The sequence below is a fragment of the Periplaneta americana genome, chromosome 7 (assembly GCF_040183065.1).
Source record: "Periplaneta americana isolate PAMFEO1 chromosome 7, P.americana_PAMFEO1_priV1, whole genome shotgun sequence".
Classification (NCBI taxonomy): Eukaryota; Metazoa; Arthropoda; class Insecta; order Blattodea; family Blattidae; genus Periplaneta; species Periplaneta americana.
This window is the reverse complement of record NC_091123.1, coordinates 59,365,005-59,496,003: the sequence shown is the minus strand read 5'-3', so window position 1 is coordinate 59,496,003 and position 130,999 is coordinate 59,365,005. Positions and strand designations below refer to the sequence as shown.

The 130,999-nt window shown below is 35.3% G+C and overlaps 2 protein-coding genes across 7 annotated transcripts; one reads left to right on the top strand and one right to left on the bottom strand.

Annotated features, from left to right (window-relative positions):
* Positions 1-10,964: 10,964 nt before the first annotated feature.
* Positions 10,965-51,810, top strand: NO66 (Bifunctional lysine-specific demethylase and histidyl-hydroxylase NO66). Of its 2 annotated transcripts, XM_069830781.1 has the most exons (8): positions 11,028-11,120; positions 18,204-18,345; positions 18,482-19,014; positions 22,803-23,445; positions 25,782-26,028; positions 26,284-26,404; positions 31,248-31,434; positions 35,589-51,810. In XM_069830781.1, the coding sequence occupies exons 3-8, from the start codon at positions 18,482-18,484 to the stop codon at positions 35,661-35,663; spliced, it is 1,806 nt and encodes a 601-aa protein (XP_069686882.1). In that variant the 5' UTR covers positions 11,028-11,120; positions 18,204-18,345; the 3' UTR covers positions 35,664-51,810. The 2 variants fall into 2 exon arrangements, with proteins under 2 accessions (XP_069686881.1, XP_069686882.1); XM_069830780.1 differs by lacking the exon at positions 18,204-18,345 and having other exon boundaries at positions 10,965-11,120.
* Positions 51,485-109,555, bottom strand: LOC138703145 (multiple coagulation factor deficiency protein 2 homolog). Of its 5 annotated transcripts, none has more exons than XM_069830782.1 (6): positions 78,251-78,535; positions 63,896-63,965; positions 60,319-60,565; positions 57,051-57,137; positions 54,784-54,968; positions 51,485-51,809 (listed from the first exon to the last, which is right to left on the bottom strand). In XM_069830782.1, the coding sequence occupies exons 3-6, from the start codon at positions 60,525-60,527 to the stop codon at positions 51,685-51,687; spliced, it is 606 nt and encodes a 201-aa protein (XP_069686883.1). In that variant the 5' UTR covers positions 60,528-60,565; positions 63,896-63,965; positions 78,251-78,535; the 3' UTR covers positions 51,485-51,684. The 5 variants fall into 5 exon arrangements, with proteins under 5 accessions (XP_069686883.1, XP_069686885.1, XP_069686886.1 ...); XM_069830784.1 differs by lacking the exon at positions 78,251-78,535 and adding an exon at positions 78,123-78,181; XM_069830785.1 differs by lacking the exons at positions 63,896-63,965; positions 78,251-78,535 and adding an exon at positions 109,534-109,555.
* Between the last annotated feature and the right edge of the window lie 21,444 nt (positions 109,556-130,999).

Genomic DNA, 130,999 nt, shown 5'->3' with positions numbered 1-130,999 from the left:
AACTGAGTGACTCATTGTAGGGTAGAAATTTTCTCTTCGGATTGCACCTATCCACTTTCGGTTAAGGGAATCTCTACTCAGAGAAACCTGAAGCACAAACAGTCATATAAGTATAATAGTTTGTCTTCTGTAACATAATTCGGGGCAAAAATCGTAGTAGAAATTAAAGATTAACTAATAAGTGAAATGTAACATTCCTTCTTTATCTTTACATCCTTGTTCATTGCTGCAATTAAAAAACAGCACACGAACGATCCTGTACTTATTCAGCTCAACCAAACAAATGGCCGCCCGTCGGCTGTTCAATTTGGGAGCATAACACTAGCGCCAGTGAGCGGTCTAGCGGTTATTTAGTAAGTCTATGACCATATTAAGGAAACCCTTGTTTCAGATTTCCTCGTAATCAAGTCAGAGGTTGAAGAATTATTATTTTAATCAAGACTGGTAAGTAAGTTGTGTTAAAATTTTCTTTGTATTTATATACTGGGTGGGTCTATTTACTTTTTTTTATATTTTGACGGATTCTGACGGATTTCCAGGTGTTAAACTGACGGGAATATAATTTATGTGTTGGCAACACTGCGCTGCGGTAGCTTAAGTCAAAATGGCGACTGCGCAAGAGCGAGCACAAGCGATCTGGTGGTATGCTGAAACAAATTCGGTGATTCAAGTGCAACGCAACTTTCGGCGCGTGTTCCAGAAGGACCCACCATCACGGAACACCATTAAGACATGGAAACAGCACTTTTTGGCAACGGGAAGTGTGGTGAAATTGTATGGTGGCGGTAATGTGCGCGTATCAGAGGAGCGTGTAGCAGCAGTGAGACCCACGCAAGTCAGTTCGACAAGCGGGACGAGAACTGCAGATGCCGAAGTCCACGGTACATAAGATACTGCATCGCTCTCTTGGGTTTCATGCATACAAATTGCAGTTGGTTCATGAACTGAAACCAGATGACGGTAATAAGAGGCAGGCATTTGCTATCGACATGTTACAGCACATTGATGAAGACCCAACATTTTTAACTCGCATTGGTTTTTCTGATGAGGCCACTTTTCATTTATCGGGCAAAGTCAACACACATAATGCGCGTATTTGGGGGTCAGAAAACCCACGCTGCATTGTGGAACACATTCGTGACAGCCCGAAATGAAATGTGTGGTGCGGATTGATGCACAATTTGATCATCGGCCCCTTTTTCTTTGCAGAACAAACAGTTACGCGCAATACCTACCTCGACATGTTGGATAAATTTGTTGTGCCTCAGTTAATGCATTTGCAGCCGAACGTTATCTTTCAACAGGACGGCGCCCCACCACATTGGAGCTTGACCGTTCGAGAATTTCTCGACACACAATTTCCCGGTCGCTGGATTGGGCCTGATGGACCGACAAGATGGCCACCTCGATCACCGGATATTACCCCTCTAGACTTTTTCTTGTGGGGATATGTCAAGAACAAAGTGTATACAGGCCACAAAATTCGTGATCTTCAACAGCTACGCGGCCGCATAAGAGATGCCGTCAATTCCGTTACGCCCGAGATGCTTCAGAAGACCTGGCAGGAAATTGAATTCAGGCTAGATGTTCTTCGTGCACATTAATCTAATACAGACTGTGTGGAGATCGAGAGAAGAAAGCAGGGATACTGGATAAATCACCAAAAAATATGCGAGCCTTTGTATTTTGTTTAGCGGCTCTTTCCATTATGAGATTCAACTGATGGGCACTTAATTTCACATTTCTCCTGAATTGTTAAGGTACTGAACTGAATAGACTGTAAATATTGTACAGAATTAAACATTGTTGCACTTATACTCACAACATTAAAGAAAATGTATTTAAAACTGCGCGCTACTGACAAACTGCTGCAAATTTTGCAGCGCCTGGAAACTCTGGATTCACGGCAAGGGGCAGCAGGGAGGAGGGGTAAAACTAGCGCAAAGCATCCGAGACGAGACTGGCAGCTCCAGGGGAGGAACTGGCTTCACGCTGTAGTCCTTGTCTCTGGTTTCGCTCTGGCAACGCCAGGGGAGGAAGTGACTTCACTAACGATTGCGTGCATGTCATGAGAGCGAAATATTTTTAAAAATTCGAGTCTCTAAATAGAGACTGTATAATAAATGTATTTCACAACATAAAACGAGACAAGAGCCACAAATGTCTGAGGGTGCTGCAGCTCCGCAGCCCCTCTTCGAAAGCCGCTCCTGCAGTAGGCTACTGTAATTCTGCTCTTCATGACAGACTGCGAATTCTACCCTCTGTCACTTTTCAATCGCATAAAGCCATAGAATAGCAACATGTGTCTTTGTTCCCGCCCATATGTTCCTCCCTTCCATCTCCTGGCACATATTTCCATGTCCACAACAGTGTCTTCTCCTTATAACACACTGAGGCAGCTATTCTCTGTCACTATCTAAACAAACGCTTCATTTCAAAGAACTTAAAACAATGTGCCTAATCGACATAGAGTCATAATTGCTACAGGCCGATATCCCAGGTGTAATTTGTAGGCTAATAATAATACCATAACAATAAACAAACAAAAACCTCAAAATCCACCACTAGAAAAAAAATTTGGCGAACCCCTTGCAAAATTTCGCGGAGAGTTCGCGAACCACAGTTTGTCAATCATTCTAGTTCGTTGGCTAGACATCATCAGGCACCAGGCATCAACGCAAAAATGAACATAAAGCAATGATGGCACTGCATATAAATATTACATCGCCTGGAATTTTAATATACACTTTACCCTATAGTAATTTTGAAAATGTGATGTTAACTAGCTAATTTGGGGGCCAATACTGAAATCAGTGGCGGCTTCTGCATATTTCTTAATAGGAGGAAAGAAGTTAACAGCACGAAATGACACCTTCTTGAATGAAACATGCTACAAATTAGCCTACATGCATACATGTAAGACCAGGTAGTGTTGGGGTTGGCCTTCCCTTCTGTATAGCAATAATCTGTTCTTGTAAACTGAGTTTCCTAAATTGTCCAAAATATATTATGTTTTCACTTCCATTCATTGTTGAATACTTGCACAAATTAACAATTACAAGGAAATTCACAACCTCGTAGCATTTTTCGAGCACACTACAGCACCACACGTGTTGGAAGAGACTAGCTACTAACTCGTAACCGGAACCGTTTTACGGAAATGGAAATGCGAATGGGAAATAATCTGAGGAAAGCGAGAACACTGCACCCACCCACGTGTCTGTGTTGCCACATGTACATTTTACAAGTTCAGTATCACATGCTTTTGAAGAATGTCAGTTCTTTTAAAGTCATACTATCATTATTGTTCAAAGCTGCCGGTGGCCGATTAATTTTTTATGTTAAAAATGATGTAGTTTGGAGTACCTACTTTCAATTTCAAATATATTTGTACAAAACTGACAACTTGGCTGTTGCCCTGTCTAATAAACAATGAACAGAAGTGAATTTCAGGGGCCAACTCCGTAGAACTACTTCCTCTTTGTTTTACATAAACCCGACTTTAATTTCAAATATCCACGAAAGTTTCGAACCATGAATAGTAGCCTATATAAAGTGCAAATGAATAATATTTTTGATTTATAATTAAAAAAGGTTTACATGGTGTCTTTCATAGCGTTGCGTTAAAACTGTTTTTGTTGTGTCTCCTTCTAGATGTGTTATAGTCCGGTTGAATGCAGCATCGTTAGATGGCAGCGGTAGCGAGCTTGCTGCACGACCAGTCGGTTTCTATTTCCCGCCCATGACTGATTCAGAGGAGGATCTCCTCCCTCTCCGTTCATTTACTTGCTTTAAAGCTCTGCTTCTTTCTCTGGCCGCTAGTGCGCTGTTGTGTTTGTGTGTTAACTGCAGTAGAGGAGGAATGGAGTGCCTTTCCTCCACACAGGCAATCTCGCATCTTTCTCACAGTTTTCTACAGCACATGAGCGCGCGTCGTTTAAAACTCGATCAACCGAGTTTTTCTTATAGTTGTGAACTTAAAAATTATCGAATCTTCCTCGAATTTCAAGGCACATATTTTATTTGGTATTTACTTTCAAAAGAAGAAAATGTGAGGAGGACGTTCCTCCTTTCCCTCCCCCGAGGAACCGCCACTGACTGAAATCCAGATAAGAAAAATATTCAGGAAAACAAGCATTGATAAGAAATGTAATATGCCGCTGTGATACGTAACGTGATTTTGTCATTTTATTGCAGCGTGGTAACTCTCCACGTGCGTCCGGTACAGTCTGTTAATATGGAAATTAGTTTCAGTTACTGTAAAGACAGGCATAGAATTATACAATGCGTTTTTATAATACCTATAGTTGCACCAACGGATCTATGCCCCTTCAGCGCTGTCGTCGTTCTTGGAAAAGTTAACGCCTCTACTCACCCCATTCCACCAGTTTCTCTCCCACTACGTCAAACAGCAGGCCACGATCCTTGCCGAATAGGGATGTTGCCAAACTTCCGTCAAACAGTGTCATATTCCTTGAATATTGCTTGTAATAATGTAATGTTAATTATTACTTATTCATAATTTAATTTAAGTAGGTCTAATGACGCTGATTGACTTACGATTGTTTGCAGATAAGTATATTATTACAGTGGATATTTATTGGTTAAATGGAAAGTACGCGAAGGGAATCTATTTCGTTTTTAAAGAGAAGTGTTTTCGTCATAAATATTTTTCCTTCACCTCATTATCTTATTTTGTTAGGTTTGGAACGTGATCTTGAAGTCCTAATGAAATTGTAAAATTTTTGGGAATGAATGAACACATAGCCATGTACCCTCCTTCTTTCTCATCCGGGCTAGGGACCGGCCATGGCGAAGTTACTACATGATAGACCTTATTTACTTATTTACATACTATATAACATAACATACTGATAATGATAATGTGCAGGAGTTCTGATTTATGCTTATGAAAATAATTGACAATTTACATATTTACAAAAGACCAAGACTTGAATTAGGCCTATACATGAAACTACAGAGGGCATATCCCGGACATATCTGAATCTGATTCACTACTATTGCTGCTGCTGTCTTCACTCAAATTGATAACAAATCGAGCCACTTCCTCTTCTATTAATCCGTCCTTCTCTCTATATTCCGCCTCTAGCTTCTGTACATGTTCACATTCTTTTTTCCATACATCACTTGTTATTGATGAAATAGCATCTTCTGTGATAGTTCTTATATCGCTTAAACTAGATTTTATGTTTTTATTTGCAACTTTTTGTTTTACCAAACCCCACACGTACTCCATAGGACTAAGATCGCAATGATACGGTGGCAATCGCAACACTGTATGTCCGTGTTCGTGGAAGAGGCGGTCAGCTATATAAGTCGGCTCAGGTTTATTCCTTTTTACAATTTCCAACAATTCTGCTTTTGTCATATCTTCTTCGAAGGTTATAGCATTCATTCGCAGCCATTGTTGAATTTCTGCCTTCTTGTTTGCAGTACACGGTGGCTTATTTTCTTGAACTGTGTGATATTTTGCATTGTCCATCACCACAATGCAGTTGGGAGGTAAATTTCTTATCAGTTTCTCCAGGAGCCACTTCTGAAAGTTGGTGCTGTTCATTTCGTCGTGATAATCACCCGTTTTCCTTTTTGACTTGAAAATGAGTAGCGCGCCATCAATAAAACCTTCGCTGCCTCCAGCATGAGTGATTATCAGCCATTCGCCAGGACTGTCGTAAGATGTAACGCCAGAAACATAATCGCTTTGCCAGCATTTTTTAACAATATAATGTGGATGTATCCATGTTTCATCTAAATACACAATATACTTTCCTTCTCTGCGAAATTTCGCAATTTTTCTTAGATAACTGGCCCTCCATGCTACAATATCATTTCTTTCAATCAAAATACTTCTTGTATTTCTACATTTTTTAAATTTAAATCCCATGTCTCGAATCACTTTCCGTAGCGTTTCTCTCCCTCCTTGGAAATTTATTGCTTCTCTCGCAACCTTCAATAATTTCTCCAATGTCGCAACTTCTTTCTGCATCGTATAAAATTCTTGTATCTTTCTTCTTAAAATACATCTGTCCATATCATCTACAAGAATTAAAGGTTCCCTTGGTCTGTTCTTCCCTGGCGACTTTAACTTTTCGTCTCCTGCACAGGCTCCCTCTCTCCTGATTTTCTTTATTAGGCGCTCTGACCTGCCTATATAAATTACATAAAAAGTAGTATTATATTAGTATTAGTTAAATAAGTAATTTTAATACGTAATCAATTGAAATAAAATAAGCCTCACCTGTGATCGCAGCTGCTCTTTTCGTTGCCTGAATTATAGGAAACAAATATTGACCTGTTTGTTTCTCTTCATCGCAAAATGCTATTACTTGCTTAATAATATTTCTTTCACCACTCCGTGCTACAGTATCCATGTTGAGTTGACAACACTGGACTGCAAGTGCAAATAAACTGTCCCGCAAGAAGGCTCAAAATTGTGAGTAGTGGGGGAGAGAAAGAGAGAGGGATAGAAAAGAGAGAAATAGGAATACAGGGAGAGAAATGAATTGCCGAGGCTGAAAAGGAATTAAGGTTCAGTTCGCATATCTTACGGGGGCACAGATCCGATGGTAGGACTATACTGTGTTGATGATTAGTCCGATTTTTCCACACAAGAACCATGTGGAGGTAAATAAACATTTGATTATTGTATGAAAATTGTATTACGCAATCGTCTTATTGCCTGTGCAGAATCAACTACAGTAGAACCTGTATTATCCGTGGTAATGAAGGGGATGGACTGAACGGTTAAGCGAAGAAATCGGATAATCCGTACCGTAATTTTTTTTTGTAAATTAAGTGAATAATACTTGTATTTCTTAATTTCCTCCGTGTTCTTATGTTTAACACGCTAGATAGTGAATCAAAGTTCATCATTCAAGTCTGGTTGTCAACGACGGGTTTTTAAGGGGCAAGGAAATTCCTTGTATTGGTTGTCAGCGGAAGCATAAGAATAATACAGGTCTCATGTTGTAGATTTACATAATTTATACACTTCATTGTTGATTTTTATTAAATCGCGCACAGTTGTAACACCAATCTCGTGCTCTGATGCGAGATGAGCCACAGTTTCTCTTTCCCCGAACCACTCAATTATTTCCGTTTTTTCGGTACTTAGCACAACACGTTTTCTTTTAATACTGGTGGAATATATTTTATATAGAAATTCTATAGTACGGCAACTCTAACAGCAGATCATACTGTGTAAGTGTCAAGGTTTGTAATAAGATACTTTAGAAAAAATACGTACTGGTACTACAAGTAATATAACGTATAGTAGTACTTCATACATATGAAGATGTCGACCTGGTTGGCAAGTTGGTATAGCGCTGGCCTTCTATGCCCAAGCTTGCGGGTTCGATCCCGGGCCAGGTCGATGGCATTTAAGTGTGCTTAAATGCGACAGGCTCATGTCAGTAGATTTACTGGCATGTAAAAGAACTCCTGCAGGACAAAATTCCGGCACATCCGGCGACGCTGATATAACCTCTGCAGTTGCGAGCGTCGTTAAATAAAACATAACTTTTTTTTTAACATATGAAGAAGACAGACTAGCCTATATATGTGCCTGTAGCAAAAAAAAAAAAAAAAAAAAAAAGGCAAGAGAAAGATAGTCGGATAATCCAGCAATCGGTTAATAGGGTGACGGATAATCGGGGTTCTACTGTACTCTACATCACACATTCCTATTTCTCTAATATGCCGTCGCAAGTGTTTCTGTTCATTGTTTATGTTCAATATAATAGTAATAATGTTTACAAGCATGTAGAGGAGAGGTAATTTTTTGGGGTTACGAAAGAGCGAGATAAATCTCGGCATTACATGCGAAATGGTACCGGTATAGGTTGTGACGCAGGTTCTAGTTGCATGAAATGGAACAGTACGGGCTACTTTAAGCAATGGATTGTGTTAACTCATATCTACATTCTAAACGTATCACAAATCTCGGTTTATGATTTTAGCTTACTCCACTTCTGTCTAAATCAACTCAAAAGAAACTGCGAACTAATTTCTAGCACTACGTCATCACTATTATCGCTAGCCAATAGCAGAGTTCGCAGACGTCCCGTAAAATAATGCGTTCCGTTGTCCCGAGAAAAGTCTTCGGGACAGCTTTCTGTCCCGTATTTTAGAGTTCTAAACTGAGAAAAAACGGAAAAGTTTTAGGATGCTATTCATAGACATTTCGCTAGCCCGGGCTACGAGCGTGCTAAACAGGATTCATATCAATCATATCATATCATATCATATCATATCATATCATATCATATCATATCGCTGATACTGGTTTATGAATACGAAAAACGTTAGTTCGCTGATCATCAACCGAAAGCCCGCGCTAAGTATGTCTATGAATACAGCCCATAATGTCTATTCCATATTACAAACATCGCACTTCATCATTGCAGGTGACTGTTACTTACAAATGGCTTTTAAGGAACCCGAAGATTCATTGCCGCCCTCACATAAGCCCGCCATCGGTCCCTATCCTGTGCAAGATTAATCCAGTCTCTATCATCATATCCCACCTGCCTCAAATCCATTTTAATATTATCCTCCCATCTACGTCTCGGCCTCCCTAAAGGTATTTTTCCCTCCGGTCTCCCAACTAACACTCTATATGCATTTCTGGATTCGCCTATACGTGCTACATGCCCTGCCCATCTCAAACGTCTGGATTTATTGCTCCTAATTATGTCAGGTGAAGAATACAATGCGTGCAGTTCTGCGTTGTGTAACTTTCTCCATTCTCCTGTAACTTCATCTCTCTTAGCCCCAAATATTTTCCTAAGCACCTTATTCTCAAACACCCTTAACCTATGTTCCTCTCTCAGAGTGAGAGTCCCAGTTTCACAACCATATAGAACAACCGGTAATATAACTGTTTTATAAATTCTAACTTTCAGATTTTTTGACAGCAGACTAGATGATAAAAGCTTCTCAACCGAATAATAACACGCATTTCCCATATTTATTCTGCTTTTAATTTCCTCCCGAGTGTCATTTATATTTGTTACTGTTGCTCCAAGATATTTGAATTTTTCCACCCCTTCGAAGGATAGATCTCCAATTTTTATATTTCCATTTCGTATAATATTCTGGTCACGAGACATAATCATATACTTTGTCTTTTCGGGATTTACTTCCAAACCTATCTCTTTACTTGCTTCAAGTAAAATTTCCGTGTTTTCCCTAATCGTTTGTGGATTTTCTCCTAACATATTCACGTCATCCGCATAGACAAGAAGCCGTTCAATTGACTGTAGATGAACTATTATGAAACAGTATTATTTCTCAAAGCGAGTGATGAAAACACCAAACGTTTAGTTGAAGTCTGGGTGCATCTTTTTAAAAATACTGAAGAACTCTCAAATTTGAAGAGGGTGGTGGAGTTCATTATGCGTTTCTCTGCGTGTATCGAAAGATTATTTTCTCTTATGAACACTCTATGAAGACTGGTGAGAATAATACAAATTGTCTTTAAAAATAGTAAAATCAATGCTTGTTGTAAAATCACTCTTCAGTGAGGACTGTGTTGCTTTTCATGACATGATTCTTCAAAATAAACAATTGTTAAGTGCAATTCATTCTTTAGATAAACATTGCAAGACCAAGGTAGATTGATTTATAAGAATATTGTCACGTGAGTGACTAGTGTATTTTGTAGCTATTTCTGTAATAACTTAATAAAACAATTTGAAGACAACGTACATAAAGAAGCTTTACTACACACACTTTGAAAGATTTGCATATTTGATGGGTGTGCACACTAAACTTACTCAGTGATAACTGATAAGTGACCCGTATTTTTTTCATTAAGTCTGGGAACCGTAGTCAATAGGCGTATACCCATGACGTAGTACGATAGTGTGAAAGGTGGCAAAACTCCACCCTTTTGTTTACTATAATATTTTTGGTAGGCTCTGATGATGGTGCGTCAAGCACTGAAACAGCTGTAAGTCGGACAAATATTACATATTTAACACGAGTAAGTCCACTAGTTCATCAATTAATTATATTTTTCTTATTTGGAACCCCTGTTCACATTTATACTCAGTTAAAGTACGGTCACACGTCGGTACTTTTGCTGCGCAACTTTTGCACTGCAGCTGCAAAAGTTGCGACTGGAGGTTTAGATTAGATTAGATTTAGATTAGATGCGAGTCTGTTCTCACCAACGAGTTACGTTGGTTCACACACAAAGCTCTAATTTTGCAGCCGCAGTTTAGCTGCAGTTTTCCATTTCCGGGTTGATTCTCCAATTTCATTTAGTATTCTGCCCAAGGGCAAGTCTTTCACTACAAATCCAGCTTTCTCCAATCTTTCCTATTTTCTGCCTTCATCTTTGTCTCCTAATATGATCCATATATCTTATTCTCGCAAGCAATGTAGGCAATCGTTGTTTGAAACTACGCTACGGAAAATATATATATATATATATATATATATATATATATATATATATATATATATCACCAAAATACTCCGACTATGTTATACAGTTAGTAAATGTTACAAATCATTTATTTTAATCATATCAAACATTAAAATATATCCAAACAATAAAAGTATCATTGGCACATTTGGGTCGCAACTACTGCAAAAGTTTCAACAAAACCGATACAAAAATGCTGCGGCTGAAACCCTGAGAACTTATCTGGGTTGCACAGTATTTTAGCGTCTGCAGCGCTGCCAGAGTAGCGTGTGGCAGTACTTTTATAGCTCATTTTTCCTTGTGCAGTTTTTGGCATAATTTTAAAATAGGGATATAGTATTTATTTCTTGTTTTGCGGTCTATTTGAACCAAAGATGTTGTAAAGTTGTGTATACTATAGTGTTGTACAGTATAAACAAGGTCTTCGATTTGAACTTGCTTTAGTGGCTCACTTGTGTATGTTTTCATCAACGAGCTAGATAACTCGTTGGTTTTCATCTATGAGTTGGCGATACTGAAACAGTTGCGATCGTTGCGCCTGCGGCGGTAGGATAGGCAGTTTCCGCAGTTCTTCAGTTGAAGCGAGGCGAGTGCAACAGATGGTGTGAATGGGTGGAAGGTTAGAATTGTAGTAAAAGAAAAGCGAAGTACTTTTAACAAAACAAAGGTGGGTGAAGGGCAAGAGTTATATAATACATAAAGTGTTTCTAGCGTGAGTGTTTTGTTAATGTTAGCCAATCCGAGTATTATAAATCGATTGACAGAGGTGGTTAATGCCAGTAGGCCTGTTTACGTGATTCTCATTATTTGAAATTATATCCGCAATGTTGTTACAATAGCCAACATTACAAAGGCTGTCATGCGATGAGAAGTCCTGGACAATTAATGTAAACTTAACTTGCATGATTCACGACGTCCTCTTACTCTACCGATTTCGCGTCAGCCATTTAAAACTGCAAATAAGCCACGTGGGACCGAACAGCAACATTATATTATTTAACAGCTAGTTAGTGCATTTGTATTGCAATATTCTTATTCCTGTTCATTACTAAAAATATAGGTCATATTATGGTACTGCTTTATTCAGAACTCCCCTTCAGGTACTTCTCCAGAAAAGTTACACCAAAGAATACTTTTTCGGTAATTTCCTAGAAGACTGGCAAAATCGAACACGGCTGACGAAAACTACAAAAAAAAAGTTCCGCCAACTATGAAGTTCAAATGCCTCCAAACATCACAAAATCAAAGCTGGAAAATCAAACATATATTCATATTTGTAAAGAACAACAAGCCCTTCAAAAATAATAAAATGTGTTTAATTTTTCATATTTCATTTTTTTTTTTGTTTGATGGCATTCGAACTTCATAGTTGGCAGTACTTTTCGGCAATTTTCGTCCGCACTTTATCCCCACAAACACAAAACAGAACATAATTTATCACCTTATCAAGTCCTCAATGACGTATTCAACGACAACCACTTCACATCCAGTACATGACACAGGTTCAAGGCAATCAAAAAAAAAAAAAAAAAAATTCTGGCAACCAAGAACTAAACCAACACCTTGTCGTACAGTCAACTTCGCATAATTAAACCATATATTTGCACAAAATGAAATTCTCTTCTAACACTTGTTACACCGTAACTTATATGGAAAATTCAGTAAATAATTTCATGGAACCACAGAAACATAGTTTTTTCCACAACGATTGACACAATTCTTACTCACCAGCGAAAGAACTAAACCAAAATCGACACAAAAGTTAATGCTTTGTTCCATGTTCACACATATTTCACAAATATCATAAAATGACAAACTTTCAATCGCTTTAGCCATCAGACACAGTATAATACCACTCACGTCAACCAAGAACAACTGACAACATCATTACCAATTCAAAATTGACGAAAATTCAAGAACATGTGACAGCTATAACCAATCAAATTGAAAGAAAATCACGGCGACACCTAAAAAATCGCTAACATTTAACTCTTAACATATAAAACTAAAAATCACTAACATTTAACTCTAAAATAAAAAGTTGGTAATATTACATTCAACCAAGCGCCCGTCTTCTGTGAAATTACCATACTTTCAAAATAAAAATCGTTCGATACTTACCCTATATTCTAATACACTGTTGCAGCCTCCCTGCTACTTGTTACTAATTATTAACATAACATGCGAAAGATCCTGTATGAATTACGGCCAATCTTCGATATCGTCCCACACCACACACGGAACTGACGTCTGATTAATGTTTCTTTATGGGTTACATGAGTTAAATGAGGGGATAGCTAAGTGACATTAAGTCGAGGTATGTGACAAGGTTAGATGTCAATCCCGTGTGTGGTGTGGGGCGATATCGAACTAAAACCACCTGTTTAGCTACATTTCGCAAGAAAAGGCATTGGAGCAGAAAAAAAAAATGTCCTCTTAAGTGTAATTTTTAATGTCATATTTTCAGATGAAGTTGTTATAAGTTTAGTAATGTTTAATTGGATAGGTTTTCAAACTTCAGTAAAATAATGGATTAAAACACCATTACAATAATATTTATTAAAATGTAGACTAGACTAACGTTTTTGACCGGACATTGATAATCTTCAGGTTAATATTATGTAGCCTGCATAAATATGTTCAAACACAAAAGTCATTTAAATAGAATTGTACAGTAGAGGCAAGAAAAACTGGACCGACCCTTGTAACTGATTTCAGAGCCTTGTTCACTCCAGAACATCTGTGTATATTGCTTGGACCCGAAACCACCTGTGCAGTTGAACAGCCACGCAGCTGGTTACTGTTTTCGTCCGGGTTTTTTTTTTTTTTGCCACTACTGACAAAAACAACACGTTACAAAGAAAAGGCCTACAATTTAGAATTAATTTTAGAACCTACCAATAATGAAATTGAGTTACCAGCAATGGATTAAATAATGTATAGCACACGAAAACAAACATATTTTATGCGCTAGTAGAAATTATCACCCTCGGCTCTGCCTCAGATGCTAAACTTTCTACTCCTGGATGAAATCCAATTTTACTCTCTTATACTATAAACTACTATTATAAACCATTACTTTTAACCTTAAGGTCCCATTGTAATACTGTACAATTCTATTTAAATGATTTTTGTGTTTAAACATATTTATGTATCTACCTAATATTTACTTGAAGATGACCAATGTCTGGTCGAAAACGTTAGTCTAGTCCACATTTTAACAAATGGTGTTTTAACCCATTATTTTACATAAGTTTGTAGACGGAAAAACCATCCAATTAAACATTTGGGTATTATTCTTAGGTGTAGCTTTTCTGGAGAATTACTTTTAACCCTCCAACTTCCGTCGCTCGACTAACCACTTCATTCATTCATTTATTTTATTCCATAGATCTTACATGAGCAATGAAGCTTTAAGATGTGGAACATGTCAACATTTTACAATATTACAATTACAATTTTTACAAATTTTTATAGTTTTACAATTTAGTAATTTTCTACAATTTTTACAATGTTGTACAATTTTTTTTTACATTTTGGCGAGATGTAGTGAGATGAAATGAGGTCCGAGGATTCGCCAAAATATTACCCGGCATTTGCCTTTTCGGTGGGGGAAACCTCGGAAAAACCCAACCAGGTAATCAAATCAAAGGGGGTAATCAAATCAAAGGTGTTGATGCCAAGGACTCGCCATAGACCATCCGGTTTCAGTCCCACTAAGCCAAGCAAGGAAACCAATCTAATCATTTGTACAAGGCATAACTGTCGCCTACACAAAACCTGTAACCTTGTCATTGAACTATGGTCCAACCCAAACTTAATGTACCGTAATTGTTTGCACAGGACATAACTATTTCCTACACAAAAGCTCTAAACTTGTCAATTATTTCGGGATTAAGTTAAGCTAGTCTAACCAAATCGTTTATAGTCGACAAGGCATAATAGCTTGCTTACTTCAGTCACATTAGCCCTGAAAGCCAGTGAAAAACGCTCACATGATCAATAACAGAGGACCCTCTCTAAACATGAAATATGTATTATTGCCTTGCTGAATAGCTTGTATGAGGAAAGTAAGTGGTATCAAACATTTCTTTCCTTCCCAACCCCCTCATATCACTGCTGTGAATGAGCGCTAGTGTCACGTTTCATTCTCATTGTAAGGAGAGAGAAAATCATAAAAAAAAGCCAGTCTGATAATCAGATTAGGTAATCATTAATCCAAGATTATATTATATAACAAAGTAACAAACCAATTGAGGTTCTAGCTGATAATGTACATCTATTATCAGGCAGTACATCTCACTTGATGATATATGTCAGAGAAGAACAATTGTTTGTATACATCTGAAGTCTGATTAGTGAGTAGCTAATCGGCGATGTATGCAATGGAGGGAGAAAGGAATTGGCCACCCTACCCCATTATCTCCTGACCTAGTTGCCTCATAAGTGGTGCCTTCTTGGTATCACTGTCTTCAGACAGTTGACTAAACAACAACAAAACAAATTTCCAATTTGAAAATCATTAGAATACAATATTTTAAGCCTAAAATATTTTAAAGAGAGTTCATTATCAAAATTATTTCTAACCCAAGTAATTCGAATATTTGGAAAATATGAAAATATTTTGTGATATTGTTAGGCCTATGTCTGTTATCTGTCAACTATTTCTATATCATATTTAAAAACCAAGATTGCTAAGAACCAGGGACGACACTTTGTCCCATCATGGACGGATTTTAGGTTGGTTGTTGCTTGCCTATATTGACGTCACGGAGGCCATGGGTTCGAAGGTGACAGGAAATGGCAACCTGTGTGTGCTGCGCCGGAGAACGAACGGACGTTTGACTTGTTTAGGATTCGAACCTATGCTACTCTCTGCTGCTGCCTGCTTGTTCTGCAGTGTAGTGGGTTAGCTACCATCCCTACAGTACTACTCACTTAATGGCAAGGTGGTCCTGATCGTGACTCTATGTGCAGTAGTGTAAACATAATACAATGCAGTCAGACAAGAGTCTAAACTGAATGCAATTGCAACTGCGTTTGGAAGCGAGTATTTTAGTGTGGAGGGCGACAACATGCGCTGTAAAATGTGCAACACAGAACTAAACGTAAAAGTTCGTAAAGATTTGCAAAAGCACTGTGAAACGAAAAAGAATAATGAACGTTTGCAGTTATTTCTGCCATCTGCACTGGTGTTGTATATGGTGTAAATATGTGTAAGTAATATTGTAAACATGTAACTAATCAAGGCATATGCTACGTGCATACATATTATATGGCAGTTGTAACCTGTAGAAACATTGCATTTTCGTTCCTCCGATCTATACCAGCAAACAGTTGCGTGCTGTCGCTGAACTGCTTGTATCAACTAGTAAACATAGGTACTCTATACACCAGTACCAGTGAACCTAGTGGCGAACTGGGACAAATTGTCGTCCCTACTAAGAACACACCTGAACACAAGTTTTGCTCTTAGGAGTATGTGCTAGAAATGTTAGAATTGTAATGATCTTTGTCTATGTTATAGAGTAAGATATTAATACATTATGCAACGAGCCTATAATGCTAGTAATTAAGACGCGAGTATGTTTGTTTATGAAACGAGCGCAAGCGAGTTTCATAATTTTCATACGAGCGTCTTAATTACCATTATAGGCAAGTTTCATACGACTTTTTATGCTCGACCATATTTCTAACTTGAAATTATTCAGAAGTATTCATGTTATGGTTATGTAAGTGAGGAGTGGAACTGACCTGAATTGTGAGATGTGCGCAGACGCGAAAGTATTGATTTTTTCCGAAACACGAATGTCATTGACCTTGATATAATTTAGAGAATAACATGAAGATTAGGCTTGATATAACCTGGAAATTGATTTAGAATTGAAAACGAGATGACAAATTGAATTTATTTGAATATTATTTACAATTAACGCTAATTATTATAGTAACAGAACATAACCTTCTGCGACAGTATTGGATTTCCAGCCTCCGTGACTTTTTGCTAATTGTCTTTCGATTGCATATCCGAGAATAATCGATACTTGCGGTTTTATAATGGTATAATCAGTACAAAGGTGATTTTTCATTGGTTAAACAACTGAATTATAATGAATAGGTGTACTTTAATGAGGTGCATTAAAGAGCTACTACCAGGTGTATAATTACTACATTTCGGCATGGTCGAGCATAAAATAGTTTAATGTCATTGTGTAGGTGTATTTCCTAATCAATCATATATCATTGTTGTTGTTTATAGTCAACTGTCCGCAGGCAGGTTGAACCTCATAAGTGACACCAATAAGGTATCACTTATGAGGCAACCAAGCCAGGAGATAATGGGATAGGGTTCCCAGTTCCTTTCCCCCTCCATTGCATACATCTCTGACTAGTTACATATTACACCAATCAGACTTTAGTGTTTTTCTCTGACACATATCGTCAAATGAGATGTATTGGCTTTATTATTATTTGATTGATTTAATTTATTACTTACCTTAATTTTGTGTGGCAGTGGTGGTTTCATCCTTGCAATCATTTTCATTCAGGTTGATGATAAACCTCGATTTCTGTGTATCATGTGAAATGTATCTTTTCTGTTCTTATTTAACACACACAACACTCCACAGTTCGGAATCTATTTCTTTTTCACAATTTTACAGACACTTATGCTTTTTAAAGGTGTAACGTTTCTTTTTCGCACTTTCCCTTTCAAGTGCGCGGATATTTGTGAGAACTGAGGTTGCAGTGGTAAGATGGCAACCTGAACACCTCATGGCTACAACCTTCATTTCAACGATAACATATTTGAATGTGATCTTTACTTTAGTTTGCATTAGGACTGCTTTGAATGAAAGGGGATTTGAAACCTGCAAGTTATGATGCCTCATGAAGAAAGAACAGTATTCAGCTTAGGATGCTGTTCATGGTGGGAATTTTAACTTTCAAACTTGAATGGTAACTAGCATTAGTCTATTCAAAATAATGATTAAGTGTATCAAAGTCATCCCACAGATCCAATAAGTTTAATATGCTACAGTATGAGAATGGCTTGGCAGATTTTACTGTGGGGCGAGATGTTGACATTGGCTGTCTCTTCCTTCAATTCTATCCATTTTAAAATGTCATATCAAAGTCACTCAAAATTTCAATAGGTTATAGAGAATCTAGAAATACATCTGGATGTTTAGGAATTTTAATTTTGTAACACAATTTTCTTGGAAACTAATTACATCACATTAAAAAAAAAAATTAACAAAGTTACTCCAGTTTACGGTAGGCAAGAGTAAATCACTGAAGAGCTAAATCCATATCTTATTTTTTCTGAAATTGGATAGATACTAACAATACCATCCCATCGCACCTCCTCATACTCATCCTCTTTCACAATAACCCTGCCAAGACTCTGGAATTCGTTACCTGCTAGCATCAGGGACTGTCGAAATAAAATTGAATTCAAACGCAAACTTACTAGGTACTTGGTCAGTAATTGAGACTCGTTCGGACATGGTTTCTTGTAAATAGTTCTCTTAATCTATCACAAAATATTTCAATATCCGGTAATTTCATTACTATAGATTTTTGTTATTGTAGGTTTAATTTGTAATTCAGTAAATACAAAAATATTCTTTGTTCTTAACTTCTATGATAAAATGTCTAGCTTTCATTAATCAGGTAATCTTGTCGTACTTTAATTTTTATTGTAATTGTAAATTTAATGTTAATTGTAATTTTATTGTTCATATTATAGTTGTAATCCCCTGGTAGAGGGGCAGAGAAGTCCTGACAGCCTTATCTCTACCAGGTTAAATAAGTAATACTACTACTACTAAATAGTTATTATTTTGGATACCTTTTTCAAAGACGATCTTGGAAAATCTGCTTATGTTGACGTAAGGATTAATTTTTCTGTCCTACAATAACCAATGCTTATGTTTAACAAATTAAAAAGTGTGATTAATCATCAAAAACATATTATGTCTTCATCACTTTTGTTCCTCTAACCAGTTAAATTCTGTTGTTTCATAGATGTCTCCTCCGAAAGTTAAGATCATGGAAGCTCCAGCATTTGCTGTTTATAACAAGAATAAGAACAAACACAAATCGAACAAAGTAAATAAAGTTCATGAAGTAATTACAATTGAATCTGATGTTGAAGAAATATCGAAGACGTGTAATCCAATGTTATTCAGCAGAGAGAAGAAAAAGAAGAAAAGGAGTGCTACTCCATTTGCAGTAGAAACAAATTCCTCTGTCGTGAATGAAAATTCTGCTAACACAAGGAAAAAAATAAAAGTTAATGACGTGATGAGCAGCAGTGACGTCAATGATACAGAAGTGGAAAGTATTCTGAAAAAGAAGGCAGCTGTAAGTACAGAGCAACATGAGTCTTCCAGAGAAAAGAAGCAGAAAAGAGGACATAGGCCATTAGCGAGTTCGTCTGAAGGGCCTGATGGTTCTGTTGGACGTTGTGACTTTTATGCTTCTGGCAATAGCATAGTAGATGGGCGAAATTTGTTTGCTTGGCTTATTAAACCTTTGACTCCAGAAAAATTTTTCAGGTAAGGTTCTTGCTGCTAATTAAGACTTAAATCAAAAGCAACTCCTGTGAAAAATTCTAATTTTATGAGGAAGAAATAAGTAGTAACTTGTTTGAACCCAAAATCCATTAGTAAAAAGGCTATTAGTTCAGTATTAAGGAATGAAACTTCCAGTATGCAATTGCACTACCAGAATCTGCATTATCTAATTAATTCCAGTTTTATCCTTGTTTGAAGTAGTGCATGATTTTTGCACCATGTCATAGATGCAAAAACTTTAAACATTTTGTAAAGCTCTCTACGTATTCGTTTCGTCACCAGCAGCGAAGATTTACAATATGTGACTAGCTTCATGATCTAGTGATCAGAGCTGCTGGCTACAGTTCCCGAGGTCTCAGATTCGATTTCCCATTAGAACTAAGGAATTTTTCCTTAAAAGGAATTGTGCCTGTGTTCGTCCATGGTCTGGAAATTAGATTAAGTTTAGATTTAAAACCTCTCCTAGTACCACATATTCATACAGTCATTCTGTCATATAGGAATACATATCAACAATATTTTAATCATCTACGATTTTCATTTGTCCTTTCAGATTAGGCATTGTTGATTGTCATATATGGAAACTCTCATCTTTTAATCATAATATAACCAGCAAGAAATGTTTCCTACTATCATAGTAGCTTTATAATAATAAATTAATATTATTCATACCCAAACAGATCAGACTGTATATTCTGGTCATGAGACAGTAGTTGATACAGGATCCTTAACTAACAAAAAAAAAAGTATATCCTTTAACACTGTCAGTGGAGTAATTTAATATAAATTAACAAGCACACTGCAGATTTTTGCCGAGTTTTTATATTTGTTTTCTTGTCAATGATTGTTCTAATAGGCTATTGTTGTACGTGGAATTTTGTATGGATGTGTTAACTTCTGCCATAAATATTTCTAGATCTGTATTGTTCCCATGCCCATAGCACTCTTTGTTCTGAACCTACTTTCCATAAAATAAAACTACCACTCTAACAGCATACAATACTGAAAATTACGATTCAGTTCTTAACTAATCATTTGTGAAGATTGTGAATCTCTGAAGTTCACGTGATTCACAACTTTATAAAACACTAGAATGTACGACTGGATGCTCGAGATTGTGCTAATGTTGATCATCCAGGACAAATGTACTGGTGCATGATCCAGCAAAAGCGACAGTTTGTAGAATTTAGACAATATTCGAATTGAATGATATTAAATAGCAAACAATGGTTAGTAGAAACTATTATAATTGAACACAAGGTCATTGAAGATCCATGATATCTCCTTAAATTTTACAATTTATAAAAATAAAATCATATGAGTTGTAAGGATTTGCAGAAAATACAGTTTGTGTGCAATGTAAAGAATGATAGTTCATCTTAATTTGAGTGCATATTAAATTATTTGATTTAAGAATATGGTTCAAGAAAATAAACAGTAATATGATTTGTAACATGATGAAGAAACTGAATTTTTAAAAAATGGGTAAAATGTACAATGAGAAAGTATATGTCATCTTCGTGATACTACTTACTTACTTACTGGCTTTTAAGGAACCCGGAGGTTCATTGCCTCCCTCACATAAGCCTGCCATTGGTCCCTATACTGAGCAAGATTAATCCAGTCTCTACCATCATATCCCACCTCCCTCAAATCCATTTTAATACTATCTTCCCATCTACGTCTCGGGCTCCCCATAGGTCTTTTTCCCTCCGGCCTCCCAACTAACACTCTATATACATTTCTGGATTCGCCCATACGTGCTACATGCCCTGCCCATCTCAAACATATGGATTTAATGTTCCTAATTATGCCAGGTGAAGAATACAATGCGTGCAGTTCTGCATTGTGTAACGTTCTCCATTCTCCTGTAACTTCATCTCTCTTAGCCCAAATATTTCCCGAAGCACCTTATTCTCAAACACCCTTAATCTCTGTTCCTCTCTCATAGTGAGAGTCCAAGTTTCACAACCATACAGAACAACCGGTAATATAACTGTTTTATAAATTCTAACTTTCAGATTTTTTGACAGAAGACTAGATAACAGAAGCTTCTCAACCGAATAATAACACGCATTTCCCATATTTATTCTGCTTTTGATTTCCTCCCGAGTGTCATTTATATTTGTTACTGTTGCTCCAAGATATTTTAATTTTTCCACCTCTTCGAAAGATAAATCTCCAATTTTTATAGTTCCATTTCGTAGAATATTCTGGTCACGAGACATAATCATATACTTAGTCTTTTCGGGATTTACTTCCAACCCTATCGCTTTACTTGCTTCAACTAGAATTTCTGCGTTTTCCCTAATCGTTTGTGGATTTTCTCCTAGCATATTCACGTCATCCACATAGACAAGAAGCAGATGTAACCCATTCAACTCCAAACCCTGTGTATTATCCTGAACTTTCCTAATGGCATATTCTAGAGCGAAGTTAAAAAGTAAAGGTGATAGTGCATCTCCCTGCTTTAGCGCGCAGTGAATTGGAAAAGCATCAGATAGAAACTGGCCTATACAGACTCTGCTGTAAGTTTCACTAAGACACATTTTAATTAATCGAACTAGTTTCTTGGGAATACCAAATTCAATAAGAATATTATATAAAACTTCTCTCTTAACCGAGTCATACGCCTTTTTGAAATCTATGAATAACTGATGTACTGTACCCTTGTACTCCCATTTTTTTTCCAATATCTGTCGAATACAAAAAATCTGATCAATAGTCGATCTATTACGCCTAAAATCACACTGATGATCCCCAATAATTTCATCTACATATGGAGTTAATCTTCTCAAAAGGATATTCGACAAAATTTTGTACGACGTCAACAAAAGTGATATTCCTCGAAAGTTACTACAGTTAGTCTTGCCCCCCCTTCTTAAAAATAGGTACGATTATGGACTCCTTCCATTGTTCTGGTACAATTTCCTTTTCCCAAATTGCAAGTACAAGTTTATAAATTTCGCTAGATAATACGCTTCCACCCTCTTGTATTAATTCTGCTGGAATTTGATCAATACCTGGAGACTTGTACTTTTTCAGATTTTCTATTGCAATTTCGACTTCAGAAAGTGTGGGTTCCGGTATGAATGGCTCAGCAGTTTGTATTTGAATTTCGTCCTGATCATTTCTATTTGGCCTATGTGTATTTAGTAGTTGCCCAAAATAGTTTTTCCATCTGTTCAGGATTGAATGAGAGTCTGCAAGTAAGTCACCATTCTCATCCTTGATCACGTTTACCCTTGCCTGATATCCATTTTTAAATTCCTTTATACCCTTATATAAATCTCGAATGTTTTTATTCTTACTATTTGTTTCTACCTCATTCAGTTTTTCCTTCAAGTAATCTCTCTTTTTATTCCTAAGTGTACGACTTGCTTCCCGTCTTTCATTGAAATAATTATCTCTATTCTTCACAATTGAATCCTGTAAGAATTTCAATTTTGCCTGTTTTCTTCTATCTACTACAATGGAACAATCTTCATCAAACCATGGTTTTTTTTTTCATAGTTTCATGATAACCTATGCTCTGCTCAGCTGCAATTTTGATATTATCTCGGATATTGTCCCACACGCTATTAACATCTAACTCTTCCTCAGCTTCGTTAGCAGTTGCTAAAGCAGCAAACCTATTTGAAATTTCAACCTGATAACGTCGCTTAGTTTCCTCGTCCTTTAATTTCAAAATATTGAATCTACTAATATTAGCTTGTTGCTCTACTCGTCGTGATACTACTTTGATACATAAAACTATTTCTTTCTTATAGCATTTATTGGGAGCGTCAACCACTTCATTTGAAACGGGGACACCAGGAATACTACAAAACACTGATATCAACACAAGAGATTGACACCATGTTGCGAAAAAATAATGTACATTTTACAGAGAATATTGATGTGACAAACTATTCTGATGGTAAAAGAGAAACAATTAATCCTAATGGTCGTGCACATCCAAATGTTGTATGGAATCTCTACAAGAATGGTTGTAGTGTTCGTTTACTCAATCCTCAGATATTTATACCAAACATTAGAATCTTAAATTCACATTTGCAAGATTATTTTACTTCTTCAGTGGGTGCAAATGTGTATCTGACACCTCCAGATTCTCAGGGCTTTGCCCCTCATTACGATGACATTGAAGCCTTCGCCTTGCAAGTTGAAGGACAGAAACGTTGGAAATTGTATACGCCGTTAACAGAAGATCAGATTTTACCAAGGTTTTCAAGCAAAGATTTCAAGCAAGAGGAACTAGGAGAACCATATGCAGATGTTACTCTTCATCCTGGTGATCTGTTGTACTTTCCAAGGGGTATGATCCACCAAGCTTTCACTGTGCCAGGATATCATTCATTACACATAACAGTATCTTGCTACCAACGTAATACATGGGGTGATTTATTGCTACAGGTTAGTGACATTTCACTTAAAATGTTCTGTAAGGTATTGTTGGTTATTTATGTGGAAAAAATACTGATTTTTCAGTGTATTCATCTTCGACTGAATATTCTGTGTTCAAAGAACACCCTCTGTGTCCATACTGCCCATTAGATCTGTGGTTCAGTATCAAAAAACCCAATAAAGGATAATAAATTCTTAAAATGGCTTCTTCAGAAAGAATGTAAATGTAACGTTTCAGTATTAATAGATTTACAGCATGTAAAATAGCCTAGTCTCTGAATGACAGGACTACAGGCAAAATTTTTACTCTTTTCATCCAAGCCAAAATTTTCAACTGCAGAGATTGTCAGGATCAGAATTCAACGTGGATGTAAAATGGCAATGTCGTAAATCTATGACATGGGACCAAGAGCTTTACTTCCTCCCTGAAGAAAACTGTGCTAAATGATTTTTATCACTCTTTGAAGTCCATCTCCCTTTACCAAATACGGACTTCTGAACCTCAAATCTAATGGCTAACTTGGTAACTGCTGTACCATTGACAACAGCCTGCTAGAATAACTGCATCTAGGGATGCGCTAGATGATCTCCATCTCGGAGTATTGGAAACTGGTGTAAAGGTGTTGTGAAATTTATTATGACATTTTCTCTTTTTTGTGCAGAAAGTAAATTTTTTTTTTCCTAAATGTGTTTCAGTTCTTCTCAATTCTCTTAGTTGCCTAATGTGTGCAATTTAATTACAGTAAAACTTAGATATAACGCTCTTGTCTTTAATGTCCTTTTTTCCTGGTCCATTCACCCACCTCATAAGGAATAATGTAAAAATATCCTACATAGGCTGGATTGTGGTAATTTGGATATAAAACAGCCCTTTTTAAGTTTAGAGACCCATAACCTGTTACCATGATAAAATTTTCCAGTCAGTTTTTTTTTATCTTAGTGTTATTTTTATTATGATAAGAAAAGGCTAAGTTTAACTAGACCCTATTTACCCCATGAATGGGGAAATTTGGGTATAATTGGGTTATTGAAGTAAACCATGTTTCAAAGACCTTATAAAATCAAATATTCCAAACAGGATATTTGTGTATATATCCTATAACAGAATGTACAGGTTAGGTAGGCATTTACAATTTTAATTAGGCCTAACAAGATTAAAAACATGAACCAATAGTTAACTTCTTGATAAGACTTAGTTTGTAAATTGAAAATATCTCCCAATAAGATCAGGGAGTTGGCCTAGGTAGCATAGTCGATATAGCGCTGGCCTTCTGTGCTCGAGGTTGTGGGTTTGATTCTGGCTCAGGTCGATGGTATTTAAGCACATTTGAGTGTGATTATGATTATTAGAGGAGAAAAACTTGCTCCAGTGCATGGGATCAAACCCAGGTCCTTGTTCTAGCTACCAAGCGGTCTAACCACTGAGCTACTATGCCGAATTTTTAAGAGGCCTATTGGTCCGACAAGTTAGCATATAAATGAAATAAGTATAATAATCTTTCAATAACTGTCTTATTAACCTAAGAATAATACAAAAGTTACATTAGGTCATTACACAATCAAACGTGACAAGCACTTTCGCTAATTAATAGCATCTTCAGGTCTAGTAGCATATATGTGTAATGACCTAATGTAACTTTTGTATTATTTCTAGGTTAATAAGACAGTTATTGAAGGATTATTATACTTATTTCATTTACTACGCCGAAGTTCAATCCACAGCACCAGGATCGAATCCCTCTCCTCTAGTGTTTTTCCCTTTGTGGCCTTACTCCATGTTTGACATATATGTTGGCATGTTATATTAAGTCAACTGCCATTATATAAGGAGCGCACTCAATTGAGTGACTTGGTGACCAGGATTCCACAGTATATGCACTGTAGAGCGAAGAATCTACGTAATGATTAATTTTTGGTCCTACAGAATTTATTTGTTATGGTAATAATAATTATTAGATGAGCGAATTTCTCTCCTCTAATAAATCATTGTTACCATAACAGATCATTTCTGTATGACCAAAAATTAATCGTTACGTACATTTAAGTGTGCTTTGGCTCAATGGTGAGAGCGTTTGGTACATAGAACCAAGGATCTGGGTTCGATCCCTGGTGCCAGAGCGAATTTTTCTCCTCTAATATTGTTTCAAAAAAGATAAATGAAAAATCATTAATCTTCTAGCTAGGAATTCATAATTTTATTGATGTTGTTCATATACATTTAGAATATAGTGTGTGTGTGTGTGTGTGCTAATAGTGTGAATTATTCAGTGAGGTGATATATATACAAATTTACTTACAGTTTGTTGATTTCCATATAAATTTATCTATTGTTTGTTGATTTCCAGCTTATGCCTTCAGCTGTGCAAAATGCTATTGACAAGGACGTGGAGTACCGAAAGGGGTTACCCCGAGGTTACTTGGAGTACATGGGTCTTATACATAGTGAAGAAAAATCACCACAAAGAACGGAATTCATTAAGAAAGTCAAGTCTCTTGCAGCTAAATTGATTGAAAATACGTTAATTGATGGAGCTGCCGACCAGATGGGAAAACAGTTTATCCATGATACTTTGCCACCAATACTCAATTCAGGTGATAATGAAACTTCATTATGTAAATCTTGTGAAAGTGTGTGTTCGAATTCCACCAAGGTCCTGTACATTGGTCTTTTGTCTTCCAAGGAAATTTTCCACAATCTTCAGGTTGAAATTTCCTTTGGATAGTTGTAATTGGGGTACGAATTGTGAAGGAAAGATAAGTTATGAGTGAAATTTCATGTATTTAGACTGAGTGTAAATGTGTTTCCACTCTCATTGATGTATTTATGATCTTTGTTTGACTATCTAGAAGAAAAGAAATGTACGTCTTTCGAAAATGGTTATAAGATTGGAGAAGATGGAGAAGTCCTCGAGAAAAAACATTTAACTTTGAATACAAAAGTGAAGTTGTTAAAAGCCCATATTTTGAGGTAAGTGTGGCACAAATGTATTATTTGTTTCTGATTGAGGTAGGATATTGCAATCACTGATGAAATCAAGCATAATATGCTGTTTCTGCGATGTTGCAAGTTCTTTTAGATTTGAAAAGTTGGTATGAAACAATGAATGTTGTAAATTGGGGGACATAATAGTTGTGTGATTAGAATATTTCCTAAGTTAAGAATACCATACTGCAAATGTTCTGAGCCAAAAGCTTTAGTTCATACAATGACGAGATATTTTATTTTTGTTTCACATTAATAGTTATTGGGGGGGGGGGAAGGCCGTATCCATTTAATTATTTGAAGTACAGTCAACTCCTGATATAGTGAACCCCTGCGGACTTGCGTATTTCATTCATTATATCCGAAGTTCACTATATTTGAAGTGTCTCTCCCCTAACCTTAAATGACAGAAATGAATAAAATTGTGAACAAGGAAATGAAATATTTCATTTTTGTGGAATGGATTACACTGTATATTGTTTACTGTTACTCACATTTGATTTACTTAAATTATGCTGTTGGTCCAAGTCCGCTTGCGAAAGACAACGTTCAATGTCACTTATAATATTCGCCTTATCTTCCAAAGAAAACACTTTAGGCTTCTACAGTTTTATATAGTAGATTCACTGTTGGAACACTAGCTCAGGTAGAAATGACAAACACTGTTATGGTGTGACTGTGTACTCAGCCTTGGAATTTCCCGAGTCACTTAATGGAAACTGGGAGAAGGTTGTAGTTTGAAAGCCATCGGAATCTTACCTTCATTTATGCTCTAGACATAATGTCCGTTCCGTTTTAATAAAACGAGGCAATTTCATTTTCTGTTTCGATAATATCTGTCAAAGTGGAAATGTTTCTGAGAATAAAAGGCAATCGTTTGATGGTGGAGGATTAGAAATAACAGTAGAGTAGAGTGCCTGAGAACAGAATGTCAACCCTTTGATGGTGGAGTGAGGCAAGGTCGTCACGCATTGCCTGGATTTACAGTACAGCTCATTGTCTAGGAACCACTAATCCTACCTTTGTCCTTTGATTAAAGGAGTAAGAACTTAGAATGTTGTTCTCAACACATTCTTTCAATTTTATACAGGAAGGTCTGAGTTCAAATAAGAATTTGTCAGGATACAAGGTTCACTATAACCGAAGCGAGGGTTCACTATAAACGGAAATATTAATGTACTATTTAATGTTTGTGGGTTGGGACCAATGATTTAGGTTCACTATAATGGAGTTCACTATATCCAGAATCGACTGTATATGTAATTTTGACAATTGTTCCTCTTTTCTTCTTGTAATTTATGGATACTGGTAAAGCTTCGATGCATTTTCACTGTATAAATATTTAGAAGAGACTAATACAACTTTATCATAATTAAGTGTAATTGCGTATAGTGCATATTTTCACAATTTCATTTTGCCATGTAGTACTTGTTGGGCTCAATTTTTTTTTTTTTTTTAATGCAGATGTTGGTTGGTAGCCAATGCTCTGGTATCATAGCAATGAAGCCATCAGCCGTCTTGCAGTCCAATATTTTTCTGTGATGTTGAGATGAACAGGCAAAGCTTCGCAATTTTCTAGGTGATACTTATCAATGATTACGTCCTTTCCACATAACTCATAATTGGGTGAGAGGGAGTTGCTGATTCTATATGAATGAGCTGCCAGACAATCATGCCCGGTCAGAAGGCAGAATGCTGCCACTGCTGAATTTCTTAGTTCTTCAGGGATGATGTTAAATTTTGGAGGAGGGGTTCCCATGATTTATCTTTAGCTGATTCCTTTATTCTGTTCAAAAATGTTTGTTTGTATTGGAATTTGTTATTGAATTCAACAGAAATAAATGATTTTGGAGTAATATGTTTTTGTATTAGGGTGCAGCCTTTCTTAGCCAGTTGATCTGCCAATTCATTACCTGCAATGCCGCAGTGTGCAGGAACCCATTGTAGAACTATTTCCTTGCCTAGTTTTTGGAGCTGCTTGATCAGGGTGCAGCACTGAGAAGTTGTGCCAGTTTTCCGTAAACTATTATTAACTATAGCTTGTATAGCTGCTTTTGAGTCAGCGAGAATTACTGCTTTGGAAAATTTATTTATTATTTGAAGTAGAATGGTTAGAATAGTGAATACAGCTTCAACTTCTCCATCAAAGTTTGTGGAGCCCTTACCGACTGCCTTATAGAAAGAGAAAAATTTACAAGTTCCTCCAGCTCCTGCACCATCAAAATCGTTTTGTAAAGATCCATCACTGTAAATGTTGTTGTTTTCTTCTAATGCCAGGCGTTTGACAATAAAGTCATTTGACCTGTTGCACTCCAATATTTTTCAAAGACATTATCATGGCCAGCCACTGAAGCACTGATTTTGAAGTGTTCCGAATCCATTTCTTGGTTTGAGTTGCACAATGGGCAGTTAGGGGACTGATATATTAAAATTCTATGCAGGTGTTTGGCCAAACAATCATGGCCTGTTGCCAATCTAAATGCAGCTACAGACGATTTGCATGGTAAATCAGGAATTAACTGTGGATTATGATGCAAAGAGTTCCATTTTTTCCCTTGGGATTGTGTTATCAAATTTTGTTTGTTGAAGTCTAAGTATGTAGATTTAATAAATCTTTTCACAGAGTAATACATAGATTTAGTAACAGGTCTGTAAGTAGCAGTGCTGCCCTTCTTTGCTAAAGCATCCACATTCTCGTTTCCCAGGATTCCACAGTGGGATGGTATCCATTGGAATAAAATTCTTTTATTGAGTGATATTAATTGAGAGAGCATTTTAGTTATTTCTGCTGTTTGAGATGAAGGTGTGTGTTTAGAGACTATTGATAGAATAGCTGCTTTGGAGTCTGACAATATAACTGCATTCTTAAATTTATTGATGTGGCATAGGAGATTCCTGAGACTTTCACTTATTGCAATGATTTCTCCATCAAAACTTGTTGTTCCATACCCAAGAGATCTATAAAGTGAGAAGAGACAGTACGTAACACCTGCACCGGCACCTTGTTCTCTGGAGATCAAGGATCCGTCAGTGTATAAATGAAGTCAGTTTTGTGGAGGGTACCTAATATTAATTGTCTTAGTATTTCAGTGTTTACTTCTGATTTCAGTATTTCTTCTGTTAAATTTAGATTATATTCTATATTTAATAGAGTTAAAAGGGTTTGGTTTAATTTGTAAGTTTTCTTTTAAATTCGGGATATTGATTTTCTGTTTTAATTCTTGAACGATGGATATGAAACTTTTTTGAGTTTTCAATCTACAGAGAGGATTGTATGAATGCCAATTGTTTCCTGGTAATCTGATAAGTTTTTCATATTGAATCAGTGCTTTTTCTTCTATTGTCATTTTGATGCTGTTAATATTAGTGAGGAATCTCATAGAATATTTTGGAGTTGTTTTGATTCCACCAGTAATGAGTCTGAGAGCTTGGTTTTGAACATATTCTTTGTCGTTTATGAAAGGTGAAGTAATTAAAATTTCTCCGCAGCATGTCAGCACTGGCTGTATAAACATTTTGTATGTAGCGTTCAAAGTATTCCTAGAGCATCCCCATTTCTTTCCTGCTAGTCCTTTTAGAAGGGAGAATCTTTTACGAGCTCACTGTAAATGTATAGCCAGGTTTCACAAGGATATTTGCTGTTAATCGTTTCTAATATTAATTACTTTGCTACATTTGGATTTGTATCATTTTTAACAATTGGTTCCAGTAAATTGTTTTCAGTTTGAATGTTTATGTATTCCAAGGGATTTTGTCGGATTTGTAACATTTCAATGTTAGTTTTGAGAATGAGCTGCATTTGTAATCTTTTAACTTTCTGCAGAAATTCTTCTTGTGATTTTAATTTAGTAGGCAAGATTTTGTATTTTCTCCAATAGTCTGTATTAGGCAGTGTGATTAATTTCACATATTTCTGCTTGTTCTTCGAACTTGTATATCAGTGGTTTTTGTTGAGTAAGTTGTCTCATTGAATCTATTGGTGTGGATTTCATTGCACCTGTAATTAAACATAGTGCTTGGCTTTGAAATTTTTCTATTTTATTTAATTGTGGTGTGTGGGCTGTAATGAGTATTTCACTACAATATTTTAGGACAGGTTTTATGTACATATTATATTATGTGGAATTTAGTGTACATCTCTGACTTCCCCATTTGTAGCCAGCTAATCTCTTTAACAGATTTAATCTGTTTTGGGCTTTTTCTACTGCAGTGTTAATATGGTCTTTCCAAGATAATTTATCAAGTATGACTTCTAGGTATTGTGAATTGATTGTTCTTTGTAAGGGAAGTCCATTAAGCTTGATGTTTATGTTAACTGGTTTAATAACAGCAGGATACATATTCGTGTTAAGTGATAAACACGATTTACATGATTACACAATAAAAATAAGAAATAAAAATAAATACACTGGAATACACTGCATTAAATATTTGCAACGTGTTAGGTCTGGCAACTCATCATAAGATATTTTTCTAATTTACTTTTAAAAGAAATTAAAGTTCGGCAGCTCTTGACTTGACGGCAGAGAATTCCAGTAACGAGAAGTAGCAACAGTGAAGTATGAAGAATAAAGAGATGATGTGTGGAGTGGTATTTCTAGCGTGTTATCATATTGTGACTGAGTATTTAAGTTATGATAGCGAGAAAGATTGTGGAATCGGACAAATAAGTAAGAGGGAGCAGAGGTGTGCAAAATTCGGTTTAGTGGCATTTGTGAATATTTCGTACTTAATTTTGTCTGCATTTACTTGCATTAGGTTAGTAGAGTACCAATTTTTCTCAAATGAGAAATGTCAGATATGTATATAATTTCATTCTATTACGCAGGTTGCTTATGGAAGATGATGAGGTACGTTTGTATTATTCTGTGGATAATTCTTTTGAATACCATGGAAAAGAACCTCAGTTCTTGACGATTACACATGACCTTGCCCCAGCCATAGAATATCTTGTGCAATGTTATCCAACTTTTGTGAAGATCTCAGAATTACCGTTGGATACAGATGAGGAGAAGGTAAGACTTCTTTCCCCTTACATGTATTGTACTAGAAAAGAGTATAACTTTTTCGGAAGTTTTGTATAGGAATCGAAATTTTCAGAGAAATGCCCATTTTGAGCATATCTTATGGAGAAAAAGTAGGTTTTTTTTTTTTAACTATCGGAGAGATTTTGTCCATATTCAGAACTACAAGTTAATTTATTTGGAAATTATGTATATAAAATGTAATAGTTTATAGTAAAAACTTAATGATGCTTTTTAAGAAGGGGTGAAGATTCGACTTTTCCATTGTTGATACCAGTAATGAATAAGGAATTCACAACCTTTCGAAGATTGGCTCTGCTTCCTCTGCAATTCCTTTTTCATTATCAGCAATGGAAAGAGTTCAATCTATAACTCCTCTTAACAACTCACCATTGCTTGCTTCCTTCTCTTAGATCAATATTAATGGTGATTCGTTTGAAATCAACAACACACAATGGCAATTCACTTCAAATCAAAGCCAAAGATTTTCTTCGTGATTTTTTTTTTATTACTTAAACTGACTGATTAAATTGTGTATTTATTAAAAAAAATTATTTGATAAAAAAAAAAGGAATTGTTACTACAGAGTTATTGTCATTTTTCTGTTCCATTTCCTATCAAGTTGTACTGTTTGCAGGACAGATAAATTATCAGAAAAGACCACGTGACATATGTTCCCAAGAGTTACAGTAAAACCTCTTTTTAACAAATATGAGGACTAAATGTGTGTTTTTACTTAATATAAGCATATTCTTAATCCTATTAAATTTACTATTATATGATGTTGTCACAAAATTACAATAATATACTTTTAAGTACTGTAATCAAATTTACAGTTTTCATATACAAACACACAATAACATATTTACAGGCATACTTTTAATAGAGATATAACTGCATACAATCAATTGCAATGTACTGCTGCTAATGACACACAGGTGTAATCTTACCTTGTATAGAAAACGTTCGAAACAGGTTCGAATTTTGCTAAAATCTATTCAAATATATTCCTTAAAAGCAGAAATCAAATATATTGTCCCTATGATAGTTTTAAAATCGTTCCTTAAAATTGGGGCATGTTAAAACGAGGTTTTACTGTACTCCTCTTTTTGTATTATTATTATTATTATTATTATTATTATTATTATTATTATTATTATTATTATTATTATTATTATTATTACTAGCCGTACCCGTGCGCTCGGCTGCACCTGTTAGAAGTAAATATAAAGTAATTACGTAATTAAAATAGGATGTTTGATCCAGGGAACATTCATGTTTGTTAGAAGGATAAATCGTTTAATATGTTACTTAATTGAAATTGTATTTAGATAATTAAATTGCGATCATTTTGGTCCAGAGAGCACTCATTTGGTGCAATGACAATTCCTTTAACATGTTTCTTATTTGTTATTACACGCAACTATAGTTTAATGAAGATTGACATATCATTTAGTTTTAATGTGTAAACTTTATATTACTTGCTATATGGTCCCATTGAATTATGGTAATAACTTAATTTTAAACCTTGTTTTCTAAGTCTTCAGTAAATGGCGCTTGGCCCACTATGGTTCTGAAACCTTCAAATAACTTAAATAGTGATACAGCATAAACAGTGATATGTAATTATATTTCTTTCTTTCGAAAATGTAAGAATTCACGATCTCCTATGTACCATTGCCACGGAATGAATAAATGTGTTTTTTCTTCCTACTCAAAAATTTTATATTTTGCACATGGGAATTACTGCAGGAACAACAACGCTACAATCTGAGGCGGTGGTGAAAACATATTGTATTATTATTTTAAAAGTCTATCAGATCTACCAAATTTTGCATAGAATAAAACTTATCGGAAATCATTTTTAAAGAAACTTTTGTTATGTAACATTTTTCACAAAAAAAAAAACAATAATAAGCGAGATATTTCGATTTAATTCAGGCCCCGTTAAATGAAGTATTTTGATTGCCATATAGCCTAAAATCTAAATTACAACGAACTTAACTTATATTTCAATTTTCATCGAAATCCGTTCAGCCATTATCGCGTGAAAAGGTAACAAACATCCAGACAGACAGACATACAAACAAAAATTTCAAAAAAGCGATTTTCGGTCTCAGGATGAATAATTATACATGTTAACACCAATTATTTTTGGAAAAGGGAAAATTACCAGAAAATTTTCGGCTACATATTTATTATTATATTATATTATATAAAAAGTGCGTTGATAACGGATGTACTCCAATAAGAAAGTTTTTAATTTGTTGTGGGGGCTCTTGAATCTCAGAAGCAACAACCTTTACAACAGCGCAACATAATCTGTTCGGCTCATTACCCAATTTTTTTTTTGCATTGCATTTATTGCATATATAGTCTATTTTATGTATTTTAACACGATTCGATTGAGCATAGTTAAAATTTGAATTATAAAATAATGGATTGCTAAGCTAACGTACTATTACTGCATACTAAATCAATACACTCTCGTTGTTCATTAATTCTCTGAGATTAAAATGAGTCTGTACATAAATATTATTTTAAGAAATACAGAAAACGAATGTACAAAAAAGCCTATCAAATTTTCTGTGCATAGGAATAGTTTAATAGCTTTCGATTTTTGCTGTCCAAGGCCCCTTTTTCGATTGTTGTTGCCCAAGGCCCCTTATAGACGAAGTCATTTGTTATTTCATTGCACCATCTTAGATGGCGTTATTTTAATTTTAAAACTCATTTATCTCATTAAATATCAGTCCTATCAAAATTTTGTAAAGAGTAAAACTTATCGGAAATCATTTTTAAAGAAACTTTTGTTATGTAACATTTTTCACAAAAATCAATAATAAGCGAGATATTTCGATTTATTTAATTCAGGCCCCCTTATAACCCTCCTTTTAAATAAAGTATTTTGAATGGCATATAGCCTAAAATCTAAGTTACAACGAACTTAATTTATATTCCAATTTTCATATAAATCGGTTCAACCATTATCGCGTGAAAAGGTAACAAACATACAGACATAGAAACAAAAATTTCAAAAATGCGATTTTCGGTTTCAGGGTGGTTAATTATATATGTTAGGACCAATTATTTTTGGAAAATCGAAATTACCAGAAAAATTTCGGCTACAGATTTATTATTAGTATAGATTATTATTATTATTATTATTATTATTATTATTATTATTATTATTATTATTATTATTATTATTATTATTATTATTGTTATAACTCGGGCAAGAAAAGGTGATTTAAAGAATTTCAGTTGCATGGATGTTTTGCAAAGCAACTAGATGATTTGCACACGGAATTTGGAAGGGGATTTAAAGTGTTCTGAGAAGTGTTGGAAGACATTTTGACTTTCATGGCATTTCCATTTAAGGAATTGAAAACTGAATGCGTGGATGAACTCAGTTCTAAAATATCAGTATTAGTGGAAGAAGGCCCAAAGAAAATAAGAGGAAGAAATAGTGAAGTTGAGCTGCAACATTTACCTGAAAACAAGACCTACTTGACATCATTTACCTGACTTCTGGAAATTGTCAGAAGAATTCAACCCAAATATTCGAAATTTTTCGGATCTACATACGTACTTATGTGAACACAATAAAAACTGCATGGGAAACCGAATAACTGCTGATCACCTGATGTCCTGCTTGAGAATAGCAGTAATGTCATATGACTTGCAACTTGATAGACTTCTTGAAGGAATGCAGTGTCAAGTGTCTGGCAATAAGTGAAATGTTTCTTGAAAAAATAAAATAAACTAGCTAGCCATCTCTTTTTTGATGGACTGCAGTGTCAAGCACCTGGTAACATGTGAATATTAAAAAAAAAAAAATGGTAATAATTATGTTTTTTTTTAATAACTAAACAAGTCATGTCAGTTATATGGTATTTTCCTCTGTCAGTTTATAGTAGACCAACAGTAATTTCTGAAACGAAAAGTAGCAAAGAGACAAGGAGACTGATGAGATTATTTTTTGCAGTGTAACTTGCAAAGGGAAAAGTTCGTGAGGAGGGTGGGTAAGCGACCGAAACTATGTACGACCTTCAACACTTCAGAAGTCTGTGTTCTACTATAATTAAAAATTAATTTGTATTACGAATTCTTTGAAATATGATTTGTTGATTTCTTCTCTTCAGATGGCCATTGCTGACGACCTGTGGAACTGCAGACTCTTGGCAACAGAAGGACCACTGCAGGAGACTGATGATTAAGTTTCGTTACAAATTGCTGGTACAAATTGTATTGTATGATGAGCTGAAGTGTATAATTTATTCATTGAAAAATCCCTTCAAAATACTTATTATTTTCCCTTGTACCCACAAGCTAGGGAGTAATTTTGTATCATCATCAAACCTCAAGTGAGATCAATGAACATATTGTGTAGTTTTTTCTAGCTGAAATTTGTTAGAAATTTTTTTATTCCTGCATGTATTTTCATTGAGATAGTTCATGAAGTGTATGGTATGAATTATATGTATAACTAACAGAATAGCATGTTACTCAGCTGGATAATATTAGGGTTCTCAGAAACATCAGAAAAAATATGGGACACTCAACATGGTATTTTAAAAATTGAACTTGGGTGTATGTTTTTCATCGCACTTTGTCTTTGAACAGATTAAAACAATACAATTAAATCAAATTAAATACTGTTATTGAAAATAAAGTAATTAAACAATAAATTGAACAAAATGAATTGAAAAACAATGTTCACCTGAGAATATATACATAGCTATAAATCAAAGTTACTTGTACAATATTGTACTTTCTGAAGAATGATTTCTTGCAACAGTTGTTTGTTCTGAAACATTAAGTTACGAAATGCAACACAGTCCTCAGTGAAAAATGGTTTATGATATGCTTTGATTTTACTGCTTTTATATGCAACTTATTTTCTCATCAGTCTACAGTAGATTCATACAAGAGAATCCTTCAACATGTGCATTTGTACCAGAGATACCCATAACAAACTCTCATTTATTTTTTTAATTCAGAAGCTTATCGTCAACACTTTTGAACAGATCATCCAGACTTCGTGTAAATATTTTTATTTAAGAATTTCCTTCAATTCACTATCTTGTTTTAAATTCACTACATTTTTTTTTATTTTTAGAATTATGATCTCATCAAACAAATGAGATGAGATTAAAAAATGTTTGATCTGGTAGTAGTTTGCTTTGTACTATGAACTGTTTCAAGAACATTGTATGCATTCAGTGTCAATAATGCAGCGAATTACTATGTCACCAACAGTGATGGAGACTGATTTATAATAAAATAGCAATTGATATTCCCGGTTTTGTTTTTTCAGTCATTAATTTCTAAATGCAGAACAAAAACATATCCTGAAGACCTTTCAGAACAGGACACATTAGTGAAAAAAATAAACATACTCGTATTTTAAAGAATGTATGGGAACTCTAGTTAATATAAACTATCCTTGACAACTAGGCGATCAATGAAAGAAACCAGCATATGGATTATAAAGGCTAGTTTACACGATCACACTAGGTTTCGCAACTAGTTTTTATTTGAATGTACGTGAGAGTTTCGGTTGCTTCCAACTTTTCGTGAAACAAAACTTGTAGTTTCGAGACATTTTGAGGTTAAACTCGTTCTGATCTGTGGATTGATTTACAAAATAAAGTAGTGAAGTGAAGAAATTATCAAGTTTCTTGATTTATATGCATTGAAAACCTGTTTTTGGGATTTCAATACCCAAACTTCAGAAATAAGGAAAAAATTGAACTGTTTCAAAGTCATTTTTAAAGACTGTGATAACTTTTGGGATCTTCTACAACTATCTACTGTATTTCAGTAAGGTTGCAGAACATCCTACTAAATGTGATCTTTTTATCCATGCCATAATTCAGACTCAATTCTGTCTTATTTTCTCACTTTTTAAGGTCTGTAATAACATGTCTGCTACTACTCTAGTATTTTAATGAATAGCACTGAAGAAAAATATAAAAGTTGTCATGAAACTACAGTATACTTCAGTGTCTTCATGTAAACAACTTCCTATATAATAATTAGTTTCATGAAATTAGTTGTGCAACATAGTGTTATCGTGTAAATTAGCTTAATGAAAATGACGAATTTGAACAGTAGAAGACTATTGTAGGATGGATTAATAACAAATCGTCATATATTGCACTGAAGTGTTTATGCAGAAAAAGGAAAGGCAAAAGTCTTGGAATAACACTGTCTGTTGATATATAATTTATTCACAAAATCATGAAAATTAAAGGCTTCATCATTTCATTTTTTCCTGCATTCCTTCTTGCTTTGGTTTATATCAGTACTGCATCTTTCATCCGTTCTCAAACACAAATTTGCCTGACATGGAACAATTCTGATGTAGTGCAACTGTATTTCACTGATGGTCATGACTGTAACATGTAGTCAGTGAGTTATGGCTAAATGGGGAAGTTATACCATTTTGTTTCTGGCATGCAGTAGAGCTTGCAGATGTATTTTCTATTGCTTTCCGAGCTTAAGTGTCTATTTTCTCATTGGACTCATCTGAATGGGTATATCATCTATTTCTCTGTCAAAGTTCGTCTTGTTTGGGCCTACAGTGAAAAAGTGTGGAACACACTTCTACCACAGTCTAGTATATACAGTCGCGAAGCTCAATACGTAGTAAATATGCAAACATTAGATAGTTGCTCACCACTAGGATCGCTAATATCGCCTCATTACGGGCAATGCAAAATAGAACTGTCATAGTCTATTGTTTCTAGCACCCTCAAAACTCAAGCTTCGTGACTGTATAAAGTAGACTGTGCTTCTACTTCAACTGTGTTCGTCTCATCGATCTGTGACCCATCTGTGTAGACTTTGCCATTCTGCTTCTGAATAATGAACATTAATAAATTCCAGAGCTAAACCTTTCAGTAGTACTGTGGGTGTGTCCTTAACTCTTTCTTGCATTAATATGAAGTCCAGTGGATTAATCAGGTGACTGACAGGTTCAGTAACATGAAGTTGCACAATAACTTTCTGTATAAGACTGCTGTTAGATATCCCCATAAGTACCCATAATTCATAGTGTTGAGGTCTAGTGATCTGATCAAGAGAACCATCACCAGTGTCATGCTGAAATAGTCTTTCAAATTTTTTTACACACAAGGGTTACGTAAAGGAAATGCTTTTAATCTGGGCCTGGATTTTGATGACCTAAAAATTAAAAAATGACCTGAGTATACACCATTAGGGTGCTATGCAGACATTTCGCTAGCCCGCGCTAGAAGCGTGCTAAACTAGCCCCGGCTATCAACTGATTACTTGTACAGGATTCATATCATATAATGTTGCTAACACTGGTTTATGAATACGAAAAACGTTAGTTTGCTGATCATCCACCGGAAGCCTGCGCTAAGAATGTCTATGAATATGGCCCATAGTGTTTAAGAATATGTAAGGTAAGCACATGGTTTGCACTACTTTGGAATATAAAGAATCTTTGCCGAAGACATGTTATTTCAATTTAAAAGAATCATTTTCCCTGTAAACTGCGTGCTATAGATTTTGTTACCTATGGTGTGGGTACTGTAATCTTCCTTTTGTTTATGTTTATTGTCAACGAATTAGAAAATAGATTTTGGAGTCTATGTTCACCAGACCGCAACAAAGTACCGAATGACAAGAGGATTCTGAGATGGAAAAAATGTTTGATGATCTTGAACTGTATTATGTTGTGCTACTGACTTTTAGTTCGTCAAAATCCAGGACTTGCTTATGACAAAAAAATTAGCTTGCTACCAAAACTGTGAGGCCCTTTTGTAAGGTGGTAAAAATATTGCTCGTATAATTGAGAATCCCTTCTCACATAACAGTAAAAGATAGAAAAGCATTTCGTCATCAACATCGACGAGGAAATAAGGAAGGAAGTGTGTTTTATCAACTGAATAAGTCATTCTAATATTAAACAATTTTATTTGGTAGATGCATAAAACAATATAGGCCCATCAATGTTTTTATTTGAAAAAGATAAAATTATAAGGAGACGTATGGCCAGATATTATTTCAACTAAGGGTTAAAAAAAAAAAATTTTCTAAAAGATGCACACTGTTGCTCATTTGGTGGTCTTGTATGAAGTAAACTGCGGTCTACCTGATATGTTTCTTACTAAAATATTTGATGGCAAAAAGAGGGAACATTTAATAGATTTAGCAATTCCCTGAATGAAGAAGACATAATTATCTTCAGAATATGAATTTTTTTGTTGAAACATGTCCCAAAACAATGTTTCGCATCTTTTCTAGTATTTACATGAAGATAGTGAATAAACGTAATTCATTTCTTTGTATACCAGTAAATATATAAAACAAACAATATTTCTACATATGTAGTAAAGTTTTTTAGCAACCATCCCTAAAAGGGAATAATTTATTATTCATTTACAAAATTGTACAAATGGTGATTTACAATTAGCAAAGAGGATTTGTGTAGATATATCCCGAAGATTTGATGCATCAATATGAAATCTATGGAAAAAAAGTGCACAAAATTTTGAAATAGTTCCAATCTCTCCAAACAATGATCTAATCACCTCCCAGCCATTTTCAGGCATGTTCGAGATATTTTAAGCAAGGTTCATAATGCCTCCTTTTTTCACGATCTACAAATGAGTTAATTCTAAAATATTTTCAAACAACTGATTTAATTTGCACAACTGAAGTGTCCATAGAATTACCAATTTTATGTGTAACATCCATTTTTTTTTTCGAGGGAGGAAGTGGAATGTTTTATGAATCATATTTGAGAATGTTACTTTTTATTGTACATTATAGTTCAATAAAATCATGTTATTCTGTAATAGAGATGTTTTAAGAAATTCGTATTTCATAAAATGTTACTTTTTATGTTCAGTAGACATGGTAGTGTAAAATGTTCTAATGTTTTTGTAGTAAATCCAGTGTCATTTATAACAATTATATAATAAAATTTGTAATTGAAAATTAAATGTTGAAGGAAATTGATATACAGTATATGTGGATGGTTCAATAAGTAATGCACATCATTTCTTTTCTCAGCTGCCTTTCATTGGAAAATAACGAAATTTTATACACATCATCTTCAAAGCTTCCTGCATTTCGTCATTAGTTTCACCGTTTTCCGTTAGATGACTGTAATGTTCGTGAGTTTAAACCAGGATGAATACAATCTTCTAAAGAGCAATAAAAATACTCAGAATGACCTTATTGGAAAATTAAATCCTTGGGAGACCATGTTGCAGTTTCATGTCATGTTAAAAAACTTTTGATTGAGAGGCCTTCATGCAAAAATTGTCAACTGTTTCTCCAAGTTTTCTATTTGCTTCCCTTTACAAACAGATCTCTCTGTAGGATGTTTCGTGAGACTGCAGACAATGTAGCAAATATGATGGCAGGCACAATAAACTACTAGGTAAAAGTCACAAGAAGTTAGGACCAGTGAGATGACTTGGTGGTTACTCACTGGACTCAGATTCGATTTCTGGTGCTGACCAACTTGATCGAGATTTTTCTGTGGTTTTCCTCGACTGAATATAACTAATTTCAGTCAAATGTGAATGCGGAATTGGACCTCATTTACCACGGAACAAGGATTCCCAACAGTAAACTACAAAGCTGTTGCAGTATGATCTAGAAGTTAAAGCAATTATAAATAAATAAAAATGAAAAAAAGTTAGGTTAAGGGATCAAGGAGACCACACATTCGTACTGATGATAATTCTGTCTTCGAATAGATACTTGTGAAGTTGGTTCATACAATAGAATAGTTGGATATTATGTGCTGTTGCAGACTCCTGTTAGAGAGGGTGCTTTTGCCGTTTTCCTCGACTTTTATCTCTAGAGAATTCCTAAGGACAAAAATGTTCGAAAATAACCCACATCCTGGGAGGAGTATAGAGTTTAATTTTTGTGTTTAAACTGTGTTATAGAACGGATTTTAATTAAATGTTCAGAGAACTCTACAACTTAATTTTAATTTAAATATTCACAGAACATAGGTACTGGAAATAAGATACACTTATTTCAAACTAAATTTAAAAGATTAAGAAATATTTCAATTGAATATTCTAGAGAACATAAACACTAATGATGCTTATTTTACGTTATAAAAACAAAATTTGAAAACTCCAGAGGAAAAAAACAGAAATATGGTATGCTTATTTTATGTTAAATGAACAAAATTAAAAATATTTTTAAACTCTTCCATTTAATTTTAATTGAATATTCAGTGAACCCAGGCCATAACAAAAGCTTATTTACGTTATACAAATCAACTTAATGATTTAAAAAACTCCATTTAACCGGTAAACTTAGATACATGAAATCAGATTTCCCAAGCCGCCTTTAAACTCTGTCTGTGTGTGTGTGTGTGTTTTTTTTCAATCTTTATTTGGACAACATGCTCCATTACATAAGCAATACTACATGTCTGGTTTGTGCTTGCAATTATATATGCGACAGAATTTATTACTTATAGGGTAATGTAATTTATGCTATTGTGACTAGAATGAATATATCATATTATAAACTTAGAAATAATTTTGAATAGTGTGTATTTATATGTTACATTGTTATTAAGTATTCTGATATTCTATTATGAGACTTGTATCCTACATTATTATTTATATTAACTTAATACAATCATATTTTATTTTACTCTATTTTGACAAATTTAATATGTTTGAATATAATCCCTCAACTAATGTCTTATTAGTATTTATTACTTATTCTTAATCTATTTTGTGAACTCTTTTTCTGTATAAGTTTAAATTCCAATTTTATAGTTTTTTTTTTACCTTAACGTGTTCAACATTTCGTAATCTTAATGCTATACGTTTCGTCTACTTTCTAGATCTACTTCTCTTATGAATTTACAATATTCCTTCAAGTATTTGATCATGAGATCGGTCTTGTTTGGTGGCCACCTTCCTCCTTTGAAATTTATGATCATTTTCAGTTTGTTTCGGGGCTTGTTGTATTTCGTGCACTCGAGTAAAATATGATCAACTGTTTCTTCACCGTTATTGCAGCTGCATGTTGGGTCTTGTATGATGCGGAATCTGTGGTAGTATGCGTTGATTCTTCCATGACCAGTTAGCATGGTTGTCAGTCCAGCTGAAACAGGTATGTGCAGTGCTAGTCTCTGCGAGACTTGTGGAAAATATATTCTTGTTTCCGCACCGTTTTTTGCTAGCTGCCTCTGATTTTCCCACTTCGCAAGGCTTTCTTCTTGCGAAGTCTTTGTTACTCCACTCATGGGGATCTTGCTGTAGTGGAGTGTATCTTCTCTTGTGGCTTTCTTGGCAAGGCGATCGGCTAGCTCGTTCCCAAAGATCCCTATATGTGCCTTAACCCAACTGAAGGTTATGATCCAACCTGTTCCTCTTAAGGAAGTCAATTCCTTTCTGATTTCTTCTATTAATGAATTGTGGTTCCTGCTGTTTTGGAGGGAGTCTAGGGTGATCTTACTGTCTGTATACAATGATGCAGTCTTAGGGGTGTTGTGCTTAGTTGTAGATCATTAACTATATGAAGTGCTTTTAGGATTGTGAACTGTTCAGCCTGGTTATTTGAGCATTCACCATGAAGTCTGAATTTAGATTGTTGTAAGAGATCGCCGCCGAAAAATACTGCTACTCCTGAACCTACCCCCCTTCACTGGACTTACTCCCATCAGTGTAGATTTCGTAAGCGTAATCTTCGTTTGGTTTTGTATCTTGAACGGCAGGAAAGTCTGCCGGATGGGGCCAGTCCCTGAGTTCCAAAGGTCTCTCAATGTTGCTGCCTAATAGTCCTTTTTTCGTCGCATAGTTTCTAGCTATCTCTTCTAACTTAATGGTGATAGGAGTGAGACCAGTCAGGATGCAAAGAGCTTCAGTTGACGTTCGGAATGCTTTTGCAATCTTTATGTTTATCAGTCTTTGTACTCTTTCAAGTTTTTTCCTGTTTGATGTGATGTTGAGTCCTTTAACCATACGGGAGCTCCATAAGACAACAGGGGCAAAATCGCTCCTGTATATATTGTTCTTAGTGCTCCGTGGTTTAATCCCCAGTTTAGCTTTGCGGATTTGGACAGGGCGTTAATCTAAGTCATGGACCTGTCTGTTATATTCTGGATGTGTACAGTGAAATTGAATTTTTCATCCAGAGTTATTCCGAGGTATTTAATTGTCTGAACTTGTTCCAATTCTTTGTTGTTGAGGAATATATTGATAGATGCTTTATCTCTGCGCCTCCTCCGTGTCACCAGCATGACTTTGGACTTTTCCTCGTTAAATCTTATTTTGTTGTTATTAGCCCAGTGTATGATCTTTTGTAACTCTGAATTGGCAAAGTTTTCTGCTTCCAGCATGCTTGAACCTTTTGTTATTATGAGCAAGTCATCTGCAAATGCGATAGCTTTGCTGTGACTGGAGTATTGGAGATTAAGTACGGAATCATACTGGATGTTCCAAAATCCAGGACCACAGCAGGATCCTTGAGGACAGTCCTTTGTAATGTTTCTCTCAACCTTTATATTATTCACACACAATGATGCACTTCTGTTGCTGAAGTAGCTCTTTGAGAGAGTATATAGATTCTTAGGACACTGAAATTCCCGCAAGGCATATAAGATGCTTGGCCACCAAGCTGCATCGAATGCACCTCTCACATCTAAACTCACAATAACAATGTATTCTTTTTGACATAAGCTTTGTTCCGCATACTGCTTTAGTGCCATCGAAGCATCCACTGTGCTTTTGTATGGCGTGAAGCCGTACTGATTGTGGTTTAGAAGATTTTTGGAGTATACATGGTGCATGATTCTATTTATTAGCAGCTTTTCAAGTACTTTCCCAGCTGTATTTAGAAGGCTTATTGGACGAAATTTTGTCACATCTGTACTTGTCTCTTTTCCGGGTTTAACAATTGGAATCAGTTTAGCTCTCTTCCATTGTCGAGGGAAGTATCCTTTCGAAAGGCAAGCGTTATAAATGGACGTGATATATTTTGGAAATTGTTTGAAAACTTGGAGTAAAATTTTGCTGTTTATTCCGTCTTCACCTGGTGATTTATTTGGGTCCATGTTATTTAGAATTCCTCCTATTTCTTGTGAAGTGAATTCCTTATCGTCCTGTGTATAGATGGGCAGATTGTTTATCTCCCTCACGTGTCTATGATATTCATTGTCTTCGCTTTCCAGATCTTCTGGCGTGAAGCTCTCGAGCATGTACTGTAGTGTTTCTTTCATGTCCTCTGTTGAAGAGCCATCGGGTTTCTTTAAAGTTGTCAGCTGCGTAGAATGTCTTATTTTTCCTGATGAAAGCCGGTATACAGCATTCCAGGGGTTATTAGATGGTGTTAAACTACAGAATTGTCGCCATGAATCAGTTTTTTCCTTATTAATGAGTGCCTCGTACTTCCTCTTCTCATCCAGGTACAGCATTTTCCTTTCGTCTCTAAGATTTTGATCGTTTTTAGTTCTTTGGAAATGTCTTCTCATAGCATTTATTTGTTTTCTTCCGCATTATTGTTAGTTTATCACTCCACCAAGGAACTGTTTTCCTCTGGTGTGTGTGTGTGCGCGCGCGCGTGCGTGTGTGTGTGCGTGCGCATGTGCGTTTTTTTACATTTTCTCATTGTCTCTTCCTTCCCTCTCACAAACGCACATGCAAGCTGTTCAGGGTACCAAGGCCTATGTCTTTGTCTCTCTCCAAGTATTAACCTTTATAGCATTGTCAGAGTGCCTTACATTTTAAAATTCCTTTGCTGAATGAAAGCTACATTTGTTTGGATCAAATGTCTGCACATTTGAAGGACAAAACTAAACTTTTTTCAATCATATTATCATAATATACTGCTCTCATGAATTGACTGAGTATATTGGGAATTAATTCAATAGCTTCCCCAATGTACAGCTGTCAAAAAAAAAAAGTGGCCGCACTCGTGAACAACGAATATTTTCAAAGTCCACTTCGGGTCGCGGCGATGTTACACGATGCATGTGCTTGTACAAGCAGTTCCGGAACTATGAAAGTGTTCCATATCTGCGCCTCGTAGACCAGCGGTAGAGTGCTTGTTTAGTGATTCAAAGGTTGTGGGTTCGGGCCTTCTTCAAGTTTTAATTTTATTTTTTAATCGTTCTTTAGCGATATAAATGATATTCAAATTATCTTTTATATCCAATTATCGTTATATATATTTTGTTATCGTTCTTTAGAGATATGAATAAAATTCAAGTCATCATTTGTATCCTCTTATCGTTTTATAACGACATGAATAATAATTATTATTATTGTATCTCCAATGGAGGTTAGCCCTATTTTACATATGTATGTTAGGGCTATAATTTTATACACAAAAAAGATGACCATAAAGAGAAATGGAAAAGAAAATTAAATTAGCTTACGCGATGTAATTAAAACATAAACAATCCGTAAATTAGGCATTGCGATTGCAAAACAAATATCAGGTATCAATTTGAAACATACAAAAACATTAACAACACACATACGTAACACTTCTATAACACAAATATGCAGCTTTCCGTACCATACATCATAAATTAATACACAATAGTCACACAAACACAATCAAACTATAATTACGACATTGCGACGACATCAAGCATCCCATAACTGACTCACATACATAACAAATCAAGCATCCGTTGCAACACATACACTTCAACATAGTAACCACACTTTTAAAAGTTACAAATTTGGCTCCAAGAAGAATAAATAGGACACTGTTACTAATTACTATTCTTCTACAATTTCTTAAATACATCTGTAATAAATCTGTGAAATTCCGATATGAATAATATTCACGTTTTTTTATATTGTTATCGTTCTTTAGCGTTATAAATAATATTCAAGTTATCATTTATATTGTTTTCCTTCATTAGCATTATAAAATAATATTCAAGTTATTTACATTGTTATTGTTCTTTCGCAATATAAATAATCTGTATGTTATGTAAGTAATTATTATAACACAAACATCTTTCTTTGTAAAATAGGTTATTTTATTTAGATAATTAAATACGTATTATTTAATATCTTATATTAATTAAACAAACCGATATTTATCATTTATATTGGGTTATCGTTCTTTAGTGATACTGTACAAATAATATTCAAGTTATAATTTTTATTCAGTTATCGTTCTTTAGCAATATAAATAACATAAATTTAATATTAGGTTTGGAACAGTACAGTTGGATAATACCGGTATTAGTTTTTCTTTTTGTATTATTACATTATACTATCTTGAACCACAATAAAATGAAAAGGAGTAACGAGGAATTGAACCAGAGACGTTGACATCTAAATTCCGACGTTCGTCCGCTGAGCTACGAGGGCAAAAGTGTGGAAACATTTTCGGAAAAATTGGCCCAATCACACTCTAAGATTTTCTGATGATTCGTAGAAGCTAGTCCAGGATGCGGGGGGCAAAGGCTAATTGAGATTTCCCAGTTTCTGATCGGGTCAAACATCCTGATATAATTAATATTTAACCCTTGCCGTGACTTTCGGTGAAGTTCGGAGGGCCCAATTAGTCAAATCCACTTTCCTCATCTCCACTCTTGGGCCCCCTGGAATTTAATAAGATGCGAAAGAGATAGTGATGTGCGGAAAGCAATGGGATGTTACCGCATTTAGGCCTATCCTCCCCAAGAAAAACTGCAAACATGAACAAAGGAAGCTTTTAATAGAAGAAGAAGGATCTTCTGCGGACCTCTGGAAAAAGGAACTAAGGAAGAGACTAGTGAAGTGTTTGTGTGGAGTGTGGCATTGTATGGGGAAGGAACATGGACATTACGACGAAATGTAGAGAAACGAATTGAAGCATTTGAAATGTGGATGTGGAGAAGAATGGTGTGTGTGAAGTGGACAGACAGAATAAGAAATAAAATTGTGTTTGAAAAAGTGAGTGAAGAAAGAATGATGCTGAAACTGGTTAGAAAGAGAAAAAGGAATTAGTTGGGTCTCTGGTTGAAAAGAATAATAGACGACATTAGGATATGTGGATCATATGCGGAGACTAAGAGGAAGGCAGAAAATAGGAAAGATTGGAGATTGCTGGGTTTGCAATGAAAGACCTGCCCATGGACAGAACACTTAGGTCTATGTGTGTATGTTCAGAATGCCTGGAATATCGTGTCTAAAAACAGTCGCTGTTTGCAAAGACTAGCCAATTCCATGCCCACTCGACTGCAAGATGATCGAGATAAGAGGAAGATAGACTAAATATTGAATTGTGGCTTTTTGTTTTGTTTTTTGAACGCTTAATTGTTTGAATGTTTTAAGGCCGACGCCAGTAAATTTGTTTTGTTTATGCCACGAAAGATATTTTTATTGAGAATAAAATCTTTTTTCTTTCCATTTGCAGCCACAATATCATAATGATAAAGTCATGGCATAATATATTAATGAACCTGATGTTAATTACTAAAGTAATCGTAAAAGAGAAAGGAGCCATTATGTATAGTTTGTCTCTCTCAAAAACAGAACAAAAAAGAACATAAAAAGCACGAGGTTATAGTCGAACGCAGGACCTCATGAATAAGAGGCCTGAACGCTACAGTTACGCTATCGAATCACACACAGAATACTTTAATTATAACTGTAGATATCAGGCAACGTGGTCCAACAACATGTAACATCGCCTGTCTCCGAATTGTAGCGAAGATACCCGAAGGGAACTTTGCTTCAGGAGAGCGGCCACTTTTTCTTTTGACAGCTGTACATTATGAAATATTTCACATAAACATTTTTTTTTTTCGAAAAAGAAGCAAAAACTATCAAAACTGTATTAAACCTTGTTTGAAATATCTCAAAGAATAGTCCCTGAAATTAATTACATTACTTAGGGTTCACCCCGTATAATTAGGGTAATTGTGGGTTTTTTCAATTTACTTGTACAATATACTAGATTTAGAAGCCTACCAGTTTACATCATGTACCTACATCAAAGGATTTTTTGTGCAGTCATTATTGCCAATAATTGTTACTACTTAAAAAATACAACTAAAACATATTGTTTTCTTTAAAACCATTCTAAACAATTCACTGTGGGGTATTTATTTGCTCAGTCTGGCTGGCCAAAAGTCGAATTAGACAAACTTGTCTCGGGTAGAAATGAATTACTACCTGAGAGAGTTGAATAGCTAGAGAACCACACATCATTCTTTTTCCCTTCCCTATGTTATCAGCAGACCACTCCAGTTGATCGGAATTTGATCATCTCTGTTAGTGCAGGCATCTTTTCTCGGTATTCCATCTGATTGTGTATATTCAAAGTGAATTTTCTTTATTTCGAAAAGTGTTACATGTATTAACACTATGAATTGTCCTGAAGAGGGTAAGTGAGAATACATGTAACGAATTTTAGTCAAAATTGCATTAATTTTTAAACAGTTAAAATTGCAATAAAAAAGGTAATTTGTTAACAAGTCATGTGCCAGTTTTAAAGAAATTCGAAGATATTTGTTCTATTTCAGTTTGTGTCCCGATATTTCTCTTTACACCAATGTAAAGAAAATGTTTTAACTCTAGAAAAACAAAAAGAATAACCGCGATTCGCGTGAATGTATTAGTCAGTTAAATTTTATTCTTAATGTCATAAATATAAATTTTCTTCAGCTGGGTGTTACTTTTAATATAAAATATTTCTTTGCTTTTAGAACCACCAGGAGTCAAAATTGTAACTAGAAAAGAAATCATTATTAAAGAAAATTGGAATTGGCTGAAAGGTTTGTAATGAGCTGAGGAGATTATTCAGAGACTCAAAAAAAAAAAGTTAAACTTAAATTTTCTTATGTAAAATGTGAGATCAAACTTACAAGGGTGATAGCACACAAGAAAGAAGAAAGTTTTATTTTAAAAAATCATGATTGGCTTCAGGGTAAGTTTGATCTCCAAAAACAACCATGCGATAGGGACACCCAACAAAGAAGTTTGAGTGAGTGAAGTAAATGACTCAAGACAGTAAAGTTACATGGTACTACAGACTCAAACGAATTAATTTTTACTGCTTAGATGCAGCTACGAGCTAAAGAAAAGATAGACACTTCCAAAACACTAACTGAAATTATTAACATACTTAAAAGTTTTACTGTACAAAAGAAACCAAATGACCTGGAAATGTACAAAAACTTGCCCAGACATGTTCAAACATTTTTAACAAGAGCCAGAACAGGTCACATTGTCACTCAATTGTACCTACACTTATTTCACATTTCTGATAATCCTACTTGTCTGTGGTGCAATAATCATGATGAAGATCTGGAACACATTCTTCTATACTGTCCATCCATAAATCACAAAAGAAGTAAATTAAAATCATCAGTACCAGTTGCAGAAGACACAGCCCTGCAGTATATATTCACTACACCCCACCTCTGGCTACTATAGCAACAGGCATCTATAATGAACACCGATCAAAATACCCCTCATTTCTCGTGAAAAACAACACTGAATAGACTACAGTGGACTTTATGTTGTCAGCAAACAGCTGGATACATTAAGAAGACTGATTAGAAGTTTTACAATCATTATGTGAAGAAGACTAATACACTGATATTGATTTGCAAGTGGGGTTGTGACAGATCTCAGCAGGAACAATTTAAACAGAAGTTTGAAAATCAATCCAATTCAGACATATATTTTCCAAAATTTGTTTATGGATTGCAATTAACTTGTGACTCGAACAGGAACACAATTATCTGGCAGAATCCAACACCATCTTCGCTATGCTATTGCCAATCTAGCAGGATTAGATGCAACAAAAAATGTGTTGACATGCAAATGCAGCAAATCAATTACAAGAAACGAAAGTGGCATTGACGCATATAATAATTTCTGTCAAACTAGGGAGTAAGAGTGAATTAACGTTATTATAGTAAGAGCCTATGATCAGGCTTACAGAAATAATTACATTTATTTAAGAAATATGTTTTAATTATTACAGAATACCTTAAATTAGTAAATAAGCACTTTCTGAACCAATTAAATAACATAAATAATTTTGGCCAGCTATATCAGCCAAACACCTCGCTGTGTGATGTATTAAATTCTTTAGGGTTAAAAAAATACAACTAAAGCACAATGTTTTCTTTAAACCATAATGTAATTGAGGACCTAACATTCTAAACGTGCTAAGTGCCAAAAACAACTTTCTGAGATATTGATGAAAAACACACTGCAAAATGCATGTTGAGTGAGATACCTACAGCACTGTCTTTTAGCCACCGGCGTGGCTCAGTTGGTTAAGGCGCTTGCCTGCCGTCTGAAGTTGCGTTTGGGTGTGGGTTCGATCCCTGCTTGGGGTGATTACCTGGTTGGGTTTTTTCGAGGTTTTCCCCAGCCGTAATGTGAATGCAAGGTAATCTATGGCGAATCCTCGGCCTCATCTCACTATCACCATCTCATCGACATTAAATAACCTAGTAGTTGATACAGCGTCGTTAAATAACCAACTAAAAATAAAAAAACACAGTCTTTTGGCGCACGAATGAGTCGGTTACAGTTGAGCTACGACAAAGACAATTTAATATGATATTCTCATATGGATTTTCCTTTTTTTTATTGAATAAAATTAAATTTGAAAAATTGGCATGGCACTTAGCACATTTAGAATGTTAGTTCTACAGTTGTGTTTAAGGCTTTCTTATATCAAAACAAGTTGTCTCCTATTGTTATGCTTTTTGTTTTGTAAAAATCATAAATACTGTAGTTACTGATGTACGAATATAAAAAACAGAGAAACATCCACTGCAAAAAAAAAAAAAAAAAAAAAAGGAAGGAATACTTATATGTTATTGACTGTGAGAGACAGCAGAAAACTTAACTCCCATAGGGATTGGGTGCGTCCTTTGTCTTGTGTTACCATATTGTCATCCCAGACGATCTTATCCAGTGTATACAGATACAGTGCAGTGCTAAGCACTTAAGGGAATTTATGGCACAACTGCAGTAGTAAAGTGCCACTTAGTGGTAGGGCACCCTACTCAGCAATTTAAATGACATTTACTTTTGAGACTCAACATTGTTATAAATGCTTTATTCACATTTTAGTATTGTTGAATAATTTTAGTACATAGCCGTCCAGTATTAATAAGTTTTGCTCTTCCAACACAGTAACTGAGATTCACAACAGAGTTGTCCCACAGACAATTTTTACAATACAGTGCGATTTTAAAAAGTTACACAACATACCAATAATTCTGGGAGGCAGCACTGATGATCATGGCTTGTTGTACTTGGATTGCATCTTATTTTCATCCTTCTGTCGCCCCACAACATATTCTATGTAGCTGAGGTAGCCATCTTTGTCGAGATCATCTTGTTCAAGTACTTGATCTATAAGTTCTAAACAAGATAATATTTACAATCACTTACGTAGATAAGCAATAAGTTTAGGAAGAAGTTGTGATAATTTTGTGCAGGAAGACTTATCAGACACAGTTTTCTAGCAATATAAAAAGTGATTGGGAATTCACAAAATCCCAATGATTGCCTGAATATGTTTTTATTTCACTTTTTATATTTTTTTTTGTAATTAGAGACATAGTTTTTTATTCTATAATATTCTTAATTCTTGTATATATTTTTTATATATCCTTGGCATTGCATAAATTCTTTATTCCTTTCCTTATTATTTTTCCTTATTTGCTTGTGTGAGGATACACAAGTTGCATTTTCACTCTCTTTTAAGTCCTTTTTTCTTTCCGTTGCAATATTCACGCGTGTTCACTACTCTTGATTGTCTTGTGTCCATGACAAAACAGTTGTAACGAAATTAATATGTTTTCAGACTATTCCCTTGCACATCAATAATAAACATTACCATTTTCAGTTCACTCCTTTCTATTACATGGACTCATCCATATTATATGCAGATAATGCTCATTGTTTATTTGCTTGCAAGTAGATCATGCAACACTCGGAGAGCAGCACACATTTGCTTTGGCATATATCAACTACTAGTAAAAATTTGTATGACATCAATGAAAACAATTCACTTTCGGAGTCAGAAGCAAGTCGCTTGATGCTATTCATAGACATTTCACTAGCCTACGCTACGAGCGTGCTAAACTAGCCCCGGCTATTGACTGATTACTTGTACAGGATTCATATCATATCATATCATATCATATCATATCATATCATATCATATCATATCGCTAACACTGGTTTATGAATATGAAAAACGTTAGTTCGCTGATCATCCACCGGAAGCCTGCGCTAAGAATGTCTATGAATACGGCCCATCTCCATCTATATTAATCAAAGCAATGAGATACTGGGTGGTACAGCATCTAGCAGAGACTTATTGAAATTCGTGTTAACGCAAAAAATTGCAAGATTTTATTATCAGTTTTACCTTGAACAAAGACGTACTCGTGGCAAAAAATACAATCTACAGTAGTTATATTTGTTGTGAGTATGTCTTTTTCTTTTTTTAATATAGGATCTGCTAGAATGAATTACATTAAAATTTTATGACAAGTATACATGTTTAATTTTACACATTTTATTGGAACACGAATTTCATCATCCAGTATAATTGTAATGTTAAACCTTATGTTGAGATAAAAAGTGTATTTTTCTTTTTAGATTAATAAAAAAAATATAACAGACACATATATGCTTTAAGTTAATTTCTATAGTATTATTCTGTAGTATTTATAGTAATAATCGACAGTTACTTGTGACATTTTTGACCTCAGTGTTTTAGTGGTTACCATATTAGCTATTTGATCTGAGATATACAGGTTCAAACCCAGCTGAGGACGATAATTTTTTAAAGAGGGATAAATCCTTAGCATGGCTTCCTCCGTGAGGGAAATAATGTTGGCAAGTCCGTGTCATAGATCAAGCACGTAGAAGAACTCTATTCCTGATAAAGGGCTTCAACCAAAATTTGTCGGCCATTTCTCTCTCTGTGTAACCTCTACAGCTGAAAGTGTGGTTACTTTCCATGACTTATTCTACTAATTACAGTATTAGTGATATGATTATAACATTAAGTAATGATAAAAATAAAATAAAATGTTTGTTAGCAGATGGTTCTGTAAGCAGGTCCCCCCTAGAGTTGCTTTATAATAGATACCGGTAAGAGATGGGGTAACACAAACCTGCATTGATTGTATACTGATCCAAAAATTGGCATATCACCATTGCACGTCCAAAATCCGCTATGTAATTTTAAAGAGATTTTGCAGGAGAAAGAAAAAAGCACTGTCCTTTTACTTCCCTCGATTTTCAAAGCTACTTTCGGTATAATTTCATCATTTTTCTTGTAATGATTGAAATTATACTGAAAGTAACTTTGAAAATCAACGGGAACTAAATGTGACAATGGTTCTTTATTTCTCCTGCAAAATCTTTTTAAAAACACATAGCGGATTTTGGAGGCGCAGCGACGATATACTAAGTACTTATCTTAGTCCACTGCTGTGGAGTAACAGTTCGTCTGACCGTGAAATGAGCGGGCCCAGGTTCAAATCCTGTTGGGGTTTTTTCGTCGTTTTTCCCTCAACCAATTAAAGTAGAATTGCTGGGTAACTTTCGGCGTTGAACCTCGGACTCATTTCGCCATCATTAATTCATAGATTTTATCGTTGTCATCCATACAATAGCCGGGTTAAGTTCACAGTGCAGAGTGCTGTACTTGAACAAGAGTGCAGCCGTTCGGCTACCCAATCATTCACAGAAAAGGAGTGGTAAGCACAATAAGCCTCAGGCTGTAGTGCAAGCCTTCGGGGTCCTCCACCACTGATTTTTACTCTATTCTACCGGCACTATACTAATGAAAACAGGTTTATGAAGCTACCACATGTTTGGCGCGTTGATCTTAGTTTTGTTTGTTTATGGTACTTTAAACAGTGGAGTGGTCAAAGTTGGAGACAATTTTTGGAGTGATCATCAAATCAGAGCTGAAAACTGCAGTTGACTTCAACTATTATTCGAGACAAAATCTGTCTCAAAATACTCGTAATTTAAGCCTAGCTGCCGAAGTGTAGAATAAAGTTGTTTTTAGTAGCTAATTGAACGGATTTTTCAATTTTAGATGTGAAATTTTGTCTATTCCTTAATCTCCCGTATTTTCTCCAAAAAAAAGTTGCAGCAATCTAGCGTAGGCCTATAAGCACGAAAATGATCATATTTCTATTTCATTGGAATCTTCGGCGTCATTATGCCTATGATAAACTACCTACACAGAATCCAGCACAAGAAAGACAATCTACCGACTCCCCACATTGTTAACCAGGAAAGTGACTTATTAATCTTCGTCTACCAAATGTTCCGACATTGTAATAAAATGACATTAGCTACTTACCAACAAAATAATTGAAATCATCTTGATCTGTATTCTTGTGTGGTTCTGTTTGTGTTTCTGTCTGCTGTTGATGATTGTGTGAGTCATCATTTTCCGCCTGCTCCTCATTGTAGTGAACAGTATGATGAATTGCTTGTAAAATCTCCAACCCATCGAGTTTCGTGTTATTGTCAAAATCATGTAACCTGAATATAGCAAAAATGAAAAACTGAGATTATATATAATTACGTTTCTTCTGGGTAATTATATAGATTCCATATTAATTTGTTGCTTAACATTTATAAAAAACATAGTTGTGGTTATAGGTATCCTACAAGGAAAACTCAGTTTGGACTCCTCGCGGTGCGCATGTTATACCCTTCTTACCCCCTGCAGTAGTCGTGAGAGCATGCTGGGAAAGGGAGCACACGTCATCAGCGCGAGACAGTCACGCTAGCTGGTTTATGCGCACTGAGTTTTCCTTGGCGGATGCCTATAGTAGGGAGAGTTGATAGGTTGAAATTTGAATAGGGGTAAGTATCATCGCGGTACGCGAGAAATAGGCTATCACTAACCCTACTTACTTGCTACAGACCTCAGGTCAACCTGTTACTTACAATTAGCTAACACTTTTCAATCCCTCTGTAATCTTGTCACAAACCTCGGCTATAGGCCTACTGAACTACGTAATAGATATATAAATTTAAAAGGCATGGCTCTACCTCCATGTCCCCCAAGTGCCTTCATGGCATGTGACGGGGATACCTTTACCTTTTTTTTATCTTTTTACCTTAAATTTCATTTATATGAATATACAGCTACATTCCAGAATACAACCACAGTCTAGTTAGTCTAGTATATACAGTCACGAAGCTCAATACGTAGTAAATATGCATCCATAGTTGCTAACCATTGGGATCGCTACTATCGCCTCATTACAGACAATGCGAAATAGTACCTGCACAGTCTATTGTTCTTAACACCCTCACAACTCAAGCTTCGTGACTGTATATACTAGACTGTGATACAACCTCATTGCTATTAACCGTGCCGTTCCGATGCGGTCATAATACTAAAATAAACAACTTGTAGTATTTAAAAAAATATTGGCGACAGGTCTCTTTGGTATTTTGGACAAAGAAACAGCATGTGTAAAAGTTGTAAGAGAAGGCCCTATGGCCTTAACTCTGCCAGTATAAATAATAATAATAATAATAATAATAATAATAATAATAATAATAATAATAATAGTAATTTTATTTATTTATTCTGTACAACAGCCAGGGGCCAATGACAGTTCAGCACATGACAATATCATTACAAGAATTATTATTATTATTATTATTATTATTATTATTATTATTATTATTATTATTACTGGATCAAAAATGCAATAGGCGTTTTTATTTACGAAAACACTCTTTTTCATAATTTTCATCGGCTCCATTTTTCAAAATTGTTGCGCCTTCTTATTATTGTTCAATAAATACACCAGCGGTCATCAGCACACTGTATCCTCGGGCTAGCGTGTCTTAACCGCAGATAAGAGAGGCACTAGCGTGCATCCGCGGCTGCTGGCGGGTATGCTTTCTCCCTCTCCCTTCTGGACGACGGAGCATATTTCGATACATCCTTACCCGTTACAAATTTCAGCGAGTGTTGTCGACCACTGAAATACACCATAGTCGCGCGTTTTCTATTGTTTCTTTGTTCTTTTGGCTCGGCACAGCACGGCACGGTCACTAATGCAGGTTGATTTAGTGAGGTTGCATTCTGAAGTCGCTCTGAATATTATAGTCACGTATACGGTAGGCCTATCTGCTGAATGTAGAATTAATTTTACACATAGAACACTCGTAATGAACAGTATTTTGGAATATATAGATAGGCTACACATGTTATCAAACCAATTATAAAAAATTACTTGAAATTGGGTGAATTTATTATCAACTTTAACATGATATCTTCATAGAATACGCATGAAATCTGTATCTGTTATGGCCTACACTTTTTTACCTAGTCCTATATAAATATCTAGTCATGGAACTTTACTACCACTGCGAAACTGATAGATCTATCGTACTTTGAAATTTTACATACAATGTATTCCTTTATCATATTATTCTTTATTTGTACATGTATCTTAACCTTACTTTGAAGTGGAAATTACATTTTAAATAAAAAGCTCTTCGGACATGAAATTCCTATTTCGAACTTTTTCCATATATACTAATGGTAATGTTTGTTAGAAACACTTAATAGTAAGCGAAAATGTTTAATGTACTTACTTGAAGTAGTGGAATTCCAATTCTTCTGGTGTCATTTTACGAGTGTCTACCTTGGACACCCACTCCCCTAGATCTTCTCGAATGTGACTAGAAGAAAAAATAAGAAATCACGTCATATTACAGGTATGAAAAATTGCGTAATGTATTTATCTGTCACAAAATATTCTGTTTTTATCGGAAACACAAACTTTGTAATGGAGAAAGAACATAGGCTAAATGAAAATACTCAAAGCATTTTAAGTTTTTAGGTATAAGTAGGCTATAAGTTCGGATAATTATGGATTAGGGCGTGTGCATATTTAGGTGTATGAAAAATTTGAGCCACGGCAAAAAGTTGACAGTGGAATCTTGGTTGCGAAGAGTTTGACTTAAATACGTCTTCAATTAAAATTACTTTTATAGGCTATGAATTATATAAAGAGTTTATAAATTGCAATTTATATTGTCTTTTATTTTCATCTTTATTTCTTGAAAGGGACACTAGGACTGAATTTTTGGCCAAAATAGTAAAAATAAATATATATTTTTTTACATAAATAATTAGCTACCTGATACATTAAAACATTGTGTCCTATATTTAGCACCCGCCTACGACTTTTAAAGATCTGCCGAACATTTTTATAATGCTACTTCTACTAAAAATTACGTTTTCTCAAAACTACATTTTTGGTCAATAATAAAGTTTCTAGCGGCTTCCATTTGCTCCGATTTACATGAAACTTTGCAAGAATATTCAGCATATTGCAATACACAAAGCTGTACATGGAATCGGCTCTTCACTGAAAACTTTTCTAAAAATTAAAGAAAATCATCAAGAAAAAATTATGATTTATAATACAATTTTTATCTCATGAACCAATTCTCAAATTTAAAAATTCATGCGCAGTTTTCTTGGCCGCGTGTTGGGCTTTTGTCGGAAAGGAGAGTTATTGCGTAACAACAGGCATCATGGAGTCCGTGGAGCTATCGCCTGTCTTCTTCGGAACAAGGGTTGGGAAGTTCATGAACAGGTCCACTGCATTTCTGAAGACGACTCTCACAGAAGAGCGGATATAATCGCAATAAACAGGCAACAATAAAAGGCTTTTACCATAGATCCAACTATACGCATGGAGAAAGATCTAAACCAAGCACATCAGGTTGATCAGGAAAAGAGGGCCATTTATGAACCTTGTATTCCCTACCTTAGTGCCAAGTATAATATCTCTCTCTTCAATTGGTTAGTGACAGATTTATTTTTTGGTGCTCGGAGTTCTTTACCAAAATTTACATATAATTTTTAAAACAATTATCAATATCATCTTTTGAAATTCAGAACATCATCTCGCAAATTCTTAAAGATTCCTGAAGATTATACAGTTTCATTTATACCACTCAGAAGGCCTTAATTAAGGATATAATAATTTTAAATAAAATCTTTTATTTATAAATATAACTTTATAGTCATCTTCTAAGATTTTATTTTATAATTGATAATCAATGGTGCTTAATTATTACATTTTTTATAACAATATTCATATTTAATTGATTATATTTGTTTGCTATTAATTTCCGGATCCTCGTGGTCATCCTTAATTAAGGCCGGACGAGTTATTTCTCTCTCTCTCTCTCTCTCTCTCTCTCTCTCTCTCTCTCTCTCATGAAATTGTATGTCCTTCACAGAAGATTTTTAAAGCGAAAACATTTCTGAAGCCGTCAGAGATGTTTTGAATTTATGGATAATTTAATATTATTAGAATACGTGAAAATTAATATCTAAGGAACTAATGAATGAAACTTGATGAAATTTGGTACTGTTATTTAAACGTACAGACACAACAAGTACTAACGGTCAGCGCGTCTGGCCACGAAACCAGGTGGCCCGGGTTCGATTCCCGGTCGGGGCAAGTTACGTGGTTGAGGTTTTTTCCGGGGTTTTTCCTCAACCCAATATGAGCAAGCTGGACCCCGGACTCATTTCACCGGAATTATCACTTTCATCTCATTCAGACGCTAAATAACCTAAGATGTTGATAAAGCGTCGTAAAATAACCTACAAAAATAAAAACAAGACACAAGAAACCCGCCGAATTTGAAAGAAATTAATAGAAAAACTTTAAAAGTTTCAAAACTCAGTCCCGGTGTCCCTTAAGAACAAATTGTTAAGTATAACTTCCACTTTTCAGAAGAACTGAAAATCAATAATAAGAAATAAATTTCTCTCGCAAGTCTTCAAGAATTTCTTGGTATGAACCATAACTTTTTAATGAGATGCGAAGAAGATCATTTTCAGCAACTGCTTAACTATTAACAAAAAATATACTTTATCTACTTCTCTATCGAAAGTTATATTGCTTGTTGCTTGTACATGGCCTGTAAACGAAATATTCTGTATCTTAAATAATACTGTGTTTAAATTCATTATCTAGATATAAAAAGCAGGTATATATTGACTAGAAAGAGTGTCTTAAAACAAAATGAAATACTATGGGATAAAAACATAAGGAAAAGAAAGCGAATTATATATTAAAATATAACAGGGAACATAATATAAATGTAAATGGAACACTAACATTAAAACGAGATTATAAAGCAAATAAATGTTATCGAAATGGGTTACTGGAGAATAAATTCAACTGTAGGAAATAAAGAATGAGTAAAATAAAGTATAGGCCTATTTTGAAAGTGAAGGAAAATATTATGTGAAGAATAGAAGAAAAAGGAGGAAAAAAAGCCACTGGCGTAGCTCGGTCGGTTAAGGCGCTTGCCTGCCGATCCGGAGTTGCGCTCGGGCGCGGGTTCGATTCCTGCTTGGGCTCATTATCTGGTTGAGTTTTTCCGAGGTTTTCCCCAACCGTAAGGCAAATGTCAGGCAATCTATGGCGAATCCTCGGCATCATCTCGCCAAATATTATATCGCTATCACCAATTCCATCGACGCTAAATAACCTCGTAGTTGATACAGCGTCGTTTAATAACCAAGTAAATAAAAAAAAAGGAGAAAAATACATTTTATGCTATAGCAGAAGTGAGGAATCAAGAATATGTATTCCAAGGTAAAAGAAATAGCTCAAATACAAGTTCTAAACTACTTTAGGAAACTGCTCTTCGTGCCTTGCGATTCACATTGGAAAATAACATTCTGTATTTAACTTTTCCTTTACTGCACATAGTATACATTTATAAATCTTTTAAAGGGGGCTTCAATATATTATTATGGAAGGTTTCCATGTCAGGAATTTATTAAGTTTCGAAATTGCAAGTATAAAGTTTGCAGTGATCCACTTACTCGGTATCATGCAAAAGGTTTGTATCCTGAGTTAACTTCGGGACCTCGCCCATGGCGTCTTGCTCATTGGGGCGATGTGGGCGGTAGTGGTGATGCGTCACTACCTTCCCCCTGGGGTGGTGGGGTCCCCTCATGCCGTGCTGGTGTCCAGCAGAGGACATCTCCATTATTGATATAATGTACAACACGATCACAGCTACAATATACATCTTGTGTTAATGCTTCTGGTTCGCCTGAACTGAATTATCTGGAAAATAATAAAGTGAATACAAATAAAATATTAGAAGACACTAAAATTCTTTGCATATGAAGATAAAATAATAAAGTGAATACAAATAAAATATTAGAAAATATTAAAATTCTTTGCATGTGAAGATAAATAGCCTAATAATGTGAATACAAATAAAATATTAGAAGACACTAAAAGTCTTTGCATATGAAGGTAAAATAATAAAGTGAATACAAATAAAATATTTGAAGATACTAAAATTCTTTGCATGTGAATATAAGTAATAAAGTGAATACAAATAAAATATTAGAAAATACTAAAATTCTTTGCATGTGAAGATAAGTAATAAAGTGAATACAAATAAAATATTAGAAGACACTAAAATTCTTTGCATATGAAGATACGTAATGAAGTGAATACAAATAAAATATTAGAAGACACTAAAATTCTTTGCATATGAAGATAAAATAATAAAGTGAATACAAATAAAATATTAGAAGATACTAAAATTCTTTGCATGTGAAGATACGTAATAAAGTGAATACAAATAAAATATTAGAAGATACTAAAATTCTTTGTATGTGAATATAAGTAATAAAGTGAATACAAATAAAATATTAGAAAATACTAAAATTCTTTGCATGTGAAGATACGTAATAAAGCGAATACAAATAAAATATTAGAAGACACTAAAATTCTTTGCATATGAAGATACGTAATAAAGTAAATACAAATAAAATATTAGAAGACACTAAAATTCTTTGCATATGAAGATACGCAATAAAGTGAATACAAATAAAATATTAGAAGACACTAAAATTCTTTGCATATGAAGATACGTAATAAAGTGAATACAAATAAAATATTAGAAGACACTAAAATTTTTTGCATATGAAGGTAAAATAATAAAGTGAATACAAATAAAATATTAGGAAATACTAAAATTCTTTGCATGTGAAGATACGTAATAAAGTGAATACAAAAAAAAAAAAATAGAAAATACTAACATTTTTTGCATATGAAGATACGTAATAAAGTGAAAACAAATAAAATATTAGGAGAGACTAAAATTCTTTGTAGGCTATATGAAGATACGTAATAAAGTGAATACAAATAAAATATTAGAAGATACTAAAATTCTTTGCATATGAAGATATGTAATAAAGTGAATACAAATAAAATATTAGAAGATTCTAAAATTCTTTGCATATGAAGATACGTAATAATACGTAATAATACAAATAAAATATTAGAAGATACTAAAATTCTTTGTATGTGAAAATAAAATAATAATAAAGTGAATGAAAAAAAAGTAATAGAAGATATTAAAATTCCTTTTATATGAACATGGAACTCCGAGGCAGTTGGTACTTTCATATGAACAACTTATTTGCAAAGAAATTGTTCTTCCTTGTACCGTGTTATAGATAGAGATCATATAGAAACATTCAATAATTCGAACTAGGCCTATATATTCGTTCCACTTTTATGGATTACAAAGAAAGGGAAACTACAGTGCATAAATTTTATCTTTCCACACCTTCATCATCTTAAATACGTCTAATTCATAGAAAAAATGTAACAACTTTAAAGGAATAAAAAGTATTAATCTTCTATTTAGGCTTTGAATTAGGGTGGTAATAAAATAGGAACATAAATTAGAAATCACGATGAATCCCGTGTTCGTATCCTCAAAATACTTTGATACCTCACATCTACTGGGTGATCATTTCAAAGTGTGTCATGACGTCACTGTTGTTAGGTCAGCGATTTGAAGCGAGTTTCAGCTTATAATGTCAGAGAAGTTGCCTATTATTTAAGGCGTTCTTCAATCTGAACTTGAGAACGTGTACGGTATAACTTGAACGTCGTAGTAACAGATGGCGGTCTGTACGGTCTGTGTGCTACCATAACCTCTTTCGAACTGTGTTTTGCGCCGGCAAGTCGTACGCAGGGTATTTGTTATCATCGGTTGCGTACGGTAACATTCCACAACACAAATCAAATGCTCCGTGTTCATATTGACCGTCGAAGTTAATGTCAACAAATACGTAAGTAATCGTCTTAACCCTCTCCCCATATCCCGACAGTACGTATTTCCAAACAGTTCACATTCCTGCCACTACCGGCGTTACCGTATGTATCGGTACGTACTCTTCAGAATGAACGCCGTACTTGCTAGGCAACTTCTCTGCCTCATAGGTTATACACCTCTGCGGAAGTGTAGGAAGATTGAATTCTCTAGGCTCATCGGCTAGCCACATGACGGCATACAGCGAGCCATGACACACTTTGAACTGAACACCCAGTACTCTCAAATTTTTTCCACACACAGTATGCGTATTTCATTGAAATATGCATTTACAATAACAATAAAATGCGTGTAAAATTTTTGACGAAATCATGATTTTAGAAAAATATTAATTTTAAAGGTTTCAGAATTTTACACACGGTAGGTAGGCTCTATGCTATACCTTAGTCGCAATAGGGTTATTTGTAAATTCTGGATATTCAATGATAATAATAATAATAATAATAATAATAATAATAATAATAATAATAATAATATATTTATTTATTTAGAATATTAACGTGAAAAACAACAGCACAAGGCCAATTACAGTTTAGCACATGATATAAAAAACAATACAAAACAGAACAAATGATGATGAGAATGAATGACAGAAAATGGCAGTGAAATGAAATACACTCAATATAATAGTCAACATTAATCATTGACCAAATGCAACAAAACAAATAGCAATATCTAACAAATAATAAAAGATATTAAATAACAAGAATATATCACGCGTAAGTAAAATCAAATCAGATCTTGCAAATTAGCACTTTTAATACACCTGGCTACTGGAGAAAGGGATTTAAATAATTTAGTGAAGAAAATTCTTTGACCACGAAAACCTTTCACGCGAATTCTAAGATAGGTGTTACGTATAAAAGAATCGCAATCAATGACACCGTTAATAGCATTGATAAAGAAAGTGTAATCAATATCCTGACGTCTCGAATACAGACTGGTACAGTTAAAATATTTACTAGACAGTTCATAATTTAAAGAAGAGGAGTTGGGTACGAATCTGAACGCACAAAGAGAAATGAATTTTCTTTGGATATTTTCTAGTTTAGCCGAATCAGTAGAAGCAATAGAGTTTCACGCAACAGATCCATATTCTAATTTAGACCTTACTAAAGCATAATATAATGTAAGTAGTGCATCAGGACAGGAAAAGGAATAAGTAATAGACCTAATGAGACCAAGTATTCTTAGTGAATAATTAAATAAATTATCAACATGGTCATGAAAGTACAACTTAGAATTAAGATATATACCGAGATCCTTTATACAGTCCTTCCTGATTATGGCGGCATTCAATATAGAAACTTTAATGTAGTTGCCTTCCTAGAAAAAGAGATAACACATGTTTTAGAAATATTAATTTTCAAACCGTTATAATCAGACCAACGTTGAATGGTATGCATATCGTTTTGAAGTAAATGACAATCAGCAAGACTATTAATTTTCCTAAATATTTTTAAATCATCGGAAAAGAGAAGATATGGGAACAGATGGGCTTACAAATGTCATCGATAAAAAGCAAGAATAATAACGGACCTAGGATGGAGCCCTGTGGAACACCACAAAGAGTAGTGAAAGGATCAGAGAGAGAGAGAGAGAGAGAGAGAAAGAGAGCTTCCGAACCGAACACAAGATTGTCTGTTGGTTAAATAGTTTTCAAACCGGCTAAGATAATTAATGGAAAGTCCAAACTGATCTAATTTACTTATAATAATAATAATAATAATAATAATAATAATAATAATAATAATAATAATAATAATAATAAGAATAAGAACAAGAACAATAACAACAACAATAACAATAATAATACTTACTTACTTACAAATGGCTTTTAAGGAACCCGAAGGTTCATTGCCGCCCTCACATAAGCCCGCCAGCGGTCCCTATCCTGTGCAAGATTAATCCAGTCTCTATCATCATACCTCACCTCCCTCAAATCCATTTTAATATTATCCTCCCATCTACGTCTCGGCCTTCCTAAAGGTCTTTTTCCCTCCGGTCTCCCAACTAACACTCTATATGCATTTCTGGATTCGCCCATACGTGCTACATGCCCTGCCCATCTCAAACGTCTGGATTTAATGTTCATAACAATAATAATAATAATAATAATAATAGTCGACCTGGTTGGCAAGTTGGTATAGCGCTGGCCTTCTATGCCCAAGGTTGCGGGTTCGATCCCGGGCCAGGTCGATGGCATTCAAGTGTGCTTAAATGCGACAGGCTCATGTCAGTAGATTTACTGGCATGTAAAAGAACTCCTGCGGGACAAAATTCCGGCACATCCGGCGACGCTGATAGAACCTCTGCAGTTGCGAGCGTCGTTAAATAAAACATAACATTTTAAACATTTTAATAATAATAATAATAATAATAATAATAATAATAATAATAATAATAATAATAATAATAATAATATAGCACAGTTCGACGTACGTATTGGTCATTAACCTCTCGGGACTACAGTTTGAAAATCAAGGCTATAATTACGATGCATCGGTGAATGATTGACTGTTTGATAGCAGTCCTCTTGAATCACCCTGTGCTGAGCCCACAACATACATAAGACCGCAGCACTCTTCTGGAGCGATACAGCCAGGGATTAGCAAGACTACAACAGCCCGGTTTACTTAGCAATGGTGGTGATTTTATCACGTTGGTTTTCGGAACATTGAAACGTCATTGATAATGACGATAATGATGCTTCCCTCGAGGGTTGCGAACAAGAGCTCCTCATCCCTTAGAGAATTTCAGCACTCACCCCCTCCCTACTCCGACCCACCATCCCTCTACTGTAGGTGATGTTTGGTGGACTATGAATGGGTAATTGCCGGCTCCAACCCTACAACCCCCTAATGCGCTCAATGGGGTGGTAGAGAATGGACTTGTAGCTTTAGTGTATATGCGTTCTATCTTCCTCCGGACACACTTGTCATCATCAAAGTTCCCTACTTTATTCAAACACCATTATTGAAAATCCGACACGAATGGGATGGGGGAGTAGGGTGGTAAAATCACCCTTTCAATTCTGTTCTTATTTTGGGAAATAGAAACTGATGCAATATAAGAACTATGTATACTGTCAGGCTGTAAGACGTTAATTTATATCGATAAAAACCATAATAATATCTCGAGAAAGAACAAAACAACAACAACAACAATAATAATAATAATAATAATAATAATAATAATAATAATAATAATAATAATAATAATAATAATAATCTGTATATAATTTGAACTGGTAATGGAAATTACGGGAAAACGGCTGGACGGATTTTAATAAATGACCCCTCATTTTGAAGCTTGGAACTCAAAGTTTTTCGGAAAAATAGTAGTTTTCAGTGAAATGTCAATTTTTAAACATAATTTTCCTATTTTCCAAAATCCATCTGTCGTCAGTTTTGAGAACTAGCTAATAGCATTCACGGCCGACTTGATATACCCTTCGCTTTTTGTAAAGGAGAAGCGAAGCGAGCATCAAGTCGGCCGTGTTGCATTTCAGAATAAAACAAAACACATACTACAGTAAAAATATTACACGAAGGTCATGATCTGCAAGAATGCTGACATATTTAGAGCTCAAATTATATTGGTTATTAAAAACTTAACTTACTAAAAATTATTTACAGGTTTGATTTTGTGGTGTGTAATTTTCTGGGTACAGCTGTGTATTGGATATTAAAAACTACAAAACCTGAGGTGGTTTGATGACATTATTACCATTAGAAATGAAATATTATTGTAGTTAATGCCATGATGTGACTATTTTTCATTAATTATACATATTAATGCTATATTGATGATATGAAAGTGAAACGTTTGGGGTTATATAAGTAGATGTAGAGAATAACTTAAATTAGATTTTGATTTCTATATTTTACTGAGTGGCGGCTATATAGTATATATAGTATATGTTACTGAAAGTTATAAAACTTACGTAAGATAATAATATTATTAAAAATAAAATATTTTTATAATTATTAATCAAGTGGGGTTGGATCTTTTTCATATATTTAATGGCGCTGTGGTGTAGATATTTATATGCGTGGTTCTCTTCAGTATTGGCTCGAGAGAGTATCTTTCATTGTTATGGAAGCAAATAACTTTCCGAATGTCTGGTATTCTTCGTTGAAAATAAATCTGAAAAATGTTTATTTAAACGTCTAATGAACTTAGTTTGCAGCATTTCCTGCGCAAGCCACTAGTAATAATATAATAGACTAGCATTTTAATATACAGATTTTACTTTCGTTTCTATAGCACTCAATCTTCCCAATCTCCAAATTGTAGTAGATTTCTGCATTCAGTAGTTTTAATAAATAATAGTAATAATAATAATAATAATAATAATAATAATAATAATAATAATAATGTATAGCATTTTAATATACAGATTTTTCTTTCGTGTCTATAGTACTCAGTCTTCCCAATCTCCAAATTGTAGTAGATTTCTCTATTCAATAGTTTTAAATAATAATAATAATAATAATAATAATAATAATAATAATAATAATAATAATAATAATAATAATAATAATAATAGTACTAGGTATATTATGAAACAAGTTTATAGTGTTATACTTCATGGTACGAACCAATGTCCATGGAACGAGTGAAACGAGAAATAACATCAAATGTGTAATGATGGGTAGTTTGATATCATGGTCTATGAAGAAAGGGGTTACTATGACACCAATTATGTATTAAATATTATTGCACACAAGTCGTTTCATAATAACTTTATGGCACAAGTTATGCTGTTATAATAGAAGTCATGACGTTTCAGTTGGCATGGTAATAATATAATGTGATAAGCTTATACTCGTATTATGCACGATTTTCAATAACGATAAAGACGGTTTATAATACTGGTGTATAATAATAATAATAATAATAATAATAATAATAATAATAATAATAATAATAATAATAATCTACTGTATAACATGCTTTCTTTTATAAGTTTGAATAATTTCAAGGGAAAAATTGTTCCGAGGCCGGACGGGACGGTGTCGGGTGTAGTTCCTGAGTAGCTCAGTCGGTAGAGCATTCATTCGCTAAGCGAAGGGTCCCGGGATCGATACCTGGCCTGGAACAATTTTTCCCTTGAAATTATTCAAGTCTGTTTTACAGGGAGCTTTATCAGCCAGATTTGCATTTTACAAGTTTATTTTTGTTGTTATTTAATCTTCCCAATTCCCTACTCGTAAGTTACTAGTTCAGCTGCTTTATTGATGTGCGATTTCCTTTTTTATCCGCTCTCGAAAATTGCTGTAGAATATTCTTGCTTATTTTATCCTCAATATACTGTATGTAGGCCTACATTCTAAATACCCACACCATTCTCATAATTTAATTTGTTCATTTATTATTTTTTTTTTTTTTTGGAATTTCACCGTGTGCTAGAACTTAAATATCTTCAACGTTTCGGAACTACATATAGGTTCCAATTTCAGAACAAACAGGTATGGCCTAAAGAGTAACCTACTGATTTGGGCCCGTTATGTGTGGCTCAGTTGTTAAAAGTTGCAAGACATAACGACTCAAACAGAGTAGGTGGCTCATACAGTACCTATTTGGCCTGATGACACAACCTGTACATAGCTCCGAAACGTTGGATATATTAAGTTCCAGCACAAGGTGAAATACCCAAAAGTTACTTATAAAATAATTCCTGAGAATTTGACGATCTCTAGACATGCACCTAAAATTTGAGTACTTTCGTGACATTAGACGAATCGTAGTAACTTAAAATCTTTAACTACTAATGTTGCAAAAAAAGAACTTCAATTGACACTTTTACATTGCAAAACTTTGACTTCATTGTTCTACAGTAAGATTCCATAGCAATGTGTTATCACAGTCTAGTACGCCTATATACAGTCATGAAGCTCAATACATAGTAAATATGCATCCATAGATAGTTGCTAACCACTAGGATCGCTACTATCGCCTCATCACAGACAATGCGAAATAGTACCTGCACAGCCTATTGTTTCTAGTACCCTCACAACTCAAGCTTCGTGACTGTATATACTAGACTGTGGTGTTATGAAGTATTTTATACCATACTTTATACACTTTTCTATATTGCCTTGGAAACGACTCTGTATACAATCAAGTAGGCCTTGACCGACTCAAATGGACTAGGTACAAATTATTATAAATCTGTTTTCTATATTTTTAAAATAATTATCGTTAAATAGACGAGACGTAGATAAAATAGTGTAGTCAACACGTTACAAAACTAGCTTCAGTAACTAGTTGCCTAAATAACTATTTTCGATAAGACTCTAATAATATTTGGCACATAAAGGAAAATTCTAAGCAATTGTTGAATTTTATTTTGCCTTAAGAAATTTCGGATAAAAGTACGTGTTCCAGAGATATTTCTAAGCGAATAGTCAATCGTCGTCTATTCTCTTCTTCTCTAATGTTTACTATTTTTTTCTCTAAATATTTTAGTTTTTCATTGCAATTAACAACCTTGTCTTCAAACAATGGACTATTCGGCCCGTACCTTACTCACTGGTGATAAGATTATGAAATAATATTATCAGACAGTCATAATTACTGAGACATTCTGGCCATATGGTCAGTTTGACTCGAGACCACCACTTAAGATAAAACAGAAAAATACAACCAAAGGACGCATATCTAGGGTGCCTATGGGTGAGATCTCCATTTTTTTTTTTGCGAATCACTGAATATGTAGCTACAAACGATATCGCTTGGGTCTGAGTAAAGAACTTAAGCCACCAGCGAGGCTACGCAGGGTGCGCTAACAACCTTGTTGGGTGCCGCGACTGTGACTCAACACTATCACGCTAGTCTTCCATGCAGGCGGCCCGGGTTTGTTCCCCGACATCGTTGTGATGAAATTTGTGGTATATAAAATACCAGTGCGTACTTTTTCTCGGGCTACTCCCATGCTCAGCCATTTCACTTTCCCCTCATTTTGTCCATCGTCTACAATAGTTAAAACGTCCACCGCTGTGGAGTAACGATTAACATGTCTGACCGTGAAACAAGCGGGGCCCGAGGTTTTTTTCTGAGGTTTTCCCCATAATCCATTCAGAGCAAATGCTGGGTAACTATCGGCACTGGATCCTGGACTCATTTCGCTGGCATTATCAACAGTAATCTTACTAGAGATTTTAATTTATCTAGAGAAAATCAAAACTCGAGTGGGATTTAATTTGACTATTACACGATTAGAAGAAAGTATATAAAGATTAGAAGAAGTAAAGTACTCTAATATAATAAAATATTAATTGACTTACTGAAATTCTATTTCACTAATGATAGCTTCACCAAAAAATTTGAACGGAGCCGCCATTTTCAGTCGACTGTCCATGCTGTTAAAAATGACGATCGCAAAGCATGTTTTATAGTACCGTAAAGAATTTTCAGTTTGCAATGTTGGCAAACAAAGAAACAAATAGTAGGGAGGTGACAAAAACAGAAGAAAGTATATAGATCTAAAGATTAGAAGAAATAAATAGATATTAATTGACTTACTAAAATTCTATTTCACTAATGTTACCTTCACCAAAATGTTTGAACGGAGCCGCCATTTTCAGTCGACTATGCTTGAAACAAATTACGATCGCAAAACATGCTTTATAGTACCGTAAATAATTTGCAGTTTGAAATGTTGGCAAACAAAGAAACAAATGCTGGGGTAGTGATAAAAACAAACAAATGCTAGGGAAGCGATAAAATTAAACAAATGCTAGGGAAGCGATAAAATTGTGCGATAAGCAGCCATGATTGGTTGAAAGACGTCCTTTCGTACCGTTTTATTGGTCAAAAGTAGTATGACATAGTAAAAGTGTAATAGTCACCTTAGTTTAATTCAGACGCTAGATAACCATGCAGTCGTAAAATAAACCAAATAAAAATAGTTAAAACTAGGCTTTGGTGTCACATTGATGGGTTAGTACGGATTTCCGGATGGATTTAGAAAGGGCTTAAGGTACCGGGACCCGAGGCTCATTAGGTACTCGTTTGTTAGAGCTGAGGCAGGAAAGCCCACCTGTCAGCGTCCGATTCACGAATGTCCAGGCTACCTATGGGACTTGGGCAATCATCGCATATACAGAGTGATTCATTTGCGCCTTACTAAGAAAGTTTTATATAATCCTGCATTTTATAGCATGCCCACGACATTTCGGTACATATTTCTGGGAGATTTCAACGCAAGGTTAGGTGTGAAATTTCTCTACCTCCAGGGTAGGTAATTCCATAATTCAAAACAGACAACTCTGCATTTTATTTGATTACCAAGAAAAGTTATCACCGGTTAATATTAGGCACTTACTTCATTTTAAAATGCTAATGGAGTAAGCACCTATGATATTTTAAATTATACTGACATATTAATAACGTATTATATTTCAGTATGTTGAGAGCAGAACCATTTTATAACACATGTCCGAACTACTGGCCTAGTTTTGCAGTACATTAACGAAGAATTGTTGAGGAAATATGTGAAATATTTCGGGATTCTCATATTCTATGCTGGCCGAGGCACTGAAGGAAGTAGGGTTTACAGTCCATCAAGAGGTACAGGGACTAGCCACACAAGGAAGTGTTCGGCGAATTGATATCATTGCCATTAAGAACAACTCGGCATACATTCTCGATCCCACCATCAGATTTGAGACACATGCAGATCAACTGCATGAGGTGGATAGTGAAAAAAAACGGATCTATGAACCAACAATCCCGTTCTATAAAGATAAGTATAGCCTGTCCCACATTGATGTAATAGGTCTGATGGTGGGAGCACGAGGTACCATACCCTCCTTCTTTGCCAACAAATGTAAAAACCTGGGCCTAACACACAGCATTGTGAAGGAAATAGCCATTAGTGCCCTCAAAGGATCGATTCAGATATTGAGAAATCATTTGTATGCGAGTGATAATGGAAATTTCAAGTTGTCTTAACCGATAGCCGTTGTGGTTTAGATATCAATGCCAATCAATCCGTGTTATTATTTTTCTCGCGGCATTCAAATCATTCTACCCTATCTGATGATATCCCCCCTTTCTTAACTGCAAATGAGCACAAACGCTACTTAGGATAAATTTTTCTGACATTTTGCATATCTGATTCCCTAACCGTTTCTAATGTGTATCATTTTACCTTTTAGGTGTGTTTCCAAATTATATGTAATACGCTTTGTCAAATCTGGCAACCTTTTCATAAGGGAAGCTAAATTTATTCATTATTATATTAGTAAGACCAGAACTCACAGACCGTTGTTAGCTATAGCCTACGTCTTAATCACCTGATGTAGTATGAAAGGCACAATATTCCCTTTTGCATTTAAGATATGATTACGAGTACTGAGTTGCGGAATTGACTGTGAATGTGCAAGATTGCATAACTTCGCACATATAAGGAGCAAGTGACTCACCTGATATAGGGCGCACAATGGACCATTCTAAATCCAAATGTATGAATCCGTACGGGCCCGGCACGGGCAAAGGAAAGTCAAGCCAATCTGAGTGGATTTCTTTTAAAGGCTTTTCCGAACTATAAGACGAATATCAGATAACTCCATGGCGAATCATCGGACTCATCTCGTAAAAATTCTATATCACTGTCACCAATTGTACAATTGATATAGCGTTGCTAAATAACCGTTTTAAAAGTAATTTAATATTTTAATAACCTAATATATCATTCTTTGCTTATATAAATAGACACTAGTGATACATTGTTTTCTAGTAGAAGAATCGTACACATACATACACATACCCTACAATTTACTGCAGTAATATTCCTGGGGTGTGCATGGATTTAGAGCAGGCCTGTCGGACAAAATGTTCATTTAATTTGAAATTCGATTAGCGAAGGAATTGTCATGTTCTTTGCGACACCCTCTCGCTCAAATGCCGCCCCTGCACTCAACAATGCGCTGAATGCCATATGGGTAGGACAGAGATAGACTCCAGCGGAGTCGATGAATGACAATAAGTCCCTTGGTAATAGTGTCCCATATGTTTACTCTTGCACATTTTCTTCGCCCACGTTGGAGGACAGATGATCATTAATGGAGTGGGATGAGTTTGGTTTGTATTTGGGGACCAATACTTTGTTGCACTGGAGTTCCTATCTCTGATGACAATAACATTGTTCGCGGAGGAACAATTGACATAATACTACAATAAAACGGGGAAATTGGTGTATGTAATTCTCGACTTTTCACAGCTTTATTTACCATTATCAATTCCCCTCAGACATCGCATAAGGTTTCAAGACATGAATGACGTTGTCTATTAGTAAGTTTTCTTTAAAAAATCCTCTGCTATTGCTCAAATCGTAGCGTTTTAGACCACACCTCTGCTGTTCAAAGCGTTACGGTAGCTAATTAAATATAAATATGCAGAACTACTACTACTATTACTACTATCACCACCACCACCACCACCACCACCACCACCACCACCACCACCACCACCACCACCACCACCACTACTAGCCTACTGTTACTACTACTACTACTAAGTTACTGTTACTGCTACTATTACTACTACTACAACTGTTATTGCTACTATTACTGTTACTACTACTAGGCCTACTACTAACTAGTACTGTTACTATTACTACTACTAGCTACTAAGTACTACTACTAACTACTGTTACTATTACTACTACTACTACTACTAACTACTAAGTACTACTACTAACTACTAAGTACTACTACTAACTACTACTATTACTACTACTACTACTAACTACTATTGTTATTACTACTACTACTAACTACTAAGTACTACTACTAACTACTACTGTTACTATTACTACTACTACTAACTACTAAGTACTACTACTAACTATTACTGTTACTATTACTACTACTAACTACTAAGCACTACTACTAACTACTACTATTACTATTACTATTACTACTACTACTAACTACTATTGTTATTACTACTACTAACTACTAAGTACTGCTCCTAACTACCAAGTACTACTGCTAACTACTACTGTTACTATTACTACTACTACTGTTATTATTACTACTACTGTTACTACTACTTCTGTTACTGTTCTACTACTACTACTACTACTACTGTTACTGTTATACTACTACTGCTGTTACTGTTATACTACTACTAATACTACTACTACTGTTACTAGTAATACTATTACTGTTACTAGTAATACTATTACTGTTACTAGTAATACTACTACTGTTACTACTACTACTAAATTAAAGAAGTGGATATATAGGATGAACTGTTAGCAATGTCATTGATTTTGGTGGATGATTCCTTTAGTAAAAAGCAACAAAAATTCAAATACCATTTTACTTTGTTGTGGACAGTTTTCCAGAAAAATGTGTAGTTTTAAATACGTAAATTGTGTCATTGCGCAACGTTGTAACCAGCGGCCGGATGCACAGTAGTTTGTTTTTTTCCTGTGTGCAATCTCTTCACCGGACTTATTTTGAATAAAGGAGTGGAGATCATTGACGTGTAGATTGTTTTCAATGTTGTAAGAAAAAAATATAGATGGTGTAGTGTTTAATTTTTGTGTTTTAAACATGTAGAGAGAAGCTGCAAATAGTATCATGCTTCAACCAATTAAAATAGTTGCCTTCCACTTCAATTTTTTTAAGTAGTTCACCGGTAAACTTTAATAAGAGATGCCTTTAAACGCAATTGTTTGTTTAGTAGTAGTAATAGATTTATTTCCACTGGCAGAGATAAGACCTTCTCTTCCACTCAACCAGTATCGAACAACAGCAATACAATAACACAAATACAGGAACAATATACAATTAATAATAATAATAATAATAATAATAATAATAATAATAATAATAATAATAAAATGAAAACAAGTTTAGTTACATATAATTCTAAAAAATCAAACCAATTATAGTAATGTGAATCGAACTGTTAAAATAATAAAGAAAATTTATGTTAAAATTTGTTGTTTACATATTTTCTTTTCTCCTCTTCCGTTCTAACGCACACGCGAGCTAGTATGTATATGCTGACTCCATACAATAACTTTTACAGCGTTATCGTGGTTTCATACAAATTAAAATTGCGTCGGATCAAATTCCTGAAAAAAATTAAGGGACAAAAACTAAAATTCCTTCAATTAATTACTATCAGAATTCACTGCTCTCTTAAATTAATCGAGGATATTGGGAATTTAGTGAATACTTTTCCTAAATATGCTACTAAATGTTTCATTTAAAACATTTATTTCCAAACGTAAGCAACTTTAATTTTTATGTTTGAAATCTCCCAAAGACAAGAAACTAGTTCGATTAATTAAAATGTGTCTCAGTGAAACATGCAGCAGAGTCCGTATAGGTCAGTTTCTACTTGATGCTTTTCCAATTCACTGCGGGCTAAAGCAGGGAGATGCACTATCACCTTTACTTTTTTAACTTCGCTCTAGAATATGCCATTAGGAAAGTTCAGTATAACAGGCAGGGTTTGGAATTGAACGGGTTACATCAGCTTCTTGTCTATGCGGATGACGTGAATATGTTAGGAGAAAATACACAAACGATTAGGGAAAACACGGAAATTTTACTTGAAGCAAGTAAAGCGATCGGTTTGGAAGTAAATCCCGAAAATACAAAGTATATGATTATGTCTCGTGACCAGAATATTGTACGAAATGGAAATATAAAAATTGGAGATTTATCCTTCGAAGAGGTGGAAAAATTCAAATATCTTGGAGCAACAGTAACAAATATAAATGGCACTCGAGAGGAAATTAAACGCAGAATAAATATGGGAAATGCGTGTTATTATTCGGCTGAGAAGCTTTTATCATCTAGTCTGCTGTCCAAAAATCTGAAAGTTAGAATTTATAAAACAGTTATGTTACCGGTTCTTCTGTATGGTTGTGAAACGTGGACTCTCACTCTGAGAGAGGAACATACAGTAGGTTAAGGGTGTTTGAGAATAAGGTGCTTAGGAAAATATCTGGAGCTAAGCGGGATGAAGTTACAGGAGAATGGAGAAAGTTACACAACACAGAACTGCACGCATTGTATTCTTCACCTAACATAATTAGGAACTTGAAATCCAGACGTTTGAGATGGGCAGGGTATGTAGCACGTATGGGCGAATCCAGAAATGTATATAGAGTGTTAGTTGGGAAACCGGAGGGAAAAAGACCTTTAGGGAGGCCGAGACGTAGATGGGAGGATAATATTAAAATGGATTTGAGGAGGTGGGGTGTGATGATAGAGACTGGATTAATCTTGCACAGGATAGGGACCGATAGTGGGCTTATGTGAGGGCGGCAATGAACCTTCGGGTTCCTTAAAAGCCATTTGTAAGTAAGTAATCTCCCAAAGAATAAGACCATGAAATTAATGGCATGACTTACGGTTCACTATGTATATGCTAATTACATAAGTATGGATGCGTTTCCCTCGTTTTATATTTTTGTGCGAGATCGTGCATATTTGCTTGGCTTCCGCACAAAACCAATCCGCGGAAAGTCTAAAATTCCACATTCAGTATTCCCAACCTAACACACATAACAATTTCCCTCTTCTTACAGCTTAGTGACATATTGATTTTACTGCTTTAGGCTTTCAACATATTATTTTTAGAGACGTTCAATATAGTAATAATTATAAATTGGAAACTTACCACTGCAATTTCACCTAAATTGCACTGTTAATTATTGTTTTTAAGTATTTGAAAAATTAAGTAAACTCTACAACTCCACTAAAGTTACTGCATTCGTGATGCAAGTAACATTAAGGAAGCCGTGAAAAAATCAACAAGATCCCAGATGCCGATGTTATTACTGCAATATGTTATATAAATAATATTGTTAAAGTATTAAAATGAAAAATAAATCATTACTACCGTTTGTTTTAAGTTCGCATTTATAGACTGGGGGGGGGGGAAAGGCAGACGTGTATCACGGCCTGCTGGAGTATAGTAAACACAGAAAACATTTTAAAGCAACAATGTTGAAGATAGATCTTTTTATTTTGCAAATTTGCCGTCATTGGACAGAAACCAAGATGGAGATTTCATTGCAACTAATTAGAAATTCCTCTTTCAGGTATGTAATAAACGATCTTTGCACAAAATAATGTACGATACACGAGCGGTATGTTTTCTTTCAATTCTCGGAAATTAAAAAAGCTCAACTACGTTTCTCTTTTTCATACTTTTCCTCGAACATGAAAACTTCAACATACCGCTCTTGTAACGCATATTACTATTACCTTATTGTCTTAAGCGGTGACTATACTATAACCACGAAGCTCCGCTGCTTGTGTCTAATGTCCATACAAAAAAATACGATGAAAGGAAACAGATCAAAGTCTGAAACTTATACAATGAGAACTAAATAAACAAGTTAGTAAGTAAGTAAATAAATCAATAAATATATAGATAGATAGATAAATAAATATATATATAAATAAGTAGATAAATAAATAAACAAATAAATAAATAAATAAACAAACAAATAAATAAATAAAATTCGGGTAAATATTTGCTCAGTAACTATGCTATAGTAATTTCGATTACAAGTCCACAAGAAGCCTGGTTTCGATTTTCGGTAGGAATATTATGAAGATTTATTTCACTTTTGCAGGAATTCTGTGGTGTGGGTCAGTCTTACGCTGCGCTTCACATACGATGACACAGAACATCAAAAAATTATTGTTATATTATTGTTATTATTATCACTCATTATTATTAGTAACAATAATAAATAGTAGTAATCCGCCTTTGGTGTAAGGATTTGACAATTTTGTTCCTTATATCAAATAGTGTCAAAATGTAAGAAAATAAATTCTGAAAGAACATATTAAAGCCTATATGCCTAATGATAGAAAATATGTGATAGTTAAAACAAAGTTGTAACTTTTAACATTTTCAGTAACGAAAACTCAAGAATAATGATAGTGATCACGATAGTAATAATAATAATAATAATAGTAATAATAATAATAATAATAATAGTACGAGAATCTCACAAAATATCAGAATATGAAATTCTGAAATCAACAGAGCTGGAATTCAGGCATAGGTACTACCTTAGATCAATAGTACCCTTTCACGGAAGTTGTTCCAATGAGCTTTCACACAAACATTAATAAACACTCTACTCATAAAATATTATGCTAGAATTACAATAACATTGTCATAACAAGAAAATTCCTAAAGTTTTATAAAGAAATGCAAATTTTATATTTTAAGGGCTTGTCCATTGTGAAAGACAAATTATTACAATGTACAGTATACCAACATCAATATATTAAATAATAATAATGATAATAATAATAATAATAATAATAATAATAATAATAATAAAATAATAGATCTAATAATTTTATTGTTTTAAGAATCTTATTGAAGAAACTCACCCTTTAGTAACAGATGACACAGACGTTACGATATGTTAAGGATTTCAACAACTATAAAATTAAAAGTTGGTTAAGCTTTACTTACAATATATTTTTTCTGCTTAAATAAAATACAATGTACTTGAAAACTGAAACGAAAGAAAAATCTTTTGCACACACGCAAAAAGAGAGAAAGAGCTTAACAGATTTCATTTATCTCTACGTAATGCTCACCAATCTTTCGATTAGAAGTTAGAACAATATTTATCCTGAAAGCATGTTGTCATTAAGATTGTCCCATTCAATGATAAGGGTGAATTAATTATTTATCGAAGAAAAATAGGTTAAGCTAAATTAAACTGCACACGAATACACCATATAAGCGTCACAGTGAAAAAAAAGGACGACGTATTTCCTGCTTAATGATGATAAGGTAGCCTACAGCAAATAAATATGTGTGGGTGAAGCTGCAAACCAAACAGGTGATACCGGCAGGTCGATATCTCGCCAGTGCGAGCTAACATGGACGCCGGGCGTCATTGTGCGCAGCATCCGCGACGTTCGTAGCAAATGATGTGACTCGATGCCGCTACATGGAGCTGCGAGCTCAGATTCAAGAAGCCGACGTTAAATTCGCAATTTAACGTTTCCCAGATGCGAACCTTAATAGCGTTCAACCTGGTTTCCTTCTTGGTATTACGTAATCATTTTTGACACACGCTTAATGTATTAGCAGAGATGATGATGAAGTATGACGTAGTAACATATTCGACCGAAGCGTCACTTCAGCCCTCGGTCACAACGAAATAAATTCCGGAATTTTTAGTATTGACTGTTGCGTCTTCAAACGTGATTAATGAACAGTTTCCTGGACTCTGATACTTCGGCAGTCTGGAGAAACAACTAGGAATAAAAAACAGTACTAAGTCAATTGGAGATAGTTTTGAGATAGTTTTTTATTTAACTTGTCAGCAAAATTACAATCTGTTCAACAATGTGAACAATAAGTAACAATTATGAAAGAATCAACAGTATTACAAAATAATAATAATGATAATAATAATAATAATAATAATAATAATAATAATAATAATAATAATAATAATAATACTTACTGGCTTTTAAGGAACCCGGACGTTCATTGCCGCCCTCACATAAGCCCGCCATTGGTCCCTATCCTGAGCAAGATTAATCCAGTCTCTACCATCATATCCCACCTCCCTCAAATCCATTTTAATATTATCCTCCCATCTACGTCTCGGTCTCCCTAAAGGTCTTTTTCCCTCCGGCCTCCCAATTAACACTCTATATGCATTTCTCAATTCGCCCATACGTGCTGCATGGCCTGCCCACCTCAAACGTCTGGATTTAATGTTCCTAATTACATCAGGTGAAAAATACAATGCGTGCAGCTCTACGTTGTGTAACTTTCTCCATTCTCCAGTAACTTCATCCCTCTTAGCCCCAAATATTTTCCTAAGAATCTTATTCTCAAATACCCTTAATTTCTGTTCCTCTCTCAAAGTGAGAGTCCAAGTTTCACAACCATACAGAATAACCGGTAATATAACTGTTTTATAAATTCTAACTTTCATATTTTTTGACAGCAGACTAGCTGACAAAAGCTTCTCAACCGAATAATAACACGCATTTCCCATATTTATTATTTTTATTTAATAATAATAATAATAATAATAATAATAATAATAATAATAATAATGATTTATTTTAGCTGGCAGAGTTAAGGCCGTAAGACCTTCTCTTCCACTCAACCAACAAAAAGTATACATACATATGTATGAACTTACAAGCTACAAAGAATTTAACAATTTGATTTAGATAAGAGTTACATGTATACAAGAGTTACTTATGAATTAAACAGTAAAATACTATGAACTATTAATTAAACAATGAAATTGAAACTGTGTAGCAGAATTAAACTAAAATACACAGAATGCTAATATATTTAAAATTTCAAAATATATAGCTCAATGACATATAAATCGTTTGTAAAACTGAAATTATGGTTTGAATCTGTAGATTAAATCTAAAACAGCATGTTTGTTAAGTCTGTTCAGGTGAAGGATACTACAGAGTGTTGTTTCCGATCTCTGGAAACGAATTTTGAATGACGTCATATGTATCAGGAGTCACACGACAGCTGAACTGTGGTAAGAGGTGACAGACCAGTAGGGAGTGATTTCATAGTCAGAGTGCACGGTGTCTCACAGCAGCAATGACCAAAAAAATCGAGCCTTTTTGGGAGGGGCACATTTCGACCCTTTCCAATGCCAAGTACAGTTTAGTGAAAATAAAAGAAGCCTGCAAAAAAACGTGATTTCGTTATTTCCAAGAAAGGTATCTCCTGTGTACCTAATAAGACTGGTAAAGCTCGGATGGGATTAATTTATATCATATCAGGGGGTGCGGCTTGTGACGAGGTGGATTTTCTTGCTTTTTCCCCTCTGGAATTAATCGCATCCGAGCTTTGCCAGTCTTATTAGGTACACAGAATATGCCTTTCTTGAAAATAACGAAACCACGTTTTTTCAGGCTTCTTTTATTTTCACTAAACTGTACTTGGCATTGGAATGGGTCGCAATGTACCCCTCCCAAAAAGGCTCGATTTTCTTAGTCATTGCTACTGTGAGACACCGTGCACTATGACTATGAAATCACTCACTACTGGTCGGTCACCTCTTACCACAGTTCAGCTGTTGTGTGACTCCCGACGCACATGACGTCATTCAAAATTCGTTTCCAGAGATCGGAAACAACCCTTTTTATTGTTCAATAAATTCACTGCTAATGAATTTGGATAGGCGAGAATTTCTGATAGGCGAGACTGTAATTTTCTATTTCTTGTTTGACTGTTGCGATGCGAAAGTCTTGATAGATGTGTCTGTTGTTGATGTACCAAGGGATGTTGCCAATTTATTATTCGTAGTGTCTTTGATTGGAACCGCTCCAGTATCTCGATGTTAGACTTGCCAAAGCTGAATTCCATATGTCCGAATAGGTTTTACAATGGCTTTGTAGAGAGTTAATTTACTTGCTGCTGATAGTTGTGGGTTATTTTACGACGCTGTATCAACATCTAGGTTATTTAGCGTCTGAATGAAATGAAGGTGATAATGCTGGTGAAATGAGTCCGGGATCCAGCACCGAAAGTTACCCAGCATTTGCTCATATTGGGTTGAGGGAAAACCCCGGAAAAAACCTCAACCAGGTAACCTGTCCCGACCGGGAATCGAACCCGGGCCACCTGGTTTCGCGGCCAGACGCGCTGACCGTTACTCCACAGGTGTGGACTGATAGTTGTGATATACGTTCGATTAACCAGTGTAATTTGCTGAATTTAAGATTTAGTTGTTTTCCTTTAGTCCAGATATGTTTCCTCCAAGTTAGCCGGCGATCTAGAGCATTCCTAAATATTCAACTTCTTCAGTTTGGGATATAGTTTGATTGTTGAGTTGTACAGGTGGACAGGAACTTCTTCGCAGTGTGAATGTAACGTGTTGACTTTTGGTTTCATTGTTTTCAACTCTCCATTTTTTAAGCCAGCTTTCTAATTGGGTCTAATTTACATCTTCTTGTAAAATTTCTACCTCGGGACTAGGAGAGATGGCGGTGCACAACTTCTAATCACTGAATTGTGCACCAATATGCCTGGATTAAATCTAAAATCTCTCCGCAGTGCATATGAAGGGAAGGCATATGCCACTATTGATAGTGATTCGTCCGTCAGATGGGGACGTTAAGCCTGGCGGCCCCCATGGTGCTATTCGACAGGAGTAGACTACGTGCCGGCACCGGGTTTCCCCTTCTCCCTTCTTCACCTTCATCATCATCCTCACCCATTTCCTACACTTACATATACACTCACCCTAGTATACAACATAACTCTTCACAGATACACATCATGCATTACATGGCCCATCGAAGAGGTGTGACATTTGAAAATGAGTCACAGTCCTACCATCTATCCGCAGTATGCGGAACCCGAATCACGCAAAGTGAAGTGGGTAGGTATTAGACACATAAACACATATACATACATACACACATTGTACATGTTGTGACGCAATACTTGTATTTTCATGAACTGCTAAAATACTTGGATTTTCATGAACTGCTAAAATACTTGTAGCAGTGTCGTCTGCAAATGTAGCTAAAGTAGACAGATCAGCAGTATATAAGATATATAGTATTGGTCCAAGAACACTGTCTTGTGGAATTCCAGATTTTATGGGATGGGAGCTGTAACATTATCTTAAAATTTAACTTGAAAGAATCTATCTTCTCTATATGTAATATAGGTAATCGTAAAAAAAAAAAAAACTGTTTGTACTGACATGTATAGGTAATTTCGTGCTGAGATGCTATGCAGTGGATAAGGGTCCATTAGAATGACTGTCTAAAAAAAAAAAAAAGACAACAGTATTTTTCCTGTGGACTCATCACTTTTTTCCAATGAACTGGTTTCTATACTCTATAATGTGACTGTGTTCCATATTTACATTAAATAACTATTTAATAAGTTTTCAGGCATAATCCAATGTTTTCCATTACTACCTGTAAAATTTCATACACGCAATAAAGGCGCTAGATTCGTATACAGTAAAAGACCCCTTTAAATGGAGTAACACTTAGACATAACGGATGTTATGTGTACGTGCGTCGGATTTGACTCATTCTTCTTCAGAAAGATGTGTCTTGCCTTGGATAGTATTATGGCGTCGTCATCAAATTTTCAAAAAAGATGTGACTTAGGCCCAATTGTATAAAACTCCCTGACTAAAGATCAACTTTGATCGAAGATCGAAAAGTAAACCGAGTTCAGACACTTCTTCTATTGTATAAAACTTTTCTGCGATCAAATTACCTTGGTTCAAATGCAATCTAAGTTCACGTGAAAAGGATTTGGCAACATCGCATAAACAGGTGATATACGTGATGCGCGGACCATGTTATACAGGTTTGTTCAGTGTTGCCAATCTAGCGATTTTAACTCTTTTTCAACAACAATTTCTTTTAACTTTTATATTGCTTAAATAGGGATTTAGTGACCTTTTCAGCACCCCATAGTGACAAAATTTAATCTTTCTTTGTTGATAATGAGAAATCTAGCGACTTTACAACTACTTTTTCACGACTTTCCGTATTACACTCTGTTGGAGACACTGTTTTTTTTTTTTGCAATGTAAATAATGGCGGACAATAAGAAGAAGGTTGACTGTTCTCCAAGTTGTTATCATGTTATAGTGTTTGATACTGCTAAACATAATAAAGCTTTATAAAACGACAATTTTCGTTTAGTAATACAGTTAATTGAACATTTATGAATGTACCCATATTATCCATTAATAATTAATGATTGTTATAAACATAATATAATTATAGGTTATGTTATTTGATACTGCTGAACACGATAGAGCCTTATAAAATATAAGAATGTTTGTGTATTAAGGCAAGAAATTCAAAGAAATATATATAAATGCACCTAACATATCTATTAATATTAATAATAATGGATATTTTATTTGCACAATCTATCACTCGTATAGTTCAAACAGAAAAGAAATAACTGAACTTGGATCATCTAACTTAATCGGAGAAATTTCTTCAGTCAAAGTTGACTTTAGTTTGAGACAAATTAATCTCAGATTAGACTTTATACAACACAAAATTCCAAGTTCAGCTGAAACAAGGATCAATTTAACCTCTGATCTAAGATTAAATGGTTTATACAATCGGGCCTTAATCTCCTTTTTCAATTCCTAAACTCTTTTTCTGACAGAGACCTCAAAACAAGATCCTTCGACCATTTCTCTCTCACGATGTATTACGACGCTAAATAACCTCTGCAGAGAGTTATTATATTATTATTTGATCTTCCGCTTTAAGCGACAGAAACAGAAATCGGCGATGCGTATAAGTTTTAGCCAATTATCATACGTGTTTGATTGGTTAGTTGGTAACGTCTGGAGACATGGTAGCTTGGCCTTCATAACTACATTAGTCTAGAAGTGTGAAGCATTGCGCTTCTGAATTACTGGAATGAAATTAGATCTTTTTTAAGCTTATTTGTCTAATTGTAATTAAACAGTTCATCTAAATGCTAATTATTCTAAATTTTCTAAAGTAAATAGTGATGCACTACAAGGTTCCGTTTTGGGTCCACTTTTATTTTTAATTATGGTGAATGATTTCTCTGCCAATCCATTTATACTCAACAAGAAGAAACCTTCACCTTACTGAGCCCAACGTCAGACTGGCCAAATTAAAAAAAGTGATTCGAATTCATGGCTGTTTCTATGTTCAATAAATTGCCACCGAATGCACAGAATGAGTGTAATACAAAATGGGTTAATAAATTGGGGTGGAGTAGCATCATCTGTATTTAATCCATTAATTTTATTACACAGAAAATTAATAAAAATTTGTCTAACCAAAAATATGGATTACCCAACAAGTTTAATTTATGTATAGAGATTTTAAAGTATTAGCTATTGAAGAAATTTATAAATATAGTTTACTAACTTACTACCACTGAAATAAAATAAAACATAAATCTAATCTATATGAATATTGTACTCGAAGACAAAAGTTTACTTTTCCATTAATTGAGCCTAAATGTCATACAAGTGCAGCTCTTAAACGTGTTGCTAGTTTCGGCCCAAGACTTTATAATAAAATTGCAAACCATTTTCCAAATTTGAAATATTTTAAAATTGAATCTTTTAAAAAAGAAATTTATAAAATTATTCATGATATATAATATTGACAAATGTGTGTATTTTTTACCCTTTATTTCTGTCGATTACATTCATGTTTTTATTGAATATCACTGGCTTCTGTTTCAATGTCAATTTATATTAAATGTGTTTTTTTCTCCCTTTATTTTTTTTTTGCTCTTGTGTGTTATTTATTGGTTTGAATTAAGTTACTTACTGTATTTAGTAAACTGTCCTTGTAAATTTTATGTTATATTATTGGCTAAGACCACACCGTACACAAGCTTGGCTCATGGTAGTGGCTAGAAACATTTTTGTTTCATAATTTTAATTTGTACTCACTAGCTTGCTACTTAAATAAATTAAATACATAAAGTTTTAAAGCAAATTTTACATAGTTGGCTTCTTAATAACCCATAATAATACATTTGTCAGTCCAAAGAAAGATTACATGACTGAAGGTTTAATTACTTATAAAATTTGAGGAAAGTGTTTCAAAACCGGTGCTTGTGTACGAAACGGTAAGACCAGCAGTCTGAAACTGCATGGGCGCCACATTTACGGGTTCGAATACTTGCTTATTAACAACATGACGTGCCGTTTTGTCTTAGAGGTCCGACGTCGTGCTGACCCCAAGTAATGAGAGTCTTTGTTCAATCCTAGCGTTTTGGTCAAGTGAAAAACAAAAACGACTCCGCAAGGTAAAGCGGGAACAGATAAATAAATAAACAGATAATTTTAAAGCAATGAATGGTTAATAAATTCTACTGATGTGTTTTTCTTGTTGACGTTGCGTGTAGAACATTTAGTTTTTATACTTAGTATTCACACGCATGTATTAGTATAATTAGGAGAAGTTTTCAGCACGGATTCGGGAGCTGCAGAGAGTGTGGTAATCACATTATACTCAAAGGACTGCGCTGCTTACGGGTTAAATAATGAGAACTCGGCAGCTCTGTGGCGTTGTTTGCGCACAAGCCGAACAGCAAAGTATGTTCAGCGACAATGCATCGCTCATTCATAAAATGTAATTTTAAATATTAGAACAGTGGCAACGAATCTAAATTAGATGTATGTATTACAATGCAATTCAAAATGGACCCACATTTTAATTATGTACACGCTCATCGCTGGCCATTGTAGCTTCTTTCGGAACACATATCTAAACATGCGTGCAGTATCTGCTTATATACTCACTGGTTCTTGAATAGCATCGCTGGATGGCGTTTAAGGTAGAATAAATACAGGAATTGTATAATTTTATTCAGTTTAAATGGTATTGTCACATTTTTTAACGTACGCTTGTATAAGGGCTTTTATTATTGTATAGCTATACATTTTCTTCGGATGACAGAGTCATTATCAACTTTTCATAAAAGAAATAGAATATATAGTCCAAAAATAGTAGTTATTGCTTCCACCTGGCTGCAGGATAGCTCAGTTGGTACAACAACTGGCTACGGACTGGAAGGTCCCGAGTTATATCCCAAGTAGGAGAGACTGTTGTACTTTGAGCATAGTGTACTGTACATGGGATCATAATTTTCGCAACGATAGACAACGATTACTAGTGACATTCACATCAGTAACGAAAACATTTGAGCTGAATTTCCCAGTAAAAACAATAAAAAATTCCTTGCTCCTTTGGTTTTCCTATTATAGAAAATCAAAATCAGAGAAGATCAAGAGGACAACTCTGTACTTGTAATGTAAAACTAAGTTCAAGAGGTAAAGTGCACCTCAGTCATTGCTCACGGTTGTGACAGTTGTAGTCATTTTTTTTTTTCAAATTAAAAGTGTAGATTTTAGTATTACATTTAATTAAGAATGGAAAATAACTCAGCAATACTAATTACAACATATTCATGTCAGTAATAAACAATTGCGAGATAAAAATTGTAACTATTTTCTGATGTAGTCTGTTACACTTTAAAAATACATCACGGGTGTGACAGTATTTGGACAACAGATTATATGTTAGGCCTAATGTATTAAATTGCAGATTTCTGAGAAGCAGAATAGGATATAGTTGTAGTAATTTATATATCTATAAGGCAGCAACCTACACACACTGATAGAAATAAATTAATCTTTTTATAAGTACAGTTCATGGGCTAGTACTAGTGAAAATATTGTTATATTTACTTTGTATTTGATATGGAAATAACGGATTTGAACTGGCATGCATCAAATCTGCCATGCCCAGACAAGACTGATGATAAATGAAAGAATGAATGAATGAATGAATGAATGAATGAATGAATGAATGAATGAATGAATAAATAAATACGTAAGTAAGTAAATAAATAAGTAAATAAATAAATACGTAAATAAGTAAATAAATAAATCAATAAATAAGTAAATAAATAAATAAATAAGCAAACAAACCAAACAAATATATAAATAAATTAATTAATTAATATTTTTATGATATTAAACAAAATTGTAATAAATTTATATCATCACGGGTGTGACATGAAATCCTCACGGGTGTGACCCGTCTGATTTCCCTATCAATAAATAGCATAGCATAAGCAAATTTATGGCATTTTCAATGTATTGCAATATGCTAATTAATGTTGTACAATGTTAAGCAATGCAACACTTTCAAGATAGATTTTTTTAATCGTAATAGTTTTTAAAACAATTATTATATAGAAAGTACACATCTTGAAAATAGGTTCATAAACTATGGAATAATAAAAAAAACACTTATCTCTAGTGAATAATTCTTGAACTAAGGAAAAAACTCATTACATATAGACAGTTGCAACAATAAAGGCATGTTCATCACGAAGGATAATATAGCAGGCTGACCTACAAAAGTGTCTTAAATTACCAAGACAATAAGTTTAGTACAGGTTCATTTGTTATGGTTAAAAATGAAAAAAATAAAAATATGATAAAAATTAGCTCGTCAGTCTAAAATATAAATCTTCGGTTTACTTTTGGAATTAGATTGATATTATTTATTTTATTTAATATTGTAACAGCCAGACTCACTTTGGTATGGAATGGCTGACCTTCGATTTAAACTAATTTGGAAGAAATTAATAAACTTAATTCCACAGACGCAATCTCTCATACAATCTATTAAATGAAATACGTAAAAGATCTACGAATAACATGAAAATAAATTAATGTAAAATGTTTTCTTTGTGACGCAGCAACAACAACCTGATCGCCTGCATAAAACTTGCATTCAATAACAGACGATATTTTAGAATTATACAGAACAATGGACAATACCAATACACGACTTAGAAACACGGACCTTAGAGAACTTCAATTAAACGCAACGAAATAGTTGATATTAACTTGCAAGAAGGCTTGCAGGATATAATCCGACTGCATCATAGACCAAATGTGTAACATGAAAAATTCTTTATAACATTATTCCAAATGCATTAAGTATCATACATACAATACCAGAACATTGGGTAATTCACACGACAAGAATACTCTTAGGTTTGCAGGAAATCTTTTAGTTTAAACAAGTACAGACGGACGGAGAAAGATTAGTAAGAAACTGAAACGTTGAAATGACCAATTATGTAGATGGAGAAAAGTACAAAATTACAAAGGTTGGCAGTGATTTACCTAATCCAGCGTGTGCGTGCTTGTAAACTGTTTCCAGAATCGAATACGAATCTCTCCAATTACCTTGAATTTAGACAGAAATTAGAAGGGTAAAAATTTGAAAGTCAGAACTAAAAATATGCTAATGATTCTGAGAAAGAAATATAAACAGAATAGAAATTAAATATTAAACTTACAGAAAAAGTGCATTATTTCTCTCCCTCTCTCTCTTTTCCTTTCTCTTTCTTTTGTATAAAACATGAGCGTTAATCAAACTGCGTTCCGTGTGCACTTAGGAATATATGCATCAATATAAAGGACTTGTTAACCAACAATTTTCGTCCGCTTAAGGTAAATTCATATTAATGACACATACACACACTATATCGTGTGCTCATTTCAAATCTTCCCACCTTGAATAATTTCAGATGAGGAAAACCACATCAATTTAGTTTTCGAGGGGAAAGTTCAAAACCACTGCTGATTGAATTTTCTGTTACATCCTTTCACCCCCCCCCTTCCAACTTTTGAATTTCAAATTGCACTTCCTATCTTCAGGCACAATTTTAAAAAAGTACATACATGCACACGTACATACATACATACATACATACATACATAGCATTCTGCCTAATAGCAGATCTTTCACTGCAAACCCAGCATTCTCCAGTCTTTCCTATTTTCTGCCTTCCTCTTAGTCTCCGCATATGTCCCACATAGCCTATCTTAATGTCGTCTACCATCTGATATCTTCTTCTGTCTCGAAATTTTCTCCCGTTCACCATTCCTTCCAGTGCGTCCTTCAGTAGGCAGTTTCTTCTCAACCAATGACCTAGCCAATTTCTTTTTCTCTTCCTTATCAGTTTCAGCATCGTTATTTCTTCATACACTCTTTTTCAAAGAGATTCATTTCAGTCGCTTCTCTTCACATCGTCGTAATGTCCATGTTTTTGTTCTATACAATGCCACACTCCACACAAAACACTTTACTAGTCTCTTTCTTATTTCTTTTTCCAGAGGTCCGCAGAAGATGCTCTTTTTTCTATTAAAAACTTCCTTTGGCATTGCTATTCTCCTTTTGACTTCCTGAAGCAGCTCATGTTACAGCTTATAGTACACCCCAAGTATATGAAGAGTCCATTTGAAAATATCAAAATTCAAATCGGTCCAAATTATACGAACTTGCCCTATAAGTACTAGAAAACAAATCTGTTGTTTCCCTGGCATGACTGAAGTTCCTGTTGTGGAAATGTCCGGCGGGTTCTTTTTTTTTTTATTTATACACGCTTTAACATCTGAAGTGGTACCGCGTGTGTAGTATCTTTGGGTATTTTATCAGTAGGCCGTGAACTATTGTTATAATTCTGTTTATATTGTAATTTATTATAAATTACTTGTATTCATTTTTAATACCTGTAATCATATTAATTTATTCATTAAAAGATGTTTCTGGCTCAATCTCAAAAACGGTTGAACCGAATTAAGGTTTTCGGGGGATTTACCTCCATTCCCCCAAAGTGCCTTCATGGTATGTATATAGGGTTGTTTCCGATGTCTGATAACGAATTTGAAAGACGTCATTTACGTCAGAAATCACACCGACAGTTGAATTGCGGCGAGAAGTGACAGATCAGTAGTGAGTGATTTCATAATCAGAGTGCACGGTGTATCACAGTAGCAATGCCCAAGAAAATTGAACCTTTTTGGGAGGGGTACATAACAAGTCTTTCCGACGCCAAGTACAGTTACGTGAAAATCATAGAAGCCTGCAAAAAACGTGGTTTCGTTATTTCCAAGAAAGACATCTTGTGAGTACCTAATAAGACTGGCAAAGCTCGGATGGGATTAATTCCAGAGTGGAAAAAGCAAGCAAATCCACCCTCCGTCACACGTCGCCGCACCCTACGAGATGATACAAATTAATTGCATTCGAGCTTTACCAATCTTATTAAGTACACAGAAGATGCCTTTCTTGGAAATAACGAAACCTCGTTTATTTTCACTTAACTAACTGTACTTGACAACGGAAAGAGTTGTTATGTACCCCTCCCAAAAAGTCTTGGGAATTTCTGCTGTGAGTCGCCGTGCACTCTGACTATGAGATCACTTACTACTGGTCTGTCACCTCGCGCCACAGTTCAGCTGTCGTGTGACTCCTGACGCACATGATGTCATTCCAATTCGTTATTAGAGATAGAAAACAACCCTGCAGGGGATACCTTTACCTTTATAATAATGGCTAATTAATTTTTTCCCTGAATTTATTAACTATGTATTTTGCATGTTCATGTAATATTTCATCTAATTTGAACATCCTTTCACCCAAATAATTCGATTATTAGGATCACGACAATGACTTTCTGTTACAACACCCAAGTTTCAGACCCGCAAAGGAGGACGCGTGTTGCCATAAGTTGCAGATACAATATTTAAATATAGTATGCTAGTATGCATATTTCTGTATCGTTGGTTACGTTTATGAATGATCTCTTTAGTATGGTTTGTTTCACATTTGTGACTGAAGGCATTGGCGCCAACTTATATGGGCCCGTGGGGCCTGAGCCCACCCAATAATTTGTCGTCTTATTAATTTATTATTATTATTATTATTATTATTATTATTATTATTATTATTATTATTATTATTATTACCACCACCACCACCATCATCATCATCATCATCATCATCATCATCATCATCATCATCATCATTTCCTTTTCCATTCTCTCCAGGCTTAGTTACCTCATGAGTGATGCCTTACTGGTGTCATTTAAGAGGTACAAACCTGTCTTCGGACAGTTGACTAAACAAAAACATGATATGTGATGGTTACTTATTGAAATCAGTAAATTACAATAAGTAAAATTTCAGTAAGTAAGGATGCATTGTTGGTGTGCACTTTATTCATCTCTCGTATCGATAATCAGGTTCCACGTAAGGATAGTGCTGAAAAGTTAGATTTAGAATGTTTGTGACGAATTTATAGGGAGAAACACATTTGCATCACTCCATGCTACGTAATAGAGAGTCCACTTTCGTATTATCAATTTATAGTTAGAAAGAATTCAAGTCCCGAAGTTAAAATGTTTATATACTGTAATTGTAACATTCTATTTAATTACTAAAAATGGATAATCGTGCATAACAACCACGCACAAGATAACACGGAGATTTTTTTGTATATAGTTACTAGTATGAAGGACCAAATTGGTATTCACATAAAATCCAAAAGAATGTTAACTACAAGTAAGTGGAACATAGCCCCTGGACCTTATACTAACTACATACATTATAAAATCGTTCTTAGATCTCCATTTTGTTATTTTTAGCATTCTACAGTAAATTGTGTAGGCCTATACTATCCGTAGTCACATCAATATTACGAAAAATAATATCATTAAAGGGAGATTTATGAGATTCTTTTGGGAAATTATGATCAAGTGTTTGAGCCCATCCAATGTTTTTAAAAAGTTGGTGCCACTGAATCTGAAGGCAATTGTTGCTCTTTTTTTTTTTTTGCAAATTTTTCAATGTTTCGGATTCACTTACAGATTTAAAACTCAGAGTAGTATCGTTTTGTGACCTGGAATAATAAATCTCTAATTAACACCAGACTTCAAGAAGTGACGGCATTCTGATCGCAGCACAAGACCACCGCTGAAGACACACTTTCTGTTCGTGTTTTTTTTTCTTGGTGATCAGTGGACATATCTGCATGATGATTAGTGATAATGGAAATACAGGTACGCTCTGCGAAGGGGGTGGAGATCAAACGCGGGATGTCCCTACAGCAGTGTTAACGTCGGTGGGTATTAATTTAACAATACATGTGAAATGCTTTAAAAAAAGTACTGGGAAATAAGTGTTTAATGCGAGCTGTGTATAGTCGGGAGTTTCAGATGGGAGGTTGACGCTGAAGCGAGGGTTTGTTGTAGTCATGACAACGGGAAGCTGATGTAGTGGTGAGAGAACCTGGCCGTGTTTTATTGATTGGACCAAGAGTCGGACGGGTGAGGCGGCAGTCGGATGCAACGCTACTGTGCTCATCATCTGGTAACAATGCCAATGTTAGGCACGTCATCATCCACATGTCCATTTCCATACACTAATACTTATCTTTTTTTTAAAGCAACAGTCTTTTTATGAAATCTCTATCACATTTCCTAGCTGACTTCAATCGTCTAGATCGCAGGATCCTATGGCGTTATACTGTACATTTATTTACAATCTTGTTCCAGATGGATTTCAGCGAGAAAATATGTATGAAATTTCTTAAAAAATCATCCACTTTAGTGATGAAGTCACTGATCGCTTAATCCTTATTTCAGAAAGGATAACTCCACAGCAAACCGCAATTCAGCACAATCCAACTAGAACGAAGCAAGCTAAAAATGAAATGTTTCTTAAAAGGATTAATTTTTGTAACTGAGTTATATTCATTCTGTGGTTAAGGCTATGGATCGGTGAAAATAACGGAAAAATCATTGAAAAAATCATTTAAAAAATGGAAATTTTATTCTTAACTCCAAAAAATAAACTAATGTTTAAGTCTTCTAAATATATGCGTATTTTAGAACCTATTTAGAACTTATTTATTTAAGCTGGTAGAGATAAGGCCATCAGACCTTCTCTTCTCCTCTACCAAGGAATTACAACTACAATATTAAGAATACAATTACAATTATAATTACAATTAATATTAAATTTACAAATACAATAAAAATCAAAGTACTAAAAGGTTAACTGATTAATAATAATAGCTACACAGCTTATTGTAAAAGTTAAGAAGAGAGAAAAAAAATTATTAATTAAGTAAGAAGTAAACCTACTCTACGCAGTAAGAAAATGCTTAATAAGTTTGCTTTTGAACGCTACTAAATTCCGACAGTCTCTGATGTCACTGAAAAGTTAAGAGAGAGAAAAAAATTTTATTAATTAAGTAAAAAGTAAACCTACACTACGCAGTAAGAAAACTCTTAATAAGTTTGCTTTTGAACGCTACTAAATTCCGACAGTCTCTGATGTCACTGGGTAGGGTATTTTGATTCTATGACAATTTAACCCCCCCCCCCCAGGGCGAATTTATAGGGCAGCGCGTGCGTGGAGCTGCAGCCTTTTAAACTGACACTTAGCTGTCATTCTGACAGACTTTGTTCTTCAATGTAATTTATTATACTTTTTATTCAGTTCATATTTCGCGCTGTTATGTAGGAGGAAAATGTGTGTGTATAGGAAGGAAGGATATCGACAGTATAATATGCTGTACTGTGATACTAATTTTCTCGATTTTTCAATTTTCAACATTTTGTAACATTCAAAATGCTCTAATTAATGCAGTTTTTCTCCAATCTCAGTGAAATTTTGCACAGAAGTCCGTAAAAGCATGTGAAATAAACTGACATATGTGTTTTCTTATGGTATTAAAAGTATTCAGATCACCATGTGTTGAGGATGTGATAAGTTAAAAAAATTGAAAAATTAATACCTAAAAGGGTAAATATTTTTTTCTCAAAAAATAATTGGAAAAATATGAACATCATGTGTCATATTTTACATAGACACATCTATCAGAAATAAATTAAATATAAATTTAAAGAAAAATTATGTAAACTTTGACAATGGGGAAACTGATAAGAATTTTGATACACTAATGCACTGTAGGACAGATGGACATACCGAGCTACCATGTGGGACCCCCGCATAGGAAGGAGACTTCAGGGCAGACCTCAGCGGAGATGGGCAGACTTCTTCAGAGAACAGGCAGGTCAACAATGGTCCAGAGAGGCAAGAGACAGAAGAAAGTGGAAACTACTCGAGAGACATTTGTGCATAGACAGGAAGTTGTGAAAGGCAGTGAGAGAACCATTGTTAAAGAAATTAAAGTTCTTAGACTTAAATATCACGTCTAACGTGAACTAACTCATCACGTTAGACAAATAGAGCTTTCCCTTATTTAAGGAGGCCTTTGCCTTTCATGGGGCACAATAGGCTATCTTTATCTTTATCTTATAATGCACTGTGAAAAGGGTACACGCCTGTGGAGTAACGGTTAGCACGTCTAGCCGCGAAACCAGGTGGCCCGGGTTCGATTCCCGGTAGGGACAAGTTACCTGATTGAGGTTTTTCAGGGGTTTTCCCTCAACCCAATATGAGCAAATGCTGGGTAACTTTCGGCGTTGGACCCCGGACTCATTTCACCGGCATTATCACCTTCATCTCATTCAGATGCTAAATAACCAAAGCTGTTGATAAAGCGTCGTAAAATAACCTACTAAAATAAAAAAAAATAAAAACTGTGAAAAGGTGAAACAAGGATTAAATTTTTAATGTGATAATTCAATTACCTCAATACAAGCTTTAAATATGAAATGTTGGACTTTGCAGGTCTTCCCGAACAGTTGGCATAACACAAGAACACGTAGGGCCTAGATATAATACATCATTGATCATAGTTACATGCTATTAAATTACATTACACTAACATGATTACGCACTGGGGGCGCAATACGAAAACAGTATATTATAATGTAATTACCGGCATTACAATTGTCAAAGTTAACAAGTACACGTATATACAAATATATCGGTTGGAGCTTTTGAACGTTTACAACTTTCAACGTCAGGTTTCAATATTAATTTGAAGCACAACATGTACTAACCACAGTACAGTTTCAATTGCTTATTACTTGCTGTAAATCCTTTTTCAATCAAGGAATTTCATTTTTTATTCAGTAACTGATCTCAAATATTTTAATGACTATTACACTTTTACTACGACTACTACTTTTGACCAATAAAACTGTACGAAAGGACGTCTTTCAACCAATCATGGCTACTTATCGCACAATATTATCGCTTCCCTAGCATTTGTTTCTTTGTTTGCCAACATTTCAAACTGCACTGGTCTGGACGTCAAAAACAGAAAATTACAAACCGTTCCAGTCGATGCACAGCAGTTTCAAATATGACTAGCACTGGCATTCAAGAACAAGAATTAATAAAGATCACTGGTCATAGCTATGCATCTTCCCTGAACCCCTATTTACAAATAAATGAAGAGCACCATTCGGAAATCCTGAATAAGATGAGGAATAAACCATGTACATCGAGTTCCATTTCTTTTACGTACACGTTCAATCTAACATCAACTGAACCACCAACCACTAAAACATTCAAATTTAAAAATTTTACTTTCAATAACTTTCAATAATTGTTCCTTTTAAAATTATTCATGTTTATTTTTTATTTCATGGTCCTTAATTAAAACTTTTCTTGTCTATTTCATCATCCCTAATTAAAACGTTTCTAACACTTGTTAATGTTATTTAGGTTATGTTATAGCTTCTGCTATGGTATTATGGATAGTCACTTATCAGAGATTGTTTAATATTAAGATTTATTGAAAATCATCTGTCAAGTGACGTTGATTACTGGGATCCGGATAATTTGGAGTGGAGTGCAAATAGGCCTATTTTAATAAAAAATGAAATTGAATCAACAAAGCCTTAAAAACGGCATGTACAAAGTAGAAGAAAAAAGTCATGATTCTCAGCTTGCGGGTGGAAATAGCGACCAATTAAAAATGTATGTGATATGTTTTTAACTACCGTAAAGATTCAGCACACATTGTGAAAATTAAAATGGATTTACGGGATCGTAGCAAGAAAAGAATATGATACTCAAAGGAACTGAAAACTGTGACTCTAACGATGTTTTAAGTCCCAATGTTTATAAGTTTATGCAGTAGTACAATAATTGTCTACAGCGTGCTTAAGACAAATGACAGAAAAATGGCAGTACTCTCCTGCCCCAAATTAATTTATATTTTCTGGTGTAAAGTTGAAACTGAGTAATTTAAGTGAGATAGAGAAATATTGTCTTAATTTCAGATGAAATGTCATTTTTTACTTCATATTGAATGATGAAATAGGATTAGGTAATACAGGTACTGTACAATGAAATGTGTACCTAATCTAGGTTTGGCATGAACTGGTAGGTCTACAATGTAGATTCTACATATTTGTAGTTGCTTCATAAATTAATGGAAATTTAAAAATGAGACCAAAGGCATTGCCCGTTTAAGTATGGTATTCCTTGCATATCGTATATATGTAAATATAATTAGTATCATTATTACGCTATTATTATTACTACTACTACCACTACACTGTACTTTTCTATTGTGTATAATAAGTCTAATTCTGTATCTAATACTTTTTCATTTTTGTATTTATTTGTATTACTAATATGTATAGCATGCCTGGTTTCAACACGGCTGCCAGTACAGCTTCATAATAATTAGGGCTAGGATTTTGATGACCTATAAATCATGAAAAAAATGCCCTAAAACAATGCATTTATGACCTAAAAATCTTTAAAAATTCCCTTAAAATGCCCTAAAAATTGATCTTACATAATTGGCTTAGTAGAAAAAGAGGTTTTGTACTACTTAATATTTAGACTAGTAATTAAATTAAATTTTACATAATTTTTTCTAAGTAGTACACTTTAATTAATTATTTTACCTGATGGAGTTTTCATGTGTGATCGCTCACCTCAGCTTCGGCATGTGGACGTGAGGTCAGCAGTCGGCTGGTCTGTCTTGGCTCTTCATGGGCTGTAGCGCCATGGATTTACTTTACTTTTAGTTTCCATGTAGTCTACCACAAGACCACTCTTATCCGAAATTAGCAGGTATAGAGGACTCTATATTGAAGGGATGGTTGGACTGATCCATTACATGGGGTGTACTACGTTAAAATGGCAATATTTGTGTAGAAAAACGATTAAATTATTATACAAAATAATGGATATTAATGGACAAAATATGTAAAGAAAATATCAAAGGAAATAAACATTATTTTACATTAATAATGGTGATTTATGGCCAAAATTAAATGAAAATACCTAAAAAATGACGGAATAAAACAAAAAATGCTGTTATGAGTTGAAACAGACAAAAAATGCAAAAAGATGCCTTAATAAATGTGTCTTAAAACATTCAGTTTATCATATAACATATAAATACTAAAGTAGCTATGTTTCTGGTTTACTAGAAAAAGATGCAATTTCATCAAAATCCTAGCCCTAATAATAATTATAATCAAAGGAACCGGTATCTACTTTCATTTCTATATATTACTTAATCTCTACATTACACTATTAGACCTATACAATCCACGATCCGCCACAGCTCCGAGCTCGGCTCTGACTATTTCTCCGGGCCTCTTCTCCGAGAGGAAAAGCGTGCTCCGACGTCACAACTCGACCAGTTGGAAATGACTGCCTTAAGACAACAAAGGAGAAATGAAACATATCCATCCCTATTAGAGGGAGAAAAATGTTCGTTTTTCTGAAAGGAATCGAATCGGGACCCCTCTGGATTCGTTAAATAAGAGGTTGTCTACCTAAATTAGTTTGATCCTCGGAGTGTCCCTTTGTTTCAGATCCTGTAATAGAATCTACACATTCATTCAATGCGTGCTACACCGCTTGTCCATCCAGATCTCTTTCATTTAACATTTTCCTTTACCGACGTGAGGCAGTGAGCTTTACGGTCCGTTATTTCACTTCCGTGACGTTAACTCGCAACCTGTTGGGAGGTGGGGATTGTTGATGGATTCAAATAGGATCAGGACCTTCGTACTGTACGCCGGCCGGGCGGTCACATCAGGCTCTCCTTGTACTGCACATCACCCTCCTCACGGGAGAGATACTCTCTTATTAGATTCCTCCTCCCCCCTCTATTGGGACTTTGGACAATGTTCCAAACATCGGTTACAGCAATGTTTGAAATACTAGTGCCTACTGGTGGAATCGCAGCTCGGATTTGTTGGACTACGATTCCACGAAATGTTTGATATGAGAGTACACTAGATCACGGTTACTGCGCCCTCATGGAATTAAGTTGATCATGATTATCATTATCATCATTATTGGGTTCTTTGATAGGCCTATGTTCTGTTCTAATCATTGTGGAGATTATGAGCCGACATTAGGTACACACATGTAGAATGACTCCCTGGTCATGTCACAATGTTAATATAATTGCAGTAAAACTCCAATAGATTCTATGAGATTCCTCACTAACATTAACAGCATCAAATGACAGTAGAAGAAAAAGCACTGATTTTATATGAAAAACTTATCAGATTACCAGGAAACAATTGGCATTCATAAAGTCCTCTCTGTAGATTGAAAACTCAAAAAAGTTTCATATCCATGGTTCAAGAATTAAAACAGAAAATCAATATCCCGAATTTAAAAGAAAACTTACAAATTAAACCAAACCCTTTAACTCTATTAAATATAGAATATAATCTAAATTTAACAGAAGAAATACTGAAATCAGAAGTAAACGCTGAAATAATGAAACAATTGTCTTTAGAGACAATTCATATTAGTTACCCTCCACAAAACTGGCTTCATTTATACACCGACGTATCCTTGATCTCCAGAGAACAAGGTGCAGGTGCAGGTGTTACGTACTGTCTCTTCTCAATTTATAGATCTCTTGGATATGGAACAACAAGTTTTGATGCAGAAATCATTACAAAAAGTGAAAGTCTCAGGAATCTTCTATGCCACATCAATAAATTTAGGAATGCAGTTATACTGTCAGACTCCAAAGCAGCTATTCTATCAATAGTCTCTAAACACACACCTTCATCTCAAACAGCAGAAATAACTAAAATGCTCTCTCAATTAATATCACTCAATAAAAGAATTGTATTCCAATGGATACCATCCCATTGTGGAATCCTGGGAAACGAGAATGCGGATACTTTAGCAAAGAAGGACAGCACTGCTACTTACAAACCTGTTACTAAATCTATGTATTACTCTGTGAAAAGATTGATTAAATCTATATACTTAGACTTCAACAAACAAAATTTGATAACACAATCTCAAGGGAAAAAATGGAACTCTTTGTATCATAATCCACAGTTAATTCCCGATTTACCATGCAAATCGTCTGTAGCTGCATTTAGATTGGCAACAGGCCATGATTGTTTGGCCAGACACCTGCATAGAATTGGAATATATCAGTCCCCTAACTGCCCATTGTGCAACTCAAACCAAGAAATGGATTCGGAACACCTCAAAATCTGTGCTTCAGTGGTTGACCATAGTGCTGCTTATGATTAGGTTTTCTCCGGACCGGTTGTTTGTGCGCTTTCAATCGGAAACCTCCGGTTACCTCCGATTGATGCCGCGAAGGTTGTATGTGTGCTGTGGCGCAGACATACACTTTCCGCTGAGCATTCCTTTAATCGTATCAGGTAGTGATTCGAGTCCGCTGACGTCCGCGTATCTTTTAAAATAAGTTGTAATTTGTTGTTGTTTATTCTCTCTTTTATGTTAATCTCTCTCTCTCTTTCTTCGTCTTTTTTTTCCTTGTTTTGTTTGAAATGCTACGTTAGCTGACAGATTTTTTTCTAGTTTTGAAATTCATAGTACATGTGGAAAGGCGTATTAGTTTTATGTCATTGATCAAATAATAACATTAAATCTAACTGCAAAACTAACGCAGAAGTAAAGCTTTTCAGCAGCTAATGTAAACATTTATACTGTAGTTCTCCTGGAAATACTCCTTTATTCGCAAACAATTTTTGTCAATTATTATTCTAATCGGTTTAGTTTAACATAAAATATATTAAGGGAGTTTCAGAATGGAACAAAAGACACGTGTGCTATCAATGGGTTAAAGTTTACTGTCCAACATAATTTATTGAGATTCTTCACCGGACAGGATTGTGATTATTATGTTAAAGGGTGTCAGTATTTGAACTGCCTCTTCTAAAACGCGCCACTCTTTCCCTGTAATAAAAATATAAGCGGATATCAACTTAAGGATAATTGTAATTATATTATTACCACACGTTTCTTTAGTTTCATTCAGAAATTCAATATTTTATTCTAAACAGTAAAATATAACTCAAGTTGTCTTTTAAATATTTCATAATGTTTTTTATTGCCTCGAAAGTTACGTTTTAGAGAAATTTCAAAACTTTTTTCTATACTGTGGGCCTTTGGAAACAATAGCACTAAAACAATGTAAAAAGAAATCGTATCAAATGCTTTGCGTAATTGTTTTTGTCGGCGCTTGCATCAAGTTCGCGATTGTGCGATCGCTTCAAATGGTCTAACAAATTCGAAGTTCCACCACCCTTAGAGTAAATTCGCCCACAAAGTTCACAGCGTGCGACTGTATTATTATCTTCAACTAAATTAAAGAATTTCCATGCGACGGATATCCGATTTGGTGTCATTTTATTCCACTCACAACTACCGTCAGTCCGTACGCGCCAGTCGTCCTTGAGCTAACTGTCGCTTCTCTCCGAACCACCGCAACCCTCCGTATGTCCCCTGTTCCACCTACGATAGTACCGGAGATCACCGGTGGAGAGCTTTATTCGTAATCTCCGATTCCTCCGCGGTAGTAGTCACTCCGATGAACAGCACTGGTTGACCATGATAATATCTTTGAAGAATATTGGAGTGCAAGAGATCAAATGTCTCTATTGTCAAACGCCTGGCATTAGAAAACAACAACATAATTGCAGTAGTACCTATATTATCCGTGGTAATGAAGAGGATGGACTGAACGGTTAATCGAAAAAATTGGATAATCTGTACCGTAAAATATTTATGTAAATTAAATGAATAACACTTGCACTTTCGTAATTTCCTTCGTGGGCTCGTTTAACACGCTAGGTAGTGAAACAAAACTTCGCTCATTTTAAGTCTGGTTGTTAACTACGAGTTTATAAGGGAGAAGGAAACTCTTTATACTGGCTGTCAACGGGAAGATAGGAATAGCAGAAGTCTCATGTTGTAGATTTACATACTTTGTACGCTTTATCCTCGATTTTTATTAAATCTCGCACAGTTGTAACACCAATCTCGTATTCTGATGCGAGATGAGCCACAGTTTCTCTTTCCCCAAACCACTCAATTATTTGCAATTTTTTCGTTACTTAGCAGTACAACACGTTTTCTTTTGACACTCATGAAATAGCGTACGTTTTATATACAGGGACATCATTTTATTTTTACTTCAATTTTTATTGTACCTGAGTTTTTTAATGTACTTCACTCCCACCCTTTCTACTAATGAAGTTCAACCGTTCTCCACCAGATCCAAGACCGCGTATAGAGTCATAGTAGCCTTACGGTCATAGTAAACAGTACGTTCCAAAAATGTGTTCGCGTTTTCCAGTTACGAAAGAGCTTTCAATATTGCATCATTTTCCATTTGCCTACGTCGCATCCCGGTTTCCCCCACCTGCTTCTATTCGCCTCTCTGTACATGCTAGTGGCTGGGCTGTCTTAGATCTTCTCTGAGAACATTAATTTCTGTTAGGAATTGGACGTCTACGTAATATTATACCCATACAATTGTTTAAAATAACTTACATAAAAGGGCATCGTTAAGTAATTAACTGTCACGTGATTTCCTCCCTATCTACGACGCTGCGACGTAACCACTTGGACGGACAGTAGATAGCATATCTGAGTAATTTCATCTTTTCGAATCGGGCAGAAGTGAAGATTGAATTTACAGTTCGTAAAGTCTCTTTTATAGAGTAGGTACAGAATTATTTCAACATGAGTTACTGATACGAAGTACGAACCTGGTAATTGGAATTACGTACAATAGTCTATAATGCGATAATATGCACATTAGAACTGAAGCGTATCGAAATGAACGGCTACCATTTTCAAAAATGTGTTTAAATATCCATATTATGATTATTTTTCAATTTAACTTCATTCTCTATATTGTACGCTAATATGCTATAGACAGTATAACATACAACATACACTGCATAATGAATACGTCCGCATGGAAAGCTCATTTCGTGAGTAAAAACACTCATTGTTAATACTGTACTATATTTTGTTTAAACAAAATCCTAATGAAAATTATCAAACTCAAAATCGCGATATTTCCTAGTTTACGCAAATGGATGAACTACTTTTCTTCCCTCCTATACCTAGTAAAGTGATTTGTTTGTATATTACACCAGTATCATCCAACTCCAGTCGTGGAAGGAGATAGCAAACGGTGTTTCCAGTTCTTAATCGTTGATCCAAAGGTATAGCCAGGTTAATATTAGAAATGTTAGTAAAAATAAAATGATGTCCCTGTATATGTGGAGTACGACAACTCGAACAGTAGACCATACTGTGTTAAGTAATAACTAGACAGTGGATGCGGGATGACTTATCGTTGAATGTAAGTGCACATTTACTGTATGTTACATTTTTTTTTTCATTCAAACCTTTGGCTGAACAGGTTTTAAACGTAAACAGACGACGTCAACATGCTACTGTATCTACGTACAGTCAGAAGGAAAAGAAAAATAACGTACTGTAGTACATACCTTGCAAGGTTTAGTCCTCGTCATCATTGATGCAATTACCAGCGTTGCAGTAAACGACGATATATTCTCGTAAGTTGTCGAAGCTGAATCGTCTTCGCCTTTCGCTTAAACAGTTTTTGTATTGAGAGAATTTCTGAAGAAAACCTCTAAAATGGGGATCACTCAATTTCTTTACAGGAATATTTGTACTGAGCATCATGTTGCACGTGTCGTTAGACCCGCACAACTAAATGATGATGATGATGATGATGAATGATGATGATGATGATGATGATGTAGATGGTTCCTCAGATTTCATTTCAACGCATTTCCTGTGCGGTGTACTGTTGCAATGTTTCTCTATAGCCTGAGTTGTTCTGGTTTTTATTTCAATTTTACATACATTACACAAGATATTGTCTTCGTTAATAGGCTACATAAAATGTCACTCTCATACTTCTTAATATTGCATTTCGTATCTCTGAGCGAATTAAACGTTTTGCCATTATGAATGGATCAGCACAACATATTCAACGCGTACTAAATACTTGAGCAGGATAACACAACAGCACACATTGCGTTGCAATGTTACTATGAAGAGATCGGGGTTCATTCGTTTTGTACGCTGCTGTACTCGCCAGGTACACAAAAGACGGACGGCGCGGCACGTGCCATATACTCTGATACGAAACAACTTCACTTTTCCTTAAGTCATCGTGCATTCACTATCTAGCAATAACACTTTAGAAACAATACGTACTAATAAAACGTACAGTAGTACTTCCTATGTTTCTGCAGAAAAAAAAAAGCGAAAGAATGACAGTCGGATAATCCGCCAATCGGATTATAGGATGACGGATAATCGAGCTTCAATTGTACATCGCTTAAGACGACCACAAGATATCAAAACATAGGCTTATTTTGTCTGAGTGTGAAATTAATTTTAAATTTGACAGAGTGATTGGAATTAAAATAAATATGATTTATTTCAAACCATTTTTAAGACAATTAGAAGAACTCTAGGAAGAAAGGAAGTTAGGAAAGAAGTTCACATATTATTTTATAAAGTCATGGTCGCTCCTACTCTTGTATATGGTTCTGAAACAAGGAAAACGACAAAATAAAGTTCTCCACGAAAAGGTAGAGATGTTGAGTCCCAACACCAGTACACTGTGCAATACTCAAAAGTTTTCTGGATTGGTGTCTCGCGAATTAGTATTTGAGTCTTTGCTGTAGTAGGAGTGAGTAACAATTTGGCATTTGACTTTTAAATTAAATATATTCCTAGTTAAATATATATTATAAAACCTCTCTTCCCTCGACTAGTGAAGAATTCGATGCTCAGCTCTCTCTACGTCTCGTTTCGACTGTCGTGTAAGACAGCCGTGGTGAAAATGTGGCTCGCAACGATAGCTATGCATTTCTCTTGCTTCCTACCTCCCCCAACCCCCACCTTCTTACTCGCTGGAATCAAACTCCGTACCATTTATATTTTGTCTCTGATCTGCGAGTGGCGTATCATCGCAATGTCTCTCTCGAAACCATGTACCTGTACAAAAATGAAAGTTTCAAGTAGGATGGGAGGACGCATTTTTTGCTGCCAATATGATGAGAATATTAAACGTATGATTTGTTCACAAGTATTACGAGGAAAACGGTTGTATAACATAAAACGGCATTATACTACATGTTACTCATGAAACATTAAAAGGTTAAGTGTTGTTATTCTTATTATTATTATTATTATTATTATTATTATTATTATTATTATCATCATCATCATCATCATCATCATCATCATCATCTCTGTACGTCAATCCTTTTTTCGCATATGTACAAATAATACGGTTAGATCTTCAATTTAAACTCACAGATTTACAATGTGATGTTAAATGAAAGCTAGATGTAAGGACTTGACAAATGTTGAACTTTTCAAATCTTTGCCAAAAAATAAATATCCGAAGCTTCGTTCTTTCGCTTGCTCTGTTGAAGCCATGTTCGCTACACCTTACGTTTGTTAAAAATTATTTTCAACAATGAAAATAGTAAAAACCAAATTTAGATCACGACTGACAAACTAAACACCTTCGTGATCAAATACGACTGGCAGTAAGTGACATAATTCCTGATTTTGAAACTCTGTCGCAGAGACATTCTGAAAACAGTTGATTTTAGGTTGTGATAATGTGTCCTATGTTTTCTTGTTCATTTTTATTTTCTTCGTTACACGTACTAAACATTAGTTTGTAGCCTTGTACTGTATAAAATTATATTTAAGTGTTTGAATAAGGAAAATGAAAATCCGTTAATAAGTCAGTTACTTCACTTCCCCTTCGGGTGTCAGCCTCCGCCTCCCTCCATAGGTGCTATGCACGTTGCAGGTTACACAGTGGCTCGGCGCACGATCACATTTTCGCCAGGGCTGGTTTAAGATAACCTTGATTTGCTGTTGTAAAACATTATTTGGGAGAGTGTTTTGCGACTTTTATACTTTTCTTTTAATATGCTATATTATAGATTACGTCATCTTTCGACTTTTCCCCTTCAACATTTTTCCAGGTTGCTTCAATAAAACAGCGACACACCGAGTGAGACAAGTGGCCTACCGGCTTAGAGCTCACATAATTCCTTATCTACAGTCCCGCCGCCTGGTAACTCCGTTGATAGATGTTAGCAGATCACAGGCTTACGACGACTGTGGACCCGAATTGTGAGAGTTTACTCCGGGTTCTTTCTCTTTTCCGTCGACATTACACCAGTACTATTTACAATTTATTCCCCTTTCATTATCATCACCGTCTCAAAATAATACTACATAACCTGCGGTTGTGTGATGTCGAATCGGTTGTCCGCCATAATGGGCTTTCCTCACGTTTTGTCCAAAACTTCGTAGATGGCGGTGATGGTGGGATCTAGATAATAGATCTGCAGAAGAGGCACCACGACTCGCCTGTGGTCGAGTGGTTAGCCTCTTTGCCTTCGATCTGGACTCGATCCCCTTCTAATTTATGGTGGACAAAGCGGGCACGATGAGGTTTTCTCGGATTCTCCCATTTCCTCTCACCATTATCATTCTAATTCCAACAATACTCCACAATCACCCTCACTCTGCGAGGTCCTGAGACAGGCCTTCAGAACAAATTAAAAATTACCGAAAACTGTTGTACACATTCGTGTTTAGTAAAGACTAATATTATTATAAGAGGCACCGGAAACCCTCAGAAATTTTCTTTCCTCCTGACGGGAATATGACGACTCATATACAGAGCGTTTCCGGGCTGGTGTTACTAAATTTCAGGGATAATAGGGAAGGGCACATGTATCAATTTGAGATAAAGAACCCTGGTCCGGAAATGACTCAGTCAAAAGTTATAAACAAAAATAGTTGTGTGCAAATTAAATTTTAATTTGGCACCACGTGCTCTCCTTTTCTTAACCTTTGGAACAGTCGTGGAAAGATGGTATGGGCCGGATATCTCCTACGTGAGTATATGAACCGATACAATCTGTGAGCTTGTCTACTTTTCCCATTGGCTCATCCGTATTCGAAAATCATGTCTGCATATTCCGCTCTCGTGTACTCCTCCATTTCACTAGGACTGATCGACTGGACACTACAACTTGTACACATACACTGCTGTCTACAAACGTGCATATCAGAACCGACCATGTCCGTTACACATTATGCCATCTGCATTGCTTCAGTGTAGTTTCCTGTCCCCACCCCTCAGACAGCGCATTGAAAGGAATACTGTAAGTAGACAACGTGAACAATGTCAGATGAATACAGTATGTGTAAGATGTACAGATAAATACACATAAATAAGGTGTACAGAGGAATAACTAACATAGCTAATTTTGCTTATAACTTTCGACTGTCATTTCCGGAACAGGGTTCCTTATCTCAAATTGATATATATGTGCCATTCCCCATCATCCCTGAAAGTTAGTAACACCAACCCGGAAACACTCTGTAGATCTGTGATATCAGTGATATTGTATAAGGACTTGATGGCTGGAGAGGAATGAATACTGTGTCGGATAGTGAGACTGGCTAAGTCGGGCAGCGCAGTCGGTACGTAACTCATTCCATCACGGATGCACAAAAAATCTATTTAGGCTACAGTGCTTAGGGATGTCCCATATTCCTCCCGTTAAGCGCCACTATACATCTGTCTACTTTCCCAGATATCCTAACAACGGCGATGTAGCTAGCTTTTAGTTGTTTTTCTCTCCCTTGTACCCTCATTGTCATTGTCACTATCATATTGAACGACCCCGGTATTTGAAACCGGTAACTTCCGAATATGGGTCTATAGTTGCGACGCTGTTATTCCCGGCGTGACTCCTCTTCTTCGCTTACGTCTTAGGAAGTGAAGGCTCTATAAAGTCTAGGTAGGTAGTATCGATCGCCATTTTTGTTCTTTTGTTGCCGAGCTACCATACGAGGAATCTATTTTCCACACCGTTAAACATTATCATGTCGTAGCTCCTATGATAATAAATCAAACGCACTGTAATTCAGCAAATAATTGAGCGACAAAAATGTCTTCGTGTACTTTCTGCGAACGCCAACGAAATAGCCAAAATGGCGGGCGATTATATTAAATATTTATCGAGCCTTAAGAAATGAATAACGTCTTCATCAGCGAATCACAAGACGCACACGTTTAAATGTAGCCGACCTGCAACGCGATTGGCTGCCGGAAATTAGAGCGACGGGACTTATAGGCTAGTATTTCACATTGGGCAACCTTGCTCGGTTGTCATTGTAGTGTAATGACAAAGTGTGAGTTATTTAATTACACCTACTTTTCCACTCTTTGCCCTACTACTCTCTGTGTGGCATAGGAGACCTGCTGCAATCAAATAGACGAGATCCGAGTTCGGGGACAGCCATGGCGACAATGACGGAGCTTCACACTTTCTTCTTTCCTTCCTCCGCCCATGTCCAGTATTCAATTTGAGAGCCAATCATCGACACCTGATGGACCAATATCTTGCATGCCCTCCCCTGTGCATTCACCCTCACCCTCCGTCCCATCAGATCTGACACCCTCCTCCAATCATCCTCTCTTATTTGATGACCAAACCAAAGAGACGTGTGATGTGTTACAGTACGTGACCCTGGACCGCCATGACTCACGCATTTGCGGCCCTAATTCAACTCACATCTTATAATGGAATATTATTTGACACTTCCCCGCTTCTGAAATACATCTATACATCGGAAATGCGCGGACCGACAACACGGAAATATGCCCCAATGTACATTCAGTTTATACCTTACAGGTCATCGCTTTGGTTCCATACAATTCCTTTTCTATAGAAAGTTTAGTTGCATTTGTGACAAACTTTCGATGAAATATCATCAACAAGAATAAAGTATTCATGAAAATGAATTCAAACATGTTTATTTTATTTTACATACTCATTGTTTAAGATGTAAACATAATGTGTAATATCATACTAATTTATGCCAGTACTGCATTTTGAAATAAAATATTTGAACCTTAAAATAAATAATATTCAACATAATATTATTGATATGAGATCCAAGGAAATGCTTTAATTGTGAATTGAAAGATGTAGACTACGTACATGCAGATAGGTAGGTAGGTAGGTAGACGAACGGACGAAAGGACAGACAAGTAGTTAGACATATGAATTTAATGTCATTCAACAAATTAATAGCCATAGACAACGTCAGAGTAGAAATATAAAATGCATGGCTACTACAATATTAATAAATGTAGAAATAAAATCAAAAATAAATATACAATCACCAGATAATTACAAAAACAAGTTAAGAGTGTTAAATTATAAAATCAGGTTAAAATGTACAGATTTGTCAATTACATGAGGTTAAAACAAAATAGTATCTAAAACGTAATGTTGCTAAATTCATTGACACTGTGGAGTGGGTTTGCCATCAATGTCCTTCTCACCAACATAACACACAACACATAAGAGATGTCATAAGACATAAAACATAACATAACATAGCATAAGATAAAAGACATAACTTACATACATACATACATACATACATACATACATACATACATACATACATACATACATACATACATACATACATACATACAATGTACTAAAGGTACCTGGCTCTTAAAAGCATGATTTATAAGCTTCTTAAATTTTATTTTATTCAAGATATTTGAGGAAATATCAGATATCTATACTTGACACCATGAACGCAGAATTCGCTTTGCACAAAAAAAAATATTTACTTAACGACGCTCGCAACTGCCGTGATTATATCAGCGTCGCCGGTATGCCGGAATTTTGTCCCGCAGGAGTTCTTTTACATGTCACTAAATCTACTGACATGAGCCTGTCGCATTTAAGCACACTTAAATGCCATCGACCTGGGCCGGGATCGAACCCACCACCTCGAGCACAGAAGGCCAGCGCTATACCGACTACGCTACCCAGGCCGATTTCACCCTGTGGTTTAGAGGAAAAATATATACACATACACGCAAATATGAAGACAAGCAGACGGAAAGCAAAATAAAAACTATTTTTTTATACTTCGAAGATGCGAGACGTCCGACATATTCTTTTGCATCATCATAATACCACAGTCTAGTATATACGGGCATGAAGCTTGAGTTGATGAGGGTACTAGGAACAATACTGTGACGGTACTGTTTCACATTGTATGTGATGAGGCGATTAGTAGCGATCTTAGTGGTTAGCAACTATCTATGGATGCATATTCCCTACGTATTGAGCTTCGTGACTGTATATATATTAGACTGTGGTAATACTTTCTTTTACTTTATATAATAAGGATGAATAACTTACCAGCAACGGTACTTGAATCCATAATTTTTTCGTTTTGTAAATATTTTCTTGTAGTAGACAGTAATTTGTTTCATGAAACGCTCTGTATAGACTTTCCACTTTCTTGTACAAAATAAATCGCCAGCATTCGCTCGTCAGTGGAGGAGCTACGAATGCATGTCTCTTCCTCAAACCGCCCGAGCCTCTTAAATAATTCGCAACAGCAACTGCCTTAGCAAAGAGAATCTCGCATCTCTCACTGCATTCTGTCACTCAGAAAGGAAAAACGTCACAAGTACTTAACAAGAAGGTAAAGGCGAAGGTACTCCTTACTGACTGCACTCCATACTCGTATTAAGAGCTTTGGAATAACTATGCTGGGAGTGAAGCTCTTTTGCTTGACTGATGCTGGAAAGCGGTGAGTGGACTAAAAACTGTTCGCAAATTTACCTGTAACGTCACAATTATCAAGGATGTTTATGATTTAATATAATGTTGTTTCCTTCATCAAACTTATCAAATATAATACCGGTTAACAACCCATAAATGTATTATTCATAAGGTAATTTAATTCACTAACGTTTTCGACCAATTGTTGGTTATCTTCAGGTTGATATATGTATAAATATTTTGAACACAAAATTCATAAGATTATGCAGCACCAAATTACAAATATTGGATCATATGTTTACTCAAATTTAAAAGCTAGAAAACAAACTTATTAAAAATACATATTAAAATTGATAAAAGACAGATTTTCTTAGCACTGTCAAAATATGAGATTGAACTTCAATATCTTCTTACGTACTTACTTATTAACAAATGGCTTTTAAGGAACCCGGAGGTTTATTGCCACCCTCACACAAACGCACCATCGGTCCCTATCCTGAGCAAGATTAATTCAGTCCCTAGCATTATATCCCACCTCCCTCAAATGCATTTTAATATTATTCTTCCATTTACGTCTTGGCCTTCTCAAAGGTATTTTTGCCTCAGGTCTTCCAACTAACACTATACAATATATGCACTTCTGAATTCACTTTATGTGCTACAGGTCCTGTCCATCTCAAATGTCTGGATTTAATGTTTCTAATTGAAGAGGTGGATTCCAAACTGGACTAAGTCCAAATGACAAGTTATGAGAAAAATTACAAAAACTCAAAAAATAATTCTGACGTCCTTAAATCCGTTTGAAAAACATGCAGACACTAAGTCAAGACTTAGGAGAATCTGTTAAATAAACTTAGGCTTGAAAAGGATGAATTAAAATTTGAATAAAGTAAGTTAAAATCCTAAACTAAGGACTTGGGACACTTTGGAATCCACCTCTTCGATTATGCCAGGTGAAAAATACAATGCGTGCAATTCTGCGTTGTGTAACTTTCTCCATTCTTCTGTAACTTTATTCCTCTTAACCCAAAATATTTTCCTAAGCACCTTATTCTCGAACACCCTTAACCTTTTTCATCTCTCAAGCTTAAGTTATTCCTTCTAATATTTTTGTTTAACGTTTGCTGTGTTTTTAATTGCGATTGTTTCTTATGTCTTGAATTCTTGTTTCCTAAAGGATTTGCTTTGTATTATTGCTCCTTTCTGGCAAACGTGTCCGTCATTTCATTTCTGACAATACCAACATAAGCAGGGATTCACTCTAGTACAATGTGTTGTAATTTTACTTTAAGGAACTTAATCATTGATTTAATGTTATATGTCATGTATTTTATAGTTGAAAGCTAATTGTAGATACCTTCGATTGTAGCTTCGAAATCTGTTACTATGAAAACTTTACGAAAGTATAAATGTAAAATATAAAATCAATTTTTTTTTCACTGAAGACAAAATTAATGTAACGTACAAAGCAAGAAATAAAAAAGCTTCACAATAATTCAACAATGGTCCTAATTTATCGCATTATGTGTGTTAGGTGTAATATAATAATTGTGACATGAATAAACATGCATAATAATAAATTATTATTAGAGTTGGTAGATTTTCGCAATCACGATAAATGCGAAGTGTGACCAAATGCTGCCAAAGTAAGTAATTTGATATTTAAAAGTATGTAAACTATATCAGTGTAGTTTTTTAATCCGCGATATAATTCGAAATTGTATACAAAATGCGAAATGTATGATTTTCTTTCATTTTCCTTGTCTTTGACATATTCAGTGACAGATGACTGGGTAAAAAACTATTTTTCCGCTATTGTAATTACCGCATTCAGTCACTTGACATTATAATTTACGGTAACAAGAAACACGTTATGGCAAAAATTCTCTACTGTATCAAAAAGATTAAGGGAACGATAAATCATACCGGAGTAACCAATAAAATCCTTCACTAGCATCGTTCTGGTCCACTATACTAAATTACACTTGAATTCCTTGCACTCTGATATCTGGTGTGAAAAAAAATCAAGGGACTGATAAGGCAAATTGGAGTAACCAGAAGAAACCTACCCTAACATCATTCTTATTCACTATACTAATTCCACTAGTACTCTTTGAACCCTGTCCTGGTGTGGGAAGACAACGCCCAAGTCACCTATCGTAGTGTAAAAGGGATTAAGGAATGACAAACCAGCCCGGAATAAACTGAGAAAACCTGTCCCAACACCGTTCTTGTCCGCTATGATAAATTCCACGTAAATTCCTTGAGATTTTCCCGAGCCATGTAGAAAGACAACGCTAGAGTCGACCAGCTATCGTTGCGTTGAAAAACGTTAAGGAAATGATAAGGTAGACCGCAGTAACCCGAGAAAATCTATTTAACATTATATTAATTCCATTTGGATTGCTTGAACGGCCTAGTCTTTCAGCTATTGTTGTGTCAAAAAGATAATGGAATGAGAAGTCAGAAGGAAGAAACCCGAGACTTGCCTTGGAATGGAATGGAATTTAACTGAGGGTGGCACGGATGGCCCAGCACTGCGACCTATTGAGATCTATTGCGCTAACCCTCGATATGGAATGAGTTGCATGCCACAGATCCCCTACGCGCACCGCCCTAACCCCATGACTCTCTTAACGTCCGGTCCCTACAGCCGACAGAATTAATATACAATTCCTGCTTCGGCAAATTCCTCCAAGGCCCCCTTGTCGGTCCGAGGCGAAACTCCTCCTCCGAGTAGGTCCGCCTCGGGTGCCATTGCAGAAGTCATCCAATATTGTTAAACTACATTCCACGGAGGCCGGTCGAGAGAGTCAGCAGCTTCGGGAGGCCGCCGGTAGAGTGATCTGAAAACCAAAAAAGGGATGATGAGGAAAGGATGATGGGGGAGGAAAGGAAGTGGCGAAGATGAGTGGGGTTACCTGACATTCATCCATAGGGGTGAGGGAAAAACCGCGAAAAAACCTCACCCAGGCAACTCGTTCTGACAGGGAATCGAACCCGAGACCGCTGGGTTCGGAGTTAGACTCGCTAACCCCTCAGCCACAACGGTGGACGAGACTTGCTCTTATTACTATTCTTTTTAACTACAAATATTCCACTTGGATTTCTTGAAGCTTGAGTCTCCACTGTGGAAAGACAACATTATTGTTGTTCAACTAACGCTGCATAAAAAAGATTAAGATAATGAGATACTGTAATAAATTAATACATAAAACTTTGATATGTTTTTTTAAACAATTGTCATCAATTTGAGGTATTCTGATTTGCTTCTTGTTAATAAAACGGAGAGCTACTAAATCTTTAAATTAAATTACGGAAATTTATTTCTCGAATAGATATATAACTCTTTTGCATTGATCTCACGCTCGTGTTCCCACTTTATTTCGCAAGCTGCAGTAGCTCTATCCACTGTGTGCTTAAGTGTGACATAAGAATAAAAGTGTATACACTTGCCATGCTTGTTTTCCGCTCCTTTTCCTCCACTTCCATTAAAAATTCATTAAACATCATCTCTTTCAATTAGAACTCACAGCCTTGCACTTCTCTTTCATTCCTCTTCACCCCTCCCCTCGCTACAGGCATTAAGATTTCACGCAGCTCCTAGCTACTTCATGTAATACAAGGTCTTTTAAATATGCATTTACAAAAATGGCCACTATATCACACCACTTAGCTCCTCATACATGGAGGTCAATGCGGAGAGATTGCACAGCTTCTTCGTAAAGCGCAAAGCTGTTTAATCTGATACTAAAGAAAGCGAAGGGAGAGGGATGTGTTCACGTTTAGGAAAGGGATGGGATGTCTGTTGAGCTTATTTAGGAGGAAAGTAATTGGAAGAAAGATACATAATTGTGCATGAAACGCGTAAAATATGTATGGCCTACACTTACATTCACTTAATGGTGATAAGCTCTCATGATCCAAAATTACCGTCAAAATCTCAGCGACTTTATAAACATAGTAGATACTTCATCAACTAATTCGCTTAAATAATGAACACGACAAACATTTTCACAAACTGATGGAACATTTAAACATAGGCCTAAAACAAGTACCGGTATTATCAAATACGTCCTCATTTTAATAATTTCTTGCTGTGGAATAATCACATAATTCTCCACAGATATACATGACGTACAGCGTGGACCGAAGTAGTGTGTAAGTAGAAAATGGGTCACAGTTCTGCCATCTATCCGCAATATGCGGAACCCGAATCACGTAAAGTAAAATGGCTAGGCATTCGATACATACATACATACATACATACGAGGCGCGTCCATAAAGTAACTTTCTCACTCGTCCCACAGCTAGCAAACCATATGTTGCGCGAAGCGACTGCATGTACGTGATAGAGTAATGTCCTGGCATAGCGCATGCGCTAGGGGAACTTCCCGAGTGCTCTCAGTAGCTTCGTTGCATTAGTTAAAGATGGACGTTCCTATTCCAGCTCTCGCCGCGTATGAAATGCTGTCAGTGATAAAGTTTTTGAATGCACACGGCATAGCGCCGATTGAAATTGATCGTCAGCTGTGCGAGGTCTATGGGCAAGCAGATGGTGCGTTGCTGCTGTAGACAATTTTCAGCAGGACGCTAAAATGTGCATGACGAGGAGTGCAGTGGGAGGCCAACCATCATCACAGACGACCTTGTGGAGCAACGCAGCTCATGACGTTAGGCCCATAGACCTGGCACAGCTGACGATCAATTTCAATGGGCATTCAAAAACTTTATCATTGACCGCATTTCACAGGCGGCAGGAACTGGAATAGGAACGTCCATTTTCAACTAATGCAACTAAGCTACTGAGAGCACTCGGGAAGTTCCCCTAGCGCATGCGCTATGCCAGGACATTACTCTACAACGTACACGCAGTCGCTTCGCGCAACATAATGGTTTTCTAGCTGTGGGACGAGTGGGAAAGTTACTTTATGGACGCGCCTCGTACATGCATACATACATACATACATACATACATAACACGCAGATGGAAGTAGACCTAATATGACTATGGATATCGAATGGGGCAATAGAGCTCATTAAAATAAATAAAAACTTATGAGTTTTATAATTAAGTGCATGGTTAATTAGAAAATTAGGCTGAAAGTTTGAGTACTTTGGCAACAGCTCATCGTCTACTCAACTACGAATAGGCCTACGCAGACTCAGATCTGAATAGCAGCATTATGTATATCTCGTAGCCACTGCAGTAGGGTTTCATGTATGTATGTATGTATATATGTATGTATGTATGTATGTATGTATGTATGTATGTATGTATGTATGTATGTATGTATGTATTTTTAGTAGGTTATTTTACGACACTTTATCAACAGCTTAGGTTATGTATGTATGTATGTATGTATTTATGAAATGCTACTGACGGGGTAAAATTTCTATTTTTGCAACTCCAAGACTAGTGTCACATACAGATATTAGTACATGATTTCTTGTGCTGATAAATCCGCAGCAACTTCGAGGCTGTTAGCAAGCAGGCTCTTTCATGTTGTTTCCCTCACCCCTGCAAGTTTCTTAGACCGCCTCGATGGCCCGCGGCTCTGCAGACGCGTATCTGGCGACATCGCTCACCCCTATACGCGTTTTGGCATGTTGCGGAGAGAATCTGCCAACAGACTGAAGGAAATGTATCAACGAACACGAACTTTTCACTATGGAGGGAATGAAGACTCCATCAATACTGAAATACTTGAACTACACCATTTTCATCTTGTATTTCTAAGTAAACAATTTCGGAAAATTATATGTTGTCTGAGTTTGAGATGGGCAGAGCATGTGGCGTGTATGGGCGAATCCAGAAATGCATATAGAGTGTTAGTTGGAAGACCGGAGGTAATAAGACCTTTGAGGAGGCCGAGACGTAGATAGGAGGGTAATATTAAAATGGATTTGAGGGAGGTGGGATATGGTGGTAGGGACTGGATTAATCTTGCTCAGGATAGTGACCTATGGCGGGCTTATGTGAGGGCGGCAATGAACCTCCGGGTTCCTTAAAAGCCATAAGTAAGTAAGTAAGTAAGTAAGTAAGTAAGTATATGTTGTCTGAATTCTTTGGGAATGCAATTGCAAATGACGTTTGGAAAAAGTGGCCAATTTAGGAATTAGGATCTTTAGTCTTGGGAAATTGCAGTTCGGGGAAAATATCTTTGGGAAAAAGACATTGAGAAAAATTGTCATTGGGAATTACAGACTGGGAAAAATGTACGAGAATCGAAATGTTAGATATAATAATAATAATAATAATAATAATAATAATAATAATAATAATAATAATAATAATAATAATATCTATTACATTTATTAACTTGAATTAGGTATTAAAGTGTAAAACAATCTAACTTAATAATGTAAGTGGTGTAAATAGTTATTATTAAATACTTAGTAAACTCCGTTGGTTTTCTAAAATTCTACAAATTAATAACATGGTATAATCGCCTTTTTCCTTGGATAATGCACCGGCTCCAAATTATTCACGAATGATAGATAGTACACTGTAAAGCAACATACTCAATGTCTACAGATAATAAAACATAGTTCAGTAAAAGGGTAAGAGGAAAATGTTGTTTCTATGCAAATTAATAGTCTTTAGAAGCATGCCTTACTTGTATAAGTCTCATGACATTATTCGATTAACTATAACGATATTTTCTGACAGCTAATGTAGTATTTGAGTAATGCTTCGTAAATAATTAACAAACACTTAGCTTCCTTTACAGTTACTCTTTTATACTGAAAAGAGCAGATAACTTGCGAAGCTCAAAGCAATTGGCTCGTTCAGTGACAGAATGAAGCAACCAAATAAAGCAATTTATTTTGTAATATTCTATTACACTTGCCACATCTTGGGGACAACAAAACAGGTTTCTTAAATTGCTTCACATCTTTGTTTAATTGGTCATTTTACAACGCTTTAACAACTGCTATGGTTATCTAGCGTCTGAATGAGATGAAGGTGATAATGCCAGTGAAATGAGTCCAGTGTCCAGCGCCGAAAGTTACCCAGCATTTGCTCTTAATGGGTTGAAGGAAAACCCCGGAAAAACCTCAATCAGGTAACTTGTACCAACCAGGATTTGAACCCGGGGTCGCTTTTTTCACGGTCAGGCATGCTAACCGTTACTCCACAGCTGTGGACATGACATCTTAATACGGTTATCTGCCTCACAAGATTTACAATTTTATTTTTTCATCTAGTAAAAATTCATTTCTAAATCAAGTTATCAGTGATATTCCTGTTTATAGTTCATTTTCCCTAACAGCCATTGATAATACGTACACAAAGATAGATGGGGCAAGAGGTCAAGATCTTATGCTCTTAAAAAGGAGGTACAGAATTTTATTATTATTATTATTATTATTATTATTATTATTATTATTATTAATATTATTATTATCATATTATTATTATTATCACTATTATTATCATATTATTATTATTATTATTATTATTATTATTATTATTATTATTATTATTACTTACTCCGCATTCATACAAGAAGATAAAGTTTGTTTACCGCATCGTAGATAATTGCAATTTGAGTGAAGCGATACATAAGCGGAAAGATTCTTAGCTGGAGTCTATGCTGAAATTACACGGACAAGAAGGGATCAATACCATACACAAGTTGCATACATCATATTTTTCTTATTACCATAACAGAAATACTAATCCGCATAGAAACAGAATGCTATTATTTTTATAGTTATAAAATATAGTAGGCTACGAAATGTGTGATCAAGTACTTTATTTCACGACATTCAGGAAAGTCCCATTTTCCATACGTAAAACTGTTTAGAACACATCTAATTTTGTTATGATAGTAAATAAAAGTAATTTATTTACCATTAAAATAAGAAGTATGCCTTTTCTGAACATGTGAAATAAAGTGACTTTTCTCACATGTGTGGTAATAATTATTTATGTTATAAGTGGCTTAAATCATAATTTCTTACGAATACATAATGGACTTCTAGCCACGTGTAACATACATTTTATCTCATCCCAGTAATTATTGCAATTATTTTCCTTCTTATATAGTACAACAAGGATACCCTTTATCACCTACTCTGTTCAACATCTACTTGGAGTAAATAGTGAAGAACTTTTCAGAACATTGGAGGGGTGACAGTAGGAGAAAGAAGAATAAAGTGCACAAGATTTGCTGATGATATAGCGTTATTAGCAGAAGAAGAGACGATACTAAGGGATATGTTAGTTGAGCTAAATGACAGCTATGAGTAGTATGGAATGAAGACAAATGCCAACAAGACGAAGACCATTGTTGTCGCAAAAAAAAAATAAAGAAGGTAAACGTGCGAATACTAAATGAGGCAGTAGAACAAATGGACAGTTTCAAATACTTGGGGTCTATACTATAGGCAGTAAAATGAGCTGCTGTCAGGAAGTCAAAAGGAGGATATCAATAACAAAGGAAGCTTTTAATGGAAAAATAAGCATCTTCTGCCGACCTCTGGAAAAAAGAACTAAGGAAGAGACTAGTGAAGTGCTTTGTGTGGAGTGTGACATTGTATGTGGCAGAAATATGGACATTACGACGAAGTGAAGAGAAACGACTAGAAGCATTTGAAATGTGGATATAGAGAAGAATGGAGCGTGTGAAATGGTCAGACAGAATGAGAAACGAAGCTGTGTTGGAAAGAGTGGGTGAAGAAAGAATGATGCTGAAATTGGTCAGGAAGAGAAAAAGGAATTGGTCGGGTCACTGGCTGAGAAGAAACTGTCTATTAAAGGATGCACTGGAAGGAATGGTGAACGGGAGAAAAGTTGGGGGTAGAAGAAGAAATCAGACCATAGATGACATTAAGATTATATGGATCATATGCAGAGACTAAGAAGAAGGCAGAAAATAAGGAAAGATTGGAGAATGCTGGGTTTGCAGTGAAAGACCTGCCTTTTGGCAGGACATTTTGTATGTACAATTATAATATTAGTTAGCCGTAATGCATTGTTATAACCTTAACATGATATAAATATTCCTTTATTGCTAAGTTACCTGTCAGATATAAATAAAATGTTTGTTTCTAATCAATATATATTTCATATGTGAAGTAAAGAGCTGTTTCTGATAGTTGCTCACGGTTTGATAAGCAGTACACTATGTCACTAGAATATGACAATAGTTAATACCAGACTCTCCCCTACGGTACAAGCGTTAAAAATTACATTTTATTTTGCGAGCAGGTATGTTTGTGAAACATGACCGCTGGGCGAGTGGAGCAATTCTACGAACAAAATATAATAATTTTCACACTAATTTTTTAAACTGTATGTATAGAGTGAATGTATAGATAGAGATAATTCCCTCGAGTTTTCCACTGTCGTATTCTCTCCTTCATTGTAATAATGAAACTTTATCACTAGAGATCTGATTTTAAAAGGGACATTTTTCATCAAAAAGGGACAAAGAAAAAGGGAAAGTTATAGCCAAAAAGAAGGACTTGAAAAAGGACTATAGACTATTGCTCCCCAAAACGCACTTCAGCATATTCATGGATATACATGGCACACACATCTTACATTTATCTCTTCACAACATAAGGAAAGTGTTGTATTTGATATAGTCAAAAAAGGACTTCAAAAAGGACTAGATTACTCCCTCAAAAGGGTGTTATTTTAATTGAAAACAAACTTCAGCATATTCATGGATACACACACCACACACAAGCTTATATTTATCGCTTCACAATATAAGGAAAGTGTTGTATTAGATCACATTCAACATTTCAATATGATTCTGCCTCTTTGAATCCTGAATGTTTTTATAAACAGAAAATGACCGCTCAACATCAACTGAAACCAGAGGTGAAAATTTTCTTTTTATCCTGAACTCTAAATCAGCACACTTTATTAGTTTTCAATGTCTGGAATCAGAAGAAGAACGATGTTTATTTTCGCTTGCTCAGGAAGTTATAGCCCTATCGGAAAAATACAGGAAAATTATCTAAATGTTTGCGATATTCTGTAAAAAAGGACTAAAATAAGGGATGTTTTTAAAAAAGGGGGAAAAAAGGCAATATGGACTAAAAAAGGGAAGTCAAAACCACATAATTTGGTCGGTGGAAGATAGTTTTGAACATCGTAATTAATTATTTCATGTTTTGTGTTGAAATAAAGAAAGAGATTCCCTTTAAAATCCGGTCTCTGTTTATCACATTCAAAGTAGGAAGTGGTGTAGCTGAGTGGTAGAGCATTCGACTGAAGATAGATTCCCTGGAGCCCCCTATTTTTTATAATTGCACTTAATTCTTAATTGTCTAATATAATTATCAATAAAATAATTGCTGGAACAATTTATTAATTTGTATACGTTTCTTAACCAAAAAACAATCATTTTAATAGTTGGTCTGACATTGTTTGAATCACTGTATTGATCGGTTGCATGTGGCATATGGTGGGAAACAAATTGACAATCGGCACAAACAGATGAATGTTGGTGCTAAAATACGTTTCGCACTGGTATTAAGAAAACGTTTCGCAAGCTACCTTATAATAATAATAATAATAATAATAATAATAATAATAATAATAATAATAATAATAGTAATAATAATCATCATCATCAATTTTTAACACGTTTGCCTAACGTTGAAAGATCTACTTTTAGAAATAGTTGAAGAAGTAATTATTTGATTTCTTTTATGAATTGTATAGTTAAAGTAAGTTTCCTCAGATGTCTGTTATGAACTTTGCGCAAATGCACATTATAATATAGCTTTTGTATTATGTTGATGCATAAGTTCGTAGCATTTTTGTTCGTCATCATAATTCTGCATTGTTAGGAGATTGTTTATCGTTTGTCATTTTCAATTTGTTATTTGGAGTGTTGTGCTTGTAAATACGCCTTGAATTTTGCGGATTTGATGAAATTTTGTGCTATTTGTGGGCTGAAGAAGATAGTGTCAATTTGGGTAGGGAGAGTACGCTTCCGACATATTCTTCCGTGTGAGATTAATAGAGAAGGATAGGCAGCGGAGGTGGCTCGAAACATTTGTGCCGTGTAGGGAAGAATGCCATCGGACAATGCACTGCAAGAAAATGGTTCTGTTGTTTCAACACACAACACCCCATACAAAATTTAGTGTCCATCCACAGAAGATAATATTATGCGTCTGGTGGGATAAAGAAGGCGTCGTGTACTACGAATTGTTTTCCAGGAATGTAACCGTAACTGCTGACATTTATTGCCAACAACTCAGACGCCTTTCGGCCGAAATTGAAGAAAAATTACCAGAAAGACTGCATCAAGTGCTACTGCAATAGGACAAAGCACGCCCGCACATGACGAAAGCAACTATCCAGTAGCCTGGTTGGAAGACGATTCCACATACCTCATATTCTATTACAGATTTCCACCTTTTCCGTTGTCTATTCAACAATCTTCAAGGGAACCTCTTCGATAACAAAGATGCTTTACAAACTTGGCTTGACGACTTTTTTAACTTCAAACCAGCAGATTTCTTCAGACGGGGAATCGAAAAACTACTTCACCGTTGGCAGAGAGTCATAGATAATGTAGGAGAATATGTTAGGCCTACTGATTAATTACAATCTTATATTCATCTTAAACAAAAACTTGTCATAGGGAAAAAACGCTTTGAATTTTTGTATCAACCAATTGAAGAGCATAATACTTATCAAAGTTAGAAAACTCCATTTTTTGGGATTTCGAGATATTGATTGTTTCCCATAGAATTTTGTGTGCTGAATGCGATTCTGGAACTGTTTAGGTTAAAAAACGGACAGAGCAGAGAGAAAATAGAACTTAATTGTGCGCTTTAGAATCAAAATGTAGACAACTCAATTGTGGCTTGGTTTCAAATTAGGATAATTCCTTCACTAGCCAATGAGAAGCCCACATTCGTATCACATTTTCCCATCACGCATTGGAAATCCAACATTGCCTATTATTTATATAATCGGTTTGTGGATGAATAAGTAGGCTAATGTTTTACATAAATTTGCTTTCAAACCGAGTTAGAAGAGACTTCAAAAGTAGACAATTTCACTTTAAATATAGCTTCGTTTGGTTTCAAAAACAGACAACTCCATGACTTAGTTTCAGAGATGGACAACTCCACTTTTTAAACTTAAATTTCGACGTGAATATTAATTTTAATCACATTTTGAGATAGAAAATATATTTCTATGACACATGAGAATGTTTAAAAAAATTTACGTATAACCGTGACATTGGTTTCCAAGTATATGGTTTTTCGCCTCTCCTGTAAAGAAAGCAAAAGTGAAGTTGTCCAACTTTTTATACCAAGCTCCTCAAATATATCGTTTCTAATGTTGCATTGCTACATACAAAAATCGGTATTTATAATTCACAGAAATATGAAAATGTATCAGTCGTTTATAAATAGTATTGTAACTATATTTCTTACTTTTTAAGTGATAAACAGTAGGCCTACTATTAAAACGGATCATTTAAAGTAAAGTAAAAATATTTGCGTTACACAAGTGAATAGAAGTGTGAAAATGAAGCTCAACTTTTCATTACAATAGACTGAAGAAGCATAGATATACCTTGATTTTAAAGTATATAGATACTGTATTTGTGGCGAAAGAAATAAACTATCTTTCTTGGTCTATTTTCATATTGATTAAAGGATACCACAGATAACAAGTTATAAATATGTTACTGAAGAAATTGCGATTGGAGACAATGATATAAATTTGGGGGGGGGGGGGGCGGAGGAGATTTTGGAGGCATACGATGTACATTATTTCATTTATCACGTGAATCACACTCAGGTTAGCTAGAAGCTGCCCAATGAGCCACGGAAAAGGACATGGTACTACTTCGTCTTACACTCAAATACATCCAGCCATCTCACATTATTTGGTTTCGTGTAGAATTATATAAAGTTAGCTGATATAAAATGTAAGGAACATATAGTACGATTTGCAAGCAAATCAGTGACTATTATATTGATCTTCCGTGACTTTTAATATTTAGGATCGTGTGTAGGAGTCTTCAAAGCGACGAGGATGGAAAGGGAGAAGTGGAGGAAACTCGCAATAATGCAACAGCACACAAGTTGATTTACCCAACTGAACGAACCTCCTCCTATCCTAGCGAACTCTTCATCTATCCCAAACATCAAGACTTCTCTCCAAGTTTCTGGGAGAGGGAGACGGTTAGGAGAAACAGAGAAAGAGAAAGAAGAGGAATCAACACCAAATCAGACGTCATTTCCTCTCTCAACAACTTACTTCATCTCATCGGCCATCGTGATGTTACTGTTTGCTTCGTGTTGTTTCTAACAACCACCACGGCAACGCGAGCCAACAAAACCAACCAAGCGTATTCCCCCACATGCTCTGATAGCCATCACGTTTACAAAAAAAAATCACCCTCGAAAAGATTTCGATATAAAGCTGATATGAAAAATTTTACAGGAAGGAGACTTTGTAGTTTGACATTATTTCGATAATCTGTTAACAGCTTAATTTCAACACACAGTAAGAAGTGTAATAAAACGTAATAAATCACTAAAGCCAGAAAGAGAGCAAGATTAAATTTTCTTTAATTTCAGTATAATAAGAGGGGCTCACAACCATAGTGGACCAAGTCCACCTGTGGTCAGTTTGTGGATTAATACAATCTCGGATGAAGAAAACTTAGATTTATTCATTGCCATAACAAACAAAGTCCTTAATTCATTTGTTGCTCCACAGAGGGCAGCATTTCCTATGGAAGGTGAAGGTTGCTAAGCGTGAGCCAGGAACTTTAAGACTCAATATCTCAGAACTATTCCAGATGGACTTGGTTCACTCTTGTTGTGAACCCCTTATTATACGGAGTGATATGTGTCAGAGGAAGAACAATATGCATCTGAAGTCTGACTAGTGTAATATGTAGCTATTCGGCGATGTAAACATTGGAGGGCGAAAGAAAGTGGCCACCCTACCCCATTATCTCCTGGCCTAGTTGCCTCATAAGTGATGCTTTCTTGGTACCACTTGTGAGGTTCAGACCTGTCTTCGGACAGTTGACTAAAACAACAACATATAGCCTACAGGGATGTTGAAAAAAAAAACTGAAAGTAACGAGTTGGTACTTGTTGAGCACAATGGCAATGGTCAGAAATCACTATTTGCGCTTACATCGATGTCATTCTAGTTGAGCACAAACAACAGTATAAACGATTCCACGAGAAGAGCACAATGCATAGAGTGCCTACATTCCCCCATTCTACAAGCCTAGAGTGCATTCCATTCTAAATTCAATAATAATTTTATCAGTCCACATCCAAACATATATGCACTTTTTCATTTTGGTTCTAAAAGGAATACAGACAGAGACATATAATAACTAGGGCTAGGAGTTTGATGAAATTGCATCTTTTTTCTAATAAGCCAGAAACATAGCTGCTTTAGTGTTTTCATGTTATGTGATAAACTGAGTGTTTTCAAATATATTTGTTAAGGCATTTTTTTTTTGCATTTTTTGCCTCTTACAACTCATAACAGTATTTGTTGTTTTATTCGGTCATTTTTGGGGTATTTTCATTCAATTTTGGCCATAAATTTCCATTATTAATGCAAAATATTATTTATTTAAATTTTTTTATATTTTCTCTATATATTTTGACCATTAATACCCATTATTTTGTATATTATTTTAACCGTTTTCTTCACAAATAGTGCCATTTTAACGTAGTTTACCCCATGGATCAGTCCAACCACCCCTTCAACATAGACTCCTCTATAGCTGCTAGTTCCGGATGAGTGGCCTTGTGGTGGACTACATGGAACTAGATTAGGTAAAATAATTAATTAAAATGTACTACTTAGAAAAATTATGTAAAATTAAATAAACTTGAATGCTGGTACTAGAATTTAATTTAATTACTAGTCTAAATATTAATATTCCTACTAAGCCAATTCTGTAAGATCAATTTTTAGGGCATTTTAAAGGGCGTTTTTGAAAGATTTTTAGTTCATAAATGCATTGTTTTAGGAAATTTTTTCATGATTTATAGGTCATCAAAATCCTAGCTCTAATAATAACATAAGAAGCTGCAATCGCCAAAAGAAATCCGCTCGACGTAACATAAAAAACGAGATATTTTGGCACATGCATTATTAAAATATAAGACAGGAGTAATTTCTCGTTTAGACTATGTAAAACGAGCAGCCTATCACTGCAAATCTTTTTAATTAAAACAGTTACATGATTTTAATTTTGATCAACATATTTAACCTTACCAGCAAAATAATTCTGACCAACATATTTAACCATACCAGCAGAATAATTTTGACTAACATTTTTAACCGTAAGTTACCAGCAAAATCAATGCTGTCAGTCCTAAGGTTGTAGAAAATGGGAAGAAGAATGTGTTAAATTGTTTGTGCTCAACGGGAATGAACGGTTTAAAATTTTATGTGCTCAACGGGAATGAACGATTAAAAATTTTTTGTGCTCAACGGAAATGAACGAATAAAGATTTTTTGTGCTCAACGGGAATGAACGATTAAAAATTGTTTGTGCTCAACGGGAATGAATGATTTAAAATTTTTTGTGCTCAACGGGAATGAACGATTAAAGATTTTTTGTGCTCAACGGGAATGAACAAAATAATTTGAATAATTTCGAGGGAAAAATTGTTCCGGAGCCGGGTATCGAACCCGGGACCTTTGGTTTAACGTACCAACGCTCTGCCACTGAGCTACTCGGGAACTCTAACCGACACCGATCCAATTTTTCCCTCTATATCCACAGACCTCAAAGTGGGCTGACAACCGTCAAGCAACCAACTTCGAGTGCACACTAACTCCGTGTGACTTAAATTGTGGTTTTCTGTTAACGAACAGTGACGTGTATTATGCAAATCAAGATTTTCAGGTATAACTCCCTGTAAAGTTGATTTGAATAATTTCGAGGGAAAAATTGTTCCGGAGCCGGGTATCGAACCCGGGACCTTTGGTTTAACGTACCAACGCTCTGCCACTGAGCTACTCGGGAACTCTAACCGACACCGATCCAATTTTTCCCTCTATATCCACAGACCTCAAAGTGGGCTGACAACCGTCAAGCAACCAACTTCGAGTGCACACTAACTCCGTGTGACTTAAATTGTGGTTTTCTGTTAACGAACAGTGACGTGTATTATGCAAATCAAGATTTTCAGGTATAACTCCCTGTAAAGTTGATTTGAATAATTTCGAGGGAAAAATTGTTCCGGAGCCGGGTATCGAACCCGGGACCTTTGGTTTAACGTACCAACGCTCTGCCACTGAGCTACTCGGGAACTCTAACCGACACCGATCCAATTTTTCCCTCTATATCCACAGACCTCAAAGTGGGCTGACAACCGTCAAGCAACCAACTTCGAGTGCACACTAACTCCGTGTGACTTAAATTGTGGTTTTCTGTTAACGAACAGTGACGTGTATTATGCAAATCAAGATTTTCAGGTATAACTCCCTGTAAAGTTGATTTGAATAATTTCGAGGGAAAAATTGTTCCGGAGCCGGGTATCGAACCCGGGACCTTTGGTTTAACGTACCAACGCTCTGCCACTGAGCTACTCGGGAACTCTAACCGACACCGATCCAATTTTTCCCCTCTATATCCACAGACCTCAAAGTGGGCTGACAACCGTCAAGCGGGAATGAACAATTTAAAATTTTTTGTGCTCAACGGGAATGAACGATTTAAAATTTTTTGTGCTCAACGGGAATGAACGATTTAAAATTTTTTGTGCTCAACGGGAATGAACGATTTAAAAATTTTTGTGCTCAACGCGAATGAAAAATTTTAGATTGTTTGTGCTCTATTCGAATAAGAAATAAGGGGTTTTCAGGTATATTGTGCTCAATTCGTATGCATGAAAATCAAAACCTTTGTCCGGTCATCCTTACACAACTACATCCTCCACATGGCTTCATTACGTGTTCCATGGGATTAACGGTCCGAAGAACCACAGCAGCACATTGATATGGAGTTGTAGCAGTTAACACAGGTATTCGGAAAGAGTTCGAGGAATGCCAGATTACTCCTACCGATGTGTGGAGAGACCTCGACCTCCTGGAAAACTTACTGTTTGAAATCCCAATCATTTATCTTGCATGGAAGCGGATGCTCCCGGTACACAGAAGCGTTGACAGCGATGGTATCACCATTATCATACAACTTTCACTTCAGTTTTTTGCAACGCCTTGTACAAAATAAGGGCTACAACCAGCGCCAGCGTTTCTGGTGTGTGTCCTTATCTAAGAAGCCAGTCAGTGAGCACTTGTTGCCAGCGTAGCTGAGAACGGTACCACCCAAGTACACGTCACATCAGCAATCTGCCAATCACAGTTGTCAGTCTTATTGTCCAATGACTGCGGTAAAGGCAAGATACTCGCACTTCGAGCTGCTGGGGTGTGTCCTTGAGTACTTTACCCTGTCAGTGGCATCTGTTGCCACTTCGGCTGAGAGAGGTGTCACCTCCAAACAGAAGTCACGTCAGTAGCCTGCCAATTATAGTTGTCAGCTTTCTCGCCCACACATTGCGACAAAGATAAGATACTCGTTCTCAACGTTCCCACTACTTAATTCACACGCCAGAAACGGTGGCTTTGATTATACTGATATACAGTTAGTCATTTACCTTCGTTATAAACAAAAACGAAAGCAGTTACCATAGAAAAGTTTATGTTGTTCTTTAAATAGTTACTCCATATTTGATAATGAATGTTTAGCCGATTCTATATTGTGAATTATTATTAAGGAAACCATGTCAGATACAAATTTTCAACTTTTATAAAATTGAGCTTGAATAATCACACTATATAAGGCCATTGCATACCTTTATTGCTGTATGGATGTGAAAACTGGACGTTAACATCAGATCAATTACAACAAACTGAGTCATCGGGCATGAGATTTCTCCGATTTGTGGCTGGATAGCCTACTCACTGTAGAACCATAAAGAAAATGTTATCAGACAAGAATTGAAACTGAAATCAATTACATGTATCATAGAAAGATACAGAACAAATTGGAGGGACCATGTACAACGTACGTCAAATAATAGATTAACGAAAATTTTACTCCGTTATAACCCTAGAAGAAGAAGAAGAAGAAGAAGAAGAAGAAGAAGAAGAAGAAGAAGAAGAAGAAGAAGAAGAAGAAAAGAGGATCGGCCTCTGAAAATATGGCATGAACAATTGTGAGACGGAACAAGCTAATAAGTCTAATCCTTGCCGTCGATGATGATGATGATGATGATGAAGATGATGATGATGATGATGATGATGATGAAATTGAGAATCGGTTGGTGAAAAAGTAACTTTTCGAAAAGGTTTGTTCGGCAAGGGAATTTATGCAGATATGATTATAGTGGATACATTGAAGGATCATTGTCCTTCGTACGCCACAGTAAAATATTGGGTCGTGGAATTTCAGAGAGGGAAAACGAGGACCAAAGAAGAATACCGTACTGGAAGACCTGTTTCTATAACCACTCTAGTATATGCCGATGCCGTGGATGATGTGATTTTGAAGGATCGACGAATTGTGCTCTAACGTATTCATATATCACAGACTTCGAAAATGTCCTATCAACGTGTCTCTCATAGTGTACATTATAATTTGAGTATGAGAAAATTTTCCGCTAAATTGATCCTTAAATGCCTGAATGCTGATCAGAAATGAATCAGTGGGGCAATTTTCAAGTCTCTACGCCGCCGTTTTGAAAAGAATTCTTCTAACGTTTTGGACCGTTTAGACGAAACATGGTTCTATCATTACTAGGGACCGGATTTTTAGGTTTTTAAGAAGTCAGTTTTAGGTTATTGGAATAGGTGAAGTAGGTTTTTTTTTAGGTTTTTTGCCCAAACTGTGATTTTTTTTATTTTAGTAGGTTATTTTACGACGCTTTATCAACATCTTAGGTTATTTAGCGTCGGAATGAGATGAAGGTGATAATGCCTGTGAAATGAGTCCGTGGTCCAGCACCGAAAGTTACCCAGCATTTTCTCATATTGGGTTGAGGGAAAACCCCGAAAAAACCTCAACCAGGTAACTTGCCCCGACCGGGAATCGAACTCGGGCCACGTGTTTTCGCGGCCAGACCTGCTAACCGTTAGTCCACAGGTGTGGACCCAAACTATGAAAGGGGTCGGAAAAATGGCCTGATTGCTAAAACTGTACGCTTACAGTCAGTTTTAAATAACATAACTTTTTCCATGGTGGTAAAGTTGGAATAATTTTCAGCCCACTGTCGTAATAAATGTGAATTCACTTGTTTTGGCATAGCTTATCAAAACACAAAATATAAAAATTCAGTGTTAACACCAGAAGCACCAGAATAAGACAGACTGCACAGAGACATAAAAGTTCAGTTTGTATACGCAAGATTGAAGTCTTCTATCTGGGAACATGCCCAAAAACTTCATGAATTTCAATTATACGACTTTTTCGCAGTTCATTCACCTCAAGAGAAAGTTCAGCCACTTCATACCCTTCTACTGGCATGTCATATCTGCGATCAGTAGAAATTCCAAAATACATACAGTCCCAATCAGTGAAGCCTCTGAAGCGTGCTACATAAATAATGACGAATTCCCTATTTACCATTTTATCCAAAACAACAAAAGACTGAAGAGGTTAAGACCGCATATTCGATCGCTTTCTCCAATGCAGAAGAGAATAAAAATTGTAAGATGTATTGAAATTGCTAAATATATTTATACAAAACACAGTAAATATGGAAAAATACATATTAATTATGATTTAGGTTTTTTTTAGTTCTTAAGGTACAATTTAGGGTTTTTTACGTTCAACGGAATTTACATATATGACTCTTATGACCATGGTTCGGAAATTATCTAAGAAATTGTGAGTTTAGAAGTAAGGAAGAAAATAGGTAAAAACCTATAAATCCGATCTCTAATCATTACTATCAAGAAACTAAAGGAGATTCAAAGAATGGAGACATTCTGGTTCTCCCCGACAAAAATAATTTCGCGTTCAAAAATGAGCAAGAAATTAGCAGGCAAAGTTTTTTGAAACAAAAAAAAAAAAACACGGAATAATTATGACGAACAACTTGTGCTATGGTAAAACTGTGACAGGAGAGTACTATTCTTAATTATTAACAATGCTTTGAGAAAGAACTGTGGAGGAACGTTGTGGTACAGTTTTCAAAGCTGTGCTGTTATTGCACGACAATGTACCCGCTCACAAGTCCTCTATGCGATAAAGAGGATGAAATGACACAAGAACAGCTTCTGGTCAACGACGTCTTTTTAATGATCAGTTCCACAGAAGAGGAGTATTGGAAGGTAAAAAGGCTAATGGCTTTATTTTCGAAGGTTTGGCATTTAACAACATAATAACATATTTTTAACTTTTTAAAAATAAAATAGTCAGCATACTTGTACACATGATCAGAGAATTTTGGTGCAGCTTCGGTTGAAGTTCCTAAAAAAATAATGGAACGGCCCAAAACGTCTAAATTTTTCAAACTGATAAAGCTGGTTTTAAATTGACTGGCCAGTACCCATTTTTGCCAGTGCAATCTTGAAGAGAATGATGGAGATGTGGAAGAAGAAATAAAGCAATATAAAGTCATAGGATAAACAGGTTGGTTATATCTTCTAATAGAGATACGATAAAGTAACATATTTTTTCAATTACATCTGTAATAAAAATTACAGTATATTCAAATAGTCGTCAATAAGGTCTCCACAAACTCATTGTTCCGTCAGTACTATTATTGTACAAACGAAGAAAATCTGTGTTCATCATAGGATCTGTTTCTGCCCACCTCACACAGAGATCCGACAATCATATATTTCACGAAATGTGATTAAACGTGTCAATAGCAGACCGCTAATGTATGTGTACCACATTACACTCCCTGAATATGTGATACAATCTGTACTCTACGTGTTCCAAGTCTTAATAGAGTGTGCGAAATCTTCCTTTTCAATTGTTCCCTGCCAATTGACAGGCCGATCGGTTTCAATTAATATGTCATCAGCAGGTATATTACATTATTCCACCAGTCTTAACAGAAGACACTTATATGAATATGCTAGCTATTTCAGCCACGA

Bases quoted from the DNA above. Each gene is read 5' to 3' on its own strand.
- NO66 (XM_069830780.1), top strand. From the start codon at position 18,482: ATGTCTCCTCCGAAAGTTAAGATCATGGAAGCTCCAGCATTTGCTGTT. The intron at 26,029-26,283 runs GTGATAATGAAA...TTGACTATCTAG, and splicing joins GCCACCAATACTCAATTCAG to AAGAAAAGAAATGTACGTCT. The intron at 26,405-31,247 runs GTAAGTGTGGCA...TCTATTACGCAG, and splicing joins TTAAAAGCCCATATTTTGAG to GTTGCTTATGGAAGATGATG.
- LOC138703145 (XM_069830785.1), bottom strand. From the start codon at position 60,527: ATGTATATTGTAGCTGTGATCGTGTTGTACATTATATCAATAATGGAG. The intron at 57,138-60,318 runs GTAAGTGGATCA...TTTTTCTTCTAG, and splicing joins AACCTTTTGCATGATACCGA to TCACATTCGAGAAGATCTAG. The intron at 54,969-57,050 runs GTAAGTACATTA...TGCTATATTCAG, and splicing joins TTGGAATTCCACTACTTCAA to GTTACATGATTTTGACAATA.